This window comes from Pelmatolapia mariae, linkage group LG10_11 (assembly GCF_036321145.2).
Source record: "Pelmatolapia mariae isolate MD_Pm_ZW linkage group LG10_11, Pm_UMD_F_2, whole genome shotgun sequence".
NCBI lineage: Eukaryota > Metazoa > Chordata > Actinopteri > Cichliformes > Cichlidae > Pelmatolapia > Pelmatolapia mariae.
In genome coordinates this window covers 12,575,063-12,719,241 of record NC_086236.1, presented here as the reverse complement: position 1 = coordinate 12,719,241, position 144,179 = coordinate 12,575,063, and the positions used below count along the sequence as shown (strand labels likewise).

General features: G+C 37.4%; 2 protein-coding genes across 2 annotated transcripts; one reads left to right on the top strand and one right to left on the bottom strand.

The window, feature by feature from the left end:
* Positions 1-8,464: 8,464 nt before the first annotated feature.
* Positions 8,465-39,038, bottom strand: gabra6b (gamma-aminobutyric acid type A receptor subunit alpha6b). The gene is made up of 10 exons (XM_063485615.1): positions 38,771-39,038; positions 38,495-38,619; positions 38,040-38,107; positions 36,839-37,059; positions 35,315-35,397; positions 34,973-35,116; positions 34,528-34,680; positions 29,698-29,975; positions 22,804-23,060; positions 8,465-13,165 (listed from the first exon to the last, which is right to left on the bottom strand). Exons 1-10 carry the CDS (start codon positions 38,854-38,856, stop codon positions 13,153-13,155), a joined length of 1,428 nt encoding a protein of 475 aa, XP_063341685.1. The 5' UTR covers positions 38,857-39,038; the 3' UTR covers positions 8,465-13,152.
* Positions 39,039-51,563: 12,525 nt separating this feature from the next.
* LOC134636853 (gamma-aminobutyric acid receptor subunit beta-2) lies at positions 51,564-111,184 on the top strand. Its single transcript, XM_063487082.1, has 10 exons — positions 51,564-51,966; positions 52,104-52,201; positions 52,752-52,819; positions 81,925-82,145; positions 93,342-93,424; positions 100,232-100,369; positions 101,650-101,802; positions 105,193-105,437; positions 106,581-106,721; positions 106,849-111,184. Exons 1-10 carry the CDS (start codon positions 51,884-51,886, stop codon positions 107,194-107,196), a joined length of 1,578 nt encoding a protein of 525 aa, XP_063343152.1. The 5' UTR covers positions 51,564-51,883; the 3' UTR covers positions 107,197-111,184.
* Positions 111,185-144,179: the final 32,995 nt, after the last annotated feature.

The window sequence follows — 144,179 nt, the reverse complement described above, 5'->3', positions numbered from 1 at the left end:
TCCTTGGGCAAGACACTTCACCCGTTGCCTACTGGTGGTGGTCAGAGGGCCTGGTGGCGCCAGTGTCCAGCAGCCTCGCCTCTGTCAGTGCGTCCCAGGGCAGTTGTGGCTACAATGTAGCTTGCCATCACCAGTGTGTGAATGACTGAATGTAGTGTGAAGCGCTTTGGGGTCCTTAGGGACTAAATAAAGCGCTATACAAATACAGGCCATTTACCATTTTATTATTTGTTTGGAAATAAAGATGACTGTATTGATTTTCATACATTTTCGCAAGGAGCAGGAAAGTACTGCTGTTTTTTAATTTTTAAATCATTTTTAAATCTTGAAAAAATTGGATTTTTAATACAGCACTAACAGTCCTTGACCATTTGTGATCAGGACAGATAAATATATCACATTTGCCAGTGCATTTGTAATTATAAAACTTAAAGGCAGACAATATAGCCAGGCACCAGCACTGTTTTGGTTTGCATTACAAACATCACTAATGTAACTCATTAATCTTCTAAAGCATTAGAAATTTTTAGCTTTATCGTCCCTGTTAACAAGGATGTGCTCGGAAGTGTGATTTATTTACGCATCTAGGCCAAACATTAAGCAAAGACAGAGAAAGCACTCTAGAATAGCTTACTGGAATCTTTTTTCTGAGAATCTTTTTGGAAACTTCTCTTACAGGGCTCCAAAATAACAAATAAAAAAATAAACCACAACAGGTAGGCAAAATCGAAGCAGGGAGAAACACAGGAATCAGAACAGGTCAAAAACAAGGTTACAGAGCTAAAGCAGAGCGGGCCAAAACTATCTGGCAAAAAGTAGAAGGTGGGAAAAATATTGACAGGGCTTATCAGTCAAGTGGATTCAGGTAGGGAAGATAAATAATGGGAAAAAGTGAAGCTTGGAGTGGGTTTGAAACCACAGGAGAGTTGGGAATAGAATAAAATAAAATTAAATAAAGATTGCAAGTCTGGGATATCAGTGATATGTTTAATGCTGAAAAAAAAACCAGTGACTGTGTGTTTACAGATTTACAGTATATACCCTAATGTGATGAATATAAGTACACAAGCCCACACAGGCACATATGGTGGATTGCTCATGTTCAACACCCTGATGGTGGTCATGAAGGTTATGCTTTCACCTCCTCCAGCTTGTCAGTTGTTTCACAATACAGGTTTCAGGAGGCTATTCATTATCCTGATTCTCTGAGCATCCACGTTATCATTCTACTATGTACTTATCATTAAAAGAAAAAAAAAAAACAATTCCCAGTTGTTTTGACTTGGTTTTAGATTAGAAAACAATGAATGTTTTTAGTGTTTACTGCTTGTACAGTAAAACACTAAAAACATGATGGTTTTGCTGATGCTGATTCAAAATAAATTCCTAAACTGCAGGAAGTGGCCTTTAGATTACATTAATTTATTTCGCTGTGTGATCAAACCCTATTTAGGTACTCTTTTCCATTATTGCATGAATGCTTGATGAGTTAAAATTGGTGATATCTACTCTTAGAATACAATGCATGAATGTCAAAACTACAGGCAGCAGCTAAACTAAGGCTACCATCGTCTTCTTCTGTACAAAAAGTGTTATGTGAACAATTCAAGAACCAAAGTAACAGATGAGATGAGAATACTAAAAAAGCCTACAGTAGGCCCCTTGAGTGTCTTTGACATGGGATTGGAGTAACACCAAATACGATACAAATGTATACTCATGAGTAATCTGGTGGAGGAGAGTTCAAACCTGATGCAGAAGTTGAGATGTAACCTCTCACCTGTCAGCGTGGGAGACCCAGCCGTTGGTAACCTGCTGTTTTCTCTAAAGGCTCCCACTGACCTCCTGCATTAGGAAAAGCTCAGTTGCTATGGTATCGAGAAGAATTTTAATGATATACTTAAAGGATTTGCTATGAAGAGACTTCATAGGAACCAGTTTTAGAACGCAGATGAGGGCACTACATCTCCATGCCAATAAGGCAACAGAAGCAATAGTTATTTGTACTGTCAAAGGTGGTTAGAACAATGTATTGTTTTAAGTGGGGCCCAGGTGGTAGTGCCCTGTTGTGTTCCATTTTATGACTATTGCACTGCATACTGTTTAGCCATCAGTGTATGCTGATAAACTTTTAGTGTGCTTAGGAGAAAATATACAGCAAAACAAATGTTATTGCTTTTTCACTGACATATTTACACATGTGGAAAAAATGTAACCAGTGTCCTAATTTTTGCCAAAAAACTCGACCATATAAGAGCTGGCACCTGCACACATTAACACACTGTTAGAATTAGTGTCTTTTTGGTAGAACAATGATGTTTGAAATTCATTGTAGATACACATTAATAAACTATAGAAGATGATGTTAAGATAAAGATGTTTGTCCTGACTTTAGATGTTCTGTGAAAACTGGTTCTAGGGTTCAAGCTGAAATGCTTGAACACCATTGTTGCGTGTCTTCCCCTCTCTCTCTCCGCCTTCCTGTCTATCTTCAGTATTGCTATCCAATAAAGACAAAATGCCACAAAAGTTTATATAACATAGCTATAATGTCTATTTTTAAAATAAATTTAATAAAAGAGATTCAAACTACGTAAATTTTCAATGACACCTGTTCACCAGAAGTAAATGTGCATGGGACAGAATCTACTGTCATTTGGTATTTGAAGATCTTCTTACGTCAATACATTTATGTGCTATTGAGTTCAAAGAGAACCGTAAATGAACTACAAACTCTTCGAAGCTCCTCATCTGCCTAATGTGATGTTTCAGTTTCAAATGTGCGAGGGGCACTGGAGTGTATTGAAGGAGGTCATTTGTCACCGATTCTGTGGTTATTTTTAACCGTTCCCCACGTGCAGGTCTAATCAGAACAGGATGTTCATCAGATTAACCAGGAAGTATATTTTCATGAAATGAGACTGTGTCTATGTATGCCTTACACTGATTTAGCAGACCCACATCAGTTGAGCAGGAAATTTAATGTTGTTTAGTGCAGATTCCGGTTGAGTTTTTTAATTCCTCCACAAAAAATATTTATTTTTTGTGTTTGTCTGTGCATGTGTGTGTGTGAGCGAGAGAGAGAGAGAGAGAGAGCAGGTGGTTTTGGGGGGGAAGCTAAACCAAAAGCAAAGTCATATTTTACATAATAATCATCTCTGTAGTTTCCAATCTTGCTTCTGTGTCAGTAAAGTATTTCAGGATGGTGTAGAAACTACAGCTAAAAGTACTTTTGACTACTCCCTTATTTCCCAAGGGACACTACAGTGGATGAATCCGCATATTTGATTTGGTACAGATTTCCACACTGGATGCCCTTCTTGACACAACCCCCCCATTTATCCAGGCTTGGGCCCAGCAGTAGGAGTAGACTAGCTTGTGACCACATAAGGCTGGGTATGCCCCTTAGATCTGGTGTATATCACTAATCAGTTTTGCAGTTAGACATGTGATGCTTGAAACCCAGATTTGAAGGCAATCAATCAGATAAATCAGCAATAATCTGTCACACAGATGAACAGAGCTGCCATCATATCATGAAGCATAAAAGAACTGAAAACAAAAAAATAATTGTTTTACAGCCACCTGCATAATCAAATTTAAAAGACATTCTTCCTGCTGTTGTATTGTTTATGTAGTGTTTTCATTGTAGAGTATTCCATGTTCGGTTAAAATTTCCATATTTAAGAAATGAGCAGGTAATAAAAGCTGTAATTTAGGTGTATATCATCATCACCATACAGCACACTCTTTCCCTGTTCAAAATTATTTTGAAACAAGTGACAGTTAAAAAGTCACTCCAGCTGTAATGTGCCACTTTAGACCTCATTTACATTTTACACAGTGACATATTGCATAATAACATGAAACACTGAGGATTTTGTCTTTAGGTTGATAAAAAGATACACTGGAAAGAGCCACAAAGCATTGCTGGATAAGTGCTCTTAAATACTTCAGGTCTATATATTTCCATATATTCAACAGCTGAACTGTGATACGTCTGGTGATAGCTTCATTCAAAATACTCCACATCAAGTGAAGCCTCCAAACCTTCATGTGCTGTGTTGCTACTGAGCAGCAAATGGAATTGGAGATCTGTGTGCATCAAACTATATTAATGCTTCAGAAGAAAACAACACAGAACAAAATGAAATGAGATTCAGGAAGCACCTCCACACAAAACGCTACAGTTAGTGTGTCGGTGGCTCTGTCACAGAAGGAGAGACAAGAAGAGAGAGCCTGAGACTGTTTCCCATCTGTGTGACACTCAGAGTTCCCGGGTTAGTGGCTGGTTTGTGCCGTTACGTTTCTTATTGAGCACCAGCTTGCCTCGTCAGGCACGAGAGGGCTTGAGTTCTGCTTGTGTGCTGCTTCTATTTATTCATCTTTTATCTGAATCCACTCTCCCCCTCCCTATTCCTGCTTATTTTCTTTCACTCCTCCCGGTTTGTCATATTATCCACTTCCACTATCCAGTTTTCTCTCACCTCTGCATGTTTGGATCTTTTCCCTCACCTTTCTGTTTCTGCTTCCCCTCGCTCACTCCCTCCTTCTGTTTCTCTGTCTTCATTTTCTCCTGTGTTGACAGTGTGGAAAGATGATGAATCAGACTGCATGTGACAGTCTGGCATTTGAGTGAATCTGATGTGGTTAATATGGTGCCTGCTGACAGTGCTGTGGAAATTGTCATGAGCACTCATAGACAGCTACATTTTGGCCCAACTTTGCGCACTCTATTTGCGGCTAGCAGGTCTGCATGGAGGGTGCACTTGTTTACTTGCATGTGTGCACTTGTGGGTGTAAATAAACATTTTTTTTCACAGTGGTCAAAGGTCGGCAGAATAAGCTGCCTTCAATTTTCTCTACCTACACGAGTCATCCTTGTTCTTGCAGCTCTACCTTCAAGAGTTCAAACTCCAGTGACCGTGGAAGCCAAACAGGCTTACTGGATGAATTAAAATGATACTCTATGTGTACACTTTTACATAAAGGAAACAAAGAATGTGCAAACAAAACCTATTTTACACAATAGTTTGGCTATGATAACTTCCTGTCCCCCCCCCCAAAAAGGAAAAAAGTTACCTTCATAGAGACAGCTTAAAATAAGTATTTAAATTATGTTTTTGCATTTCTTTCTTTCATTTCGTTTATGATCACCTGGTAAATTCAAGTGAAAATATTTATGAACAAAGATAGGTTCCTTATTTGTACTAAAATTCAATAAATAAAATACTGACATAATTTATTCTGAAATAGTCATCAAATCTCAGAAAAAAGTCACCCCAAATTACATACATATAAAGTCACACTATTAAGCATTAGTAAGGTATTAGGAAGTGCTTAATTAATCATTTATGTATCATTGTCCTCCTTACTTAGGTGTGTTACTGTTACACAATGTACAGCTATCACTGCTACTTCATTACTGCTATTAAAAATCATAATCACAGTCATAATTATATTTATGTATTTATAAATGACATACTAAGGAGGAGTATTGCCATGAAATGAAATAACCACTTGCTAATAGCTTACTAATACCTTAATATAGCTTAATAGTGTGATGTAGTAGTGTTTAATATTATTCATTTTTTATTTTTATGATATTTTTTTTTTTTTTTTTTTTTACTTTCTGTCAAAATTATTGCTGATTTGTATTTATTAGTATTAATAAATGTATGAATCTGTGTGTCCTAGCAACTGTTTGGGCCCGCATATGTAAAAAAAACGGAACGTTTCCACATGTCAGTCTTTGTGTGTGCGGGGTTACAGTGTGCGCTCAAACTGTGTTTCCTTTTGCGTGTGTAAAAACATATGGTGAGTCAGTGTGTCGGAGCCGTGTGCCTGTGTGTCTGTGGGGGGAGGGAGAGTGGATAGGTGGGGATGGAGAAAATTGAGGATTCAGGTTATACGCCAATAGATGGCACTCTACCCTTTTTTGATTGGCTGCTGTGACCAAGACTAAGACAGGTCTCACAAGCACCATCCAAACGGAAGAGGAAGTTGGATAATAAAATGTACTTTTTCCCTCCGTGGTCCGGGTTATTTCTGCCTGCCAGCTGCTCTTAATGTAGAGAAGCTGAAATGCAGAGGGAATAGAGAGTGTGATAGAGGTTGAGGCGCATGCCTTTATGGTGTTATGTGTTTAAAGCAATATTTCACCTACACCTGGCCATGTGTTGCCTGTATACGTGTTCATGCTTGTATATTAGCTGTCTAAACATGATTGCTTGTGTACCTGTTTGCAGTGCACCCTGTGTTTGCAGTGCGATCAGCTGTAGTTTATTGTAGCATACCCCCACTCATGGAGCAGATAATACTCAGAGTGAATTACATAAATGCTTGAATGAGTCACCATAATTCATTCCTCTACTTTTTTTGTCATGACATGCTCCAATTAGTGGAAACTTGATTAGGTACACCTTATACACCTTATAGTCCTAGGTTGAACCCTGTTTTGCCTCCCAAACTGCCATAATTCTTTATGGCTTGAATTCAACAAGGTAGTGGAAACATTCCTCAGAGATCAGGTTCATATTGACGCAATAGCATCGCACACTTGCTGCATATCTATTGACTGAACATCCATGATGCTAATCTTCTGATCTATCAAATTGCTTTGACACTCTGTTGGACTGAGATCTTGTGACTGTTTCATGTTCAAGAAACCAGTTCAAGATGATTTGTACCTAATAATATGGCCTGTTTCTGATGGATTGAAGCAGATCAGAAGATGGGTACATTATAGTCATAAACAGATGGGCGTGGTCAGCAACAAAATGATGCTCACATGCACCTAAAGGGCCCAAAATGTGCCAAAAAAATATTCCCCCCAGTTTTACACCAATACCACCAGATGTCTTGTGCTTTCACAGATGCTCTTGTGATTTACTTGGTTGTTACAAGTGGCTATTTGAGTTACTGTTGCATACCTTTGCTCAAAGCAGTCTCACCATTCTCCTTTGACCTCTGATAAGGGATTTTCATTCAGACAACTGGTACTCAATGGATATTTTCACCTTTTCGGACCATTCTCTGTAACCTCTAGGGATGATTCTGTGGAAAAATCCAATTAGATTAGCAGTTTTTTAAATCCTCAGACATCCAGTCTAGCAGCAACAATCATGCTGTATTTAAAGTCACTTAAGTCACCTTTCTTCCCCATTCTAATGCTCAGTTTGAACTTCAGCAATTCATCTTGACCTTGTCCATGTGCCTAAACCCACTGAGTTACAGGCATGTGATTTTCTGATTTGATATTTGTGTTAATTACAGTTACTGTGCAGCACCTTAACTGCAAGATATGGTCTTCATATAATGTAGTTAAAGGAAACAAATTTAGCTATATTAAACCGTATTGAGTTTCTATTTTGTCAATAATAAGGAAATGTATCCTATTGAGAAGAACTACATAAATTGCATATTGAAAGTTTTACAAACAACAGATTGTGTGTCTTACAAATCTCACAAGAGCCTCAAAGATTTTCTGACTAAACTAATAACACACAAACAAAGGTAATTTTGCCGTGTCTTTATTAAATACACAGAGTAATCATTCACGGTGCAGGCTAAAACAAAAAAGTAGATGAACCTATTTTAATGACTTCTTCAGAGGCTACTTGAAGTCAGGTGTTCCAATTAAGTTAATGCCATCTTATATGAGGTTTGTAAAGATTTCTCTCCTTATAAATAAAAACATGCTAAGTTTGGGAGCTGGTCTAAACCATCCCTGAATTGAAACAACTTCCATAGGACCATAAGTGATGTATTACATAGATGTATGAACGTGATATAAAGCTAGAAAGGCATTTATACAGAGAGGTGTTCACCAGTCCACAATAGCGGAAACTGTCTACAAACAGGAAATTCAGGCGCTTCCCTCAAAAGAGCACACTGGGAGTATAACATGCATCATAAAAGACGTGAAAAATAGAAGAAATCTAGATAACTTGCACAGCATTTTGTTAGAGGGAATAGGCACCGCACGCCAATACCAAAATAGAGCATCGAAGTTTGAGACTCTTTTCCTATCTTAAGCCCGGGTTATTCCGTAATCACTGACGAAACAGTATATTTGAAACTCTTAAAAGAAATGTCAAAGGAAAAAATCAGAGCAATAGTGTATGATCTAAAGGTTGGGTGTTGCAATATTAAAATTACCTGATGCAAATTAAAGCAGAATGTTTGGAAAACAAGGAAAAAGACTTGAAATGAGTCCTCAACCCAACTGAGATGCTGTAGCGTGAGCTCAGAGTTTGATAAGGTTTTCTAAAGAGAAATAGTGCAAATATGTACTCTCATCTCATTGTTGTTCTGATTTCTTTTTTCAGTCTGCACTTTGAGTGATGACTCAATGTATATATAAATGCATACATACATACATATATATATATATATATATATATATATATATATATATATATATATATATATATATATATATATATATATATATGGGAAAATATATTTATATTTAAAGGGGTCATTTATTGACAAAACATGGACGAGAGAACTGAATATGCAAATATTATCTTTTGAAAATAAATTAATAAATAAACACAAACAAAAAACAAGCCATACTTGGTAACAGTGTATAAAGGAGCATAAAAGGATCAACTAAATTCATAAAATGTAAAAAGCTGTAGTCATTCAAACAGGTACAAATGGCTAATACTGTGAAGATGTGGAGATGATCATCAAGCAGAGTCATACAATAGGAGTACATACAGAAATATCTCATTATATTCACAAAATATACACATAATATAACAGTATATGGCATTCACTGTCTTCTAAGGTGTGGTAAAAATTTCTAGGCAAATAAGAAAAAAAAGAAAAAAGCATCATTTGATAAAGAATCAATAAGCCCATGTCTGTGGAATGACCAAAAAAATAAAAATAAAAATAAAAACTGCAAAGGCCAATTTGTGGCCAAAGTCACCAGAACAATAGAATTCTATTTTATATAGAGTCCATTATCTTCTACATTCAACAACCCTAACATACACATAAAGGGTCAGAGTTCATGCAGATGTGATTCTTGCAACTAGGCTTTGGGTAAATGCATACAAGTTCAGTCGTATAGAAAAAAAGTTTCTCAGCACTGTGTAAACTGATTATTTGACTGAATATTGTTCTGCAGAAAAAATGCCCAGTCACTGCTGGAGGTGGAACAAAGTCAGTGCTCTGAGGCTCCATTGGGGTTGCACCAATAGTTCTCTAGCAGTCTGATTTCACTGGCAGTTCCACAACACAGCCTGACATACAGGGCATTAAGGGTTGAAACGTCCCATCTCTTCAGCCTCTGCCTCATAGACAGAGGGGAAGAGGGTGATGAATAAAGTAGGGAAAGAAGGAAGATACAAGGACCGTTTATAGAGACTGCCATTATTGTTACTTTAGTCTTCTAATTTACATGTGAAAAAAAATGCACAACAGGTTTTAAAATGAGCAAATCTTTGAAAATCAGTTTACAAAGATCATAGATCACAATACACTTTGTTTCAGTGTCAACTGAACAAGGATCTCAAACACAATTCACCTAGAACATCAGATTTTTCATGTAGGATACAAGACATTCTATCTTTCACAGATCTACAAACTTATTAAAACAGAACAAGCAGAACACATCTCTTCTTAACCCTAATAAAGTGGCTAACCTAATGGCAACTGTGATCATACCATGCAGTGATGGCATATAAAACAGCTATGTATAATCCTTGGCAATATTCAAAGACCCTTCTATTAATGTATTATTATTGTTGTTATTATTATTAACAGATTTAAAATGCTAATTTAGAAAAAAAAAGAAAACATTTGCATCCTACCATGATTTTCTATGAAATTGATCTGAACCTCAGAGTTCAAACTGATTTATTATTGCATTTTTTGTTGCATTGCATATTGTCTTCATTTGACCTTTGCATTACTGATTATATCTGTGTTTTCACAAATGTTCATATAAGATACAATAATTACATAAAATGATTGAATACTACTAAACATGATGTTATTTCTTGTTTCGAACTGAATATTCAAAACTGAACAAGAAGATGGGGAAAAACTTCTCCACCATAAAGTTTGTTTATGTTTCATCAATATCAAACAGCCACTCAACAGACACAGACTTCAGACTTCATACAATCTTTTGGTGCTGTAGTCAGGTGTTTTTTTTTTAAATTTAATATGAATAATAATTATTAATACTATCAAATATTAAATAATATTATTTTTTGTGTCTTTGTTAATAAAAGCGCTTTAAATCAAAACACCCTTCGTGCATGATGCATGCAATGAGGCAGTAAAAACACTGGTTTAGATGTAGACACCACATATCTTGAACATGTTACCCTTTTTACTTAATTGGAAACACTGCATAATCATATGCTAATCCACATAAGTGGATTATTAATGAATATGTCTTGGCATTTTGTATAATTGGTGATGATAGCTTTAATTTTCTATTTCTGCTGCTTTTTAATGAAAAACTAGAGCAATGGCTGTCATCTTGACAAATTATTGGGAACCAATGCAGGAATCATTAAACTTCAATTAAAATTATGAAAAAAAGGAGAAAAAATAAGTATTGAATAATAAAATGCTTACATTAGCATATAAAGGTTTAAATATTTTCTGTGAAAAGGGGGTTATTGGCATGCCTCACTGTATTAAATGGTTGCAAGTAATGTCAATATTTTAGTCCAAAAATGTGGCTCAAACAAAGTGTAATTTTCTCATTTTATATATATATATACTTCTAGGATATATAATTTGACCCCAAATCGTAACAAACATAAAGTGTAAATAAATGGTATGCGTGGATGTTTTAACACTCTAGTAACTGTATGCACACGTTTTTTCCATCTGCATCTGCATGTGACACTAAATATTCAGTGCAGCCAATGAATCTGTGGAACACACCATCTAAACCCTTTGAAGATTTTTCTTCACATCCTCTATACTCCAGCAGAGGGAAATTAAGCCAATGAACCAAAAAATAGAGTGTTGGAAGGGAAAAAATGAATAGTGGAAAGTAGAGCTGGCAGTGAGAGAGTTCCTGCAATTCAGTCACTCAGTCACAATAGATACAGTATCAGGACGAGTACACTTATTCCCTTACGTGTGTTCTAAATATTGAAGCAGGAAATGCGTCATTTCAAACACAGACGCAATATCATTCTGATGTCTGGAACTGCATGTGAATTGCATGCACACAGAAAATCAATACATACAACAAAGTGGATCTGTGTGGATGCTTTAGCTCTTGCTCTCCCAAAGTAGGTCCTACCCCAGATATTCCTAATGGGTAATTTTTTTTGTTATATCTCAGAGATTTGAAATGAATGAAAAAGACTGGTAGAGAGATGTAGTTTCTGTTTTAAATTATACCAGAGCATGGGGCTCTGGAGCTCATATGGCTTTGAGTTGCCTGGTCAAGTTGGCAAAAGGAGCAGGTACATCTGCTATCAAAGCACTCGCTTTCCATGCAACAAGATAAAATGAAATACAATGCACTGAGGTGGCAAAAAAGAGAGCTTGGCAAATTTTTTTTTTCTTTGTGTGAAAATCCAGTTTATTAAGTGATCAGATTGTTCTGCATATCCTGCCCATAAAAGAAATAAGACTATAACTGATTTAAATATGGTGAATCTCCCCATAAATGTTCTATCTTCTCCAGCACTAGAATCCGGCAACCTGGGTTTTTTTTTTTTTTTTTTAAATATATTTTTGCTTTTGTCGTGTAACTTATAGACAAAGTTCAGTGGCAAACTTACTCAATATTATAGACGGATTTTTAGATTATATCTGCTTTGCTGTTAGGAAGGGTTCAATGGGTTAAGGTTAGGGATTGTGATTTGTAACATAAAGAATAAATTCTACAGGTAGCCTTGAAGCCTTTATCTGGCGTCTTTCTATACTATGTTTACTTGTATTTGCAGCCATATAAAAGTCAGTGAGCTGATATTAAATTAGAAAATATTTTATCTGAATAAATGGATGAGCGTAATATTTTTGGAAGTTCAAAAATAACTTATAACTTTTATAACTTATAGATGTGTGGATGCCCTAGTTCTGCAGCCAGGTAAACATATACTACAATTAATATCTGAATCTCCTGTGGTATTCTTTCTGGATTAAGGAACTAGATCTCTTCAAAATGTAAATAACAATGATTAGAGATGGGTCAGACAGAGCCAAGTGACTAAGCAGCAGTCAGTAGTAGAAGGGCCTATAATGTCCAAATAGGTGGTACATCAGGTCAGGAGCATGACCAGAGTCATGGTTATCTTTTGTTTCATGTACTGTGTAACTCCAGGTTCAGACTTTTCGCTTACATCCTGAAGTGTTTAAGGGGAAGCATTTGGCACAAATAGTCTGGCTTGTGTTGCAATGTGTACATAGCAGTTTTTAGTCATAACAATCCAACTGTCACTTACCACCAGTATTACTTACCTACTTGAGTTGGCTACTTGGAATGATAAATAGAGTAGGAGCATTGCAAGTAGTGCAAGACATCAAAAGAACTTAATAACTTACTTAACTGGGTTTTGTTTAGTTTTGCTTTTTTATGGAGAAGTGGAACTTTTTGTTTGTGCCCCATAAATATATATCAGATTAGCCATAACAATAAATCTAATTGCCTAGCACTGGGTTCCACTTGATCTGCAAAAGCAACTCTAACCTGTCCAGATATGGACATGGGATGTCTGAGGCTGGGTGTCCTCTGGTGTCTGGCTTCTGTAGAGTGTATCTCCTGTGAATTTGTGGCTCATTCTAGAAAATTCCACTGATCCATCATCAGATAAGTATCTGGGAACTTTTGTCTTTGTTGTGTTCTTCACCCATTCCTGAGGAGTTTTTATATCATGGGGTAGATTATACTGTTTGGGAAGGTTGCTGTTGTTGGGGAGTGTTGTTGCAATGGTGGGGTGTGCTTAGTCTGGAACAAAGGTTAGGTAAGCAGTTCAAGTCAAAGTAATATCCATATGAATGTCAGAGCACAAGGTTTCCCAGAAGAGTGCTGCATTTAAATGAACTGATCAGTGTTGTTCACTTCAACGGTCGCTGGTTTTAAGGTTGTGGCTGATACATATAAATGTAAATATATGCATGTAAGTGTGTGTGCGCCATCCAGAAGAACAAACACTAGGCCTAGATGGTATCCCTGTAAGACAAAAAACAGAGAAGAAAATGTTGAATTAGTAAAAATTAATTAAAATAAAGTAGAAAGCATCATGATCATGAAGAATGGATTTTAACACATTCAACTAAACTAATATATGCTTACAGAAACCTACACATGCATACCTATTCAAATCTGCATCTGTCCATATCTGCCTGAATACCATTCCAGACTGAATTTAAACGTAAAATAAATCTGAAATTATTCAGTGTCTCACTGCCACTGTTGTCCTGAAAGACTTCGTGAAACCCATCTGGGAAACTCAGCTAGGTAGTTTACACCTTTACCATCTCTGCCTTATGTGTTGAAGCAGGTGACACTTTTGACAGCACTGAGTGCCATTTTTAGCCAGAGAACTGTACATGCCTGCTGGCAAAAGTTGCAGGTTTTCTGTGTGTTTTTAGTTAGAGTTCACTTCAGTACATAAATAAAAACAAAATCTTTAATAGTTTCAGTATGCAAATGTATTTTTGTGTCTTTTGACTTCATCCTTTATATCATCAAGTTTTAACTGTGATATGCTGTGACAGATTAAAATTAGGCATTTAGCATTTGTAAATCCAGTAGACATAAGTGTTTAACCATAGTGTCATGACATTCCAGTCATAAGTAAAACACAGTGGAGTATGACAACAAATGTAGCATTGTATACTGATTTGTTATAATTTATTGTCACTGCCTTGTATTATTGGTACACTCTGGGGTTTAAGTGGGCTGGAATGATCCAGAATAGCATTACAGAATCTTCGATCAATGACTAAATAAATCTGATAGTTTGTATTTTGTATGAAACTGCCTAACTGCATCTTTCCAGCTGATGCTACAGTTAATTCACCACTTGACCCTACCCTACCTACTGCACCCCCCTTCTCCACCATTGATTCATTCCTGTTATGCATTCAATTGAATTCAATTCAACTGAATTGAATTCAGTTCAACTCACAACAACAGTCGCCTCAAGGCGTTTTATATTGTAAGGTAGACCCTACAATAATACGAACAGAGAGAAACCCAACAATGAAATGATCCGCTATGGGCAAGCACTTTGGCGACAGGGAGAAGGAAAAACTCCCTTTTAACAGGAAGAAACCTCCAGCAGAACCAGGCTCAGGCAGGGGCGGCCATCTGCCACGACCGGTTGGGGTAAGAGAAGGAAGACAGTATAAAAGACATGCTGGTGAAGACAGCCAGAGATTAATAACAAGTATGCAGATATCAATAATGTTGCACCAGCAGTACTTCAGCATCTAGCTAGCACTACATTAACAAAATAACTTTTGTATGGGTAATCTCAAATGAAACCTTTCTAGCAGTTCAACAAACATCACCACTGACAAACAGGTTCTCTGTGCAGTTTGGCACAGAATCTGTGTGCTAGCTAGATGTGCACAGTTCACGTATTTTCCAGGAAGAACAAAGATGTTTGAAAACGTCCCACTTTAGGTGGAGAAAAATGCAACAAAGAGGGGACACTGAGAGATTAATTTCAAATGTAAGTGCTGCTCAGCATGTGACATTTGGTAAGCTGGAAATTTAAGGCTTAGGACAAATTCATATTAGCTTTCAGTGGATCTCTATGTGATTTGTTGCTAAAGTTGGCAATTTCATATGATGAAATCTCTTTGACAACAAATTAAATGATGATTGAAATTCATCTTATTTAAAGTCATGGAGGACAGTAGGTGCCGGCCAAACTGGGCAGTGTGCAATAGACTTATTGGGCACGTTGTACAGTAGGCAGACTGTGGTCTTTGCTACACAACTGTTGGGTTGAGGTAGCAGCAGTAGCATCATAGGAAAGAGAGACATGAAACTCAAACAATTTCTAAAAATGAAATTCATGGGAGATTTTATAACAGCAAATACGCTGGAAAAAGTGAAAAAAAAAATTTTATGGGCAAAGTCAACAAATGTTTAAGTATATTTGATTGGATTTGGATATTTTGTACATGCAGTTTTTATGGTCCCCTGACCATTGAAATGAAGGGTAATTTTGATAATGTTTCAAAATAATTACTAAAATAACTTCCCAAAATTTGATTCATGATCGTTGCTAAGTAACGAGCTGAAGTCGAGCTGAATTTGAATTTCTTTAGCAACTCTTCTCAATTTCCATGTTTATAAAGGCTAGGTTTTGGAAAGCAGCCATAATACAATATCTCACGTAACTCCTGCATATACTGTGTAGCATGTACGACAAAGAGTAAAGGAAAACCTAAGGAAGGAGCAACGTTTATATGAATACACCCTACAAAATTATTGCAAGACTTAGTTGTAAATGAGTCTTTTTCCCCTTTTGCCCCCTTACCTACACTACCTCCACTTGGCGACCCCTGGGAACACTGCATAGATTAAACAAAACAATTTGCAATATGCATGTGTCCAGGTGACAGAAATTATATATGTGACATTTGCTACGACATTTGTCATTCCATTCTCACAATATTTTACTGTCAAAACAATTCATATGTCTTTAAGAAAAAGATTCAAAGAGTCTGACTTAAAATGAATCATCAGTCTTGTTCTAGGGTGCACTGACAGGTCAAGGAACTGCAGACAGGCTCTTAAAGGAAGTGAACTTGTGACCTTTTGGTAACAGCACCATTTATCTTAAGAAAAGGCTGCCTTTCCTTATTAACTGCATTTGTTCAACTAACCAAATGACAAATTTGCATCTGTACAGTTGCTAAAGAGGACTGATCAGCAAAGCACTGGGAGAGTCCCACAGAGACAAGTCTCTTCTTTGCAGTTGAAAGCCTGGGTGATTAATGCTGAGAAAATGAGGTAGAGGGACAGCACTCTGCTTAGCCTGTCAGGCTGTCCCGTTTTATCAAGGAAGATTCAGACTGCAGACTGTGCACCGTGGCAGAGTGGAAGATGTGGTAATATAGTGGAGAGATGGTGACTGAGAAAGGAAGCGTTTAAAAGAGTGACACTAGATAGAGTAAGAAATAGAAAAAGCAAATGGGAGCAAGGGGTGATAGACGATGCGAAAAAAGAAAAAAAAGAACAGATTTCTTGTTTGATAACAAATTATCCTATTAAGATTTGTAAATGCTCGTGTTTTTTTTCTGCATGAGTGTGCACACAGGCTTCCATGCAAACAAAGGTAGATGTGTGATAAATGCCAAGCTTGCACAAACTGTTTGACAGACAAAGGCAGATGTAAACAGTTCTCACAAGACCCAGGAGAGAAAAATGATAGATAGGGGATCACTGTTTATATCGGTCTTCTTTGCTCCCTGTATGAGTGGCCTGTAATTGAATGATCATTACACCAAAGCTATGGCTATGGCCCTGCAGTCGAAAATAGGAATTGAGTTTGAAAGAGCATTTAGTGGTTTTGATTTATGAGCAACAATAGGGAAGTTGTTTTTTCAAGCCTGGAACTCTGATGGCCAATAAAGAGGAGCAAGGCTTATCGCCTGCTGTACCCACTCTGACACACATACACCATTTAGCCTGCTAGGCAGCCAGCAACCAGTCAACCAACCAGCTGGGGCCCTTCACGGAAGGAAGTGTTTTCAGCAAATTTGTTTCCTTCATGTCTCGCCCTGAATGGTGCTATTCATTAAAATAGCCTGCAGTCGGTAGGCACTGCTGCCATGGCACATTTATACACTTGTATGCCTGTATCCTCACTGAAGTAGACACACACTCGCACACAAATCCACCTGCATATACACTCACACCAGACGAAAATCTTTTCTTTTGGTACACCTCATCTTTGCAGGAGGCCCTTCAATAATGAAAGCAAAGACACAAAGAGAGAAAAAGGGTCTGTTGCTTGCACAGCTATCTGCTTTCAGTTAGGGCCGCTGGAGTTGTATATTTATTTCTCTGAAATGAAAAGAGCTGCTCACTTTCATTTAATGGATACAATATTTGGATTCATGTGGGTCTTACTGAGAATCAAGAGGTCACTAGTGTAGGTGGTGCTGCACACAAGAGCAAAGAAATGTAAAGTGTTAACTGTGAAAGTGTGAAGTATTGTGCAGTGGACCGTGTTTCAGTCGTAATCTATAGGGCTCCCGCTATTTTAACTGTAATTTAACTTATAATCATAGGCAGTGTTTGCGCCACTTTAGCCACAACTCAAAATATCAGCCAAATATATCTCAATTATCCCAGGCAACAAGCAAATTAGGTAAAAATGCAATTCACCATTCAGGTACTCACCCACGTTGATATGTTTCCCTTCTTCCATGCTCTTAATCAGCATGTTTAATTGAGAAAAGGGTGAACTTTACAATACAAAACAGTTTATTTATGGAGAAAAGTCAACTGTTGGCAGCTTTATAACTGATTTTACTTGTAAAGGTTATCATTTGGGTGAGTCTGTTGGCAAGATGCCAAAAGTGAATTATCAAGCAACTATATATATTTCATAATAACAAAATGCAAGCCAAGAAATGTTTTATGAGTGTTTTTAGTGTTTTAGAAATCGTCATTATGTCAACAAAAGTGTTGTGAGTTTTTCTCTGCACTTGTCTATTTTCATGGCATGGATTGAGGTGCAGTACTGTTACTTTTCAAAGTCATCTCAGCAGATAACTGCCCAGCTCCTGACATGACGAGCACACCAAAAACCTCTGATCATCCTGCCAGGAACTCTATTCCCTTGCCAAGCCCGATAGTAACTTATTGCTGCCTCTGAGACCCACTGTGATTTGAAAAGAAGTAATTTTGTTCCAAAGATGTAATAAAATGGATAACATTTTAACAGGTGCATCTCTTCGCAGCATATCACTGTCAATAAGATTATTTTCCCCAAACAGGGTCTGTTTGCGGTTGTTGTTGTTGTCTGCTGACTTGCCAAGTTCGCACGTAGGATTTCAGACATGAGATGTTCTGTATTGGAGAAGACCTTCTAATCTTTCTCAGGATGAATATAAGAACCAACTCTACAACACCACCTGCAGCAAGCGTGTTCAGTGGCAGTTTTTGTCGATGTTAGACAATTCAACTCTTACAGCCATGTAGCCGTTATCGATCAGAATGACAACCTGTGGTTATACTTGTTCTTTGCACTAGCTGCTTCTAAGACCACTGGGGGTTTCAGTTATTAGCCCTGGGGCTCTGTGTATTGTATCACCTCCTTCTTTCCTTTAATCAATCCTCCCCACTCACTGCACTTTCTCAGGCACACTTAAATGCACTGTATGTGAAGAAATTCCTCTGTGACATATGCACATGAATTCCAAAAGAAACACATGCATACTTTATTATATGCCATTTTCTTATATTTAATTGCTCCTGATTCCCAGAGCTGAAATGCTGTCACTCTGCAATTTTTCTACAGGACGTTTGTCAGGATCTCCTTTCAAGCTTGCAGTTCCTATCAATTAACAGAAACAGTTAGGAGAGTGTCACTAAGCGGGTTAGTCACACACAGCTATCCCGATGCCTTCCAACACTGTCATGTCATCTGACTTGTCTCAGCTCATGCCCGGGGGCTTTTCTCTTTTTAGAGAAAGAGCAAGAAAGGAGAATAAAAGGAGCTGAACCCACACAGTTGAAAAGCCCCAGAGTCAGAAGTGTTGATCCACATTGATAGTGTGCATATCGATAGTGTGAACATAAACGCACAACCAGGCAGACACATTTGTTTAGAGCATATGGCCGGGACAAATCAAGCACACTAAGTTGCACACATACACAATAAAGTGAGTCTTTTTATCTCTAACTAGTATAAATCTCAACATCCTGTCAAAGTGTCATACGGGAACTATAGATGTAATATAAGAGAGCACAATGCATCTCTTGATGTCATCAAAAGAACCGTAGCGCTATTTGTGCTTTAGCAATAACAAAGCCAAGAAGCAGCACGACTGCTGTGTATATCAGCAATAACTGTAAGTTATGTTCAGTATATAATTTAAAAGACAGCACCTGAAAAAACAGAAAAATAGATTCAGATTTAGTTTACTGTGTTGTACTATAAGTATTCATAATATAGTCTGTTTTGAGTATTAGCCTCTCAATTTGCTGTTTCAAGTCACATCCTATATATGATTTGATGCTGTTTACTAAACTGATTTAGTGTAAGCTTAAGGTGTATTGTTTGAAAGCTGTCTCCTTCGCTGAATCCAATATGTAGAAATCCTGATGTTTGACAAAAAGCTAAAGGATTTCTTTGAGATCACATTTTGTATGAAAATTTGAACGAAAATTTAGAAAAACAAAATATTAGTGGGAGCTTAGTTAGCAAACAGCAAAGAAAAGATCATCATACAGAGTGTGTGTCTGATCAATGACTGTTTAAAAAGTGGATTGATTAAAAAAGTTAGCATGATGTGTTATTCAATAACAAACTTTAAATTTTCATTAGACTATAAATTAAAGTTTTAATAAGACATTAAATTAGCAGTTGAGATAATAAACCTATCAGGAAAGTGTTTACTGAGGTCACAGATCAAGTGAGTAGAAGGGTTGTTTTCTGGTAGATTAATGAAGTTGCCAATTATAAAGAGAGCAAGCGGTCCCTTTTTACCATATATTTCACTTAATGTGACTGTAGATTCAACATAAAGTTAATTTTGCATTCAATATGACTTGAAATTCCCAAATGAGACCATTAAGTCATTAGTGAAATGTTGACTGAGACAATAAATTATGCGTGAATTAGGCTAATTTTATCCTAGTCTTCTCTACACTTTGACTTGTTTTAAGATAGGAGAGCCAACCCCTGCTGGCCATTACAGATATTGCACAGTTTTGTACCACATTAGCCCAAATATAAGAGAATGATGACTTTATAAAGAGGTCAAGCAATTATACATTAATTATTTTTTCTTTCTTTTCTCTGGCTTGGACAGGCATGGCTCATTAAAGCTTTGCACACAGCTATTATGCCTGTTTACAAGTGCAATCTATGCATGGCAAATGATGGCTAGGAGATATATTTTGAGTAATGTTACTAAGAGAAACAGAAGATAATTGCATGTTCATCCTATTTGGGCAAGAGAATTGAAAGTACATACTCATAAAACCTGTAAGTAATGCAGTCCGTTCAGTATCAACCCTGTGACCAGTCTCCAACACGTTTGGGAAAAGTCATATTGGAAAAATTCTCTGTAAGTCGAAAGATCTTTGTGTATTTGATGAATAATATATGCCCTTCCAGAATAGCAAATGCACAATGAAGAGAGAAAAAAAGTAAAACAATATATATAATGAATACTTCACATTCCCATATTCTCTTTTCTCTCTCTGGCTCTAACTTTCTTTATCTCTTACACACAGAGACCCATTGATACACAAACACAGAAGTACACACACACACAGCAGACAAACTTTAGAACACAGATGGGTATATTTTCAGTTATATTTTGCTCAATAGCCCAAAGTCCCTAAGTGCAACAAAATCCACCAATAAGGAAGACAATATAAGCTATTTCTCACACACTTGGAGACTTAGCAAAATGTAAACTTCCAGAACCACCTGCCCACATAATCAGCATACTGCCTTTCTTTTCATCCTTCAGCTGGCATGTTTAACACAGCCACACGGGGCAAAACTCTCACATTTTTCTTGATTGTGAGAAATGTGTATGCATGTATGTGTATTGTATTATTTTAATGGGGACTGGATTACACAATCATATTGTGGAACCTTATGAGCCTTTTTTGAGCAAAAAGCATGTTTTGCATCTTTTAAAATTTACCAAATATTGACTCTTCAAGTTTATTATGAAGATCTGGAATCAAAGTAGGTTATTGTAACTGATGAAAAGAGTAACGCCAACTGTGTGTGAGAACCTCAGCATGCAAACATGACAGAGAAAAGAAAAGACTTTCTATTACAGTTTGGTAATAATGTGGTAGTGTGGTAATAATATGAAAGTACCAAATTATTATAAATTAATTACCAAACTAATAAGCAAGTTATAACTAAGTAATGTTTTGTATTGTCAGTGAATTGAGCTGTGTAATTTTATGCTATATTTTATGTAACTGGGTGATAAGGGGCCAGATACTGGGGGTAATGGTTCAGATACAAACTGGTAACAATATGATAACCTGCTAACAATAAAGTAGTAACAACTCTGGATCTTATATACTGACTTTAACACTACAGCCGCCAACAGCACTAAAGGCAAAGACCTCATTTCTTAAAGAAGTTAAGTTGGTCATTTTCATCTAATTTTTCCGATTTCAAGTAATTTTTAGGGGTTTTATTTGATCAAAATTAATTTCATTACAGAGTAAAGTGAACATTAAAATAAATAACTACGCAAAGTGTACAACAAAAAATATAATAGTTAATACATCAAAAAAAATTATTATGACAACACAACTCTAGAATAAAGATGGTATAAAAACAGAGCGATCACTAGCTACAAATTGTAAGAAGCACATTTTAAATAGTTATTGTAAAAGTAAAATTGTCAAAGTTTATCATCTTGTCTATATTTCCTTCTGATCACCAAACCTGCAGTTTCCCATCCAATGTCCTCACTGCTCTGCCTTCAGACTCCACCTTCTCACCCACCGTGTCACCCAATATTATTACTACTCAGCTATTTCTATTACTCTATTACTCAGGTAAAGCCAATGATTATGCATGATATTACTAAGTTATTACTTTGATATTGATTTGTATTTAAGTCATAGTAAATTACTATTTCCATATTATTACCTTGTCATTTCCACCTTACCAAGCAGTAATGTAAAGTATAAATAATTTTCTTGCTCATATGTCAATAATTTGATGAACATTCCATATATCATTATATCTCTTATAAGTACAGAAGCTGTACATATATTTAGCAGTAGTCAGGTTAAGGTTGTGCCAGATTTAAACTTAAAAAAAAAAAATACTGGGGGCAGTCAGTTTTACCCTACAGCCCCCTAGTAGATTTTCAGAAACCTTGACCTCTGTCCTCGAGGTCAAGATCATCGGGATTCGATCTTATGCAATATTATTAGTAGATGCACCTACCCATATGGAAAAGAAATAGAAAAAACTTATAAAAGACTTGCATCAGATTTGGCCTACTTCATATAGTGAATCATATAAGGCTTACTCATGAAAGTGGCCACTTTCATATATTGTTTTAGTAAGTATCCAAAACATACAAGTTTCATTTACATAATTTTTCAAGGGATCTTATATCTGTTTTCACTCTTGTATGCTTTTCATACAAGTTTCACACAAGACAGATACAAACTTTATAAGATTTATATCTTTTCCATATGGGTATAATGTCAATCTCAAAATCCTAGGTGACTTCCTTCTTGAGTTATCGCAGTCAAAATTTTCATAAAAAATGCTTGACCTCTGACCTTGACCTTGAGGCTGAGATCTGTGAGATTCAAACTTGTGTGAGATTTTAGTAGATGTACCAATGGTGTTAATTTGATACTGCTATGTCGCGTTGTTCTCAAGTTATTGCATTCACAAATTTGGGTGTCCACGCCGCCTGCCTGCCTGCCCACCCACCCAGCAGGTTGACGACAATATCCCATCGGGCTTTCATGGCCGAGTGGGGGAAAAAAAACCCATTCAGTTATATTCAGTAAGGCAGTAGTGATCCTAAAATCTCTCTCTGTTGTCTCTCTACAAACACATAAAAACAAATGCTGGAATCATTTGTAACAATATGCCATCTGTTCACCTGGACATCTCCATTGTGTCCTTGGTGAGATAGACAATCCAGTAGACCAGGTTGAAGGCGCCAAATGAAAGGGGGAAAAGGATGCGTGAGTATTTGTCGATGATGCTGGTGCCAGTCAGAACATTGTTGGCCGGTACAGCTGAACCTTGCTGGAGGAATGCTTGGGCATTGACCGGTGGGTTGGGAAATGTCTTGGCAGGACGCTCAAACATCGGGGTGGAGTTCATCCTCTTCTTAAGCACACTACTGGCATCCACCTTGGAGAGGAAAATAAGAACGATACAAAGTAAAGACCAGGGAAAAACAAAATGTTATAATGTCAGTATCTTATAACATCAGTGCTAGTTAGTGTTAAGGGAGGAAATAAGGAAAAAAGGAAAAATCCATTCTGATGATAGTGGCGTATTTAAACTACTGTAAGTAGATAAGTCCATATGTTTTTTTCAGATCTATATCTAAAATGAGTATGAGTATCACAGTAATTACACCCAGCAAAGAAAATCAATGATGTTTTGATTTTGATTGAAACTTCAGCCTATTCTGTCAAGGCTGGTGTAGTTGTAGGAGGCAAACAAACAAAAGAAACAAAAGAAGCTCAATATATTGACGCATGGCTTTTTCTCACGCCTCATCAACTTTCAGTAGACTAGTGTGATCGCAACACATGCTCCCTGCTCCAATAGTTGTAAATCATATACAGTATGTGTACAGAAAGTAAGGGGAGTGTACATCTGGAAAATGGTTCAAGTAACAATGTGTTGCCTCCAGGTAGAGTAAGAGAGAAAGAACACGACTGAAGAGCACGTTCCCTTTTAAAGGAACAAATTTCAGCATAAAAAAAAAATACAGTCATTTCTTGATGGCCTTTTATTGATTAGCAGCTTCACCGAGTAAGCACTGAACTTTATAATAATATAATTTTATATTTATTATATATATGCTGTTTTGTGCCATATTTATGCTTTATAGAACACTTTTTGTTTACATGGAAATTTCAAATATATTCCTTGTTAAATTTGCAAGTTTCTAGAACAATATTTATTGCAGAGCAGAGTTTGAACAGTTCTTTACATTTTATTTTTGGGGAAAAACTCCTAGTAGTTTACTAAAGCATTCACTGTTTCTCACTTCAGTGTGGATATTTTTTGGCAGTCTTGGAACAAAAACTGAACTTGTGAGATTTAGGCGGGATTTGTGAGGCTACGGGATTACATGCTCCTCTACAGGTTAAGAAACTATTAAACTGTTACAATCCTAAGGCTTAGGGGAAACATCCCCCCACCCCCACCCCCACCATGGTGGCCAGTCTAAAAATACATTAGCAGTTAAGTTAGAGTTATTAACAACATTAATACTGAATCACATTAAATATAAAATATTTGTCAGTCATTCCATGGCAGCTATGCTGAGTAGTGCAATCATGCTGCAAAATCTTAATATATTATAAGTCTGCAGGTTTAAATGTGTTTATCATTTGAGGCAGTGCAAGTCACAAACATTTGATATGGAGGTGTTGGACAAAGAGAAAAAAGCAAATGTTTGAGCAACATTTTAAACCTTTCTATTCTCTTTAAGCTGTATTATTATGGGATTGATGGATATATCAAGCTCTGTAAAATTCTATAGCAACACTGGGGAAGGGCTGTGAGAAAGAGAGAGCAGGTCCAGATGATCTAACCACCATTACCACCAGTCATTTTCGAGGTTAAGTTCACTCTTCAGTGAATAATAGTGTATCCTCTTATCTGTGAGTGGTGTACTGTATGCTTCACAACACCAGGCTGTAGCTTCAAATGTCAGCTACCTGTTTCTGTTTCCCTTTTAGGTAAGACCATGCAGTGAGTGCACACACCGCATGCATTACTTCTGCATGGTGTACTGCACATGTCTGCAGTTGAGCCAAATGACAAGCTATTGCTCATGATGACAACAGGATCTCTTGGCTTCCTCTTAAATCTCATGGGAGATCAAGTCCTTGTCCCTTATTCACTGCTCTAGTTTTCAACAGACTCACAGAGAGGTTGGGTGCTGACTAATGGATATATGGATCATGTTTGGATGTGGGTCTCCATGAGTAGAGCAGGTTAAGAGCTACACATGAGTGTGTTTATGTTTCATAGTGTGCGAAGGGGTTAATAGACAGCAAGATTTCACTTTCTGTCCACTAAGGAGCTTCATCTTTGTGGGTGTTTGGATGTAAGTGGGTGAATATATGTAAATAATTATTACAAATTAAAAGCCATGGATATTACACACACAGTCACACACAACAGTTATGATCCAATAAGATGAACCACCGAAGGATACAGATAAATGAATGAAAAGACAAAAACTTCCTGATCATTGTTATTTTGCACATTTAGACCATATTAATCTCACAAAGGGTTCACAAAACTGTTTTGTTTTTGTTTTTTTACTTTTATGTACAGTGCCAAGATATTACTGGCAGAGAAATAAGGATAAGAAACACATTGTTCACATATATATCAAAGCCTTCAAGAACACTGGTGACAACATAGCTCTTTTAACCTCGCAAATTCAGTAACACAGAGATCTTGCCCTTGGCGAAGCGAATTCAGATGACTTCTTTGAATCATAGCATGGTTGCTCAAGGTGATTGCACAGTTTAAGGCACAGGCACATTTTAGATGTCTAAATTAACTTACATGACTAAATTACATTGCAAAACTGCTACTAGTATGACTTCTGAAAATGTCAATAAAGAGTTGGTGGGAAACAGTGGGAGGCATGCAGTTCTACATACTGTGTGGCAAAGTTACTTAACTTTCCTACACTACTGCCATTATGGGAAGTGAAAGTAGGCTAATGACATACATTAGCTGGCTTAATGGTTGTAGCTTGTTTCTAAAAGTTCTTAAAAATACAAAATTTCCCAATGATTAAGCCTGGCAGGCAGTCATTTTAGGCCTGGAAACTTTAACTGTGCTGACTAAATAATGAATAGGCTAGAGATGTAAGCTTCATGTAGCGCTGGTCCCTGATGGTTTGATTATTTCCTGTTTCATGTTGACTGAAAGATAACAGTTGTTCAGTGTTTTTCACAGCAGAATTTTCTCCAAAAACTGGATGTCCATCGAATTACCATGACTAAATTATCATTTAATAATACCGTTGATAAAGATGGATATTTATGGTCATGTTTCACATACTGAATTATTATAGAGTTAGCTATAAACAGCAAAAATAGGTGATGTAGAAATAGAAGTTTCTAAATAAATACCTGTAATCAATGCATTCAACAAGTGTTACTTCATTACAATATACTTACTAAACTAATGTTATGCACCATCCATGACGCTATTTTTTAGTTAGTGTTGATCCCTGAACCTGAAAATCCTCTCTTTCAGTCTAGTTATTAAGCCGACAGGACAGCAAAAGAATTTCCTTAAAAATGTCCTGATTTAATCAGTGTCTCATCGCCTAAGCAGTCTTTTCAAATTCTGTGATTGCAAGTACCCGTGGCTCAACCTCTGCATAGAGATCACATCTTTCTATCTCTCACCTTATTTTTTTCTCTTAATATGAAAAAAATATTTTCTTCATTTCCAGCACTAAATACTGCACCACCTACTCACCACTGGAAATGCATTCAGCACCCGTTACTCACACTGATAAACACTCCGATCCCCCATTATGTTTACAGTTGTATATTTGATTCATTAACTGAACCAATTTGCTTTTGTAAGGTTTCCATGCCTGCTGTGTTTTACTTGACAGTCATAACAGGTCATGGTCTTTTAAATCGTGACTGGTAGATGGCTATTTCTATTCCCAGTGATACACCATTGTTGTGTTTTTTTTCTATGTAATAAAGAGTCTTTCCTCCTACATATTTGGTGAAAGCAGTCATTTTCCATGATGCATCCCTCCCACTCCATTTCTCCTCTCAGTGTAACTTTAATGCATACACACACATACACACACAAATGCACACTCACACAAAACACAAAAAACAAACCACACTGGCCCATCATCCATCTCTCCATCTTGCTCCATATAAAAAAAAAAATTATTTATTTATTTTTTTAAATGGACTGTGCCTGCTTTCTCAGCCCCCTCTCTGCTTTATTGTGGTGGTGGTTGCCCTCCTTCTTGTGAGCGTGCAGTGATACGCTGGATATTCCCTTAATCTATGGCTCTTACATAATCGGCAGCAACATCATTCACTGAGCCACTGGCTGTCTCCCCGTGTCACTCTCTGTGGTTATCACACAGTTACAGGGATTAATAAAGGACTGGGAGAAAGGGCTGGATGGATGATATACTGTAGCTAGATGGATAGATAAGACATTGTTGAAAGCGATGAGTGAACTATATGGATGCAGGGGACATAGTTTGTTGCAGATGATGTATATACATGGGTTGGTTAGGTGTGTGTTGCAGATTATATCTGCATGTGAGTTATGTGAGTGCAAAACTGGAAAAAGTGAAGCTTGTTATGTTTCACTGTTTATGTGTGGACAGCACATTCAAGCAAAAGTAGCAGGAGAGACGCAGAAGGGAGATCTGTGTGTGTGTGTGTGTGTGTGTGTGTGTGTGTGCGCGCGCGCGTGCGTGTGCGCGTGCTTGTGAAATAGAGAATAGAATTCTTACAATAGTAGCAAAGCATGGAACAGAGACAGGAAGCAGCGAAAAGCAATATTATAAAGTTAAATGATAAAAAGGGTGAGATGGAAGCATGGATAAATTGCAAACAACATGGTTTTCTGATTTTTCATGTATTGTGTTCTGTTTACATTGTAGATGTGGCAAATGAGAAGGCAATGAAGAACAAATACAACAGAAAGAATTTAGGGGAAAAAGGTTAAAAGTAGAATCCAGTCTATTCTTGTCAAGCAGGACCAACATGCTAAAGCAGGGGTAAGGTTTATCTAAAATTCACAAAAATCTTACTCTTATGGATGCATTGGAGAGCAACTCGGGGTCAGTATCTTGACCAAGGATATTTGGCATGCTGACTGAAGCAACCAGAGATCAAACAACCAATTTTACCTGCTCTTTCTCCTTCAAATTGGCCTTTAAGATTTAATAAAGCAGTTTTCAGGCACAAGCACAATTATGTGATCCATCACATTGCTCTGTAGAAAGTCTGATACTTTCAAATTGCTGTAATTGTATCCCTCCAAGAAATACTGGCCCATGTAGGAGTCTTCTGCTATATGATGGATACAGACTCAAAACTCCTGCTAACTCTTTTTGCATTTGTGTGTCCATGGAGCATTCTCTAAAAAATGGCACAAATAACAGGAGCTGTAGAACTAGTCAAAAAAGACATCAAAGTGTGTGGCTCCAGTAGTGGCATGGCTTTTGATGCACACTGTGTTGACGCAATAAGTACAGACTAAGCTTTAAACATTGATCAATGAACAATCATTTGTCATGGAGATATCGGTCACAGTGATGAAATATTCTTGTCATCGCTGGCATGAAGCTGAAACGACTATACGATCATAAAACTGAAGTAAATGTGGTTTAAATAATTTTACACTATAGACAGAATATAGTTTGAATATGTGTTTTCTCCCCACATGGGTTTTCATAGGGAGTACTACCTATATTTTTCCTACAGTATGACTTTATTTACAGTGTAGAGTGCTGTAAGATAACTCCTATTGTAAATATCAGAAATTAATTGAACTAAATTTGAATAATTAAATTTCAAGTTGTGTGATTCATTGCTGTTTTTCAAGTTAGATGTAGGAATAAATTAATTGCTCAAATTTCCTTGGAATAAAATGACAGCTCTGCTCTTTATATCACTGCCATCATGAATCATTGTATCAGCGCTCAGTTAACAATGGCTTTTTTTTATTATACATACAACTTCGTCAGACACTTATTTGTCTATAGTCAGAGTTAGCTAAAAAAAATTCAGGTGTTCAGGTAATTCAGGTCTTTTTCAGCAAACTCTTTTCTAACTCAGGATTAGACAATTCAGAATTCAAGAATTAGACTCAAAGTAGGTTAAACAAAAGGTTGCATATTGTAGTACTCGCCTTTTTTAACACAGTTACTAATTTATTTATCTACTGCTCTCCGTTTGTCACACAGATGTGCTTATGTCATGCTGACGGAGCCAACATAAACTGAGAAAAGAATGAAACACTGAAATTGTTATATAATAGCACAGAGCAAAGAATGGATTTCGTCAGCTAAAGAGAGATAAACACAAGCTAGACAGGATGAAAAAAAATACAAAGGCTTAGCAAGATACCGAAAGTCAAGTCAAACCTCAGATCTAAATAAACACAATGATTAGGGAGAAGAACCTGATATAAAATATATAAAGATGATGTCATAATGCGCATGTTATATACCTCAACCTTAGAACCACAAGCACTTTTGGCCACCTCATTTTTGCGTTTTTAGCCCTTCCCAAACAAATGACTCATACTTCACAAAAAAACTGCTTCCCACCTTCCTTGAGTTATAATTCAGAAACACCAAAACTAATAAGTAAATTTCTAGAATTTGTGTAATTCAAATAGGGGCATATATCAATATGTGCAAGTCATTTCACAGAGCAATTAGTGCAAAAAAAATACATGAATACACTTTGCTTAGTATTAGCCAGGTGTTACTGAGCCACATTTTTTAAATGCCATGCTTCATTCATTTGCTGGGATTAACCAATTTCTAATGTTTAAAGCTGGAGCTAATACTACACCATCACTTTCTGCATGTCCTTTACTGGTTTAAGTAAAGAAAAGCAAAAACGTAAAGGTGGTATTTCTCTACTTTTGTGATATTAAGTGATATTAAGATGTTTTATCTGAAAGCAACAACAGCAGGCTGGTCATCTTCAACTAGCTAATTATCAGAACATTTGTTGATACATGTAAACAGAAGTTTGAAAAGGTGAGCTAGACTTACTGAGGACACCTCTACGTCATTCACTGCGGCCACAGCAGGAGCTGCGGCTGCAGCGGCTGCCTCCTGAGCTGCTACCTTCATGGCCGCTGCTTTCCGGTGCTCCCTGTTGGCCTGTAAGGTGGAGAAGTAGTTGACGGCTGCAAACTCAATCAGGGCGGAGAAGACAAAGGCAAAGCAAACAGCAATGAACCAATCCATGGCTGTGGCATAGGAGACTTTAGGGAGTGAGTGGCGGGCACTGATGCTGAGTGTTGTCATCGTCAAGACAGTGGTGATACCTGCATATGGGAAGGAGACAGAAGCAGATATATTGTTAAATAAGGATGCTGAGCCTGCCTGTTTAAATTGAGCCTTTTTTTTCTCAAATCCCAAATCTTCACACCACTTATTACAATGGTGTTTAACACCAAAAAAAAGAAAAAACTATTTTACGCATGTCAGGATTTTAAAGAGAAAGCACTGCTGTTCAAACAGATCATCACTGTAAACCTGCAGTTTGCTCAAGATTACCAGCCAAAGGATTGTCTGAACACATTTTATTGGATGTATATGAGTCAAAAATTGAGCTTTCTGGTTGAAATGAGAAGTTTATGTTTGGAGAAAGGAGAACACTGCATTCCAGCAAAGGAACCTTATCCCATCTGTGAAACATGGTGGTGGGAGTATTGTAGTTTGGGCATGTTTTGGTGCATCTGGTCCAGGGCAGCGTGCCATCAGTGATGGAACAATAAATTCTTAATTTTACCAGAGAAAACGTGAAAGAAAAAGACAACCGGTAAACAAACACTGATCGGTCGTTCTACCAAAAAGTATTTGTAGTAAAAGAAAGATTATTTTTTGGAATTATCAAGTATAGGTTCTGATATAAATCCAGCAGAAATGATGTGGAAGGATCTGGACAAGCAGTTCATGAGGAAACCCACTAACAATGCAAAGTTGAAGCTCTTCTGTAAAGATGGATTTGAGAAAAACTGGATGTTTAGATGTTCATTGCTTCTCAAAAAGTAAAAAAAGACACTGACAGTAACAATCCACACACAAATATGCAATACTGGGACATTTTCCTAAAGAAGGAAATGATCGAGTGTGACATTTTTGTAAAATCTGACCATCTTTATCTCGTCTTAGGCATTGTTTTGAAAACCTGATTATATTATAGTTCATATTATGCAGATTTACAGATATTTTATTTTGTGTGTGACATAAAACTAAATCACCATTAATTCAATCCAATGATTGTTAACCCAAATATTGGGAAAAATCTTACAGTTTCTTCATGCAGTTGCTAAATTTGAGATTTCGAATTTATATCTTCATCAAAATATCAATAGTATCAGCAATATCCATGATGAAACTGCAAAGAAACCATCATGATGGACTCGTACTTGTTACTGATAAATATCATAATAAGCTAACTTGATATACACTTTTATACATCTTCTTCTTCAGCTGCTTCCTTTAGGGGTTGCTAATGGATCATCTGCTTCAATTTCACCTCATCACTTATATCCAATTCTATCATCCCTACCCTCTGCATGTCCTCCTTTGCTACATATATGAACCTTCTCTGTGGTCTTCCTTTTTTCCTTTTGCTTAGCAGCTCCATCTTTAACATCTTTTCTCCAATATACCCCGTGTCCTTCCTCTTCTCATATTCATACCATCTCATCCTTTTCTCTTACTTTCCCTCCAAATTACTGAACCTGAGCTGTTCTTTTCTGTTCATTTCAGCTGTTCATTTCTAATCCTGCACCTCCAGGTCCCAATCGAAATCTTAGCATCGTGTTATTAATATTTATAGAGAAAGATATACTTTTTAAAAAAGGCACATTGCACATCATACAACAAAAGATACTGTGTAACACTAGTTAAGATTTTGATATCATAAATCTTTGATAAAAAATATATGTGTATATGATGTAACAAGAAAATGACAGAGCCAAGCAGAGCATATTTTTTTCCCATGGAATATTTTTAACATGTGGCAGCAGTCCTGTTTTATGGCATATAACTAGAATGTGGCATTTCAAATCAGGAAGTGTTGCCAAAAAGTCACTTGAGGGAATGCTAATCTGTCCATAAGCAGACTAACCCCTGCCCCCACATTGGCACGTCGGTAAAAAGAGACCGAATATCTTTAAACATTCTGGAGAAAGCCATCCAGGCTGTATGGTATTTGCTAATATTTGTTTGCTTGTCTAATATGAGCTACAGACAAGATGATGGAGAGAGATAATCAGAAGGAAGAATGAACATGTAGGAACTTGAAGCTTAGACTAAGACTAACAGATTTCCTTTGAGTATATATATATATATATATATATATATATATATATATATATATATATATATATATATATATATATATATATATATATATATATATATACACATTTCTTTTTCTAAGTAATTTTCATTTGGGAGAAGAGTAGTTTATCACACAAAAGGTCCATTACACGTGCATTTTAGATATAACGTTTAAAACATAGCCACTAAAACTACTTAATTCATAAATAGAAATGATCCGTAGTTCTTAATCATTAGATAAGAATTCCCCCTTTCCCCACCCAGATTCCTTCCTTATTAAGTCAGATAAAGATGCTGACAATGAACATCTCTTTTAATAGCCCATTACCAAAGTACATATCTAATTCACTTTCATCAAGCTAAAGCAAGCAGGGATAAAGGGCCATTGAACACTGTTCCCATGCTTTACCAAATGTGCACTGTAGCTGTGCACTTTTCATTAGCATTGTAGGAACTTATGGGGGTTTTAATGCACCTAATAATGTCTCAAAAACATTTTCTACACAGCACTTTGATGGTGAAACCTAACAACCCTCAGATGCAACCTCCTCCAACAGTCAACCAGTCTGACTGTTTCAATCTGAAGCACAAGTTAAATGATTGCAAAAGGGAGGAGGAACATGGAAAGAAAGCCTGTCAGGGTAGGAGGGAGAGGCAAAAGAAAAAGAAAGAAAGAGTGTGGGAGGGAGAGGGATGAAGTATAAAGACAGGATAGAAATGAAATGCTTGGGGCATTTATGGGCTTTTATAGGAAAAAAAGCAAGGTACAAATTAGGCCACACTCAATTAAGTCTGTAAGACTTGTGCTCAAGGGACTTTCAGCTTTTAGGTTGTTGACAATTCAGCACGCAACATGGTATGGTTTAATGCACTGTCAGTGTCAGGCCTGTCTCCAGAACAAAACAACCTAGGGTGCATCTGAAAAGAATGAGAGTGCTCTGATTACCTGCCAAAAAATGATTATCCAATTAATACACACAACTGTTCACTGTTTTCTATTGTTGTAGCAAATTTATGTCTTGTGAAGTCAAAGAAGTGTTTAAAGTTCATAAATGAATTATGAATTCACAGACACAATAATTGTTTGTTTTGAACTCTCTTAATATATGTTTGGTATGTTTAATATTCTTACACCTATAGGTCACCTATAACTTCTCTGTTCTTCTCAAACTAAACTAAACTGTCTATCTTTTAGTCACAACCCAAAACTTGTGCGTTGATTCAATTTATTCAAGCAGTGGCTTTTTGGCCATCACTTGCAATGCAACTTGTTTTGTACATAATCTCTTGTGTCCTCTGTCCTATATTGAGAATGAGCAGGTTTTTGGGTTTGTTTGTTTCTTTTTTTTTGCTTGTCTGTATCTTTTCATTCCAGCCAGTATTGAGTGAATTGAGAACAGCAGGATGAGTGAGGCTAATGAGTTGCCACAGATGTGCTTTCTACATGAGGCTTCAACTTCCATGCACACATTAATGACGGGGATCTATTCTCTGAAGGAGAATGCAGACTTGTTGGAGTGCTGGCTCGTTTCCAAAGACAAGGGCTAGCACTGCTTCTGTGCACAGCTGCATCTTGAGTTTTACAAATAATGGGAAATTCAGTTAAAAATGATAGCAAAATCTGTGCACTTTTGCACATTATCCTCACTTTTTGCATCTGTGCTTTTTCTGTCTTTCTGTTGCTGTCATTCCTCTTAGTCTATCTCTGTTTTTGTTCAGTGTATCTCACCCTTGCTGCTCCTGAGGCTAGAGCTTGGTAGCAACTGTAGCGTAATGTAATGTGAGCAAGCGGAACCTGTGAGTGCTCGGAAAAGGGCCAAGTAAACATCCTCCCCCTCTCGGCCCTTGCATGACCAATTTCAAAAAGGACATCTATTCCCAATTAATTCAGCTCCACCACAGTGGAGGAGGAATAGAGATAATGAAGGTAAAAACTGACTGTGATGACTGTGGTGGTCTTTGTTCTATTGCAGGAGGTTTCATTTTAAAGGCAGCTCATTGCAGTTTAATTTAGGGTGCAACAAACAGAGAAAATATACTTGCTTAAAGTTTGTAAAGTGAGAGTCAGGAGTTGTGGGGTCAACCAGTGGGCGGCAAGTCAATAAATCCAGACAGTTTATTATTTGGCTTTTTGATACTTTGATACTTTACTAAAAAGAAGTAAGCCACAACAAAATAATGGATAATGTATCCTTGGCTATTTTGTTCAGCTAATTAATGGGCACTCAAGTTGTGTCATAATCTGAAGCTATTATATAACTGCAATGGTGCAAAATTAGAACTGAGAAAACCTGACTTAGAAAAAAAATATTTACAAAAATTTGCCAGAGTTATTTTTGGAAGACAAACTAAAAATATTCTTCAGTGTTCCAAATATTTCAATCCAAGTAGTCAATGGCTGTGTGAAATGTGTTAGCTCTGGAGTCTACATCAAAATCCCCTTTTCTGATATTTTTTTCAAATCTTGAAACTGACATTGAAGTTTATACACTAAATGTGTATGTGAATTTAAGGAGCTCTTACCGAACACAGTCCGAGCTGGAACTGATTCCTTATTAATCCAGAATGAGACTTGGGCCAGGATGACAGTCATGATACAGGGAATGTAAGTCTGAATCAAGAAGAAGCCCATTTTCCTTTGCAGGTGAAAATGAACGGTCATAATGACATATTCACCTGGAAGAGTAAATACCAAAAAGATTTGTCAATGCTGAGAATTTTTTTGACACAGTTGCCATCTGATGAATACACCGTCTATTAATACCAACCGGTGAAAAGTATTGTTCTATTTATGATGAAATTGCATCCATTTTAAAAAAGAATGCCAGTTCATGCATGACATAACATTCCACAAACATGTAATGGTAAAGAGTTCACTGATTCACTGAAGTGTCCTTAGCAGGTTTTAGTTTTAACACAGTGACCACTGCACACTCTTTATGACAGGTGATGTTAAACATCTGCTCACCTGTATTGGATTTTAGTCTCTCACTGGACACTGTCTGACCAATAAGGTCATACTGCAGCAAACTGGAAGATTCCTGTGGCACTTCAACAGATGACAGAGGACCTTTCTTCCATGTGTACACAATTTCACTGATAGGGTAAGCATCTAGACAGCATGGATAAAAAGGGAGATTAAAAATTAAAACTTTCAAAAATTCACACACACATACACACATATGTATGGCATTTCAAATTAAGATCTTTGACGATATCTTGTCAGTCATTTGCTCAGTGACAGAGTAATCAGTGATTGAAAGTGACACCATCTGTCGGGTGAGTAAGGCTGAAAAAAAAACTAACTCACAACTCCCAAACTTAAGTGGGCAGGCATGGCCATCCATGGGGAAGTTCATCAGACGCATGGGGCACTCTGCATTTATAGTTAATCTGTAGGAATAGAGAACAGTTTAATTAAGTGTATGATTTATATTTCATACTAGCTTTATAAACACTGCTCTTTCAAGCTGGGCCTGGTGTGGTGCCATTCAGCATTATAGCAAAAAAAAAAGTACAGAATATAGGCTTATACAATATTTTTGGTAACATAGATGACCTAAAACCTGCAAGACCATTTCACTGTGGTGAACACACAACTTGGCGAAGGACAACCGTGGATAACACATTTCACAAAGGATGTTTTTATTTATTTATTTATTTTTAATGGCACAGGAAGAATCCCATGTTTGTTGTCTGCTCATAAGTAAAACATATACTTACATATTTTCATGACTTTGTTATTTTTAATAACAACTTAATGTTATTTTCTATTTGTATTTATTTTATTTTATTTATTTGTTTATTTACTTGTAAAACACATTTGATTCTTTGGAATTATTCAAGTTATAAAATTCACAGAACACAACATCTTAATAATATCCTTAGTTGTTAAAACATTTCCAGTGATATTATATTGGTTTTATTGTTAATGTAATAAATGACTTAGGTTATTCAGTTCTACTGACAATGTTGTTATAATATTCTTGTTTACCAGAGTGACAGTTTATACAAGAACTCACAGCTAATAAGCAGGTCAGAGCTTTGAGGAAATTTCTAAGGCTCACAGACGAAGGGGGGAAACTGATCCCAAATGAAATGATTCAAGTTAAACTAGTTTTTTAAAAAAAACTTTAAGATGAAGTAATTCAGAAAAAGTTTCGATCTTTTACCTAAAGCTAACACAAGGACAAAATTCAAGCTGAGACTGTAGAAACGGCATCATTGTACTCACAAAACTACAGTTAGCTTATCTGTTATTTAAACATCTATTGCCTCTAAAAGTCTTCGAATGTGTCTTCTTTTCAGCCAGTGAACCAATAAATGTAGCACTACTTCATATATGTAAAAAAAACAATAAAAAAAAAAAACAAACAAGTTGGTTTGTGTCTGCCATCTTGTCTATAGCCCCCCACTCCACCCTCTTAAAATCTGTAATGTAGATATAAAGGTGGCATCCCTTTATTGTAATATAGTTTACACATTTTCTTAGATAAAGCCTTTTTATTTACTTTTAAATGTTTTAGAGTTCATCCACTTAGATAATCTAATTAAAAACAAAAAAATCTGTTTTTGTGCCATTATTGACTCTAGGGGCTATTTTTTTTCATTCCGCATATCTCCTTTTGGAACAAAGCTGGAGTCATGTTTGTTTGAATCACTTTCCAGGGCTGTTTTCAGTATCAGATGGCACATATCTTGTTTTTGGAATGGCACGCTGTTTCTTTTCATGTCTGTGCATATTCTTGGATGCCTGTTCATCTAATTTGCTTTCCAGGTCTGTGCTCTATTCCGGTCTTGGCTAGGTTTGAATCTCACTGTCCAGCACTGTTACCTCATGGTGTAGAGGATAGTTCCGTTCTGCATGATGCGGAACAGCTTGTTGGGGGTAGTCATGTTGTGAGAGATCGACCTCTTGCCATTGCGGAAAAATGTGTCCGGTGTCCAGATCTTGCTGACCATCAAGTTGTTGAGCCGCAGGATCTCAATGGGGCCCTCAAATTTTAGTCGTTCGTCAATCCACGTCTGACGAAAGAACACATCCATGGTGTATTCCTGGATGGAGGTGAGAGCGTGGGTTATGAATTTATTTACTACTACTATGACCACTCCTACTGCTGGTGCTGCATCTACTATCTCCTGCCATTATTATCTGCTTCCCCCGGAGAGAATGGCAGATGGGTTTGTGAGCCATGGTTTCGAAGGAACCTGCTGGATAGAGTATTGGCAATGTGATGAATTGTTTTCTCTTTCTCACTCTCTTTTTCTTTCTGGAGGATTCTGTTATTAATGCCAATACTGCCAAAACTAAAACCTTGTTTATGATGAAAACCCTCAAGACATAGCATAACGTACACTTTGGTCACCTTTATATATATATATATATATAGTTTTTCTTCAATTAACTTTTCTGTTTTCCATGTTTTATTCCCTACCAGTTCTGAAAGTTAAGTGAATTGATTGAGTAATTCATTATTAATACACAGTTAAAATAGACACAGTTTATTTCATCTGTAGAGTCAGCAGTAAGTCAGTATTATGAGTCCATCCAGCTTTTAGATCACATGGATGGCCTTGCTTCCCTTAAAAGCTTTACATACTCCTCTATAGGACTGTCCCTAGCATATTGCATGGCAGTTCTAGTAGGCTTTAGAGGCTGTGAAGCAGTATCTAAAGCTTAAGACCAAAGAGAGTAGAGTACAACAGACATACATCACTCAGCCTATCCCGTGGCAGAAGTAGCCCGCCTATTCCATCCTAACATCAGCCACATCGCTATGGCGGAGGGTGGGGGGGGGATTGTCAACCAGATTAAAATCCTAAGCTGCACTAATGACATCCTGCCCAAATGTTGGAATAATGAATGCTGGGAGTAACATGCGTTGAGGTTGAGAGACCATATACATTGCAGTGAAATCTTGTTTTCACATGTTCTTTGTTTACAATCAACCAAACACATGTATGTGAATAACATCCACACATTTTTCCTTGTGTATCCTGTGTCAGTACTTCAGTGGTCGGCATAGTTGACATACCATCTCAACATCTGAAACAGGTCCAAAGCTGGTGACAAAGATGTCAGTTTTGACCTCTGTAACTGGACCTACAGCAGAAAGATAAGTGGTTGCTTTGATGCAGACAAAAATTTTGGACTAGATTATTTGTTAATTTCTTAAAATATAAAGACATTAAGGAATAAAGTTATATGTATAAAATGTGCCATTTATAGACTTAAAATAACCACATCAGATCAAACGAACACACAACAAAACAGTATGCTTTAGATGTGATAATTTTATGAACAGTTTCTAATAGTAAACTTGTGATTTTATTATAATGTAAGAGGGGAAAAACGGCTAAGAGATAACGTAAACTAGATGAGATACACACAACTAGTTGAGTAAAACTTTATCCTTTAAGGAAGGATATGGATCTAATCATCATGAAGCAATATTATACAAAATACAATATAATACGTCCATTAGCATACCTCCAAATCCAGGTCGCAGTCTGTTGTCATAGCCATCCAGTAATCTATCCAATATACGCGTGATGTTATCCAAATATATACTGGTCTCACTGTGCTGATTTCCCCAAACACTGTTAGCACTGTAACTAAAGTACATATGCACTGCTCAAAGCTCATTTCAACAGATAGAAAATCAGTTGAATATACTGAGTTTCTCAAAGGCACAAGCATCCACAGTCTGTGGTTAAGATGCGTAAAAGTCCGAGAACATGCAGAGAAAAGAGTTGCCATACTCACCAAGACAAAAATAAGCAAGTTACAAGGAAAGCCATGCCTCGACACCTGACAACTAGAAATCCCAGGTCAACTTTTAAAATCAGCATATTCCATCATTTTCGAAGCTTGATAAAATGCGAGTCCGGTCTTGCTTTACTTGTAAACCGTGAGAGGATACCGCGCCAGTCCAGCACGACTTGACTTCCCCTCTAGTGCGGTTGCGCCCGCCTCAGCCTGAATCGCTCAGCTGGAAAAACCTGAAGAGTTTTTAAGAGAGTGAAGAGGAAGAACGACGCGAGCTTTAACGTTAACGGGACAAAGCAGTTTGCAGGGAATACACCGGTCTCGACGGCAACTTTGCTATTTAGATCGTTTTGAAGGTTAAATAACGAAGAATGTCGTCCTTTATTTATTTATTTGTGTTTTTAAAGACGATGGAAAAGAAAAGAGCGAAGAGAGATACAGAAGGGGAGGAGGGAGAAGTAGAGGAAGAGAGCTTGCACAAATACAATACTGTTATATCAATGGACAGTATAGCAAGGGACCTTTTTGAGTACAGATTGATTTCAAATTCATTTTTCTGTCTGCGTGTGTGTGTGTGTGTGTGTGTGTGTGTGTGTGTGTGTGTGTGTGTGTGTGTGTGTGTGCGTGTGCGCGCGTGTGTGTGTGTGTGTGTGTGTGTGTGTGTAATCGCGGGACTTTGTTCATGCAAAACCCGAAAACTGCAAGTAGAGCGAAAGCATGATTCATATAGTAGTTAGGTGGTTGAGTGGAGTGGGCGGTAGGTACATTTAGTGCACCTTCAAACTCCACAGACCCAGAACAAGGGGGGAAAACACCATACTGTAAAAGTCAGAACTGAGTTCACATGAATTTATTTCTGTTGCAAAAACGCAGTTCAAGAAATTGCACCCTGCTGAGTGAGTTTCCAGTAGCACATTTTGTGCAAGGTGTATGGAAGAAAGAAAAATATCGGAAAAGTAAACCCTGCAAATGAAGTGCAAAAGCGAAATTTATCACTTTATTTATTTATTTATTATTCCTCTAGGTTGGTGCAAAAAAAAGTCAAAGACAGTATTGTGTGGGAGGAATAGTTACTGTACCACCACTATGTGGAAAAACGCTAATTATAACTCATGCAATAATCATAAACTGATTTTTTTCTCTTGAAAACAGAACAACTTTAAGAGAAAAAAAAAGTGAGAGCCAATATTCACTGACGAATGCCAGCAAGCCTCTGTAAGGTTATATGCTCAGTGATCAATGAACTACAATACTTTCTTCCAGTGCACCATTACTTTTTCATTAGAGGTATCATATCATAAGTGATATCATAGTGATTCCATCAATAATTCATATGAGGGATAAAAATATAGGAAATTCTTCTAAAGGCATTAAATTGTGAAGGCTGATTATGCAACTGTGGTCTCTTTGTACTCAAAGCTGAAGTTATATAATGATCTCAAAATATTGTTTAAATCATATGGAAATGATCACTTTCAGTTCAAGCATATTCAGATTTAATTCTTTTAAAAGAAAACTGGATATTGCTGTAATTTGTCTGATAAATTGAAGTTATTCTCTTGGTTTTCTCTTTAAACCCCAATCTTGTATTGTTAGACATATCATCAAAGTAAAAATCGAAAGTTTAAGAAAGAGTTTGGTGAACATTTATAATTCTTTAAAGAAATATCCTGTATGCTGCATTATTAGAAGCTGCATTATGCAGGGCATAATTTCACTTTGCATACTGGATGATAAAACTAAGATCTGATATTTCAAAATAGAGCACAGCATTTGTTACAGGTATGGGAGCAGAACTGAAAGCTTTAACACTACTTTATACAACACGAGTATTGTGGTGAGAGCAGTGGCCATTCTAGAAGTGGTGGGCACAATTGCAACAGTGGCAATAGTAGGAAATACAGACCAGGCATATACTGAGGTAGTACTGTATTAGAAGCAATTGCAGTGGCAGTTTCAGTTTCTCTGTTGGCTTGCTGGTACATAATGTTATCTGACCCTAATGCCGCGATCAACTTGATCTTTTAAAGCATGAGGTCAACTCATCTGACCAACCACAGTGCACTGACCATGAAAGGCTTCTGACCTGATTTACATTGCTGGCACTAGCTGAGATTTTGGATGAGCCAGAGCAAAAGTGAACATATTCTATTCCTCCCTGCTGTGAATGTGCTAAACATGCTTTGTAAAGCTTCTGATATCGCAGGAAAGCAGTCACAAGTGTACGCACATAAATACTTGTGATGCAGACAAGGGCCATCACTATTTAAGCCACCTCTGTAATTTGGTTGCTTTAAGTAGCACTGGACGCACCACACATTTAGTAGATCACTGTTTTTTTAAGCATGCTCCCACTTATAAGAATATTTAACATTTACAAAAATTAGCACTTCTGAAAAGAGAAGGCTCTGAAGCTACATGATGTTGTTTGTGTGGGAGAAGATTGGCTTGACCCTAATAAGAGACTGACATGCACTTTTGAATACATCTGTGACTTGTCTGCCTGTTTGCTCACCTAATTTCTTTCCATCATAGCATTTTTTTCCTAGACAGACAAGTTGCTGCCTGGATAATTACCTGACTGGATAGCTGATTGATAGAACGATGCGCTTGCTAGTTCGACGTTTTGCCTAAATAGCATAATGACTGACTGACTTATAGACAGATATTAAAATGCTGACTGGATCATTGCCTGCCTGGAGACTACATTTAGAAGTGCACTCTGTCAGTCCTCCAACCAAACATCCACAATCAGTGGTGCAGCGAGTAGAGAAACAGATGGTTAGGCTGGCTAAATTGGGAGCCGTCTAAATCCATATTGTTATATGAACAGCCTGAAAGTCAGCAGAGATAAAATTCAGCTATGGCAACTCCTTACATCAGTTTTATTGATTGCCCTGCCATAGTGATCATGATCTGACATTTTAGTCGCAATTCTGTCTTCCCAATTTATAATTTCTTTGTAACCGGTCACTACATTCTAAAGCCCATGTCAAGAGAACAATTGCAATTAATGAGAGGTCATTATATCTAACAGAGCATATTTCCATAAAATATAATCACTAAACCATTCATTAGTCTTAAGTTCTGAACTGAGATGAAAAAGGCACAGTGATTCTGATGGATTGCAATTAGGTATGCTTCGTTCCATGAGAACAATACACCTCGTATGCCAGGATGAATAGCAATTCAATTATGTCAATTTAGGAAGTACAATTACTTCGGGAAGATAACGGGACATACTTGAAAATCCAATGTGTTTTGATGAAGGAGGAAAAAGCCTTCAGAAGGAGTTTGTTAATTAGTTCATTATTCAACAAAACAGGATTTAATTAAACATGTCATGATATGCACTCTGTACTTGAACACATATAGCAGCCTCTCAAGGAGCAAGATGCAGAGTTAGGAGATTATTGCAAGAAACTTTTCACAACTTGCTGACCTTTTTGAGGGAGGAGGAACTTTCAGATGGTAGAACTGGAGTGTGTATGTGTGTGTTAAGCTGTATGTTCAATAAAATTCTTTTTAAAGAGACTGAAATTGGTGTGTGGAAGCACGCTACACTGTAGATAAACAGAAAGAAAAACAGATGAGAGAAGATTTGAAGATATCCTCTCTTGTGCATCTGTCCTTCAGCACCATGGACAGCTCTGACATCTGACTTGGTTCTATTTTGCCAAAGAAAAACACAATAAGATTTCAAAGTCACTGGTGACAAACTTGCACAGCATACTCCACAGCCCCTCCTACGGTGCCTGTGATTAGTCAAAAAAAGTGTATTGTCTAAACTCGTTTCTGGCCGCATCACAGTGCTTCTATAAATACATGATTTCTCCCACGTGAGATGGACCCACTGTACTTCATGTGCCTCACAATGCAGTATCTATGGTAACCACTTACAGTAGAAGAAACTCAGCATGTGTGGTGTAATGTGGATGCGTGTTTGGAGATGCATGAACTAAATGTGCTCAAGAACGGTGAACAATTTTAGGTCAGTGCTTCTAAAAGTAATTTTTGGATGACTTTAGGGTTAACGTCAGGATCAAGTTTTATTAAGTGACTGATATGTTTCAGTACGTGGTGGTATAAAGGAGTTGGAATTTGTATTTCAAAGTGCTATTTAGAGTTTAGTATTAGGTTGTTGTAGGGGGACTAGTGTTAGAGGTTATAAAATCATTTTGTGTATCTGAATTTTGTTTTTCCGCTCGTCTGTAGGTTAATGGCTAGAAATATACAGTTAGTGCTTGCAAGTGTTCCTCCATCAATAATGCCGTTGCATAACACCTACATTAAATTCAGTCTTTGAAATCTTTGGGACTCGGCCTGGTTATATCTTTTTTTCCCCGTCAGCCCCCGTAGTCACACATCCATAACAGCGCACACAAAGCAGTAGTTCTTTAAAATCGCTTTTCCTTACACATGATGTGCTGCACCAGTTCCCGTGGTTTTCAAAATTAGGAAGAAATTTCCATTGCAGTTTCCATGGAGACCAAACCATATCATAGTACGATAAAATGTTGATTTGGAGAAAACAGTTGTCCTCGCTGCCTCAGTTGACCTCTTGCCTGACTACAGCCAAAAGCTTCACAATGAACTGTGCTGGAGAGCTGCCAACTTCCTGCTGTAAGGAGAGTGGAAATAAAAGTGGTGCAACAAAACAGAAAGCCACAGAATACATAATAGAAAATAATAATATTTATATATATATATATGTGAAAGTTAAATGTTTTGCTCTGTAGAGGCTGGTTTAATTATGAAACAGAAATTATTTGATTGCTGACATTCTGAAATCTTGTCATGCGTATGGTATTCCTTCTTTTGCATATGCAAGAATAAAGAGTTGATATTCAGTCTCCATGGGAAGAAAAAAAGTCAATGTCAAGTTAAAGTCAGTGTGCCTGCAGAGGCAGTGCCTTCCTAAATCTGCGAACTGAGTTGATTAAACTTGATTGAATCAAATTATTTGAAGAAAAGATGCAGAAAAAATACAAATGATGGCATTTTGATTATATATTGAGAATCTTTCTCATACTTTTTATCACTGGACTGCTTGTTCAGTTTGTCCTTGAAATTGAAAAAAAAAAATGAGTCCAACTTTTATATATATATATATATATATACATATTAAAAAGATTTGGGATTAGATTTAGTTTTGTGCTGTCAACACATAATTTGCTATACAAAAGTAAGGCTCCCTTATTTTTGTAGCTGAGATCACACGTTAAAAGTAAAGTGCCCCTTTAAAGTGCATCAAGTATAAGCCTCACTGTGTAACCGTAGCTCTTGATCTTTGAAATCTGCAGGTGGCATGGTGGAACGGCGACACAAGAAGCCAACTACATCGCTATCATCCTGTGTCGCAGTCTAAATCATCACTTTTGATGCCAAGACACCAAACGTGAGGTTTCTGGCGGAGGCCTCCAAATAATCCTCCTACCCTTCCCTCCTTCCATCACTCCCTTCATCTTTCCACCCATCCAACTGTGGCTAAAGCTGACACTCACCCTGGACTCCTGTCTGCAGTTCTGGCAGCAATGACCGATGTCTGTTGGGGCCAGAGTGAAATACTGAGACAGAAATGAAGAGAAAGAAAGTGTAGAGGTGAAAATGGAGTTGGCCAACTATCTGCTGTTTTGGTGTTAGCTAGGCAGGTAAGCGACACCATAACCTTGAAAAGGTAGCAGGTGGTGCTTCCTCTGGTAGTGAAGCTAGTTAAGGCAAGCCAATGAAGCATAAAGGTTGGGTGATGGACTTTTTTTATTTTTTATTTATTTATTTTTTTCATCTACATGGCAAAGGTCGATACCATCATCCTCACAATTTGTTTGGTGTAAGCAGATTGTCTGTAGTAGCCCTGTTCAGGACGCATTCACGGAGAGCTCAAAGCAGTGCTGATGGGTAGTTTTTAACTGTAATGGATGGAGTGCAACCAATATAGGATTTTGAATCTATTAGATCTGGTGAAACATTCGTGAACATAAATGTTGGTGAAGTGCAAGAGAGGACCGTCATATTTTCATGTATTCATTATTCAGAGGACCGATAAGTGTGTTTCTATTTCATTCATTCCTGATGCGAAATCCTCAATATGCCATTTAAAGAATATGCAATTTAAAGAAATTACAAAATGCGTTGTACATTAGAGCATGAATTGTTTCTTTTCTTTTTCTTTAGTCTTCAAATCGTGGGATCCTTAAAAAAAAAGTTAAAAAAGTTTTGATCTAATATATGTATTAAAAAAGCACTCATCACTCTAGTCTATCCACTATCCTTCCTTTGCACAAGTCCAAATGATCTCAGTCTTGTCTCTCTTAACTTTGTCTCTAAACCACTCAACCTCTATAGCCCTCCTCCTGGTCAGTCCCACTGAAAATCAGAGCATCTTTAATTTTGCTGCTTCCTATCCTTCTGTCACCAATCACCGCTGACAGTCGTCTCCATCTACTTCACCCTGCCGGTACTCTCTCCTTCACCTTTCTTGTGCACTGTCCATTGCTTTGAATGGATGCAATAATGTGCTTTATATTACACAAGCTACTTACATCAATAGCATGACTGATGATTAGTAAACAAAACATTTTTCTAACTTGGAAGTAACCATTTACAAAAGTTTGATTACAGATTAATTGACCCTTTGTTATTATTGATTGTTTTAAAGTAGTACCTTTCTTCCTCTGTTTAGGAAGTGTTTGGGACATTGTCAGTAGAAGGTTGCAAATGGTCTCTCCTTCTTTATCTTTAACTAGTATATATTGACTTTTTAGGATTCACCTGGGAGAGTTTCATTGTGTGGGAACTCATTTCAGAACCTTTAAGTATGAAGAGGTTGTTAATGGAGGCAGATTTAAGTACTGCACTGCTACTTTATGCTAATTTGTACCTTTTGTTTTCATTTTAAAGCCCACTATATAACACTTTGCAGCCTGGAGGTGACTGTCTTCTCTACACTTAAACTTGCGAGAGAGAATTTTTACCTCGTAAGATTTGTTTTGCCTGAGAAACAACTGTTGCTTAGACAGAGAATCTGACTATTTCCTTCACTACTGCACCACGTAAGCTTTTTTTTTTCCATGTCTAGCTATCAATAACTTTATCTGGGTCAATTATGCTTACACTACACACTGGTGATCGTCTTTTTATGAAGTTTTTTTTTTTTTAAGTTTTAATTATTTTATTTTAAATTGAACTTAAGTTAACAAGTCAGATCAAAACAACAGATTCAAGTTACAGACAACACACAATAAGTGAAACATAACTTAAATAAACTTAAATATTTAAATAACTTCTATAATTTCAAGATGATGGAAAAATATACCACTGTCACGAAAGCAGAAAGCTGATTGAGAATATTTTAAAATATTGCACAACCTCAAGTACATCTCAAATACCCTTTTTACAATTTAATTGACCCAAACACTAAAATAAATGAAAAAATACAAGTAATATTTTCAAAAAGCCCTATATATAAACAATCAATGGTTGTTTGCACCAGGCCTCAAAAAATGAAATAAAATAAAATAAAATAAAATAATTACTGAAATAGTAAAGAAGGGTTTCTGGATACTTAGCAACATGCACGACTTTCAACTAAGAGGCTGAGCTTTAGAGTCATTTTTTGAGTCATTTTTTTACATTTAGAGTCAATCGATGTTTACTTTCATTTTCATTCGCTGTTTACCCAGATTTAGGCATTAAAACTAGGCTACTTGTCAGGATTAGGACCAGATTATAGTTTGGGATAAAACAGAACCTTTTACAAGGATAAACACATGTTAGAAAGCTCCATTTTCTAGGTTACCAGGGTGATGAGTTCTGCCCCATATAACAGCAACACCGCCAGCGCATATTTTACATGCATTTACCACTAGAGGTCGTTCAATTTTAAAAACACAAGGATAAGTCATATAAGCTGCTTGTACAAACAACCTATTGGGTCGTACTTTACGCGAGGACAGTCTCGCATTGACATAATTTAAAAGTGCCTTCCCAAGTCCTCTAATGGAGCTCTCCTGCTGAGTTAAGGAGCTCTAATCAGCGGTGTCAATGCTGTAATTGCAGTTCGCATAAAAGAGAAATACAGAGAGGTGTTTTAATTACAGGGAAAGGCAGAGTGCAATTTCCTTCCCTGCCTGACAAATTGTGTTTGATTATATTATAAATGTGATGTACGTTAACTGTTGGATCCTATGTTGTTTGGTAATTTTAGATCTGACAGTCAATCCAACTTTATGACACAGGGACATGGTGAGAGAGAGAGAGAGACAGAGAGAGAGAGAGGATGAAATGGCGGCACTTTATTTTGGCCATGAGCTTTGGCATGCTGCTAGTCCATCTCTGTCCATCTGGATGGATATCAGACAGTCAATCCATGGGAAGCCTTACCTGCTGAGAACATACCAGGTGCAAACTCCACAGTAAGACAACAACCAGTAGAGGTTTATTAAGTACTGCACAGTAATCAATCTTCTTCCCTTACCACCTTCCCACAGCATATGCGTGATAAATAAATAAATACAAGTAAACTGCTTTGGTCTGATTGTTTTGCTAATATTTGTTTAGGTTTTATAAAAGCTTTGACGAGATTTTAATGTGTAACAATTCCTTAATAAGAGAAATGGTGAGTTGAGATGACATTATAGGTACAACGGTTAACACAGACAAGCTCCGCATCATAATGAATTTGCCATGAAATTAAAAGTATCGATAAATGACAATTTTTTAAAAAAGATCCTGTATCTTTGAGCATTACATTTACGTATCAGTGACATATGGGGACAAATATATTTCCTATCTATAGTCACAATGTGTCACTTTCAATTTGTGGCCAAAAAGCAGATCGCCCTTCAGTTAAATATGTTTGTATATGTGTGAAGATCAAACTATTAGAATACTGAATGTAGTGCCCATCCAAACAGTCAGTGTTTGACATCACTTGCCATTATTTGAGTTTTCCGTCATGTTCAAAAACTAAGTCAACGTTATGGCAGATGATTAACTGAGATCTGCTATCTGTGTGCTCAGGCACAGAATGCTCTCTCTCTCTCTCTCTCTCTCACACACACACACACACACACACACACACACACACACACACACACACACACACACACACACACACACACACACACACAGCGAGATCACAAGCCTCTTCCCTGAATACTTCCATCATATTGCCAAGATCCCAGCAAACAAACCCATGTTTACTGACATGAAACAACACAAATGCTTCTTTGAAAACATTGCGGACATCCTTTTTTTAGTCCTCAGCACAGGGCAGCCTGGGTATAGCTTTGGAAGAAGTGTTTTACTGGGACGCTCAGAAAGGCAGTCATTACATTCCTCTTAGTGCAAAGATGCAGAAAGACAGAGAGAGGAAATGGAAGCATGAGAGCCCATTTGAGGATGTTTAACAATTGGCCAAACCAGGCATTAAGAACAGCAGAGCACGTCAAAATATTTAATTGCTTTCTTCAGTGGCAGATTCAAGGTAACGTCTGAATCTACACACTGAGATTTGAGGTCTAGATTACAGCATTGTGTTTTTTATACACACAGTATTATAACTTGTGTAGAATTGTATAATTCCTCCATCTGTTTATCTTCGAATGAGTATTGGTGAGTCAAAGATATGTCATAGTCTTCAAACCAACATACTTTTATAAACTTTTTTGTTTATACAACCATGTGTGATTAATTATGTGAGCTACTTTCGTATAAGACATCCTGGCAGGATTAAATTAAATAAATAGACACAAGCACACAATATTCACATTAAAGCCCGACTAACTTTGGAAATACATCATGATTTACAGGAAATCGTGTAAGAGAATGAGGAAGAAAAGTGATTTAAGTGACACTGATGGCTGTTAATGCCAAATGTACTTGGCCAGGCCTGTAATTCAGAAGCTGCTGATATACCATCTGTAGGATCTGCAGAGAATAGCCTGAAAAAAGGCAAAACATTCAGTAAGTGCCAGTTCTCTTTATAAAATTGCTTTGAGAATGGTCCGACTGCTTTGAGCTGATAGGAAGGCAACAGTAACTCAAGGAACCATTTGTTACACCCAACATATGCAGAAGCCCATTTCTGAATGCACAAAAATACCAACTAATAAAATCAACGAAAAGCATATGATTTGTGCTCTTGTTCATTTGGATTTCTATCAGCAAGTGACCAAGTCCAACATTTCACAAAAGTCTTGACCTATTTCTTTAGATTTTGTTTCCAAGGAGACAGACTTTCTGATGCTGCAATTCAACAAGTAGTCTTGGGGATCTTGATTAATGTATTTATGAATGCAGAAAAGTACAGTCAAATTTTGACCTGTCATGCAACACCATCTGGAATGCATCCAATTGGTAATGGCTTTATTTTTCAGCATAACAATGATTCCAAACACTCTGCCAATGCAGTAAAAGCATACCTGGATGGCAAAACAAAACACACACACAACGGAACACTATCAGTCATCGAATGAGCACCACAGAGTCTAGACATCAAAATTATTGAAGAACTATGGGATCATCTTGAGAGAGAAATTAAGAAAAGGTACCCTACATCTAAAGAAATTATTTGAGTCTCCTTCAGGAAGTCTGGTGAACTATTCCTGAAAACTAGATGAGGAAATGACAATAAAGGTTGCCTAAGAGATAAAGAGTTCAGATTGCCATACCAAACACTGACTTTGAAGCTTGTTAAATACGTAAAAACTCTTTGCTTTATATACTCTTTTTCCATGTATGTCTGCATGTTTCGATAAATTGCTTCACCTAATTTCCCAACAAAATATAAAGAAATGTGGGGTGGCTGAATACTTTTGCATGTCACGGTATTGAAAGGATAGCTCATTAAACTAAAACTGTATTTCCATGTGTTCATCTTGAGTTTCCAAGTCCCTAAATTTCGTCCTTTTTTGTCTATAGTTATAGCTGAACTTTTTGACAGAAATAATTTTAGCAAGACCAAATAAATACCTTACAACTATAGCAGATCTGAAGCACAATTAAACTTATCTATGGTGGCTTCCAGTTGGCAAAAATGGGGATAAAGTCATTAAAGCACCATAAAAATAATTTGAGTTTGAATGAATTCAGCCAAAATAATGGTGGTAAACATTCTTGCAGGTGAGCATTTAAAGTGGAAAGCCAACTGTTAACTACCCAAGAGGAGCACAGTGATATATGAGTTTTCAAGGCTTTATGAGGACCAAAGCATCTGTGCATGTGTTTCAGTGTAAAACCGTACAAAGACTTATTAGTAAAACAGGCCAAAAGCCCATCATGCTGATGTGCAAAACTTCAAACTTGTTCAGGCTTCTTTTTTAGGTAGGATTTGTGCATTTGTGTGCAAAAGATCATTTGCGAATGGCCAGTGTTCATTATTAAAGACTATTGAAATGATTGTACCTCCCTGTAATGAAATGCAAGCTACTTCATAACTTACAGCAATAAAAAATGTTTGGTTTTGATGTATGGGGTTGTATAAAATTAACGAAAAATAAATAATAAATCTGCCAACCTAATGTTTGTCTCTTAACGTGTCATATCAGCCCCCTGCAGATAAAGTTTCAATGTGTGCAATGGGGCTTCAAATATACCCCGATTATTATTCGGTTTTTGTTTTCAGATTTTTGCACAATGTTTAGTTACAGAAACGCCATCAGGTCGAATAAGGTGCAAAAATTCCACTTGTTGTCTTGATAATACAGGGATTCCATTGATTTATGTGAATAAATCACAGTAATGAATAGAAGTCTCAATATGAACAGAGTTTTAGGTGTGCTTTGAATTGAAGAGAAAATTCAGCAGCTTCCTGGCAGGATCACCCCACCACCACCACACACACACACAGCTGTGAATCGCTACTGGACTCCTACACGGGGCTCACTGCCTTTTGCATCCGCCTCTGATCCCACCATATTCATGACGCTTCGTGTCCGAGTTTACACAGCGGCGCACATCCTGCTTACCGGTGCGTGGAGCCACCAGCGTGCACGGCTGTGTGAGACGCGCAGAGTGCAAGCTTCAGCGCATAGTGCTCTCCTCCATGAAACCCGCTTCCAACCTCGAGGCACTGCGCTGGCAAGGCGCTTCCCAGAATGTAAAGCCAAGCTGCTCTTTTTGTCAGAGGCCTCAATGCGTTGAGGTCGATGTGTAAGCAACTGCTGGTTTAGACACGATATACAGGAGAGAGAGAGAGAGAGAGAGAGCTCCATGGACAATGTCAAGGGGAGCGGCTGACTGAATTCACTGGTTTAAGCATCATGGACAGAGAGGCTTTTTTTTCTCTTTCTCTGGGCGTTGAGCAAACTGCGGACCTGTTGTGTACCCCAGCTGTAGGAAAAGTTTTGTCTCCTGGTTTGGACAAACAATGTCACTGATGTATACTCATATCTGATAATATTTGCACATATCCTATGTCGATTAGATCTTTGGTTTAAGAACGTATCATGCATATCCTTTCCTCTTTACCGGGCCAACGCTTAGGTCTGTGACCAATTCCAGAATCTATAAAACTAGATTTTAGTTAAATGCTTCACCACAGTGCTGCTGTTTCACAAACAAAGATGCTAAATTTAGAATATGAACTGTGTCGTGCAGACTTCAACTGAGAGCTGCCGAGTTGCTCTGCAGGAGCAAAGAGATTTAGTGCCTTCAGTGGTTTGCTCGGGGACTGACGAGTTGGCTAACTGATGTCCAGAAAAAAAAGCTAGTGGAAAGACACAACCACACCCACAATTTTCAGTAACCTCTGGAGTGTCGAACTATCGCTTTTTCTATCACAGTTGTCGCTTTTTAAACAACCGCTCAACGTGTAAAAAATCAAAACACACGCCCACGCATTCTCTCTCTCTCTCACGCATATCCAAAACAAAACAAAACAAAAAAAGGAACGAAACGGGGAGACCCCCATATGCCCCTGAGCAACCTAAAGTCTTGATTCTCCTTTAAATTTTCTCCTAGATTTGCCAGTACCATCAGCGGCAGCGGTGCTGCCTCTCGGTGTTGTGGTCGGGAGTACGCATGCGCCCGGCATTGGAATTACTGCGCTGGCAAGAATAAGTTAGACCGCGTCTTTCCTAAAAGAGCGAAAAAACACAGAGTTTAAATATGGTAGTGTTCAGAAGACGAAGAATGATGTGTTTTATCGTCTGCTTGCTCCCCGTCATTGTGGCCATGGTGTGCGCTCAAAGGTAAGTGACGGAGGATGCTCCACTCGTTTTACTAAGTGTATTACAGACGGCAGGGAAAATACTTAGGCACTTGTGTTTTAAGAATATATCCTGTTTAAATCTGATTTTGTCTCTTTCTGTGTTTTCTTCGTCCATAGTGCCAGTGTCAGTGACCCTAGCAATATGTCTTTGGTCAAAGAAACGGTGGACAGACTGTTAAAAGGTTATGATATACGATTGAGGCCAGATTTCGGAGGTAAATGTACTTCTATTTTCCGATGCTATGTTAAAGGCAGCGCGTTGTCAGCCTGTGAAATATTACAGTTAATGTGTCAACTGGGCAGTTTTAAGCAAGTAAGGAGGGGGGAAAAGATATGAGCTTTAGAATGACAGTATGGTGTAGATAAAATACGACTAACGCCAGAACACATGTGGATGATAAATTGCACCAGCACATTTATTTGAATGACGAGTCACCAGAGTTGGGGGAAAAAACAGTATCTGCCCATTTTTCTTAATATCAACGTCCAACTCAGGCGTTTATTGTCACGGAAATACGTTAGAACTATCTGAGCTAAAGTCAGCAACTTTTAGAGGTAATACCAATACTTTCACTGCTGGCCAACGCATCTAATCCCACCCGAAATGAACACTGTAAACTATTATACAGCTGACAAAAGCTAAATTCACAACTGTGTGCTTCCTAGTCACGTACTCATTATTAACCGATATGTCAGCGAATCACTCGGGCTACATCTGATGTGCAGTGTCTTCTTTTTTGTGTGTGCTTGTTTTCATCTGCCCAGGTCCTCCGGTTGGAGTGGGAATGAATATAGATATAGCCAGCATAGACATGGTATCAGAAGTCAATATGGTAAGTAGGCCATTATCACCTCTACTTTTGGGACAGTGTGTGACGATCTTGTACTAGTGATAACTGTTATGCTTAAGCCTATGGTGGGAGATGCCCACCATAGGCTGTGTGAACGTGCCAGATCAAATCAGTGGCTGTGAGTTTGAGACTTCAAAGCCACTGATCATTGTGTGTCATGACACGAATTAAACCTCTCTGGAGCTTTTAAATTGACTGGAATAGATGGACGATTGGTTTTTGGTCTTTTAAGCTGATTGCAGCCTCATTTTCTGAGCAAAGAGGCTGCACAGCCAAGCATCACTAACCTAACACAATCAATTGTTTTAGGGAATAAAGTTCAATCTGCATACATGGCACGCACCTGCAGTGTACTTCCATCTATCTTGTGGGAAGTTTTGATATTAACAAAAGTCTCAACGCTGACAAGATTTTATGAAACATCGTTTTTGACGAGTCTGTCAAAGCTGGGATTTTGTTAGTAATAGTGACAGTGGAGGAACTTCAGCAGCTGTAGCTATGAGAGGTGATTAAGTTTCATACAAGTGCGCCTCCTAGTGACGATATTATAGAACATCACCTCGGTTTTGAGAGAAACAGAGGCATGTATTTTATCACACTAGAAGGTCAGCTTGACACTTATAATACACCAAGCAAAGGGGAGCAAAAATTATATTTATGATGTTATGCATTAGCTTTTGATAGGTGCATTGTCACTCCTACATTTTTTAAACTTCTTTTCTTTTAATGTTTTACTTCAACAGTGGGAGCTGGCACATTAGTATTTACAACTTTTACATGAAATGTCTAGCTGTGTCCTGCTGCAGCAGTTGTCTTGGTGTTGCTATCTGTGATGTGTTGCATATGTTTCACTCTAGGAAATTGTGGGCTGCAGCACCCAAACACTGTTGCTTGTGTTGTTATCTCCGTGCCTCTGTTGATTTGCAAGAGTGAGAAAACAGATGATAATATGTCTATTTGCATGTATTTGAGGACTTGCACAATCAGTCACACACACACCCACATACACACACATACACAGGTACGCACACACGTGCATACACAATGCAAGTCTTCGGAGCCTAGCACTGTGGCTTTGAATTCTTAATTAAAGTCATGTTTTCTCTGTGTGAAGGATGTTGAAAGCTGCCTTACATAGAGGTTGTTCATGTATATGTACTTGTTAAAAAGAGTGTAGGTTCAGTACTGTACTGTAAGTGCTAAAATAAGATGTATTTTCAAGTATCAAATGCATTCATGATGTTCTTTCCATCCCCATCCAGATTAATTATAGAATAACTAAGCATGTGAACATGTTTATGCATTTTATAGATGCAGGCTGGTTAGGAAAAAAGGACAGCATACCATGTGTTACGTTATGCTGTCTATGGGCTCTGAGTATCAGCTTCATTGGACCTTAGTATTAATTCTACAATTCTCTAAAACTCTGTTGGAGACTGGCACACCAATATTCCCAAAGACAGTTGGTGTTCTGATGTTGGTGGAGGAAAACGCATTTGATATAAATATCACATAGGTATTCACCTGGGTGCCGTGGGGGGGCCATGACTAGTGATTCACATTATTTTCAAACTCATTAAACCGTGTTGGGACCCTTATGCCCTATGAATGGGGAAATTGTCATCCAGGATGACACGATAGAAGTGTGTCATCGTAGCATAAAAGTTATTATTAGAACAACCTTATACTTTTCTCCTATTTTGATCAAGTCTACCCAAATGGCAGGGTTCAGGTTCCCACAGCATAACAGGTCATTACATCACCTCATTGTACAGTGGGGGTCAAGCATCATGGTTTTTCATTTAATTTGTGTATATTTTCTCAGAAAATGCACAACAGCAGGAACTTATTATTAAATGACAATAGTGCTAGAAAGTAAATAATGATATTTATGTTATTTAGATTACATGGAGCAGTGTGGGAAGCAAAAGTGAATCAGGAAACTGTAATAGATTATAAGCTAGATACCATGGTGTGCCAAAACTATTTTTGCTAATACTTTCAACTCCCAACAACATTCAGAAAAAAAAACTGACCTAACCTAACATCATTATTCTTGCCTATAAGCACACCACAGCTGGGATTTATATTCATGCACCCCCACACGGACAAACAACAAAAAAAAAAAATCCCACTATCCATCTAAACACAAAAAAGCTGCTTCTTTTGATCATGTGAAGCCTTTGTTAGGTTTGGCCTACTAAACACCCTCTAATGTGAAAGCAGAGTCATTACCACCTGACCCACTGGAGTCTCATAAAAAGAAAAGGCCACATGTGTGTGTAATGGTCTCAGCATCTTTGATCTCTTGTCTTCCTCTAAATGTAGCCACTTTTCAGGATAGCAGCTGGTGTAGAAGCACTTTCCTTTCTTCCATTTCCTCTACCCCATCTGGCTCTCTGTCTGCCACTTATTTCAGTGCAGGGATAGAACCTCCCTGTGTACTTTCTTTATTGAACGGAAAAGGGTTGAGGGTCGAGGATAATGGAGAGATGTCACAGAGGAATGCATCCAGCAGAGCTGCATTTATCTTTATGGTAGAACAGAACATCCATGTTTTGGTATGTATATATCAATTGAATCTGCTAGTCTGGCATTACTCTATGTTGGAGGCCTCACATCTGAAGCAGAGACACCAGGTGATGACATATGTATTTGTTGACATTTTGCAAAAGGCCTTTTAAAATAAATACATCTTTTGCAGCATTTGTCCTCAGTGTCATAGATCCATTTGCATCAAACTCACTTTAGATGAGTTCTCAACCTAAATGAGCCTTTAAGCATGGGTGGCCGTCTCTGGTATTCATCACATAACCCCTCATAATATTTATGAGGGGTTTTAATATTAAAACTGTACATGCATATCTTCACTGATTATTGTGCCATGTAGAAAACTATATTACATGGTTTTTTTTAGGTTTGACAATGAGGAGGATGTGGCCAGTGAAAGGTCACTTGTTCCTGTGTTTTGGACCCAGTGTCACAATCTTTGGCTTGGGACTTTGGATATGATTGTCTAAGACCTAGGGGTCACATTTTTCACTTTTCAGTATGTGACATAAAGAGACAGAGAGAGAGACAGAGATAGATAGGAGAAAGAGCTCTGACATTAACAAGTTACCATGTGGAGAGCCAGCAGCGGTGCTGGTGTTGGAGGGAAGGTCATGTACCTAGTGCTGCAGAGGGTTCATTCTGCGTGACTCAGAGGTGGACATACAGAGAGGGACGCACACTCGGAATACCAATGACATGTTAGACATTCAACCTAAGGCAAGTGGCTTGCAAGCCTTGATTCATGTCGTGGTCAAAATAAAAAATAGAAAAAATAGTGGAAATTAAGTGGGAATATAGAGGCATTAGTAGATCTCCCTTCAATCCTCTCAGTAATTGTCTTCTGCTTCTCTGCTGCTCAAGTCTCAATATTTACTTTTGGTTTAGCTCCTGAGCACTTGAAGTTTAAGCCAGCAGTTTTCACAGGAGAGAAATATTCCTATCTGAGGATGAAGAAAAGTTCTTATCCCCTTCCAAAAGGCAGAAATACCATTATTGATGCACATAAAGGTCGAAAGGAGCTTATTGATTGTTGGAGAGGGACTGCAAACTTCAGACACCCTTCAATTTTGGTACCGCCTCTCAGCACGTCTGGTGTAAATGCATGAAGACTGTACAGAAAACTCTACCGCTTATACTATATATCATAAAGATACATTATAATGGATGTTGGCTGAAAGGCAAGAGATTATTGCTTACCACATGATATTAAAAAGGAAGAAAGATTGTGATAGCACTTATGTGGTATTGCACAATATCTCATCCCAGACCTAAGAGCTTTAAAATGATATTAAGCCTGCTTCTATAGATATGTCTAAATCTATGTCACAGCCACCTTCAGTAATCTGGATAGAGCTGTATACCAATGAGCAAATGACGTATGGAGGAATGTTCAACCGTGTCAGTATTAGTTTAAATAGGTTTCCATGACATGGGTTTGAACACTGAAGAACACTTAGTATAAAATGTCAGTGGGGAAGAAAACATCTGCTTAATCAGATCATAATAAGGTTAAACCAACTGATGGGTGTCATGTAATCTTAGAAAATAATGAGCGCCACTAAATCTATTTTCATTCAACAATACATGAGCTCTATTGTCTTTTTTTGTCAAAGCCCACACACTTTGGCAGGGTTTCACCAAAGCTATACACAGGTTGATTGCTGCAGGCTTTGCCAGTGCTCCAATTATCCCCATACTCCTGCTCCATGGTTGTTGCATAGTAACTAATGGGAGCGAAGAAGCAATGTGTGAAGATTCACAAACTGAAACACCTTTCATTCGTGGAAGGAAATAAAAAGAAATGTGTTAAAACTCAATCAAAATGTGTGGATTTGTGAAGACACACCAATGTTTTTTGGTGTGTAAAGTGTCAAATTAAATGTGAAACTATTAAATCATCTTTGCTCAGATATAAATTTGAAACAAGCAATTTAGAAAATATTGGTAATATTTATTTGAGTTGGATATTTGGCAATTTGATGACATACTTTGATTAAAATGACTAAAAAAACTTCTTTTTTCAGTGTAACAGTTATAACCATGCCTCTAACTTTGGGAAGGCTATAACTAGTCAAAACTTCTTCATTAAAAGTTACACTTGCTAAAAGCTCATTGAAGTGCCTCGTGTAGTGAAGTAGCTTCTTATCCTCAGTCTGTGAACAGACATGGACATACTTAAAATTTAGAGTGTCTTTAATGAGAAGTACAGTGTCTCTGTGTTTCTCCCATGCACATGCATACATTCGCAAATCCAAAGCCCTCGCTGGTCTATAGTCATGTCTCATCTCATAAACTGGTATGTTAACAGATCCTCAGTGAAGTTGTTGGAATAATGCAAGAGACAGAGTCCAGACAAATGCACCCATGGTCACATGCAGGGTTTATATTTATTTATTTAAGAAAACAAGCTGAGCACAAAAATTGTACAGTTGCGGGCCATAAAACTACTTTATAAGCTAAAAGAGACTATGGACAGATGCATTCATAAAGGTTTGCATTGTGCGTTGCATTCTGCCACAGTAACCTCTGCTTCCAAAACCTACAACATCTGAAGCATCCTTAATTTGTAGTATTTAATCAGTCGAATACGAAAGCACTGGAAATTGTTATGTAAGAATTGTGAACAACCTTGATATTTGAATAGAAGAACACATTTGGAAATAAAAGACCTCCTTCATTGTATATTGATGCTACCATGTTATTTGGTAGGAAAAGCTTATAATTTATTTGTGAATACTTTCAGGTTTATTTACTCTTATTGTAGCAAAGAGTTTAAAAGGGGAAAAAAGGCTGATATGGAGGTCAGTCCAGATAAAAATATTTATCACAGTGAGTATTTTAGTGAAACGTGTTTACTCATACATTTATATTCACAGGGAATATTTTCAACTCCCTCATTATTAATCTGTGATGCATTTTGAACTGTACTTGTCTAATAAGTTCCTCTCCTTCGCATTCACTGTTTCCTTGGTATAGTTTGTTCTTCAGACGGAAACCCTTGTGTCACAGAATATTCTCCACCCTCTCACTCTCTTAACATTTTCTTTCATGGCAGTTTTCATTGTGATACCTCTTTCCACCTGTAAATTCTGGCCATGACTTTCCACTGTCTAATCAGCACAAAGAGGAAAAACATAAAACGGAAATGGAAATTCTTCACTTTGCATAGAAAACAACAAGTAAATATGACATTGTGCAGAGGATGTTGGAGATGAAATTGTGTTTTAGTGATGACATGGTTAGACCCTGTTCCTCACTGGAGAAAGATTCTAGGTTCTGAGGCATTTCTGTGTGTTAGTACGTTCTCCCTCTGTATGTGTGGGTTCCCTCCTAGTGCACCAACCTTTTTCACAAGTCCAAAGACATCTGTATTAGGTTAATAAGTGATTCTATTTTGGCTGTATAGTTGTGACTGCTCACAACTATACAGAGGATCTGTTAACATATTGTGTCTCTGTCTCTCTGTAGTAGACTGGCAATCTGTCTTGGGTGTCCCCCACCTCTTTCCTATGTGTGATAGGCTCCAGCTCTGCCTATGATCCTGAATTGGATACATGGTTATGAAAACGGAGGGATGGATGCCAGTGTATAGAGTTTTAGTAATCTATTTACAGATAAGTCATGGGTCACTTGAATCTTGTTAAAAAAAAAAGGCATAATTTATGTGGGTGTTTGTGTACACAACATAGTATTACTTTTCCATGTCAACAATAAGAACACATAACATACAGGTAGGTGTTAGCAGAAGCTATTAGCAGAATATAAATGAGACTGAAGCTAGTAATTGTGTTTCTGCAACAAGGCCATGATATAATAAAGCAGGTAAACAAAAATAAGGATCTAAATGATCCTCTTCATTAGGGAGATTAAGACAATTAATGTAAAACTTGAACAGAATAAACATAAATGAGGAATTTCCTCCTTTGATGAGCACTGTACACGATAAAGTGATCACCGAGGATGTGCCTCACCAATAAAATACCAATAAGTTTAGGGTAAAAAAACACACTGTCAGAGCCTTAAGACTATTTGTTGGCTCTATGACTACAGTATGTAAACTAAATTGAAATTCTTCAAGACATACAAAGCAAGTAATACATGTTCCATCAGTGTTCACATATTTTGGAAACTATTTGGAATTATTCATTACTAAACTTCTTTATTTTAAGTGTTGATAGTTTTAGAAACAGGACATGGACATCAAAAAGCACTTGTAATGCGATTTTATTAAATGTTATCCTAAAATGTTTTACAGTAATAAAAACAACGATTTCCACTTGTGTTATCTTTTCAAAAAAATAGCAAATTTAACAAATTAACATATTTCTTAATTACAGGTCAACTAGAGCACTTAACATTCACACAATGTCTAAAAGCAATTAAAAGCAACTAAAGTAGTACCAAACTGAGCGCCATGACACAACTGCCTAGCAACAACTGTTATAAAGAGAGTGCTGAAGGAGCCCCAATCTGGATTGCTGTGTGTAGCCTGAAACTGTAGAGAAGATTGAGTATTTAGTTGCTCAATAAGCAAGCTAACAGTTGGAACCAAAGTCAATCAGATGTAGCAAACACATTTAAAATGCCGTGGGTAGGCAGTAAATCAAAAAGGAGGCTGATGATCATATAAGCAGGTACAGACAAGTGGAACATAGTGAAGGCTGCAGCAACACAGGAATAAGACAACTTAGGCAACCTGGAAAATGCTTTCTATGTGCTATTAATTTCAGATAAGGTAGAACAAGAGGTAATTGTGATCAGTGTAAAGAAGCAACAGGAAAATTCAAGAGCAGTGGCTGGTGGGCATGAAAAAAGAATGACACAGCTGAAAGTGGTATTATATTATTGAGAACACAGGAAATAGTCAGAGGCAGAGGAGGGAGGAGAGAAAGATGGAGCAGCTGTCCCCATGACAAGATTACCACAGGTTTTTGTGCAGTCGAAATCTCTTAAGCCATGTGTAAAAAGATGTCTGACTAAATAGTGACTAAGGAGTTAGCTCGCCATTATTTCTCATCTCACTGCAGGTATCTTTTTAAAATCACACAACTTGTCTTTACAAAACCTGTCCTCAGCCCCGAGTTACGATTCAAAAGTAGTTTTTTGATCAGTGTATTTAATTAGGCATAGCCAAGTGTTGGAAGGCTTTCACTTGGGCAGTCTCAGAATCCCATCTCTGCTTTTTGCAGATGATGTGGTTCTGTTGGCTTCATTAGGTGGTGGTCTCCAAGTCTAAGCCCGTGGTCCTCAGCTGGAAATAGGTGGAGTGCCCACTCCAGGTCAAGGTTGAGTTACTGAAGGAAGGAGTTTAAGTATCTCGGGGTCTTGTTCACGAGTGAAGGGAGAAGAACTGCAAATCAACTGACAATTTTGTTGCAGTGACTGCAATATTGCTGGTATGTCCATCAGTTCGTCATTCTGAAGAGAGAGCTGAATGTAAAAGCCAAGCTCTCAATTTAACGATCAATCTGTGTCCCTACCCTCACCAATGGTCACAAGCTTTGGGTAGCGACTGAAAGAAAAGGTTCACGGATACAAGCAGCAGAAATGAGCTTTTGCCGAAGGAAGCCTAGCTTTTCCCTTAGAGATAGAGTGAACAGTTTGGCCATCCGGGAGGGGCTCAGAGTACTACTCCTCCAAATCGAAAGGAGCCAGTTGAGGTGATTCGGGTATCTGATGAAGATGCCTCTTGGGCGCCTACTGGGTGAGGTGTTCCAGGCATGTCCCACCGGCAGGAGGCCATGGGGCAGACCCAGGACACGCTGGAGAGATTATATCTCTCGGCTGGCCTGAGAACACCTTCATGTTCGCACAGACAAACTGGAGGTGGTGGTTATCCGCTTAGGCTCCTGCCCCGTGACCCAGCCCCAGATAGTATGTATGGATTGATTGTATTTAATTAGGCTCAAAGTTTAGGCTTAGTTCACAGCCTTGCTATACTTAGCCTCTCACTTTTCATCCTGTTCCATCATAAGGTTAAAACTTTTAACCTTATGCTGTTAAAAAGCTTCTGTGCTGGATTGAATGCGAGCTAAACAGCAAAGATGGATATATTTACTGCCAGAATACCATTGTCTTACTGCACTTTGCCTCTCTGCACTCTTTCCTGTTAAGGAAACTGGATAGGCAGAACAAAGAAAGGAACATATGGAGATCAACACTTTCGCAAATGCAAAAAAACAAACTCAATAAAACTTTTCAAAATATTAAAAGCTGGGTGTCTTAACTATACTATGAACCCCGTGGGTACACTAAATTGTACATGAAGGAATCCTTTAAGTGTTTGGCCACTGCATTTTCATGTCTTGATATAACTCAAATCTGGTTATCTTTGAAATATAATCAGCTGAGTTTCATACACCCATCACTGTATCCACACACCCACCAGAAATGTACTTCTTAGATTGCTATTAATATTACATACATTGCATATTGTACAATTAGTACCATAGCTCTAAATGTCAAGGGAAGGAAGGCGTGTAATCAATTCCCTCAGGTTAAACAAGCTCACTAGTTAGTCATCTGAATCACTGCTGCCTGTGACAGAGAATGATGGGTTGGATGTTCAGACAACAGCCCATTCCCTGCAGCAGTAGGTCTAACATCATCTTGTTTTCGTGTCGGTGGGCAGAGCAGGGCGATTTAACAGCATATTGCCACTGTTCTATTGAGTATTGCAAGGTAATAATTTCTACCCCTATATTATGTTGCTCTGTTACATTTTCCCGTCTGTCTCTCTCTTTCTCTCTCTCCCTCCAAAGCGTATCTCTCATTTTCATTTTTTCTATGCCTATTTGATAATGACACAAGGCTGAGGCCCTGCTGCAGGGGGGATTAGACAGAGTTACAAATCAAAGTGGGTTAATCGGCTAGCCTACCATTTTTGCAGGCTTCTCTCAGTTCAGTGGTCCCACTACTCTATTTGTTTGTGTGTTACTGTAGTGTTTGTGTACGCCTGCTCAAAGTTTTTTTTTAGTTTATTCGTTAAAACAAAAACAAGCAAAAAATATCACAACATATTTCTTTTGAACTTTTTATGGACTCACCTTTGGAGAGACAAATTAGGAGTGACAGTACAATCAACCATCCGCTTTCAGGAAATAAATCCAAGATGGCTTGTGTGATTGCATACAAAGTCAGTTGATGAGCATGCTTCTGGTGATTCTCCTGCCTTGCTTCACCGCCTTCAGGTTTGGACGTTGTGGACTTTTTTTGGAGACTGCTGTTCGATTTTTTGTGTGCGGCAGAAAACTCTCCACGCCAGGCACTATCCTGTACATGAAGATTGGGTCACATTCAGAGTTCTTTGCACAAGTTTGAAGTCCATGTTTAAATCACAAATGACGATTTGCTAGTTCAGTCCTAGACTTCCAAGGAGAAAATGCAGCATGAACTATTTGCTGAGCTTTAGAACCTTTTTATTCAACCCCACATACTGATGAATATTCTTAAAATCCTGTTAGTTGCTGAAAGTAAGACAGTCAGCACAGTGTGGAATGGACTGGACTAGGACACAAACGTGTCTAATCTCAGATTCCTCAAAGCTAGTGTTATTTTTGCCAAAGACGCTGTGCCTATATAATCACTTAATTCCCAGTGTTAATCAGTGATAAATGTTTAGTGGCAGCTATTTTCCTTTGATTGAAACATTTTTTTTGCCATATGCTGTCATGGCTGGATGCCAGGTGACTATTTATGCATTAAAGATGGTATGATATGTCTCTGACACTCACAGTTTACTGTGCACACTTTTATCTTCAAAGCTGAGAGCTGCACAGTATGTTGTGTCACTGAAGTTGTGTTACAGAAAAGCAAAGACAGATGCATATAATACTCACAGTCAACATTCTCTGTTGTTCAGAAAAACAGCCACATTTGGGTGCACTTTCCATTTTGCCTGCCCTTTTTCTTAATAGGAAGGGCACGAGTTGAATCACGGTCGATTCTGTGTGTTCAAAATATGAGTGTTAGTGTGTAAGCATTGCTGTTGAGTGTTGTGTACCAGGGATAACACTCATCACTGCGTGGGATCTATTTTTAGGTTGTTAATCAAGTAACATGTTCTGACTGACACACTCAGTATGATATCCCATGAAGTGTGAGTGCAGGGAGATTGCTTCATTTTGGCTCATCCCACCGCAGTGACCTACCAGAGGTCAAAATGATGTGTGTGAGAGTGCAGATGCAAGTCTTTGCTTTAGTGCTTGTTGTCAAACAACAAAATAGCTCTGTACAGTATGTTCCAGATGCACAGGGTGCCAGACACATTTACAGAGATTTGCTTCTCTTTATTTGTATGTGTTTGTTCTGTTTAAATGCATCCCAAAAATCGGACAAGAGGGAAGGGTAAAAATAAGTTTTTTTTATAAAACGTCTAATATGAAACAAGAACGGTCATGACACAGAAAGATGCCGTAATTATCCAGGGAACAATACGACACAGTGTAGCCACTCGCATTCAGTACAACCTTTTGAACAAAGTTAAACATGTCAGTAGGGCAAAATTTTAGAGTGACATGAAGGTTACAGGTTATAAAAGTCAGATGGCATTTATAGTCATCAGAACTAAGCAAATAAGACACTAATAATATGTAATATACAATTGTTTGTTTGTTTTTGTTTTCCTTTGTTTTTCATAATTCTGTAATGACTGATGAATTAAAGCCAGTTAAGCATGGCTGGTTGATCTACTCTGTGTAACTCATGCAGCAGACTTAACCTGCACTACAGCAGGTAATGTTTGAGATAAAGGATTAGCAGTTACAAAATCACCTTCTACTGAGCAATCGGTGCTCAGGAAAATAACATAACTATATATGGAAGACCCCTTGTCTCCCAGTGATAGGACAGTAATAGGGACTAAAGTTTTTTTTAAGTGTTAAAGGTGTTGTTCTTGTTTTTCTTTCTGATTAGCACTATATAATGCTTTGTAAGATGGACACTGTAAACACCTTGACCAAAACACAATTGAAAAGTGTTAATTATAACACATAGACAAGGACTTCACACCTGAAATGTTGACATTTGAGGTAAACAATCATTTGACAGGCTACCCTTACCACAGCAGCCAAAACATTTGAGTTGAATCACATAAAGACATGGAAAATGACACCAGTCTTTTTTTCTTACTCTCAGTTTATTGTTAGTGTAGATGTTACTCACATACATTAAAATACAGTGTGTACACAAGCGTGGCCACTAAGAGATACAGTGGTTTAATCCTAAAACAGGATAACTATTTGCATTTGCTGACTTTTAATCCAAATTTATAGGCAAGCTGAGTCTACATTTGATAACCACCATATGTGACCACATTGCTGAATTGCTAGTATTAAGATAACTGAGCCCAGATAAGGAAAAGTTATCCTGGGTATGCTAAACTTGCTTTGTAGTACAGCCGCCTCAAAAATTCTTAATAACGCTGTTTTTTTTTTTGTTTTTTTTTCCTATTATCAGAGAATAATGATCCAATCAATGATACCTTTTTAAATACAACAGTAATACTTACTGGGGTGCTACATTAGGAGTCTGAATCGAATCACTATTTCATTAAAATTATTTCATTTTACCAACCAACTGAGAATGTTGTCAGTTGCAATAGCTGTAATGTATAAAAAGCCAAATGAGAAAGCTATTTGGAAGATTCTTGACGCTAATCATTTAATAAACCTTACATGAGGCCAGCAATTACAAAGTTACAATATTTTTTTTCTTTGTGTATATTCTTGTGTGTGTATATTTTCTTCCTTCTCTGATTAAACAGATTTATTAACGTGGTTGTGACTGTTTATCTTTGCTATAAATTTGACTGTTGGTCACATGATTTGCTTCATGTCTGGCAATAACATAGATTTTACAGTGTGTGAAAACTCATGACTCAGCTGTCAATGGAGCACAGGACTATATTCTGCTTTATTGCAGCTTGTCAAAATACGAGAAGTTGATAATGGCTTGGCAGGAGAACCAGGGGGTGTGGATTGGTTTTCACAGCAGTTGAACATGGCACAGAGTTGATAATGGGATAGCGTTGAGTGGTGTAATGCAGCAGTAGCACTTGGCCTAAAGGATATGTTTGCTCTCACTTCTGTCTTATGGGAAAGCATTTTAGCATTGTTACTTTTATGCAAGTTACAAGTTTAGTTTAAATTTAGATGGCCATTTTTCAGTCCAAAAAAACCCAAAACACAAAAAGTACAAGCTTATTGATCATAGTCTTAGGTATGGGCTTGTTTGATTTTCCCTCTCGTATTTGTTTCCAGCAAGATAGAACAAGTTCTGTGGTTGCCTGTTGTGCCATTAAAGGGTGTTTTATGTCCAGCACTCGTGTTGAATATGAATCATGAAACAATTTCCATCTTATTCAACCTTGTGTAGACAGCTGTGATAAAGTATGAAATGAGTCTTTTGAAGGGCTTTACCTTTTACTGTTGCAGATTCTCCCTCTCGTACTTCTCTCTTTAACTGTGATTTGTGTTTATGTATGTATACTATAATAACTACATTTCCTAAGTTCAATTCCATTAACAACAACAAGTAATTTATATTACATGGCAAAGAAACTATTATAGGGGAAAACCCCAACAATCAGTTGAGCAAACACCTATGAGCAAGCACTTGGTGACAATGAGAAGGAAAAGAAGAAACCTCTGGAAGAACCGCTATCAGGGAGGGGCAGCATTCTGCCATGACCATTTGGGAGATCATGAGAAAGAGGGAAAAAAAAGAAAAGCTTAGAGAGAACGGACAAAACAAATACATTTTATATTGCAATACTAACAGTTTCTTGATTGATAAATGGTGGTACAACTTGATAGCCAGAAGAAAGTACTGTACTTTTTGTCACTCCCATATATGAAATGAGGTTTGGTTTCTGCACATTGCAATGGCTTAAAAAGTTCATCAGACCTTTGGGAATTTGTGAGATCCCTGTCAAAGTTACAATTGTAGATAAACAAAATAATTCTCTTCAAACAGCTGTATAAGGATCGAATGGCTCCTAGCAGCGGGACAGATACCACATGCTCCCAATGCACCTCTCACAGAACACGCAAGTGAAACAGTCGAATGCCTTCTCCAAGTCCACAAAGCACATGTAGACCACTTGGGCAAACTCTCATGTACTCTAAAGTATCATTGAGGGGGTAAGGAGGTGTTCCAGTGTTCCATGACCATGACAAAAACTGCTTTGTTCCTCCTGTATTTGAAGTTTGATTAATGGACAGACTTTCTTTTCCAGCACCCTGGCATGGAGGCTGAGGAGTGTGATCCACCTCTAGTTGGAGCATATCCTTCGGTCCCCTTTTTCAAAAATGGGAAGCACTACCCTAATCTGCCAATCTAGAGGTACTGCACCTGATCTCCACCAAACATCGTGGAGGTGTGTCAGCCAAGACAGCCCTATAACATCTAGAGTTTTCAGGAGCTCAGGGCAAATCTCATCCACCCCAGGGGCCTGCCACCAATGAGTTGTTTAACTGGCTCAGTGACCTTACCCCCGGTGATGGACGAGTCGTCCCCCTTGTCCCCAAACTCTGCTTCCTCTATGGAAAACTTGTCGATGGGATTAAGGAAGTCCTTGAAGTATTCCTTCCACTGTCCAAAAATATCCTCAGTTGAAGTCAGCAGCACTTCACCCACACTCTTCCACCATACACAGTGCAAAAAGAGAACCTCCTCAGTCGCCTGACAGTTTGCCAGAATCTTTTTCAGGCAATCCAAAAGTCTTTTTCCGTGGCCTCTCCAAACTCCTCCCACAACCAAGATTTTTCTTCAGCCACCACCAAAGCCGCGTTCTGCTTGGCCTGTTGGAATCTATCGGCTGCCTCCGAATTCCAAAGGCTAATCAAGATGGATAGGACTCCTTCTTCAGCCTGATGGCTCTGTTCATCTCCGGTGCACCATCTGGTTTGGGGATTACAACCATAACATGCACCAACCACCTTGCGGCCACAAGTCAGTTCAGCAGCTTCAACAATGGAAGTGCTAAACATGGTTCATTAGGACTCAATGTTCCCAATTGCTCTTGGAACACTGTTGAACATCTGCCAGAGATTGGACTTGTAGATCTCATGGATGGGGGCTTCTGTCAGGTGTTCCCAGCGCACCCTCACTATACAGACCTCAGGTCTGTCCAGCATCCCCCCCGCCACCTGATCTAACTCATGGCCAGGTGGTGATCAGTTGACAGCTCAGCACCTCTCTTCACGTGAGTGTGCAGAATATATGGTAGCTCTTATGATGCGATTACAAAATCGATCATCAACCTGCGACCTAGGGTATCCTGGTGTACGTGCACTCATGGACACCCTTATGTTCGAACATGGTGTTTGTTATGGACAAACTGTGGTTTGCACAGAAGTCCAGTATCAAAACACCCCTTGGGTTCAGATCTGGCAGATCGTTCTTCCTAATCACTTCCCCCCAGGTCTCACTGTCATTGCCCACATGAGCGTTGAAGTCTCCCAGTTAGACGACAGAGTCCCCCAGGTTGGTTCCACATTAGACAGGTCAAACCACACAAAGATAATCAGCCTTTTGGAGTTGCCATGTAAGACCTCAAACCTTAACCAAACAGACATGATCTCAAGGGACTTATCCACATTGGACATTCAAAGAATATGGCTGCACTAACACAGCTCTGTGAAAACGGATTGCCCTATAGTTATCTTGAATAGTATGCATGACTAAAGTTTCAGATTAAAAGTTAATGTTTAAGTAACTGTGGCCAAAGGAGATCTTATTATTAATTAAATATCAAAGTTCAATGTTTTTTGAATGCCTAATTGGTGTGTTAGTAAATGCACACAAATCTAAGAAACTTACCTGTTACTATCTTTTATGTACTTTTTGAAGCAGATACTTAAAATTTTTTAAATCGAAGGCAAAATATAAAAAAATGTTGAATTGTATTTTTTCCCATTTGATAATGAAAAAAAGTATGAAATCTTGATCTCAGTTGAAGAGGTCAGTGAGAGCGGTTGGAAGCAAGGTAGCACAGGTGTGATAGTTCTGACACAGATGAATATGCTTGTTTGTTACAGCACTTTGTTGTTTGTAGAGCACTTTGAGCATTAAGGCTTCTTGATGCTCATCTGAGATTATTAATGGTATACATTCATGATGGCAAATATAGTTCTCAAAACAATTCAAACTGATCTATTTGCTTAGGATCTCTCCCGCACTATCATATGTGATAGTGATACATTTGCAACCTATTACATTTAGTTTCAGTGAAAGCAATGCAAGTTCAAGTATGTAGGTCATCTGTTTCAAATCATTATTTGCTCGTACTTAAAATAGCTTTGCAGTTATCATTCCACTTTATGCCCTTCCCAACACTGATATTTTAGATGTTTTTGGTAGTGTTGTCAAGACGGATAGAATTATGGTCCACAATAACATATTTCTAGTGTTATCCTTATATGTCATTGCCCCACATACACATACATACATTTTGGCACTGACACCCCTAAAGCACCCCTGTGTGTATTGTAGGTCAATCCAGCTGTGAGGAAATATTGCTTCTTCAAGGGTATCCTAGCTCAAGGAGATACTGTATTCAGACCATCAAATCTGAAGTCACAAAACTATGTGCATGAAAAAAGAAAGAGACATTTGCTCCTAGCTACATAGGTAAACTGGAATAAACTGTATTTGTGGGTCATACATATCTTTATAACCAATTTTTTTTATGCTCACTGTGGTTGTATATTTGCCATCGATCTGGAGATGTCTATATACTGCATTAGCTCACTGTTGACAATGTGTATGTGTGCTGTGTACTTCTTGTTACACAGCTTGAATAGCAAACAGGTTCTTCCTCAGTTCCCCAAACGTCCATAATGTATGAGATGCAGGAGTCCAGTAGATCAGCGTATTTCTATGTGCATTGTATATGTGCTGTAGTAAAAGGATAGTTGTAGAGAGCCTTAGCAGCATCAGAAAGGTAGATATTTGACAAGTTTTCAAATGAGTATATGCATGCAGTATGCACCACACATTTAGCTTCATGAGACATGCAGCTCACACACATATACCTGCCCACACACACATACCCCCACCCAAAACCCACACATGCAATCTTTGAAAGCAGAAGCAGTAAGTGGAACAAATAACGTGCACTCAGACAGACTCATTTTTTCCCCCTTCATCTCTTTGGCTAGCTGGCCTTCTGATGTGAATGAGATTGAAAGCTCCATCAGCTACACCCTGTCTTTCAGTGAAATTCAAAAGCACCCTAATAATCTGCGTCCTATTCTGTCCTCTCTTCTCTTCCCCATCACCCCCCACTGACCCCCTCTCTGAATTGCCACTCCACTCTACTACTCTCCGGGGATGCAAAAGGGCCTGCAGATGCTCCAATCGTCTCTAATAAATTGTATGTAGTCAGTTACGCTACACAGCTGCCAACTGGCAAAGATTTTAACCTCTGCTTTGGGAGAACTCTGGGAAATAAAGGTTCCTCTAAATTCAATTCACCTTCAGTGATCGCTTTTGAAAGCTATGTCCAGGCCAAAGTAAATGATGAAAAGTATAGAGGGGGGAAATGGGTGACACACAGAAAGAGACAAAATCGAGAAACAGGAGCTACATGATGGAAAGAAAGATTAAACAAAGTAAACAAACAAGAATCTGGCAGTTATTAAAATACATCGTCTGATTTTTGACCAGACGATGTATTTTAAATATAAAAAGAGTATAAACAGCTTTGGTCAGATAAATATCCTCATGGAAATTAAATCTCAAGACCTGAGCAACAAACAAAATTGATCATACTCTGTCTAATAGACTCACATTTACTCCAATCTCATATATTAATCAAGAGAACACTAATAATACTGGTCCTAATAATTTGGGAAAATTTTACAAGAATCCCTTAAATTTGCTTACACTTGTGATTATGAGGTTTAATCACTGAAAAATATGATTAAAAAAACTCTTTTTTGCATCTGTTTGATATATTTTTACATTTTATGTATATTCTCTCAGCTTGACCACCTATAAACAAATACTAGTGTTATTAATTCTGGAGCAAACAGGCCAAACAAAACCCCTGCTGAAGCCCTTGTGTGCTTTCCTGTTGCCTATTTACTCCATGCAGTGTGCAAGCTGTTCTAGATACAGCTCTGAATCCTAAGGACTCCATAGACAGATCACCCCAGACTGGGAAATATATGTCACTCTGCTCTGGATGGATGTTTATTATTAAACTTCTTTAGAAATGCTGTGCCCTACTCCAGGTTTCCTGTACCCTGTCGATGATGGCGTGAGGGCCATGTGAGACAGGAAATTGAAAGCCACTTGTTGTCGGAGGGCTTTTTGGAGGAACTGAAGTACTGGTGTACTACAGTATGGGCATATGGGTGAGTGGTGAAGTGATCACTTCTCATTCTCACTAAAGATATTGCAAAATAGAGTAAGAGCAGAGAAAATGAAGCAGAAAGAGTGACAGAGCCCTTACAGTCAGGATGCTTTAGTATTCAACCCCAGTATTCAAGGTTAGTGCACTTCAGAAAAAAATTTAAGCAAAATTAGGTAAATATGAAATTATGTGTTAAATATGAAAATCATTGTTTTGTGTTTGTTTGTTTGTTTTTTTCAGTCAAAATTTGGTTGATTTTACCTGAATGCAGGATATACAGTTTGGGGGAATAAACTGGAGAGGAGATATTTAAATCAGAATCCTTAATGGAGTTCTACAGAACTCATATAGCACCTTAGAGGCTGATACACCACCTGTCATGTTCTCAAGATGGCTTCCATCTGCTTAGTGATCATGATACCAGCTATTAAAATTCCCCGTTGATGAATTCCCACCTATTTTTTTCCCAAGCCACATGCAGTAAATGCAACAAGAAGTCCTCTGAGATTAAGAAAGATGGAGAGAAGAATCTAGGGAGAGAGGAAAAGCTCCAGGGGAAATAGATGGAAGGATATTCATCAAAGGAGTGGGGAAAATCTGAGCTCAAATGGGAAAAAATAGCATGAAATAAGAAAAAAATAAATAGTTGGAGGAGATGAGGAAATAAAAATGGAGGGGAGACAATCTAGCAGAGGGAGGTCATAGCTGGTGCTGACTGGGAATGAAGAGCAGTGAGAATAAAAGCAATTTGCATTACCGTTCCACTGAGCTTTCCAGTGCCTTTCATTTGCCCCCATACCTCTCCACTCCACCCCATACACACACACACACACACACACACACACACACACTATTCCTTTCTGCAAACTAACCACACTGTTCCACATCTCTCAATTGGACAACTTTCTTCAAGGTTAGTTAGAAGAAGGAGATATATAGTATTTAGTAATCCTTATTCTGGACCTCACCTTTTCTCTTTTGATGTAGACTTTGTATTCCCACTCTAGTCCAGCCTTGTCTACTTACAATCAAAACAAATCACTTTCCATGACTTCTGCTATTTATTTTTCTGCTTTGTGTATTTGGTTCACATTTTTTGTTCATTTCCTCACCATATCAAAGTTGCTTTATGCCTTAGATTATATAGCTATATGTACTCCTTAAGCTTTAAAATTGTATATATATTATAAACACTAAATAGAGTGTGAGCTGAGGAATCAGCTGAACACAATTTGGTAGTAACCTGGATCAGGTGGTGGACCATCCTGGTGTACCATTCAATAAGGTGGCAGTGTACCATGTTCCACACCTGCATTGGTAAAATGTCTGTTTGGAGCTGTGGCTTTAACGCAGTTGGGGCCTATACTTGTGGTGGCAACCCATAAACTGAAGGTGAACAGAGGGCCATCAAGCTAAAGAGACCTTTTCAAGTGTGGTTGGCTTGTGGGACTCTGCAGGCCAAGTGGAATGCAGCTTTGGCAGCCATGTTGGTCTTAAACTGATTTTTCCAAACTGTTGGGGTGTTTGTGTCTCAGAAGGTGGAGTAGGTTGTAGTTTGAAGGTTAGTGGTTTGATCACTGGCTGCTCCAGTCTGCCAAAGTATTTTTGGGCAAGATACTGAATTCTGAGTTGCTCCCAATGCATTCATCAGAGTCTGAATGTGTTTGTGAAGTTTAGATAGAAAGCATGTAGACACTAAAAAAATATGCTTGTATGAATGTGTGTGAATGAGTGAATAAGCCTGCTGAGCAGGAGAAAGCGCTGCTCTGCTCACACAGTATACAGTGATAATGGGATGCTACTGCATTTCCTCAATCCAATTCCCATATTGGGAGAAGTCTGCAGACTAGGCAAATAATGTGCCAATCACAATCAATTTTCAGTTTTCCTGTAGACTCCTGGTGGAGCATAGGTCAGCAACAACACCACGCCAACGGACTCTGTTCTAGGCTGTTCTCTTCAGCTGGGTCCACGTCATTCCGGCGGCCTTCACTTCGCTCTCGACAGATCTTCTCCACGTCTGTTTGGGTCTCCCCACTTTCCTTTTCCCTTGTGGGTTCCAGTCCAGTGCTTGCCTTGTGAAGTGGTCAATTGGTTTTCGAAGTTTGTGGCCTATCCAGCCCCATTTTCTCTTCTTGATGTCTTGACTGACCGGGTTCTGGCTGGTTCTCTTCCACAGGTCTGTGTTTGAGATCTTCTCAGGCCATCTGATGTTGAGGATGTGTCGCAAGCACTTGTTGATGAAAATCTGTATCTTGCTGGTAGTGGTGTTGGTCACCCGCCACGTCTCGGACCCATACAGAAGGACTGCTTTCACATTGCTGTTGAAGATGCAGATCTTGCTGCGCTGAGATAAGGCTTTGGAGTTCCAGATGGGTTGCAGGGTGTTGAATGCAAGCCTTGCTTTGTTAATCCGGCTCCTAACGTCTTCATCTGCGCCGCATCACTGTTGACTATGCTTCCTAGGTAGACGAAGCGGTTGGTTTCCACCAAGTCTTCTCCCTGTAGCTGCAGTGGATGTTCTTGTCGGTTGTTCAACCGCATCACCTCCGTTTTTCTGACATTGATCTTCACGCCAGTCTTTTCTGCCTCCTCAGCGAGCTGGGTAAGCTTGGACTGTGCATGTTGCTGCTTATGGGACAGAAGGCTGATGTCGTCTGCAAAATCCGGGTCCTCCAGCTGTTTGGTGAGGGTCCACTGGATACCGGTGTTGCTGCCCCCTGTGGTTCTTCTCATGATCCAGTCCATGACAATCAGGAAGATTGTCGGTGACAGCATGCAGCCTTGCCTCACTCCGGTTTTCACTGCGAAGGGGTTGGTCAGTTTTCCATTGTGGATGATCTGGCAGGACGAGTCTTCATAAAGCTGTTGGATGATGTTGATGGGCTTCTGCGGGATTCCGTAGTGCTGCATTAGTTTCCACATGGTCTCCCTGTTGACGCTGTCGAAGGCTTTTTCAAAGTCGATGAAGGTTGTGTACAAGGGAGACTGCCATTCGATAGACTGCTCGATGATGATGCGCAGAGTGGCGATGTGGTCTGTACATGATCTGTTTTGTCTAAATCCTGCCTGCTCTGATCTCAGTCTCTTGTCCAGTGCCTCCTTCAGTCTCTCTAAGATGATTCTGGTCAACACCTTGCTTGGGATGAACAGCAGCATAATTCCTCGCCAGTTGCCGCACTGGGATAGGTTGCCTTTCTTGGAGAGCTTCACCAGGTACCCAAGCTTCCAGTCGGCAGGCACTTGCTCCTGTTCCCATATCTTCACTAGGAGTGGATGTAGCGTCTCCGCTGCTGCTGCCGCGTCTGCCTTGAGAGCTTCTGGAGGGATGCCGTCAGGCCCTGGTGCCTTTCCATTTTCCAAGGACTTGATGGCTTTGGTGATCTTTGCCTTGGTTGGTGGATTGGTGTTGATACAGAGGGGCTCTTCTGCTGGTGGTATGTCGGGAACTGTTTGCGGTGGTGGTCGATTCAGGATCTCTTCAAAATGTTCCACCCATCTTCTTCTTTGCTCTTCGTCACTTGTGCTGGTTTTCCCATTCTTGTCCTTGACTGGCTTACTTGGGTTGAAACTCTTTCCTGACAAGGTCCGAGTGATCTCATACACTCTCTTCATGTTGTTCTGCTTGTGCCAATCATTGGGGTAGATAATTAAACAACCCTGTCACTAAGAAGTTGGGTCAAATGAAGTTCACATTGAGTTCTTTAATGCCCCAGATATTGTGGGCCTGACCTAGTTTAGCTGACACACCTCTGAAACATTACATGGACTGGTACCTCAAGATTGGCTGGAGGGTGTGTTCCAATACTCTTAAGCCTCCCTGGGAAGGTCTGTCCCAGGGTACTGAAGAAGAGCGTCCCTCCATTTGTCAAACCCCATATTCAATAGCAACAATTTGGTTTGCATCCTGGTTGCAAAATACTGGACCAGTTCATTATCCTCCCTAGGACATTTAAATGTCAGTGGGAGTTTGCCCAATCAATATGTTTTGTGGACTTAGTCAAGGTATTCAATCACATCCTTCAGGGTGTCCTTAGAGTTCTTCAGAGTGTCGGATATCAGTCCAGTTGTTGCAAGCTACTGAGTCCAGTCCTTGTGCTACCATAGAGTGAGCTTGTTTTGCATTGGTAGCAATAACTCAGACTTAGAGTCAGCCACTCAGCCAGGACACAGCCAAGAGGTTGAGGTTATCAGGTTTGGTGATTTCAGGATGTTGTCTCTGCCTTTTGCTGATGGTGTGCTTTTGACTTTACCAAGCCATGAACTCCAGCTTACACTAGAGTGGTTTGTAGTTGAGCGTGAAGTGGTTGGGATGAGAAATAGCACCCCCAAGTCTGAAGCTATGAGAGGGTCGTGGCTTCAGACTGGAAAAAGATGGACACTCCAGGTTGGAATAAGTTGCTGCCCCAAGTTCTAATGTGGCGTTCTAATGTTACTGTTTTGTTTAGAAGCGAGGGGAAAGGGAGACAGGTGTAGTGAGTTAATTTGACATCTAACTAGGATGTCTCTTTGGAGCCACTTAAGTCAGGTGTTTTGGTCATGTCCTGCTGGAAGCTCCGAGGGAGTCCTAGGACATGCTAAAGGCAATATACTGGAAAAGTTACCTAGGGAGAAGGATGTCTGGGTGCCTCTGCTTAGACTGAGGCCCCTGTGACCCAGACTTCATACTGGATAATTGGTTGAAGTTGAATGCAAAAACATACCGTCTTTTTTGTCTCCCCTAAATATGAAGAAAATATTTTATCATTCACTAGGATAAATTGAGATAATTGTATCAGGAAGAGCATTCGATGTAAAACCTGTACTCAAAAACAAATATGTAGATCACAAATGGATGCTTGTATATATTTTTGTGTCATCTTGGTAAGATGCTGATAAAAAAGTATGCTACTATATAGTTTGTTTGTTTTTTGTTGTTTTTGTTTTTTGTTGTTTTACTTATTTTTCCAAAAACAAGAAGAAAAAATAATTGTCAGATACACAAAGCAGAGTTTATACAAGGGCTTACAACACAAGACAAAAAAGAATAAGACAGAAAGACCTGAAGAAAAAGCTTTAATGCCGTGCAGCGATGAGGATGAGATGTGAAGGGTTAGTAGACAGGGCGGCTTGAAGGATGAGTGGGGTTGACGAGGTCAGACTGGGTAGCTGGAGCACCTTTATTTTGGAGTTTTCAGTAGTTTTTCTTCTTCGTAAGTTCACAAAACTGGTCTTCCCCAATGTATTTGAAGAAGATGTAGAAGGAGCTATAGTTTTATTTTTTTCTAGTGTACTGGAGAAAAGATATTCAAGGACAATTTATGACAGAAATAATGGTTTGAGCATTTTGGGAACAAACCATCTGCATGGCCTTTCAGAGTATGCTGAAGTTTGTTGCAGATTACCTGCTCACTTAAGATACATATACATACATGGGCATGAAGTAGTTTATGCTATATAGAGCTACTGATTATCACTTAATTTACTGCGTGACTGTGAGTATCTTTTTTGTCACTCTTTCAACATAATGACCTGACCTAAACTGTCTGGAATTGAATCACTCTCCTAAGTGGATGGAGGTGCTTTCCATGTGCTCTTCTGTGTTGTTTGTGATTCATAACTCTCCCATGTACTGTTTTTAGATAAAACACGTGCTTGGATTAAACACAGATTTGTTTTATTTTAGAAGAAATCCTGGTCATTACGACTAATTGAGGATCATCATCCATAGCTAGGAGTAAGATAGCTCAAGATTATAAGCAGTTTAAAGGACTTACTTGAATATGGTCTGGGAAATAATTGTTGCCTTTCCCATTTGCATTTCACTGAGATAACTTAAGACTTATAATGACAGTACCTCTATAGCGAATGAATGCTGATGGCAAGCTTAGTGAGCAGAATAAGCATATAGAAACAATCTTACAGCAGGATATAGAGTGGAGTGCACCCATGATATGATTGACTTTACTGCTTTTTCAGAAGACTACTATATATTTCCAGTGTCTATATATGGAGTTGTAATTTCTATAAAATAAAATTTCTATAGTATTTTAACAGACTTACTTACTAACAACATGTTATAGAGAAGCAATCAAAAGCAGTTTGACCAACTGTCTTATAGATTATAGAATTTCTTTTTTTAGTTGTTCCAAAAAACTCTAATAATATATTTAACCTTCCAAAAAGAAACATTTATTGCACAGTGTAGCTCTCTTCACGACAACACAGACACAGGTCGGTTCTTTGAAACGGGCGTTTATTACTTGGGCTTTCTCTCCTCAGCTTCACCATCACCAGTACGCCGATACGCCATTACGCCAATACGCCGTGAGAACTGGTCACGAGCGAACAGTACAAACCAATTAGCAACTTTACAACAGTACACATATTAAGTCCAAACACAAATAAAACATTTCTCAAATGACAAATACCTCGTTGGCTGCTTGTCCTGAAAAGAGGTCCTTAAGTCCTTGTGTTGCTTTTTCTTTTAGTAAACCTTTAGCTTAAAATCGCTTCATGAGAGACATCTGCTCCCTCGCAGTCCATGAAAAGTCTCGTGTACTCTCGTTAAGGGGTATTCTCATGAGACACTAGCTTTTACACTTTACACATGTACATTTCAAATAAAGACATTTCAACACAAACTATATATATATATATATATTCATGAAATTATGTAACTTATTATAAATCAGTCATCTACATCATGAAATCTACACAGAACATTTTAACAGCATTTACACACAGTGTAAAGCATCCTGCTGAATTGGATATTGGTTATTAGATATAATGGATCATGTCATAGCGTTGTGTGTGAAAATTTAATGATCACTTCGCATTGTCCCCTCTTTGACAGTGTGGGAGCACAGCATATTCTGCACTCATAAATTCAATATCATTCTTCCTGCTTCACTCTGTCTCCTTTTTCATTTCTCTCCATCTTTCTATCTCTCTCCAGCATAGTTTATATACCGATGCTCATTATGACTGTTGTTATGACAGCCTCCCTTGCACTTACATGCACACACCCGCTGCAGTTATTCTGGTGATTTACAACCTCCTTCCTCCACAAGAGAGATGCACTATAACTGTTTTTGAGGGGAGCTTTATGTTCACTGTAAACTAGCCACAGTGGCACCTCCACAGGGCCTGTCCTGCTCAGCAAACCACAGCCTCCTCAAGCAGATTGGTGTGCAATAATAGGCTCTCAGGGATGACAACTGAAACATTCACTCAGTTTAATAACCAAACCGCAGGCCATTTAACACCCTTCTTTTTCCACCAAGGCTGTCCTTTATTTATTTATCTTTTTACACAGTTTCTAAAGAGTATTTCAGATTCAGAAAGTGGACTTTGTCGTGTGGGAATTGTGGCTTTAAATGAAGTTTTTGGGCAGTGGCACAGTTTTGTTTTGTTTTGTTTTTTGTAATGTTGCCTCTGTGCACCATTGGAGTGGATATTTAATCAAAAAGATACAATTTTAACCTTTAAATCAAAAGCATTGAATTAACTGTTTACAAATTATAATCAAATTTACACATAATCCCAACAGTTCAGAGGCTCAAACCTAAATGATCAGACTATGCAGATGAAACATCTGTTCATTGGAGCTCTGAATTTGAGCGTGAAAGAAATCGCGATGCAAGTATCATCAGTGTCCTCTCTGTGTGTCGTCCACAATATTGTCATTGTGCAAATAGATATGGACCTAACTGTGAGTGCAACATAAGACCGAAAAGTTATTATGTAGTGCAAAGTATTCTTTAACAATGGAAAACTTGTAGAGAGTTGTAGGTAAAAATCACTGTTCTTTTCTTATATTCCTTTATTAGTCAAGACTGTAATGCCACAAGAAGAGCATACACATTTACAGCACATTAACAGACCCTTGTGTACAAACTGCAGTTCTACAAGGAACATTTGTAAAATGGTGCAACACATAATTGAAATGTCATTTTCAGTGTCCAGACAAAAACATCTGTGTGTTTGTGAGGAAGTGGTACAAAAGCATTCCTAATGTTTCATGTATCACATGAATGCTTTTGTGTGATGCTGTGTCTAATAAGGGCATCGGAGATAGTATAGGAGGGGAACATTTCAACGAGCATCTCTTCAGCCACACGTGCTGTGGTGCATAGCATGCCAGAAAGAGCAGAGTGTGAGCTGTTACGTAACCTCCAATCCGGGACAGAAATGTTGCAAAGGCAGCACGTGCAGTAAAGGATCTGTTGGCGCAAGACTGAGGCTACCCAGAAATTAGATCACTATAGTTATTTACTGAAAAGACACAATAAAACATTTGTTTTAATTTTAATGTCTCTTTAACGTTGGATTTTAGCATCTCTTGTTTCCAAAAGTCTTCCAACATGTTATTAAGCCTCCTAATGAACTTTTAAATGGAGATGCAGAAGTAAGGTTTCCCATTATTTTTTATCATAAATTAAGTAAATAATGTACATTCTTGATTTATTGCTGGATTATGTGGATGAATCCATGTAAATGGCACAAAGACTATAATGAAATTATATGAAATGGGTGTTTACACAATCCCAAACTGTGTGTGACCCTAAATTTACCAGTGTCACTCTGTTCCTATTCCAAGTCTAATTAAAGTATTGGATGCTAGTACTGCAACTCTACTGTTTATGTCTTGAAAAACCCAGTTCCCAAACTCATGGTTGTCAGCACCCAAGCCAAATAAGGTACAAACAACAACAACATGACAAAACCGATTTAAGTCAAACAGCGGTTTTACTCTGAAAGCTGCTCCCATTTTCCTGACTCCATACAGTCGATATCCAAGCCTCTAGTTCCCAAGGTGCTGTTGGATGTCAGATCTGTAGCCAACAGGCATACTCAAAAATGCATGTTCAGCCTCTTTGCCAGGAAGTGGATGTGCCAGTCATGACAAAAAGTTCCCTGAGACAGCAAGTTTGTTTAACTTAGTTTTTCATGGATGATTGGTAGGCTTCTTACTGCAGTAAGCTACATGAGCATCTGACTGCTGGCTTGACTATTTTTAACATGCCCCAGATTTACCAACAGGGAATTTTCTTGCAATTTATCACACTTCTTGTATTTTTTAAAAATAAATTATTAAGCTGCTCTATGAGTTTCAGGTGATGTGTGCACTGTAGATCAGATTTCCTTGTACATTTATTCATATAATCATTGTCGGTTACTGGCAGCATAGTTTCTACCACAAAAGTACTGTACTACTGCTCTATACTGTAAAGTACAATATAGAATGATACTGTATTATTACAATGGTGTTTTTCACATCTACCTCTATGACTTATGGGTTTATTTTGAAAAAAAAAACCAAACAAACAGTTTTTTACAGACAAATCCTCATGTTCAGTTTTCTAGTGTACAGAGTTTGATCATTTATTCACCTGCCAGGCCACAAGGTCAGCTTTAATACAACATAAGTGGAAGGAAGCTGCAATGTTAGCTATATAAAAATATAAGATTAAATAATACAAATAAATAGTTCAATAGACTGCACTGTGAACAATGCTGTGCAGTGTTGTATACAAACGTCATGATAAATGATTGCATTCATAAATAAACAAATTGAGCAAACTGTGCTTCCAAAACTGCAGCTCATATCACCACTTCTCTTTTTTCAGTAACATCCTACAAGTTGCATGTTCTGTGTGATGTAATGTTGGTGTCAGTATTTACTGTAATATTGTATTATCGTCATGACATTTTACAGACAGAGCAAGGTGATAGCAAGCCTAAAATAGCTGTGACAAAAATCACAGCCAGTGCTTGCTGTTGTTCTTTGAATTTAAATGCTAAGATTACAGTCAACATGCTGGCTCACATAGTAGGTTTGAGGGATTTATTTGATCATCTTTTTTTTTTTAAGGTTTGCTAATGTAGTTGTTTTTGCAGTGGTACATTTCCTGGCACATTACCCCACTAATTGCAAAAGTGAAATAAACAGTCAGCAGTAATTTGCATTGCACTCCATGCACCCTCAACCTTGAATGCTTGTAACAGGAACTCTCTTATCAAAACATTGCTTCACAGCAGAACTACTGTCCAAATCCAAAAGCCGGTGACAGAAAAAAAAAAATACATGAATACCATTCAGCTTAATTCAGGTCACACATAGAACTACAATGATCAAAATTTGTAGAATTTATTAAGGGTTTTAACAAATTTCAAAATAGAGAAGAGCTCAGCTTTCCTTGGATAAGCTGAGCCCTTAGTTGTGTGGTAGGCAGGTAAGCTCTCTGTCTTATTACTAACAGATACTGTTGTTTCTAGATTTCCACGTCTTAGGAGAACATTAAGCAAAAGCCAGAATCCTTTCCTGTTAGTGATTTCTGCGATTCGAATACATTCTGTGAGAGAGTGCACTTTCTATACATTTCTTCATTTGACTTGGCTGAGATATCTAGCGTTCCACTTTTGGGCTGAGCAAACAGTAGATGGGTGAATATGTTATGCAAGCACAACACAGCAAACCCATAACCCAAACAGTTCTTAATCCCAGAAAGACAGCCACTGTCAAAGCAAATAGAGCATGTAGGAAATACTTGGTAAAACTTATTTTTTGAGGTTGCTTGGAGGTTATTTTGATTTTTCTCAAATATGCGGTCTCTCTTGCTTTGTTTTTCTCTCTCTCTTCTATGTATGAGTCACATGAGTCAAAAACACACAAGCACTCGCATTAAACTAGCTGGACATGCCACCGACATGTGCTATACTCCAGAGCCATACTGACAAAAAAAACCACACACTTACACACCAAACCCGAGCCATCTTTCTCCCTCGCTCTCTTCCTCTCTCTGACACATACACACTCTTTCACACTATCTGTCTTAACCTCATGTTTCTATGAACAGAAGGAATTCCCAGTTGCTTTGTACTGAGCGTTTTTTGGCCTGTAGTGCTACTATTCCATTTGCTTTAAAGTGAACTTCATCCAATATTGAAGCCTGTCTAGTCTGGTCTAATCTAGGAGTTTGCATAAGAAAAGTCTTACAGACCAGCTGTGGAAAATGCTTGTTTTTTGGGGGAAGTAACCACCTCTTCTGTTGTTTTTCTCCGTGTCTCTGTTTTATTCATCTTTCCTCCATGCTTCCCCAACTCCTTTCCTACCATTTTATCTTTACACTCTATTTTCTTGGTCTTTTCTTTTCTCTGTCCTCCTTTGCCCCTCTTTGTGCACTTGCAGGACTACACATTGACAATGTACTTCCAGCAGGCATGGCGAGACAAGCGGCTGTCCTACTCTGACATCCCCCTCAACCTGACCTTAGATAACCGGGTCGCTGACCAGCTCTGGGTGCCTGACACCTATTTCCTCAACGACAAGAAATCGTTTGTCCATGGTGTCACAGTAAAAAACAGAATGATCCGACTGCACCCAGATGGTACCGTATTATATGGTCTAAGGTGAGATTTTAATCTCTTAAAATAACATTTTTGTCAACACAACAACAACAAGAACTAAAAATGTTATATGCACAAACGCTGCATGACCTTGGTAACAAATAATGACAAACATGTTGCACAAGAATTGTGTTCTCTTTTACTTCATGTTGTCAAACAATTCACACTTAATCCTTGTCAGCATACTTTCTATTTTAAACATCTTAAAAACATCCTGGAAAGAAAATCTTGCAGGTGAGGTAACAGTGAGTCAACCATTGCTGCACTGGACCAAGTCAGTAATTAGCTCATTAGAGCCAGATGAAGAAAACTACTGATGGGAGGTGCAACATTCCCCCTAAGCAAAAATGATAATGTTGAGGAAGTGACCTACTTGTGTCCTCATTTAAAAGACGTCTGCACATCACCAAGCCAAGCCTCACTAAAGGCTTGTGTAACACTAAATTCAAGTCTTTTGCACGCTCTCTGCATAATTTACCTCACCACCAAGTATAAAAAGCAGATGTACTTAGAATAGCTGTAGGTGTAAAGCCTTGAAAGTTCATCTGAAATTAAATTACTTTTTTTGTTTCTTTCGAGATCCACCAGGGACGTTCAGTACTAACATTGCTCATTTGAAGGCTGATTAGATAGTCAGCTGCAGCACACTGAACTCTGTAAATGTCATTTCAGTTAGTTTAGATCTTGTTCTTCAGTACCACTGCTAATAAAACCGTTTCTGTTGTTGCCTTGCCAGCTACACCTTTCTGAGCACATTGGTGTTTTTTTCCTATTACCCCAATGTTACTACATGTCAATCAACTAGATTTGCACAAATGATGTTAGATTAGTTTTTATTCCTAACAATAGTTAAATATTTTCATGATCAAAGTAATTTTGATGGGGTTGACTAACACTGTGAGATGATTAAATATTTAAGCTATGAAATTTATTTAACCTACTGAAAATCAAAGAGCATTAGGTGACAAATTGTGAAGTATGATTGGTAGTTTTTCCTGACAACGATGCTGTACACATTCAGCAAGATACTTCTCTATCTGAAAAAAACAACATTTGCAACTTTTTGAAAACAAACTTTTAGGAGGGCAACTATTTTAAATAACTCAATGGTTTTTCTCCATGCAGGTATTTGATATGATAATATGACATAACCTAGCTCTTTCCCAGAGACCCGAAGCAGAAATCCTAGTTGCACTATATAAATTGATTGACCATTCCACTGAGTTTCAGCCTCTCGAAGTTAACATGATGACCATGCGTTTCTTACTCCTCACTGATGTCTCATCATTTCATTTTGTAAATAGGCCTCTTATGCCCAAAGTCTATAAAATGTTATTGAAAATCATAACACTTTAATGGCTACCATGACGATGAACCGGATCTGCTCTGGGACAGTGAAATTTAATAGAGATTGAGAGAGCACAAGACAAAGGATGAGAGATGTGTTAAGAAGAGGATTAAAATTGAATCTTGCTATTATATTTTTCTATGACCCTCTTCATTGCTGTTGTTGGATAAAGTAGATAGAGAAGGAAGAGTAAGACATTTTTTTCTGAAAATGGAAGAAGAAAGCACTATGTGAAAAATTCTAAATAATACATTGTCTTGTGCTAAAATCAGAATAATCAACAGTCAATTTTCATGGAAGGGAAAATGAAAGAAAACAGGATAAAAAAAAAGGAAAAAAGCTTTAGAGATGTATTGTTATATTTGTGAATTTGTCTATAAATATAAATAAATACTTAATAAGATTTTTACAAATGTTATGCCACATTGCATTATAGAGGACCTCCACTTTAACAATCCAATCATGTGTCCAATCATGAAACAAGATTCATAAATGTGTGATTGTCCACACACCACACATACACACAGAGTATGCCCTCATGCAGATATTGTGTGATAATAATGTCTCACTGAAAATTGGCATATGGTCCTTTCATAGGGAGGTAGCTCAAAAAGGTGATGTAGAGATGTTTGGAATGTTCCCTGACCCTGAAGGTGCACAAAGGGTGGAGAGAATTCTCTTTTTCAGGTCTTTTGAAGCATAGTTCAAGAACTAAATAGCAAATTGATCAAAGAGCCAAGAATAAACTCAATTTCATTTTAAAATGCTTTGAGTTTCTGCTGGTAGGTTTTTTTTTAAATTTTTAATTATTTATTCATTTATTTTTGTGTGCTTGAGTGGTCAGCAGGGATTGCAGCCCGGTGTCTCCAAGCATGTTTAACTGCAGGTTGTTAGAGCTGCACCATCAGATAATCCACTTCTCCTCCTTGTTTTAGCAGATGAATTGATAATTATGAGCACTGTATCATCAGCAAATTCCAAAGGTCTAATAGTAGGGTTCACTTAGCTACACTTCTTAGGTTATTGTTGTTTTGTTTGCCCATCACATACTATCAATTGCTTGATTAATTATGCAGAGCAAGCTATATTTGCAAAATATATCACTTGTCTTATATATCACTAGTCCTATATCACTAATCTTTTAAAAGTGTAGTGTAAGAATAATAAAAAATATTTTCATTGACAAACCTTCCCTTTATAATTGGGAGGAAATGTTTTCTTTTGTTTGTTTTTTAATTCATTTATATTTATCAGTTTTGGACTGATAAATTTCTCATTTATACTGTCTTGTCTCGCACACAGTTCAATAAAAATTTTCATATAATGGACACCTACTGAATTTAAACTGTGATGGATCGAGCCACAGCCAAAAAGTCTCTGTTGCTTCAAAGCCAAAGTGCTTCATGTCTAGAATGTCTAAAGTGAACAAAACCCGACAGAAGAAAGCTCGAGGCAGTAGCAGATTGTGAAGGTCAGATTATACTGAAATAGAACTCAAATAGTACAAATCATTCTTGTGTCAGGTCATCCAAGTTAAAAACTGAACAGCTATCAACACACTGATGCAATATGCAAATGGAAAAACAAATCCATAATCACATGGAATATGGGTTTGAACGTTTCTCATCCACTGAAGAACTTGACACAGAGTGCAAATATTACTTTGGATGGAGTAGGATTAGACTGAAATTGGGGGAAGAAATCCATCACCTTTGACACTCAATATCATGTAAGTAGGATGACCAGATTTTTGCAAATCCTAAATTGGGTCATGGAATCTTGTGCAGGTCAGTGAGTGCTCATAAATCCACACAGCACATGCAGATACAGCATATTAATGCCCACTGAAGACCTACTAAAGCTGTGCAGTTATTTAATTTATTATGTTAATAAATTCAATTAGACTACAAAAAATGTGTAGACATAAGCATGCATTAAAATGAAATTCATGCAAATGGAAATTCTTGTAGTCTGACTTCAATTAAAAATATATGAATGAAAACATGTAACAATAATGCATAATAAAATCAGTACAAAAACATAGTGACATGATGGACTATCAGCTTCTCTAGAATGTGCCCCGTATCTCTACAGCTCTATTTGGATAAATGGTTTAGAAAAATGGATAGGTGGATGCAATTCCAAAGATTAGATTTAGGTTAGACTGGAAGCAGTCAGAACTAAGTCCATCATATATCTAACAAAACCCGTGACAGATTAATAAATTTTGGCTATTTTGTTATTATAGGCGCATAAAGATAAAACAGCAATTTCAGGCTTTATAAAGGCTTTTAAAAGATTTATTTCTAGCTGAAAACAAGCCAGGTGCAGGGACTTCTGCAGTTTTGGCATATGAAGTTACAGGATGGCCAAAATAAATATCCCTACAACCATGTTCAGTGACCTGTGGTGTTTCGGGAAGATGTACTGTCACAAAGAAAAATGTTTTGAAAATATAATTAAATGTAGCATCTGCAGATGTTTTAGAACTAAACCCACAATTGTTGCAGCTTTCAAGAAAAGCAAAAAGCTAAAATTGACTCTAGGGCAAATATTACCTGTGCAAAAGCAAATATAAAATAATAAGACTGTAAGCATTTTTGGGCTGAGAAACCAAAACAAGAGTTGGTGTTTTGTCTTTGTTATATATAGGGATTATTTGTTGGTAGATAGGGTGTTTATCACTGAAAAATACCCACCTTTAAATCCAGCTTTAGGAGAGCTCTTAGCATACACAACTAATGCCTGATTGAGAATTAACAAAAAAAATGTCTTTGAATATTAAGATTAAATGTTAATGATTTACCTAGAGCATCCTACTTACTATATTTTCATGGACATCAGTGGGTGGGAAGCAGCTGGCTATGGGGGATGATGACTCTCTAAATGCTGTCATTATCTTAAATATCAAATAATGCAGCTCTGGTGCACAGCACATTCTGTTTCACTGTTTCAATGAGCTCTGAGCTGTGCGAGCAATGAGAGTGGAGTATTTTGTTTATAATCACAGAAAATGGCTAGACTACAATTATGCAGGGGTACTCCTTTCCAAGTACAGTGCAAGGAACATTTACGATATTTTTCACTGAAAACCCCAAATAAAAGGGACCTACTTCTCTCAGAGTGTTACTGTTTTTTTTTATGTATTTATAATTTAACTGTACTAAATTATAATGTTTTTGTACAATTAATTATTTGTTATGTTTTTGAATGTAAAAGTTAAAATGTTTCTATTGCAACTACAAAAGTAAATCATTGCAACACATTAATCACTCGTATTTATCACCCTGAATACCTTTATTGTGATTGTGACCAACAGCCCGCACATTTCTTTGGCCTGAAATCCAGTCTCTTCCCTTAAAGCTACTTGGCCCTGATTTGACCTCACAAGTTAGATCAATCCAGCAAGACAATCTCTGAGCACAGCTTGAAAAATATGGAGGGTCACTGCAGGTGATGCAACATATGGGACTTAGTGTGGTTGGCAGCTTTTTCAGGGAATGTTTTTTTTTTTAGCAACCAAGGAGCGTAAGCAGACTGAAAAATGTGGCTTTGCATCATTTAATGGATGGTACAACTGGGGGAAATGTGAGGGTAAATGGAGAGCAAGACAGCAGTAAACATAGGCAATCTGATGCTCACTTCTACAGTGTAACAGCTACGTAACATGCTCACACATTACCTCATACAAACATGCATAACCTTTATCTTTTCTAAAAGCCCTGCCAGAGGCTTGTGCTCTGAGTTCTACACCGGTGACTCCGACTTGACACAGAGATCAGAAAGTTGCCGAAAAGTAACCGGCAATTTACTCCTTGGTTAAACACATGGAAGCCACATAGCCCCATCACCAGCAGTAAATCCATCAGTGTGAAATAAATGCTGACAAAGACAGGGGACAAGAGAGAAAGAAAAGGAGAATCTATCTAAACCTCTTAGGCTCAAACAACCTTACCGTCACACTCTGTGGGGTGGTAATCCCTGAGGTGTGTAATATGAAACAGCATGTTAATGTTAGAACTCTTCCCTTTGAACTTCTTTACTGGCATTAGAAGGAAATGTTATGATAGACTGCTCACTGTCTCTCTTCACATCCTCTGTCCTAAAATATTCTTTCTATGGCTTTCTTTTTATTATTTTACCTCCATTTTTTGAATAACTAAGTAAATTACAACATTTCTTTTTCTTAGCAAAAATATTTAAAAAGTAATACTTAACTTTATCATAAGAGCTGTCTGATCTTATTTTACTATACCTGTAAAGTAATAGTAATGTGTAATATTAATATTGAAATTATAAGTAACATTAGGTAATCTCCTAGTAATCGCCTAAAAAATTGTTTTGTTTTGTGTATTTGCTTTAAATGGGAAAAAATCGGAAAAGCCTGAGACTGTAATTGTCATTATGTGGCTGTGAAAATTAGGTGAACGAATGACTCCAAGATTTCAACATTTAAGTGTCACACTTTCTATTGGCAGAAACGGTTTTTTTCTTTGTGTATATTCTGGCTAACAATGATAGGAAATATAATATTATATAATCTGAGCAACAAGGAACATGCATACTGTACGTTAAATGGGGGAGGTCCAAGAATGGACCCTTGAGGAACTCCACATTTAAGTGTTGTTTGTTCAGATTCAGTACTGTTCAATTCAATTTAATTTTACGTAGAGCTGTGCGATATGACCAAAATCTCATATCCCGATATAAGACATTTATCGTGCTGACAACGATATATATATCACAAATATTTTACATTTTCTGTAAATTCTGTGAATCTCGGCAACTTTACTTGCGTGAAGTGTTTTCAGCTGGGCGTAGTGTACCTGGAGTCGAGTGTTACATAAGTTGAAACGGCTGCAATTTTCTTTGAGTATTTTTTTACACGGCGTGCTGCGGGGAAAAGCCTGTTCTAAGGTTTATTTTTTAGCACCTGACGGCCCTTTTTAGCTTCTCGTCTGTGGTTTATTTTGAAAAATCTCAACAGGATCTTCAGCTTTATTTTGAAAGGTTTATGTGGAAAACAAGCGGACGGCAGAGCCACGCGATGGTTTTACCGTCGTTGTTGCTAACGACAACGCATAAAAACAGTCGCTTGTCCATCCGTAGGGTGGTTAAGTATAAGTGAAAGAGAGAACTTTAAGAAATTCTACAGTGACCATCAAAACGATGAAAAACAGTTTATTTTGCAACACAAATGATAGTGTAATATGAAACGATAGACGTTTTCATATCGCCATCCAATATATATCGTTATATTGAACAGCCCTAATTTTACGTATACGTTACCATAAACACAAAAGCAGTTACCTCAAGATTCTTTATATTGTAAGGTAAAAACCCTGCAATATCAGAAAGACAAGCAATCACACAATCCCTACGAACAAGCACTTGGGAACACTGGGAAGGAAAAACTTCCTTTTGATAGGAAAAAAAAACTGGAAGAACCCGGCTCAGAAAGGGCAGCCATTCACCACAATCTGTTGGTGGTGAGGGGGGAGAAAGAGAGAGGACAAAAGACACAATGTGGAAGAGAGCCAGAGTTTAATAATAACTAATGATTAAATACAAAGTGATTTGTAAACACAGAGAGTGAAGAAGAAGTGCTCAGTGCAGCATGGAAAGCCTCAGCTGACTAGTCCTACTGCTGCATAATGGAAGGATGGTTCAGGCTCATCTGATCCGGCTCTAACTATAAGTTTTAAGCCAGATCTTTAAAACAGTCTCCTGAATCTGAACTTGGAGCTGCTTCTACTGAATAGGGGCATGAAAGCTGAATGTTCTGCCTCACATTTTACATTTAAATACCCTAGGAGTCACAACTAGGCCTGCAGTCTAAGAAAAAATATCTATTGGGATGATAGGGTACTCTGATATGAGTACCATGTCACAATATAGGTGATATATGGTCTTTATAGTCCCTGACAGTACTGCAGCATTCTGGAGTAACTTAAGCATTGCAGGGAGCTTTTAGAACAACATGATAATAATAAATGAATTATAATAGATATCCTAGAAGCAGTAAATGGATGAACTAGTTTTTCAGCATCACTTTGAGACAGGATGTTTTTGTAATTTGAGAGATACTGCACGAAAGGAGAACAACAAGTGTCTGGTTAGACACTTACACTGGTAGGCATCACCTTGTTTTCTACCACAGTTTTTTACCATTACCACTGTTTTTTTGTACAAATACCTCAGTTTTACCTGATTTTAGAAGCAGGAAAGTTTCTAAATTCATCTTCTTTATGAAAGCTGCTTGTCACTGGCATTGTATACAATGCCCATTCGCACTTCTTTTTTTGCCTTTTATAGTTGAAACTATGAAATGGAAGCGCAGAGGAGATTTTTGAAAAGTAATCATAGCACTGTTGTGTTCGTTTAACCAGGCTTGGGTTAAAAACATAAAATCAAGATAATTTTTTGTAATAATATTACTTTATAAATTAAATGCATTAGCTGTGCACTCTGAGTACACTTGGTTAATGCTTTTGATCTTGCCACACTGTTTAGACAAGTGGCATGGAGTCTGTCTCATCTATGATAAGCATCTGATTGGTGATGTGTGTGACCACTGCTGCGTAATATATCTTCAATTTGGCTCAGCTTCAGTGTGGAACGTTGACCAGTGAGTGAGTTCAGGCCAAGCCACCTGTCACAGCCAGGTGGCTTGGCTGCAGGTTGTTACAGGGACATCCTCTGGAAGCTTTGGATAATAGGGTGGATGGAGTTAGTTAAGGAGGAAGGAGCATATTCTGTCTGACTATGTATGGTGTCCTGCCTATGTATTCTGTCCTTGTTGCGCCTTGAGGCGACCGTTGTTGTGATTTGGTGCTATATAAATAAAATTGAATTGAATTATTCACAGAGTTTAATTAGTATTAGATGTTCCAAGAGCACGACATAGATTGGCAGCAAGTATCTTGGAGTGATCTTTACAGTTCCAGAATAAACTGAAGTTGTCAATAAACTTTATCCAATAGGTGAGACATGCTGACGTTAACAAGGTGTTTGAACTAAGTAGGCTCCTAAAAGATCCTATTCCCCTCTCCATAGTAGGAAGTGGGCCAGAGAAGAGTAACTGATGTGATGGATGCTCAGTTTAAGTGAAAGCAGGGATAAGTTCTTTATTATTAAAAATAATCTTTCAGGTCTTCCTTTTTAAAACATCCCATAATCCAGCAAGTGGAGCACAAAAGGAGAATATTGTCTCTAATTCCGATGTTAGCTTCTTTGTTTCTTCTTTGTTGTCAGTTGTTGGATTTTTTAATATATTTGCCATAGATACAGACTATGGGATGCCTCCTAGGTGTTAGTAAAATCTTGTAACGCTGGTGCATAATTGTTTCCAAATCTTTGCTTACAAATAATATCACGTAATGTTGATTATATCCTTAATTCGAATGTCCATTAATCTTTCTGTGTTTGTGTAGTAGGTGTTTGTAATTTATGAATATAAATGTATTGGCATTATAGTGGCTGTTTGAATAATGGCATAGTAAAAGAGAGACAGAACAAAGAAAGCGAAAGAGGCACAGAGGCACACAAGCATGGTTATCTCTGCTGTGTAACAGAGGATTGGACTCAAGATGAGCCTCTCCTCTGGCACAAATTTATCTATGTTGTCAGGTGTGCCTAGACGATTACCCACCATGCTGTGCTTCTCTGTGGCAACTCCCTCAGTGGGAGTGAAGTTCTCACACAAGACCAGAGTCAAGGAAAGAATGGCAGCCTATTACTCACAGCCTCATCCTTATGTTCCTTTCACAAAGTCTGATGGACAACATAACCTTATCTATTGACTCATGGTTGCCTTCTGTTATTATCCCTTATTATCCCTTGCTGCCTATTTGTTTTGATATTGACTGAAAGGCTGAATGCCTTTATGGTGATAGATATCCACAAAATATGATAGGATAGAAGCAGTAAAACAGTAAGCTCTGGTTCTTTGACCAGGGTTGTTTACACATATAAGCACATTTACCACAGCAGCACATTTCTTTGGTTAATTTCTCATAATCCATGACAAGAAATTAAGATAGAAACTGCTTTAGGTTGCTCCGTTATTCACAAAGGGTTAACACAGTGGTTGTTTTAACATGCTCGATTTAGCTAACTCTACTTTTTCCTTTTCTTTTCCTTTTTTTTTACACTAAATGCCTCTCCTGATGCAACCCCAAATAAATTTGTGTCTCCTTCTGGTCTCAAAGCTTTCATGTGTTAGGTGAATGCGACACTGTGGAGCAACTACATCAAACTAAAGCATTAAATATTATTAATAGCAATAAAAAAACAGCAAGTCAGAAATCAGAATAGTATGTGTAGTAGAACTATAAAGATTATGCTCCTGATTGTGGTTCACATCAAAAGAATCAGAGTTATGTGGTCAAAGATGGTCTTGACATATTGCTGAGATCAATTCCTCAAGTGTCTTTTTACCAAAACATGAAACATAGGAATACCATCTAATAAAAAATGTTAAACAAAACAAACAAAGAAAAACAGAAAAAAAACCACCAAGATTCTATTTAGATTGCCTCTCATCCCTCACTTGAAATCATGACATATTTTCACATTTGAATTATTATGCTAAAGGGAAAGGATAAGTTAAGCCTTGGGGGGCAGTAATCTAACATTTCTCTTTTCCCTCCAAGCTGTTTTATCTATCTTTACCATTTCCCATGAAGATAATAATCTATCATTTTATTGATGTTCGCATGCTCCATGGAGTCATGAAGTGTTCATTTGTGGCACATCAGGTGCTACATTTGAAAGCCAAGTCCCATTTAAGCTTGGAAACAGGAAATTATGTGAAAATGTCATTTAAAGTACTTTTTTAATGGAATGTATTAACTGAACAACTTGGATATTTGAGGTTTTTATATAGCTGTATGTTAGGAGTTTTAACTCATCAGTACCATGCTGTAATAATGCTATAATAAAGCTATTTCTTTGTTTATTATTCAAAGGAACTTAGATTCTTCTTTTAATTTTTAAAAGAATAGCTTTGTACAATTTATGTCATTTTTGTTTGTCTGTGCAGCATCTCACAATAAACAGTAATGTTCATGACAAAAGTGATGTCTGACAAGATGGGTGCACACTTAAATACAACTCTGACACTAACATAACATCATACTTATTTAAGTTATATGACATTTTTTGTAACTGCTATAAGTAAGCAAATGAAATTATAATATTGATCTTTCAGTCTGAAATTTTTCATTTATTGTGCTGATTCCAGATACACTAACATCATCATTTTATTCACACAATAATACTGACCTACAAAGTCAGTTTTCAATAAGATTAATTTTATCCCATACATTTTATGGCATTATTACATTCAATTGACTTTTACAGTATATCTCTCTCTTCTGTTGCTGTCACCACTGTCCCACAGAGTATGAACCCCACAGTGATTCATATCCCAGGTGAAACCTAACAGAGAACCCACAGGATTATCCAAACAAAGCTAGAATTGGGACATAAGGATTAGCTATTGACCTATAATGCCCAGTGGAGTTCCCACCACTACCACCGTTCCAGTCTTTAAAAAATATATATAAAATTATTTGGGGTTATTTATTTATGTATTATTTTATTTTTGCAAGATTTGGATTTAGTTCAGTTACTCAGGGCCATGCAGCTAGCAAATGGTCATCAACATTTTTTAGAAAAGAAATTAAAAGTAAATAAAATGAGGCAATTAAAAGAAAAAAAAAACAAAACAAAAAGTTGATTCTCACAACTAACAGCATCTATATTATATATCTTTGTCTAGCCCCTGCTGTAGATACCCTGTTGAAAAATAGAGTTTGCTCTTGCATTTTGCTGTGATGTCTTTTCAGGATAACTACCACTGCTGCTTGTATGATGGACCTGAGAAGGTATCCACTGGATGAGCAAAACTGCACACTTGAGATAGAAAGTTGTAAGTAATTGATTCATTAATTACCATAATGTGTTTTTTTATTGATTAATGTGTTTTCTTATCAGAGCTGAATTAATATGTCGACTCAGTTTAACAGTTTAAAATTCCAAATTTATGTCTAGCAATTTAAATTTGTCCCTTTTAGCCCGTGTTCTTCCTTTGTACTTTAATAGTAAAGTAAAGTTAAAGTAAAATGAGTGACTGTGCCACTCATTCACAAAGAAATTTAATTTACCTCCAAACAAAAATGGTTGAAATTTAGCTTTAGTAAGAACATTACACACTGAAAGGCGTAAATCTGGTGTTAATGTATGAAGGAAATTATAGCATGAAGGTTTAAAGGACATCAGGATCACACAATACATGGATTTTAATACGAAACAGTAATGCAAATATGCTTGTTGTAACAGTTATCTGTTATTAAGGTTGCTATTATCATAGTTTTACGATGACTGTCATGTCAAATGATTTTATTTTGACTGGAACTTTACTTTCTGTACTCACGGCTAAGGGTTCATGCAGCTTCACAGCTGCTTTACAAACTGTTCAAATGAAACACACTATTTGTCATCTAGCAGCCTGCTACAAAAGTGTCTGTGAGAGTATTGTTGTAGTAATTCATGATTATTATACACAAACCACATTGTCCATACCACAATGTTTGCTTGGTTCATGATAGGCATATAAAGCTCCATAACTGCATTTCAGTTATGGATATATTCTATATCCATTCTGAAAGACATTTATAGAACAAAAAATAAATTGACAGAATAAATACCAATAGAAAATTAATTAAAATCAAGTTTTCTGTGTTAAGTTAAATAGTTACAAAATACATCAAGGCATATTCTGAAGTGGAAACTGTATAAATAAAAATAAATAAATAAATACATACACACATTTGTAAGTAAATAAATAAATAAATGGGGTGATTTATTTGAGGAAAGGGGTAATAAAGGGAAGTAGAATGGAAGAAAACATTTTAAGTGTATCATGCATGTTTTGTCATTTTTTGTCATTATTGTCATTTAGCTATCGCTTAGAAAGTAAACTGATTGCTGCATGTCCCCCCCCCCCCTCCCCAAAATCACAGTAACATCTGAAAGGCAGAAACCTATGAATTACGAGATTACAAGTTTTGAATATTTAATGAATTGATATGAGAAAGTACTGTCTGCTTTGACTCTTGACTCGTGGGGATGAGTAACCCATGTCACATTTACTTCCATAAAAAGACACAGTGAAAAGACCATTGTTATTTTTTAAATATTTTTTATAAACAGTATTCATAGGACTCTGGACTCTGTTCCTTGAAAATGTGCTGGAGCCACTCTCACAGTTTTGAGTTAAACCCCCAATACTCATTTTACTTCTGGGCAGCTTTACTTTCAATTTCTACTCCAGCTGGTCCAGCAGCCTCTGATAGTTCTCAGTGTTCTCATACTCCATCTTTCCTATGTTACCGTAGAACTGCTAGATCTCACAGTTATAATTAGCCCCATGTCAGCCACCACCATGTCTGGTTGGTTAGTTCGAAGCTCTGTTGTTTCAAAAATTTTGGAAGGCTCTTCCATAAATACTTTGAATTCATATGTGGCACATATATGTACGACATGTGCCATATCTTCAGTACTTCGTTATGCCTTTCAGTGTATGTTTTTTCAGCTTGCATCCTTAACACTGCTACTATGTGCTTAACAGTCTCCAGGGCACCTTTTCATATCTCTTCTCTGGTAGAATCCTACCTTTATGGATCTAATGTTAAGGGCCTGCTCTCAAGCTGTTGTTCAGGACTGCCTTCTGTGGCCAGTGATAGGATTTCTTGATCTCAGTCACTTCCTTTATCTGGTGATGATGCATACATTGCATGGAGGGGCTTGTATCCCATAGATTTTACTCCTCCTCTTCATTACTATATATCTTCTGCTGCCTAAGGCACTCTCATAGTAGTTCATCCCCAATACCCATCTTCCTGATGTATTCAGAAATGTTCTGAATACATCAGGAAGATGTATTGGCTCTCACAACTGGATCTTGGCACTGACACTCACTAATCCTCGCCATCCTTCTTTTCATGGCTGGTGGAATCTCATGGTGCTGGACTTTAGATGGAACCATCAGTGCCCTCAGAAGTTTGTTTGTATTGATGTTACTGGCATACCAACTCTTGTGGCCATTTTATTATTTAAGCCAATATCTATTTTGACATTGAAAGCGTTGATGGTATGGGTCTTATTCCTACAATGAAAAGGGCTCATCAGCACTTGTTCATTTCAATTGAGCTTTATTTATATAGCACCAAATTACAATAACAGTTGCTTCAAGCTGCTCTATATTGTTAAGAGGCTTCATATTGTATATTGTCTCACTGTCTATTATCTATTTGCTGCTTTACCTGCCAGTTCCTGGTCCTTTGACATTTTGTTGTTCCAATACCCTTTTGAGCTTTGCTCATATGTGTGGAGCTTCCATGTTATGTAGAAGAAGTTTATCTACCAGTTTGTTACCTGGTATTTATACGAATTATACCTTTGTGGGTATAGCCAGTCTGAGTATTGTTAGTCACTCATGTGATCTTCGAATGGAAGTGGATCATGGCAGGTCCTTGTTGCTGTTTGCATACACAAATGCACACAACTGCCACATATCATCTATATATAGTTTGTCATGCCAAGGGGACAGACAAGAAAAATACTATAATAAAATCTAAATGGGAACTTCGTGTATATTTTTACTGCAAATGTAACCCCCTGCTTTGTAGTGTCCACTTGAACAAATTGTCTGAGTTCAGAGAATGATGGTAAACAACTGAGGGGAAGATGGAGAGGAGTGGAGCATTAGTGGTGTACATATGAGCTCACCTCACAATATGTCTAATCATCAGTACCACAAGCACACATCCTTCTCTTTTAATGTGGTTGGAGTGTTTTCTTTCTCTTAAGAAACTAGCTGGATATTGCTAACTGTGGCTGTGAGTATCCATCATATAGATATGGTTGTGTATGTGTAATTATCATAGCCACTAAAACATGCCCAAAATACCCAATAGACAAAACTTCTGAAAACACACACACATGCACACTTTAAAGGCTTAAAGGACTCCCAGTGCTAATATAAAAGGGTAGACTACTGGTTTCCATCCATCTATCTCCTTTATAAATTCATCAGTGTTTTTTTTCCTTTCTCAAAGTTCCACCACAAGTGTTTCTTTCTTACTCTGTATGTATCGTTCCATTAGCCATTCTATTTTCAAGTCGAACTTTGTGTGACTTAGAGGCAAATGTAAAACCACTGATTTAACAGCTTTTATTCATGCTATGGCAAAAGTGTTCCATAACAAGTAAATAAGGTTTTGGAACAGTGGACACTTTATCAGCATAGTGAGAGGTAAAACTGTTAAAGTTAATTAATCTGTTACCGTGCACACAAATCTCAAAGTATTAATCATGCTTCAATTCAAATCAACTCAGATCCTATGTTACAAAAGTTTGTATTAGTATACAAAATTTCACACCTAGAATATTATTGAAGGATTTTCTTGCATTTGAAAATGCCATTCCTGCGTTATTTATAATGCTCAGTGTCACTGTTACAGTAATATACAGTCTGTATATTGCTGCTGCTGTATAGCCCTACCTTCAAAAGGAAACTGATTTGATCAAAAGATACAACACTGACTTCATAACAACAGTAGCTGTGAACCTTTTCAATAAATCACACCAAGATTAGGATCAGTCAGCCGTTAAACATTGAACACTAGCCAAGAAGCAATTTTTGGCCCTCGTGTAGCAGCTTTGACTTTACAAAATGTATGGCTCTACACAAGATGACAAAATTGGTCATTTTAGCAAAGCTGTTTTAAAAGCCATAAAATGAAACAAACTAATTAAGACAGCTATGTACGTATTAGATAACTTTTACATATACTGAGGGGAAAGTAAAAGGCACATTACATTTGATGTTTCAGTCGATGCATGCTCACAATGAAACTATCATTTCATTACAGCATCTCTGCCAAGTTATAGTTATATTTTCTGCACCAGCGATCCCCATCATATGGACAGCCACTTCCACTCTATCTCTCTGTTGCCATCACTGCTTATCAGAGCCCATTTTAGAAACTGCAGACATTCTCTGGGGTGTGAATGGTTTCCACACGTGGGCTTGCATGGCTTATTTATTTATCTTATCTTTAGATGTTCCGCCCCTGTCCAGGCATCCAGTGAGCCACAGCTTGCTGTATACTGCAAAACTTTAAAGATATTTTTTAATTACTAGGAATAACATTAAAGTCGCTTTGAACTTTGTAAAATCAAAGTTAGTTGCAGACATATTTAGAGTGGAGTATCGTTCTTAGCTTCACTGGGCTATGCGTGAAGCAGGCATTTGTCAGGGGGTGGATTTCGAGTGTCAATTTTTGTGTGAGAGTGATGGTGATGTTTGTGAATGTTTATTTGGACACATGTGTTTACGCATGCATCACAGAATGTCTATTAATATGTATTAAGTTGATATGCATTTCATCTGATAAACTGTGGGGAAAAATTAATCCAAAGGACTTGCTTGGTGACTTTAATTCATATAATTTTCAATAAACAGTCAACATTTTATGGAGTCACAGCATCTTTTAAAGTATTCTTATTTCAAATGTTTGCAAATGCCAAATGTGTTTACAAGTTTTATTTACAATATATTTAGAAAAAAAAGTATAGATGTGAAGAATAACATGATTGTTTTGATTCTTAATGCTTTATCATGACCTTGCATGCCAGTGGTATTTAATATATGTATTAGAACTTGGTATTCTTTTATAATAAGTATATAAAAAAAAACTTTTTTTTATTATCCCTGATTATCTTCTGCCCATAGCAATATCAAAGCCAGTGTTTTATCTCCTTCCAAAATCCTTCTTTGCCCATTAAAACAAATCAACTGAGACATTATTTCATAAGCTTGATAAAAATGCCTGGAGTCAGATTTGGTCAGGGAGATATGCCAGAGTCCCAGTTAAATAGCTTTAGTATTGTATTGCTATCTCCTCTGATGTTATCGTGAACAATTTCATTTATTTTTGGTCTGGCGGTGCGCTCTGACATTGGAATCCATAAGAGAAGGTTTTGTGCTAGTGTAAAATAGATATTGTCGCCCCGTGTTTTTTTATTATTTAAAACTTATTGTTGTTTTTATCTAAGTTCTGTAATCTTGTGCCAGTTAATAGTTACAAAGCTAAGTTTCTTATTTCGCCATTTTGTAATTAATAGATATACTCTCAACTAATTATTTATTTTGTGTCTCTTACTATATTCCTTGCAGTTAATTTCATATGGGATGGGAATCAAGACAATCTGAATGTGCTAAACACTTTGACACAATAACTTCTGTATGAAAGTAAAATAAAATTGAAAAGTCAGTCTAAGGGTTAAAGCAACAACCAGTTGAATAGGTAACTAAAAACTAAGACATAAGAGCACTGGGTCAAACTTCTACTCATCTATACTATAACAGTACAGAGGTGTGTGTAGTCCTTGTGTGTTGACAGTTTTTCCTAACATGCCCCCATTCAGTCATTCACTTCAGTCATGCGGTAGCTCTGTTCCCCCCTGAGTGTGTCCACAACACAGATTGATAATTACTGCTATAACCTCATATTGTCAATTCACCATAAGCACATGGCTCAGAAAGTTGTATCTGCACAGACTCTTGTTGTCTAGGTAACCCTCTCATGTATTTACTACCAGGTCTTCTACAAGTCAAAGATTAGTCACCTGTTTAGCAGGAGTGGGACATGTGGAGGTTTGCCCAGTGCAGCAGCTATTATGTCAGTGGGGGGACCCGGGAGTTTCTCTTTGAATTTCACATTCCCGTGATGGCTTACTAGGTGCTTGCTCAGATTTGAAGTTTAATTTTTCACTGTAGAAAGAAGTTTTCTTCCCATGCAGTGTACAGCAGATGTTAATGTTTATGTCACTTTTAACGGAATCAAACTCAAAGTAATGTTAGTACATCCAAACTTTAAACGCTGCATGGTCGTACTCTCTTTAACAATCCATATTATCCATTGTTGATCTACACACATCTGTTGCTGCCACGGACGTCGCACGCTCGTAAGTCATTATCACGAGACACTCTCGGAAATAAAATCACTGTTTAGTAACGCAGTAATGCAGCGTGCTTACGGGAAAGTAACAGTAATCGAATTACTTTTTTGCTATAGTAATCCCTTACTTTACTCGTTACTTGAAAAAAGTAATTGGATTACGTTACTGTCCACATCAACAACAGGCTGAAACGGAAGAAAAACACAGAGGCTTTACAATAATACTGGGGGTTTTAAACTAGGGTGTTGTGGTGAACACAGAGTTCTGAGCTGTGATCATTGTTTGATTACAAAAAAAACCCACACAAACACACACACTGGCTGTAAATAAGCCTACAATGTAATATCCACCTATACTTTTACTTATCCAGTAGAAACATCCTTAAAAGTAAGAATAATTTTCATATCTCCTGTCATGTCATGAAACAAATAGGAATAGGAAGCATATTTAAAATCCACATGCTTTTACAAAAAAAAAAGCATTCAAATGAATAAAAGAGTTTTTCCTTGCGGACTGCCATGAATTTTTCATCAGTAAACCAAAGCCCAGTGACTGCATCTAAAGTCAAAAGACTGTAAACTGGTAACAAATGCAAACCTAATCATTACTAATTAAATATACAAGAATGACATGGGATAGATTGTGAACAGATATAGTGTGTAGACCTTATGGTCAATCAGTGATTCTTGTTCCTTGTACTGTCTCGCAGATGGTTACACTACAGATGACATTGAATTCTACTGGCGAGGAGGAGATAATGCTGTGACTGGAGTAGACAAGATCGAACTTCCCCAGTTCTCCATTGTGGATCATAAGCTCATTTCCAAGAATGTTGTCTTCTCCACAGGTAACGCATCATAAATATCATGATTCATTATCATTGTTACTGTTATTACTAGTAATTTTACTTTATTATTATATCTCTCAGTGTCTCTGTATATTCATAAAATAGTTTAGATGTTTCATACTTTATCAGTACTGACGTTTTTCACTGTTTCAACTTATATATATATGAAAAAATAATTTCCAGAAATCCTAAACATCATGAAAACAAACAGGCATACAGATCTTTGAATGAATCATTGTCTTCGGAGGCAGATGATACCATGACATTTTAACAACAAACAAAAGAGAACACTGCCTGATATAATGAAATATTCATATGTTCAAGTTTTTCATATTCATGATTTTGTCATGCAAACAAGCATTTGTAAGCAGGACAGTGATTTTTTTGGTAATTAGTGATAGCCGCTGTACTGAATGATAGCATAACGTAAATTCAATATGAATGTTGCAGCTGCACCAATGAAAGCTTGTTTTGTCTGCACACACTGCTTGTGCGTGTATGTATGTTTGTTGTTGTGTATTGGTATACTACTAGTATGCAAGAAACTTTACCCAAGTGTCTACCTGAAGTGTGCTGGATTTTATTACCTACTACAGAAATGGGGAATTCCCCTGGTGTCAAACATTCACTGGCTACAGCTTGGTTATAAAACTGTCATAATTATAGTGCTAATTTGAAAAACTCAGTAATTGAAAAAAAAAACCTCAAAGAAATGTGTTGTAGTTGGACAATTGTAGTAAGACTTTATTGTATACCAAATTTGTATTTGTTTCTATCACATATATGTTGACATTTCAAATAACAGGCTATACAGGAATAACCTGGATTTGTCCTCATTCATCTTCATAGAACAAAAGTCCCAAGGTCACGAAAGTTAGACTTTATCCTCTGGATACCACAAAACAAATTTTAGTCAAGAGTTGCAGAGATTTTTCATCTGACCTGACAGAACACCACTGTCATTGATAGGACCACATGATCAACATGGTCACAAACCCCTGTTTTCCTAATGAGAGGAAGAATGTTTCAGCCTTCAGATTATTAAGCTTTATTTTGAGTGTCTGCCATGACCTTTTTTAAGGAAGGTAGTAAAAAACAGTTGCTCATCAGTCAGTGATATTGGAAAGAACACATTTAAATTACTTGGTTCAAACTGATCCTGATTACTGATGATTGTGTTCATATTTTTTGCCACACACCTGATATCTGTGGCATTTCACATCTTTTCTCTTTTTTAAACATTAGTTTTAAATATTATTATTATTCTCCTTTATTCAAAGGTTCTTACCCTCGTCTGTCTCTGAGTTTTAAGCTGAAGAGAAACATTGGTTACTTCATCCTACAGACATACATGCCTTCTATTCTCATCACCATCCTTTCCTGGGTCTCCTTCTGGATCAACTACGATGCCTCTGCTGCCAGAGTGGCTCTAGGTAAGGTTCATAAAACAATAAATATGCTGATAAAAGGGGAATATGTGGTTGAAAGCTTGCCCAACCTGTGTGCTGGCTGTACTAAATACAAAAATGAAGAGCATGCACGTTACATTCTCTTGTTCGTCTTTTCTCATTTTATCTCTAGTTGCTTATTTCCTCCATTTTGTGAACTTTTTGAACTTTACACATAAACCACACTGTTACTGTCTCTTTTGCAAGTATTGTGGGTGTTAGTGGGTCAAATATTAATCAAGTATAGGGTTAAATCATAGAACTATAATGATGGTTGATTAGGCTGATTTGTTTCTGCTTTTAAACCAGAAACCGTCTGTTCTTTTTTGGGGAGCCGCAATTTCCTCCAGTCATCCTTGATTATGTAAATCCCATGTTGCCTGGGAGATTTGTTACGAGCTACTCTGTGTTTATCAGTGGTTCACTGTCTTCTTTTTACCGAATTCCATTCGCTCAGCTTCATCTGTATTTCTACCCAACCCCTCCCTTTTGTCAACAAGGCAATTTTGCTGATTGACGACTGGGCTATATTTAGTGGTCCAGGGGAAGGCATGCATGGGATTTAATGAAAAAAGTTAATGCTTTATAATAGAGGCAGGTCAGAGTTGGGAAATGTTTGGTCACCTCCTTCGGCATACTAGATTCAGGATCCACTTCATCCTGACCTCCTTTCAGGCATTAAAATGGACTTGTAAGGGCTATATCACATGATCACTATGTGCAAAAATCCTTTGTTGTTATTGTTAAGCTCTTATCACAACAGCTTGGGAAAATTGTCTGAATCCTATTTTGACCAGTATTAATTTATATTAATTGTCTACAACTCTATCGGGATGCTCTGCAAAATGTTTCTTAAATGTTTCTTAAAGCCTGGATGCAATGACTAGCACAATTTAAATATATAAAAAGAAGTAAAATAAGTTGATAATGTTGCTCATTTTGAATGTGATGCATTAATAATAATGGATTGCATTTATATAGCGCTTTTCGAGACCCTCAAAGCGCTTTACAATTCCACTATTGATTAACTCTCACATTCACACACTGGTGGAGGCAAGCTACAGTTGTAGCCGCAGCTGCCCTGGAGCAGACTGACAGAAGCGAGGCTGCCATATCGCGCCATCAGCCCCTCTGGCCAACACCAGTAGGCAGTAGATGAAGTGTCTTGCCCAAGGACACAACAACCAAGACAGACAGAGCTTGGGATCAAACCGGTAACCTTCCGGTTACAAGATAAGCTTCCCAACCCCCTGAACCACGGTTGCCCCAAATAATATATACAGTGGGTGGAATTATTATTTGATTTTCTGCTGAATTTCTAAGTTTGCTCACTTACAAAAAATATCAATAGTGTCTAATTTTCATGGTATTTTCATTTGAGAGACAGGATATCATGGCCCTACAGAATATTGTAAGGTCATGCCATTTGACCTCTGATCTCAGTTTTACATTTCACATCTTCCTTTCTTTCAGGTTTACCCCAAAATGGGTTAAATCTTTAAAGAAAGTATTGGCCAGAGAAAGAAAATGAACTTTATAGTTAGTTAGAAATATACTGTAGTGTAATATATAATAAAGTTACTCATGACCACTTATATACAGAGTAGTACCCATTGTGTATTACCTACTCCTACATAATGTTTGTGTAATCAAAGTAAACACACGTCGTGCTGCCCTTAACCAATTTTTACTGTACAACAAGTACATTAAAAAAACAACAAAATTAACTAAGTAAATATACACTGAATATACACTGTTTGTGTGCACAAACTTGGCCAAACAAAGATAATTCTGATATACAAAACACAATACTACTCCATTAAAATGAAATGAGTGAGCTGCCTCAGCAGATTTTGCACTTTCATAGTACTTGATGTTATTTTTTGTTGTTGTTCTTATTGTCATTTAATTTAAATGCAGCATTTAAATGGTTGTTAAATTAATGTATTCTAATTTATTTATATGTTACTCGCTACTTTAGAAATTTTGTTCCAATTGTTCACTAGAATTTAAATAGTACTGCTGTTTTTTCAATGAATGAGGCATATGTAGGAGGATATTTAAGCACTGTAATTTAACCATTTTAGTAAGTTCTCATATAAGCATTAGAATCTGGCTTCTCTTACCATTTCTCATTTCCTTTACATGAATAGAACAGTGCTAATGTAAGCCCAACACATGTACATCCAAGAGCGAACATTATGTTAAAAATTACAAAAAAGGGGAAAAAAGCCATGTAATAACTCTTGCAGGGGTTTGTGTGCCGTGCATAATAAGAAAATTCTCAACACATTGATATGCATAGTCTGACAGTTTGCTTGCGAAGGCTTTGGAAAACTGTCTTTCTCAATAGGAGTTCTCCACTAATGAACAAGATCAAGGTTGACATTTGAATTTCAAAATACTCCACTTCAGGTGAATGTCCTTCCTCTAAAGCATATTTTTAAAATCATGGGGCAAACCCTTTACTTTCACTGATCAAGGTCACCTAATCAATCGAATCAGCAGCCAGCATTTGGAGGCTTTTCAGCCAATGGTGCACAGCAAGTCACTGAACAAACGGTTGTCCGTCTTGGACAACCCATCACACCAGCTCCATTCCACATAAAACCAGCAGTGCACATTCTCCCACAGACTTATCCAACCCTGCTGAAACAAAGGATGCTTCCGGAAATCATTCTTTGTTTTCTCTATAAAACTCTACAACAGCTTTCCTTTTTGTGATAGGTGAACACAACTGTCAGAACATAAACTTCCTCACACATTTCTATATTTGTCCCTCTTACTGACATTTTTTAAAGATTTATAGAGTACATATTATTGATTTGCTCTGCTATTTGCAAGAAATCTATTTTCCACAATCTCAGTCTTTTTTCAATTTTATTTCCTTTTATTTGGTCACTGTTATTAAGAAAATTTTACACTTCCCAACATGTGATACTTTCACAACGTTATTATTATTCCTTCCTTCTTGAATTATTGTACTCATGAGGTTTTTAGAAAACTTGACCTCTGACTTTGTCACTGAGGTTCAAGTTCACTTAGATTTGAACTCATTTGAGATTATTAGTTGATGCACCTATGGTATCAATTTGAAAATCCTACATCGCCACATTAATGAGTTATTGCATTGATAAGATTTTCAGAGAAGTAGACCTCTGACCTTGACCTTAGACTCACAGGCACCGGGACTCAAACTTGTCCAAGATTTGTCGTAGATTTCTCTGGTATGACTTCTTTCTAGAGTTATCAGATTGACAAGATTTTCTGAAAACTGGAACTCTGACCTTGATCTTGAGGTCAAAGGGCAAAATTGCAGTTTTAAATCTGACTATTGAATTTCTCAATGTCTTTTTTGTGTTTTTTGTGGTTAAGGTATTACCACTGTGCTGACCATGACTACCATTAACACTCACCTGAGAGAAACGCTCCCCAAAATCCCATATGTCAAGGCCATAGATATGTACCTGATGGGCTGCTTCGTCTTTGTTTTCCTGGCTTTGCTGGAGTATGCCCTAGTAAACTACATCTTCTTTGGCCGGGGCCCTCAGCGTCAGAAAAAGGCAGCGGAGAAGACAGCTATGGCCAACAATGAAAAGATGAGAATGGATCCAAACAAGGTAACTATCTAATAGCTTAGCTTGTCCCTGTAGTTTGGTCACCTACCTGCCTACCAGCATTTAGAAAGGACTTGTTGTGTCCAGTATACTCACCGCATTGGTCACTTTGCACAACATAGTTGACATGTTCACACAGCCACATCCATTTATGCTTGCCTGAGGTAAGGTACCCGCTGCAGTATTCTCCTGAACGATAGGTGTTGGCACTCAAATAATACGAAGCCAAAACTGGAAATCAAAAAAAATTTTTTTCCATAAAGTCTCATCTTTTCAAACTGCTGCAACATCTCACTTTGTATAGTCTGCAAATCTCTGGTCTTCATCAATAAAATGGTGATAAGAACCAATGTGTGCATGATATCCTTGTGTCTTCAACCCAGCATTGGCAGCATTAGTACAATGTCCCGGGTTACACAATTCACAAAAGGGTGGCTTGCAACAGAACTATTGCAACTTGGTGTCAAATTGACGTCAACATTGTTGTATAATGCTGCTCTGCCACCACAAGAGGACAGGTATAATGGGGCCCTTATTCAGAATTAGTATGGTTTTCAGAAAAATGTTTACATAAACAATTAAAAACTAGAAACATATATTTGAATACACAGGTACACCACATCTGATGTTTTACTTCTACATGCATGAAAATGCATGAAATCGCATTTACAGTGAAAATGGATTATTCAGATTGTCTAAAGAGTTCAGAATAATAATTAACAACATTCACTGTTAAAGCAGCTTAGTAGGATTGTTGTAGCCCATGTTTGGAAGCCAAAATGACTCGTGAAAAAGAGAAAGAGGGTCTCAGAGACAGATGGCTCTTTGCCTTGACAAAATGCAAATGGTCACGATAACATGGCTGCACCTGGACTGCTGAAATACTCAAGGCAAAATGCCAAAGAAAACCAAATAGAAAAATGGCTGCATTTATATCCTGTGACCTATTTCAAAGAGTGCACAGTCTATATAGCAATTTAGGAATTCTGTTCTGTTAACCATTTACGTTATGTCTACATGGAATTTGAAATGGAAACACTAGAAGATAATTATTTCATAAATTGTAAAATGTAACAGTAACAAATTTTTTAATCCAGTCCATCAACTGAACCACAGCAATATTGTTTTGTTTGAATGTGCTTGCAGTGGCTGGTGGGGAATGTAGTTGGCAGAGATGACACGCTGTATGCAAGAATGAAACAACGTGATATGGATGGCCATGAGTCATTGTGGGAACCAATCTTTGTGGATGATGCAGCAATTGGACTTGGTGATCAAAAAAATAAGGTATCTGAAAATGATGTGCAGGTGATTTCAGATGAGTTTTGTGCTAATGTCAATGCCAATGTCTCAAAAATAAACCCAACACTACATAAACCTGAATCTAACAAACTTTACTCTTTTACTTGGGCAGATGGACCCACATGAAAACATCCTTTTGGGCACCCTGGATATTAAGAACGATATGGGTGTTTCAGAGCTGGCTCTGGGTCTCAATGACCCACGGAATACCATGTTGACATATGACAGCTCAGCTCTACAGTATCGCAAAGCAGGGCTGGCCAGGCACAATTTTGGCCGAAATGCACTGGAGCGTCACATGACTCAAAAGAAAAGCAGACTACGGAGGCGTGCTTCACAGCTAAAAATCACCATCCCTGACTTGTCTGATGTAAACTCTATTGACAAATGGTCACGGATGATCTTTCCAACTGTTTTTTCTTTCTTTAATGTTGTTTACTGGCTTTATTACGTTAATTAGGATAAAAAAAATGTTTAAAAAAAAGGACATTCATGAGGGCAAGACCAAACAGCAAATATGTTGCTAATTTTGTCTTTGTATCTCATTTGTTTTCTATTCATGTGATCTTGTAATTGCTAGACTGAATCGGTAAATTACGGACTGGATCTGTCATAACTTGGAAAAGAACATTTGCTGGCTTACACGTGAAAACCTTACACTAGAGATTACAAACATACGGTGCCTGTTCCTGAGTAATTGTTTAACATTTTATGTATTATGGGATGTGTGCATCTTTCCGTTATTTAAAATGTTTGCGTTTCTTATGTTTTTATTACTTTAGATTTAAACTAAACAGTAATTGCCAAACTGTTATATAAATGAGATATGAATGGATAAGCTGACACTTTATGATGACCATTTACTTTTACCAATACTAATTCAAAGTGCTTGAAGCAAGTTTCAGGTTAATAGGGCTTTCTGTCTCAATTATATCAAAATGTCATGTTTATATGGGACACAGGGGCCTGAAATTCATATTATTTGGGTTTTTTTTTTTTAGGATTTAGTTATTTGAAAAATCATTTTAAAATGGGGAAATTACCAAAACATTCCAGATTGATTGAGTAAGTTTGCATGTTAAAAAGAAATACAGTGAGTTTATTATGATTGTTGGGTGCTATCCACTGTGTCAGACAGCTAAGGGAACAAACAATATTATTCCTGTTATTCACATAAATGAGATTTATTTTAACAGATGCATGACAAATTAAAGGATAATCCAACATAAAATCTATTAAGATGGTGCCTGGCCACCATGTGTCACAAAAATCAATTCAGTACATTTTCACATTCATTCCCCAATTTTGTGGAACTCTGCTGAAGAGATGGAAAATTAATCCTTAGTTGTATTCTAATCTAATAACCAAAATCTCTGTTTGGTTTATTGGTTGGTAGGTTTTCGGATCACCTTCCCACAAAATGCCACTATCAGCAAAACAAAGCCACCGGTTCTCCCCACTTCAGTGATCAATGACTTCATTGTTTTTCCTTTAATTTGTTTCTTATCTGTTTATCGTTGTTATTCTTAATACATGGGTTTGCTTTAAATTGCTTGATGATATAATGATTGTTTCTTTGTTTCTTGTTTTGTACAAAAAAAACAGTCAGTGAAATTAAAAGAGTGCCTGTGTTCGATGGAAAGAATAGAATTCATAAATATAGAAGCATTATGTCATTATAGTAGCAACTGACACCACGATTTGAATATTTATTTTGACTGTTTCTCTCTTTCTTTGACTCAAATGTGTTTATTTATTCATCTTAATCCCAAGCCAGACTTGTATACTATATATGGGTGTAAAATTATCATGTATTGTTTTTACATTGAAAAATATGTTGACAATCACAAAATATACAGCTTTCAATACACAGTGAATTTAGAACAATGACAAAATACTTGCTAACAGTACTGTCCAGAAGGTGGAATTTATGTGGAACAACTGATTATGCACAAAAGTTGTTATAAGCTATAGAGGCTCAATAGTTCTAACATCTGGTGCTCATGGGAGTGGTTCTAAGAGAAACCTTATTGATCTTTTTACACTATATATTTCAATTTCAATTTAAAACAAACCTAGGGCAGCGATACACCAGTTTCAAAGTCCCTTTCCTATAGCTCTATACTATTTAGATCATCGAATTGCGCTGTTAAAAAACAAAAACAAAACTAGAGGTAAAAAAAAGAGTAGCAAAGCCTCACATGTGAAATTGTACCTACATAAACATTGTTAAATATAGTGGAAGGGGGGGAAGCTGACTTCAGATATTTACCTAAAACACAATCTTGCGCATATTGCTGAAGTCCTCTGGAGTGATATTCATTTTGAGTCTTAAGGCATGAGTGAATACTCTAAGCTTTAATATGTTAATGTTTAATCAAAGTGTGGCCAAGAACAGTTATGACCCACTGCATGCTCTGTGTAGAAGTAAATCCTTGATTTTTTTTTCTAATTACCCAAATGTTCACTCAGTTTTTGTGTTTAATTCATTTCACAAATACATATACATAATGTTTACAGGTTTATTAAAAAAATGTCTTAATAGTTACTTGTGGTGTTATTAAAAGTACAATTTTCTTTTCTAGAAATAATTTACTTAACCATTATAGTCACTCTCCAACAGCTCACAAACAAGTTAGACACACTTTTAATTATCAATAAAGTGCAGATTCAAGTGAGCTTTCAGCTCTGGTATTTATATGTTAATTATCAAAATAGTCAATTTCACACTGCTTTCTTAAGATTGAAAACTGTGCATTGTAAGTGAAATATTGTATTTTTGTTCAATGGTTATGGTGATTATGTCACAAAATTTGTTGTCTTTGTTGTTTTAATATATCTTTCTATCTCTCTTGCTCTCTTGCTCTCTTTTTGGGTCACTTTTAGAGAGATCTACTAGAAAATGATTGTTGGTGTAAATCTCTGAGGAGTTCAACAAAAAATTTGGGAACATGTTCCAAAAGCATATTTATATATGTATATAGCAAACATATATATTATTAATCAGAAATTGAAACATATTAATACATATTAATAAATACTTAAGAACTTTCTACACAACAACAAAAAAAAAAGATTTTCAATAGCATTTATATTGTAACATGGAAAGAGAGAATGCAAAAGTAGATGTAATGTAAATAATCTATTCAACAATGTCACTTGATCACTTTGATCTTATGCTATTAATCGGAGAATAAGTATTTGTTTTTGCCAAAATGTAAACATGTCTTGATGAATGTAGTTGACGTTCCTTTGCAGGGTGTTTTTGCTATAATGTTTCAGCAAATGTATATGAGATTTTTGTACCAATAATTAGCTAAACACAGCTTAGTCCACACCACCACTAACACAAAAACACACAAATACAAAAGGTCATGTGATTAAGAGGCTAATAATGCCTTGTATCAGACCAAAAGTCAAACATCTCAGGTCAGCACAGTTCACACTATTAACAACACCGACTACAATATACTTGTACTTAAAAAAAAAAAAAAAAAAAAAAAAGCGGCTTGGTGCATTTGTTTCATCTGTTCTCCCTGTAATTTATTTCCCTTCTCCTGTTTAATATAAGTCTCATGATACAGTACAGTACACAGTAACTATATTAAAAGTATGGTACAGTATTTGACCATAACCACAATCTAGACATGGCTAATATTAAAAAAAATACAGTAATAAACAAAGTTATTCTATCCACATCAGCTGTAGACATGTGTAAAGATAACTCAGATTTTAAAAACAAATCTTAATAATAGTGCTGTAACACTTAATGTATCTGAGTATGAGTGTGGGAAGTGGGTGCATGTTGGCCAGATAGCAATGCATTTCCAAAGCACAGTTTGGATGTGTGTTTGTACTTCACAGCACTTTTTTGTTTCATATATTTTTATACTTCTATATTCCAATGTAAAAAATGGCAAAATCCGTTTTTCTCTAAACCTTGTAAAACAAGTTTGAGCATTTTTCATATTTATACAATGCTTATTGGTTGCATTGCCCCTTAGGGATAGTGAAAATGTAATGATTTGTATGATAATGAAATCCTGTCCAAGATACCTTGTTTAAAATTTAATTCATATAAAATACATGGTTGTAAATGGTTTGAAAATGTTTTTTTTTTCTTAATTCCTGGAAAGTTAAGGTTTTTTGGAAATTCTAGATTCTATTTAGGAGAATCTGGAATGAATGACATCTTAAAAGCCTAAATGACACATCTTTCTGGCTGAGTATGTCTGCACACAGTCACAGAAGAAGCCTTAGCCTCCTGCTGCCCTGGACCTCTTTCCAAGCAGCATCAATCCTACTTACTCTCAACACCCTCCACCTTGGAAAACCCTTGTATATGTCACTCATAAGAACATAGCTGCACATTTTTGAAAGACAAGCTCTGTAAAAAATTATGTCTTTACTTGGGAAGTGAAATTATTTCCCTGATAATAAATATTATATACAGTTCAGAGAATGCCTGTGTTGCACTTATTTCAAATGAGGGAAAAAAGCAGAGTGATCTCAATGCATAGCAAGTATTCCCAGTTGTGTAAAATTAACAAAATGTTGACAAATGCACTTGAATTATAACCGACTGCAACATATAATGCAGTTAATGCTTATGCAGTACAAAATAGCTAAAACTGGTCATTTTCTGACATGATGGCTTCTTTTTGTGATTCATCTTCTGGAAAGCACATACCAACACTTCAGAAGGTTAATGAGTCATTCACATGTGTATGAACTTTGGAATATTGTACACAAATCTGTCAAATTAGTAAAACTGCCATAAGAAGATTCTGCACCTGTACATTTCCCACTGGAGAATTTTGTTGAATGAAAAATTGAAAGAGCCCATTTTCACTGGAGCAGAGTTTTCTCTAAACACTCTTCCCATTATAATGAAACACACACACACCTATGTTTTAACATGACTGTAGCCCAGCCTAAGCCAGAAAAATCAAAAGAACTTGCATGTGATAGCAACAAAATTGTATGTAACTATGCATGTAACCTTTTCCATTCCACACAAGCAGAGTGTTATGCTGAGATTTGAAACAGAGCCACCGTGGTGTAGAAATAGAGCTCTTGTGGCTCTGAATAGGAGTACATGAGTCATGACATAGAGCGGTAGGCAAGCTTGGCATCGCAACAAAGACATTAGAACGAGTGTGAAATGTGTCTTTTTATCTTTCACCCACAACACCTTTTTTGGTCATCACCCACAGTCTTCAGTTTGAGATTAAACTTACAAAGGGAAGCAGTGACTGTTCAGCCAATATATCATACCAGCATTTTTTTTTTTAATGGTGACTCAGTGTTGAAGGATAATTGTAATAAAAAAGTATGACTTTGTGATACAGCATCTGGATAAATATAGACACGGGAAGTACATGTGTGCGTGTTTGTGTGTGTGTTTCAGTGTATTCCAATATAAAAGCCCACCTTCCATTTTTATATAAATACTTACGTGATTCAATTTTTGATAATCCAAGACTCAACTCTAGCAATCATCTACAGAATCTGTTCCAGTTCTTTTTCTGCTTAGCCCAGGCAAGATTATTCTGACATTGGTTTAGGAATTGCCTGATATTAGGAATGCAATAGTTGTAGCCCGTTTCCTGTACAAATCTGTGCATGGTGGCACTTGATGCACCTACCCTTGAAATGATGATGCTTGACAATGTCTGTGAAGGTTCTCAGTCATCCAGGTCATCGTAGTCTAAGGAGCTTGGAAAGAAAAGCGTCTGGACTTCTTTAAGTTGCTTGAAGACGTTTCACCTCTCATCCGAGAAGCTTCTTCAGTTCCAAAGGTCAAATGGTGGAGAGTCCCAGATTTAAACCCAGTGGGAGTATCCCCCCAAAGAGGGACAAAGGACCCCTGATGATCCTCTACCTAATCACATGAGCCAAGGTGTGAAAATGGGTGTGGGTCACAATCAGCCAGGGTTTCGGGTGAGCTCATTGTGAAACCTGGACCCACCCTTCTGGCTCTTCTATGTTGTGCCATACATACATGTGGTATATGCTGTACACTGTATACTGTACAGCATATACCACATGTGGTATATGCTGTACAGTGTAGCGAGGAATGCCCAGACCTCTACATTGGAGAGACCAAACAGCCACTTCACAAGCGCATGGCACAACATAGAAGAGCCACCTCCACAGGACAAGACTCAGCAGTCCATCTGCATCTAAAGGACAAAGGTCACTCTTTCGAGGATGCCAATGTTCACATTTTGGACAGAGAAGACAGATGGTTTGAAAGAGGAGTGAAAGAAGCCATTTATGTCCACTGTGAGCGACCATCTTCGAACAGAGGCGGTGGTTTACGACACCAACTGTCTGCCATCTATAATCCAGTTTTGAGATCCCTTCCCAGACACCTTAATGCCCATTCACATCCTGGGCCATCTGACCTCAGGAAATCACATGATAGGGTGGGTCCAGGTTTCACAATGAGCTCACCCGAAACCCTGGCTGATTGTGACCCACACCCGTTTTCACACCTTGGCTCATGTGATTAGGTAGAGGATCATCAGGGGTCCTTTGTCCCTCTTTGGGGGGTTACTCCCACTGGGTTTAAATCTGGGACTCTCCACCATTTGACCTTTAGAACTGAAGAAGCTTCTCGGATGAGAGGTGAAACGTCTTCAAGCAACTTAAAGAAGTCCAGACGCTCCTTAGATTCTTGACAATCTTCTGAAGCCTGTGGTCATCTGTGTTCCTCATACCCCTGTTCCTAACACATCTTTCTCTTCCACTCAACTTTCCTTCTATATACTTTATGTATTAAATCTGTGTTTATTCAGATGTTGTCTGACACTAACCTGTGAGATAACCAACCAATTACTTTCACCTTCCTTTTCATTATCTAGAGTAAAGTAATGGTTAAATGTGTTTGTTGACTTTGCTTGAAAAGCTCTTTTCCCACCGTATCTATTGAGATGACCTTTTCCTATGAGAAAGGCAGAATAAGGTTGGTGGATTCAAGCTTTACTTTTGTTATTCTACTTTGTTAATTTATTTTCTCATATTATGTAACTTCATGAAACATCTTTAATTTCTCTGCCTCTGCTTCTCTTCTTCTGCATGTGTGTGTCCCTAGTTAATTAGGAGGAATATATGTTAATGGGACGCTGCTAGCAGACTAATTAAGATTCTGATTAGACTGAAGATACTGTCAGCCAGTCCCACTGTGTGTGCCCTTGTGATTATGTGTGCTTATATGTGTGTCTTGCCTCTGGTTTACTTGTTGAGGAAATCACCCCAACTCTAACATGCATTTTGTCTATAGTTAGAAAATGAAACTAATTCTTAGCTCTTATGGTGACTCATACTTCATGAAAATATCCCATTTGATTATTTCTCTCAGCATAACATTAGCGGTGGATTTTTAAATAAGAGGGTACAAACTTCTAGTTTGGGTTGCAGAATAGGCAGAATTTAAGTCAGGAAGATATTGGACTATTGTCAAGTCTGTGTGAAACATATTGATAAGAGACCAAAAAGTAATATGAAATATTAAATAAACCTGTATTTAAAAGCACTTATTTCAGGTATTTTTTCCACTTTCACTTTATTGTCTACAGGTCATCAATATCAGTTATCGAAACAGCAAGCAGTTCACAGAAATGTTGTGACCAGAAACCATAGAAAGCCAGTGGTATTTAGTGGAAGAATTTTAGTTTAGTCAGCAACCCATACTGCATTAGCAAGAATTTCTCAAGACAAAGAAGTGTGATAAATTTCAATGGCCAAGTCAGCTATGTGATCTTAACTCAACAGAACATATTTTCAGTTACTGGCAACAAGACTGAAGGTACACATGCCCACAAACAAGCAGCAATTACAGATGGCTGCAGTACAGGGCTGTCAGACCCAATGGAAGTAAATTATTTGGTCAAGTCCATGGCTTCTACGCTTCAACCAGTCATTAAGTGCAATGACTTAAAACCAGTCCTTATATTTAAAATTGTTATTTTATTCAAATGATTTTTATCCTCTGAAAATGTGGGTATAAAAAAAACATTACTTCCCGAACAGTTAATGCAAAACTCAGTTGTTTGGTGGTGGCTATGGCGAAGCTTTCACAGAGGCCAGCAGGTGGATGAGGGAAAGGGGAGGCAGGAGGAGAGACCCGAGGCGGCCACCGGTCCGAGTGTCAGGCGAACTGAAGTTATGACCTGCAGTCTATCTGGGTCAGATATAAACCAAGTTTAGGTGTAGTTTACTTTCGTTGTGCTGACTTTTTACAGTCAGTTACAATAACTTGTACTGCGTACTAGCTAGCATGACGGAGTTTATATACTGCTGGGCGGGTGCTATGATGTTACTGATAGTGAACTTTATTCACTAGGTTAGTTAGTAGAGTTGCCAACCGTCTCATAAAAAACGGAATCGTCCCGTATTCAGAGAAAATATTACGTGTTTCGTATTGAGCTGAAAAGGAGCACGGTTTGTCCCGTACCTTAGCTAGAATGGAAAAAGACACAAAGCTGGAGTCATTCTGTGTGTTTACGCTGTCAGCTGCCTCTTCTTCTCTCATTCTCTCCCCCTCCCTCTCCTGTTGCTACTTCAATCATGAAACTGATCAATGATCAGCTGATTGTCTCTCTTGTTTGTTTATCGCCCACTTCGCGCCAGAAAGAGGAAACCAGCGGATGTCGCACTAAACAACAGCAGCACGTTTAAGATTGAAGAGCTGTTGTTAGAATTTATTTAATATTAATTTCTTGTATAAGCTGATGTTTGCTGGAGCCACAGCTGTAAAAACTGCTGGTCATGATATTGGTTTGGATATCTGGTTAGAGGGAAACATGAAGATGAAACAAGATGTCCTTACTGAATCATCAGAGCTGAACAGGTGATGGAGAAACAGTTTTACCTTTTGGGTGACATGAATGAGTTGAAGGGAAGTTATGAACTGTTTCTGAGAGACAAATAACACCAGGATCCTTTGTAGCTGATGGGTGGTAACTGTGCACCCCTGCAACAAAGTGTTGCCAGGGGGCCAGGTAGAGCATTAACAGGGAAAGGGGGGCACAAAGAAGTACTTTTCTTTCTTATTCTCATTTAAAATGTCAAGCTTTTAATAAATAGTTATCTGAATCTTACAACCAAAGTTTTCATCTGATATAAAATGTATAGAAATCATACATATACCAACAAGACAGTGTACATCACTGTCACAACAGCGTTTGTTTTCATTCAAAGGCTTTATGGCTTTTCCTATAATACCTGGTGGGCCGGTCTCTCGTCAAAATGCCCGGGCCTATTTTTTGTCCCTGTCCAGGCCTGGGCATGACACACAGGGAATTAATCTTAGAAGGTGCATTAAAAAAAAATAAATGGCCGGGCCAGCGGTGCACATCGCAAATTAGCTCGCATAGACACATTAGTTGTGCCGCTTCTTAATGACAGTATTATAGCTAACAACCCCAACTACCAGATTCAACTTGTATTTGGCTAAAAATAACTTTGCCTACCGGTGATAGGGACATTGCTAGCTGGCAGCTTTTTCAAGCGATGTTGAAATTTCCACATTCCGACACTTCAAATGCTTCAGGAGCTCTCTGCTCTCTGCGCAGCATCAGCACCGCGGAAATACACAGATACATCCGTAGACTCGAGACAGAATTTACAATGCGTTTTCGGGACTTTCAGGCGTATGGACCAATGTTTTCTTTTCTAATCAAACCAGAAAGCTTTAATGAGCAGCTGGATTTGTCTTGCTGATTGAACTGAAAAGCTCGACTCTGTGGGGGTCAAAGTTTGCAGAACTACGAACGCAGCTGGAATCCATAGCTGTGCGTGTTCATGGAGCTTGCATTTTCACCTGCTGGACATCACTACCTGACAAGTTTAACTGTCTTCAGAAAATTGCTGAGGCCTTTTTGACAGTATTTGGCTCTACATATCTGTGTGAGCAGATTTGCCATATTGCCATATTGGCCCAGTTTATTCTTCTTATCATTGTTGTGAGGAGACCATAAATAGCACTTGCATTTTCTGTTGTACAGTTCATTTGCTGTTATGGAGTTCTTCTTATGGATAAAATGTGTCTTTTTTTTGTTTGTTTCAAAATAGCTGAAAACTATTCGCTGATAGCTGCCAACATCTGCGAACAAATATAATTCTATAAAGTTGTTCTATATAGTGCTTAACTGGTAATATAGAGCGTTAATAAATTTATTGCTAGTGCAATCCTATGGCACATTGACTTCTGAGGAAATTTTAGATGGCACTTATCATCAGAAAGGTTGCCTAACCCTGGTCTAAATAATCTAGAAAAATATTAGCAATACCTTAAGGGACAGCAGTGACCCAAAAAGGTCTAATCTTAATCCTTTATTGATACAGTACATGCGTTAGAGGACTTTGATGTGTACTAATGTGAGAAACACATTGGTTGAATTAAAAGAACTACACATCAGATAATAAGGTGGTGTCATTAGGTATCATCATGAAAGCACACTCTTTTCTCCTTATGTACAAACAGGTTGTTGGATGAAGAAAAATCTGCTACAACCACTGATGTCCATTTGTGGGACGTTTAGAACTGCAATAATTTGTCTACTTTGGGAGTAGAAAACACATTTTCTTAATGCATTGCTTTGGTCTTAGAATGAGCGAAACTATTGTAAGAAACTGTTTTAAAATTCTAGGCTAAAAGCCAGATTTTCCCACAAATTGAAAAAAATGTTCTAGCTATAGTTATCATTCCATTCCACAGTGATTTAAAAAAATGTACTGGCAGCTAATCAACAAAATATATTCCAACTTTGTGTAGTAATGTCTTTTGTTTTCTTAGATGAATACATTAAGCTCTTTAATTAATTATTCTCTTTTGTGCAGTCTATTCAGAAATATGTTTAATATAGGTTCGATAAACACATATATAGCAAAAGCAATTTTGCTATGTATCTACATCAGGAATCTATAGATAATTAAAGAAATCTTGATAAAGCATTCATTACGTGAGCAAAATACAAAGTGAGCGGAGATAAAAATGTCACGTTGCTGTCACAAAGCCCAAGATTCAAAAAGCAAATCTGCGGTATACGACTGTGCACAGTTTTTCAAGATTTTCAACAATAAAACAATTTTCAGACATTCCCAGTGTAAATTCTGTAATATTTTTACATCTTCTAACGAGGCCATGTGTTCACATAGCATAGACACAAACAACTGCAGTTCGGTTTCTTTTTATACTGACTGTCACTAGGTGGCTGTCAAAGCCATTAGAAATCCTCAGTTTATAGCAAAGCTACCATCTTGTGCTTTTTAAGAGCGTCACTTCTCACTTCACGCTCACAGAAAAATCACCAGTGAGGAAAACTGCTTTTTCTACACCTTAATATCAATAGCAGTTTTCATCTGGTATATTTTCCTGATTCAAATGTCATATAAAGCCAACTGAGAGGCCAAATGATGAATGTAGGCATTTAGTATATTCTATTATGAATGAATATCACATACCAGCAAAGACCCAGAAGGATTAGATAGATACAGTACATAGAAATATGCATCCACATACAAACACATTTACAAACCAAATATACATGACTCTTTATTGTCCTGGTCATCCATATTTGGTTATGAATATTATTTATGTTCTCACTTTTGTTTGATGTTAGACATTTTTAATGCTTTTAAAAAACTGAATGTCTCATTTAGTCTCTTTTGACAGTGACTTGGTTGATCAACATACATCAAGATACAGCAAAGGTTCTTACAAATGTGTTGCTACATGTTCAATGTTGGGTGCTTGAAAAAGAAGACGACTGGACTTCTTTAAACATTGTCCTTAATGTTGTTATAAACTCTCTGAGATGAAAGTCAATTTTGGGGCTGCTTAAGTTTAAAGAAGTCTACTCGCCTTCTTTTTCAAGCTCCAAAGACTACAGTGACCTGCATGCCTGAAAACCTACAGATGAAATTTACCTATGGAGTATATGGATGGCTGATTGAAATGTGCATTGAATAAGGCTGCAAGAAAAGAAAAAACTAACAGCAAGAAAATCATGAGGAAGATGGAGCTCCCTAGAGGGAGAGAAAATGGACCGAAAGAGCAGGCTTTATACCCTTGGCTACTTCTACCTCTCTGCTATTTTTCTGACAATACCAGCTGCCCTCAGAGGTATAGCAAAGGGGGTAGCAGGAAGTAAGAAGGGTACGAGCAATATGTAGGACAAATGGGATAGTGTAGTAACACAAATACTGTAAATATTTTGAGGTGCTTCACAATTTCCTTTTTGTGTATGTATTTTACGTTTCCGTGCCCAGACATTTACAGGGGTAGTCAGCACATCATGTACGGTCTATATGACAACGTAAAATAGACAATGATGGCCCTCAGGAAATGTTTCTTGGTAAAGATCCAAAGGTGACTAAAAATAGACCAGATGGAAAATGATATATCATCCAGACTCTCCTCCCTCCACTCCTGTCCTGCCATTTTCTAAAATCAAGATTAGTGATGTCATAACTTGTGTACAGTATAAAAGCTCACTGAACACTTAGAAAATGACTTAATTTCTTTTAACATGGCCTCTACTTCCTGGGAGTAGCATGAGAAGAGGAAGAGAGGCTCTGTGAATACCACACCATGAGATGCTTACACCAGGTGGAACCCACAGGGTGCCCTAGCTGTGCAGAAATGTTGTACAATTATGTGTTAATTTGCCCATGTGGATAGGAAAGACGAGTAGAGGAAGAAGCTGAACCTTAAAGACTGGACTGTCTGTCAGTGCCAAGAAAATGGTACATTAGCTACATTAGCCCTAAATTACATGGCTGAATATATCTGAAATAGCTCCACTTCCACTTAAGAGCACTAACATCCTTTCTGTTACACAACGTTAGTAGCATTAAATAAGGCCAGTTTAGCAACATTATTTAAATTTAAAAAATAAAAATTCAGACAGAAGTTTCTCTGTGCCCTTGAACAAAAATGTTTTTGATTCCTTGTGGTTAGCGAGTTTAATGAACAAATCCACTTGAATAGGATAATCTGTAAATGAAGACATAATGCATGAATCCTTGTTTGTCCCTAATCTTCCAAAGCACTTGATGCTATTAAAAGGACCGGCAATTGTATTTATAAAATCACTTTACTCTGCCAGGAATATTTTTTCAATACGTTATTCCCTGTGTCTTTAATTAATTTCATTGTGAAAAGATCCAGAGGAATAAAAAAGCTATGGAACAGAAATGGTTGTGTGGGAGAACAGACCCACAATCTCTTTACATTAGCAGGGATTAAGAACGTGAAAGCATAATACAAAAAGTATATTGCTTTCATGGGCAAATTATTTTCAATATAATTTCCAGTTTCATGTGTTGCATTCATTTTTATTGGCTATGTCTATGAAAAATTTCTGAAGCCAAAAAAATCTATTCCAATAAACGAAGTACTGAATAAGCTCAGAATTTATACTAATGTGATGGTGAGAAATTGAAAAAAATGGTACTCATGTTTTCTTAGAACTGAAAAATGTCCAAGTGTATTTCCATAAGGATTTTGACACCATTCTACTAATCCATATGCAAATACATAGAGCTTACCCATTTTATTTTTAACAATAAAGAAATTCTAAATGGCAAAGCAGATTAAATGCATAACACTGAATAAACAATTTGTCCACCCAACCTGTGTTACAAGATAAATCCCAGTATCAGTTGCATTAGGATGGGCTGCATATAATCCATGTTTGCATCAATGACATTAATTTATATAATGGGAGAAAGGGGATAAATATAGAATAAAAGTCAGAAAAAGTGAAGGACAAAAATGTAACTGGAAACAACAAATAAGAACTAGAGTAGGACGTTTAGAGAAATTAAAACTGACAGATGTGTCATTTTAATTTGCAATGCACTACATTACCCTGCTTCACTCTCTCTTTCATCATAGTTTTATTGTAATAAAGTAAATTGTACACTACCTGCATACTAATACTACTGCTAATAATAATAACAATAAACTGCTACCACAGAATGAACTGGATAAAATCTTACACTACAGTAAACACACTATATACTAATTATGTTTGGGATTTGTTCACAACATAAGGGTGATCCATCCTTGCCAGACCCCAAACAGCCACATCACACAATTGGTAAAGTTTGATAATGGTTTATTTATAATATGTTGATTCATTAGGTTATTCAACACAAAAGTAGGAGCTGACGCCAAAACAACAAACAAAAGGAGCCTATCTCAGGGATTTAACAAATTTACCTTCTCAAAAGAAACAGACCAAATGACAGCAACTTGTCTCCCTAATTAAGAAAAACATGAGAAAACTATAATCAACAAAAAGGCAGTCCACCCCTACTTACTCCTGTATAAGGCGAACAGCGCTGGGCAAGTAACAAAAGGTCTGCTGGTTGGGATGAGCCGAGGATAAATGACTGGCCGTCCATGGTGGTGTCATCATATAAGCTTTCTCCAGGTAGCTAGCCAATCCGTATGGTGGCTCCAGAGGACGGCTCAATCACGAAAAGGCACCTACACACTGAGATTTGCATATTACACAACATTACGACAGCAGTCGTAACACAAAGTTGAAACATTTTAACACTTAAATTAGAGAATTCAGCTCTCAGTTTTCTTAAACAAACCAAAGTAATTGGATATAGATTTTTCTGAATTTTTCTCAGGTTCTGATTGAAAAGGACTCAACAGAACACAAGTTCATCTCGACATAGAGTTCTGACTTCAGAATTAAGACCACTGCATACAGTAATGCTACTAATTAACTAACTAATTGTCTTTCAAAAAAGATGATCCAGGATATCATGTACTCATGTACAACCCAATATCAAGGCAAAGCGTGTGACAGACACACAGGTCCACTGTGTCCATTTCACACTTTGCCTCTCCAAAATGCTGCAGTAAGTTGCAGTAACAGCAGCGGGAGGTATTTTATTTCAAGCCAACATGAAAACAATCACGGGAAAATGCTTAAACATACATTGTTAACACATTTACGTGCAAATACATACTAGCCGCCAATCTTAGTATTAATGTTTCTGATGATTAAGACCATGAAATGTTTTTAATATGTTTTTGCTCAATACCGACTTTGTGGCTTTAAATATATTACTGTATCTCCCCCCTACTGGTAATGCAACTTCTGCATCCAGTAATGCAACTTCTGCATGTGTCCATTTCACATTTTGGAGAGGCAAAGCGTAAAATAGACATGGTGGACTGGTGTGTGATGTATATGTTATACATTTTGCTACTGGGTTGGCATGTACTAAGGAGGTCATGAATGAACCACTAATGCATTTTTCCTTGGTATTTAGAGAACACAACCATTTCTTTAAGTGGTAGTTCAGTACATTCAAGTCACTTCACTCAGTTAGGATCCTGTAACAAAAACTGATTACTCAGCCATCCATAATCACCATTCCTGTCAGGACCTGAACTTTCCAGTGGATCCTGTTTCTCTCTCTCTTACTCAAGGCATGGGTAAACTTCCAGTCATCGCTGGAACGTTGATTTACTTTGGTGGCAAAATCCTGGCTCCTACATCTCTGTCATCTCCTCTGTGTTTTCTGTGGCATCTCTGCAGTGATCCTCGTCTTCCCTGTGTGCAGGTTGTGGCTTCCCCTTGTCTTCGTGTCTGGAGAGTGAGAGAGAGAGTTTTACCCCCCAAGTCAAGTGAGTGAGGTCGGATTGAGTGGAGTGGCTGCTGGTTTGGTTTACGAGTTGGATTCCCTCCTGTCTGGATCCCCTCGAGCCCCCTTGGAACCTTACCCCTTCCTGAATGTTCCCTCACTAGTCTGTGTGTTTCACGAGAATCGTCTATCTATAAATAAACACTTTGAACTGCCTTTGTGAGATCTGCCTGTAGGTCCACTCACCTAGTGCCTGATGTGACAATTCCATCTCAATTGTGTTATCATACTAACATATTCAAACACATCTACTGTATATAGGCTACAAAAAGCACCTTTGACTAATGTGAAGACCTTGCTAGCATCTTGAAATTGAAATTGTGACCTGAACAATGTGGCTAACATTAGGAATTTAAGGGATTATATAAGTTTTGGTTTCAAAAACATGTTACCCTGCTACCATAGGGTTACTTGTACTATATGTCCTTGCACAAGGGATTAAATATCTTCTTAGCATTAAAATGCACTGGACTGTTTTAGTTATTCTCAACAAACCCATTCAGTGCCTACATTGAGCAGTTGAGTGCATTTTGATTTTCAAACTTCATGCAGAATATTATTTGGAAGCTATGCTACTTGTTAGCATAATTGTGAACCCATGAATAAATAATAAAAATATAAGACCACAGTTTTCTATTTGAAGAATAATGTGTACTCAATAGACCGCCAACATTAATGTGCTCTCTGCCACACTGGCTTGCAAAGAAGGGGAATTGAGTTACCTGTCCAGAGTGTACCCTGCCTCTCACCCTATAGTAGCTGGGATGGGCTCCAGCACCCCAAGGATAAGCAGAAGAGAACGGATGGATGGATTTCTAACAGCTGATATAACATACCCCCTATTAATTCTAAAAAGTTTCCATTTTGTTGCTAAATAGAAGTTTAAAAGTAATTAATTGAAGTGTTGCATATAAATCATAGATATTAGAGGTAGGAAAATTGAACAATTTCAAAATAAAGCATAACCTTTACTGATGACCCCAAACTGTAAAACTATGTTGCCAGTTCTTACACCATAGTTTTCATACAGTTACCAAGCTTCAGTATTGTTAAGTTGTATCTGTTCTAGGAGTCTGAATGCATTTGATACTGTATGTGAATGCTAATGTGCTTCACCTAAAGCATCTAGCCTTATTTTTGTGTGTTGTTTTACTGAAACCATGTGGCTGTGCACGATGAGTCATTCACTTGCTCAGTTAGCCAGCCCCTCTTGGCTCCTCCTGAAGGCCATTTGGTTAGTAGATGTGTGGCCATTTAAACTGGCCAGTGCTGAAATGGCACCACAGCACAGACGGTGCCTGGTGAGTACCTGCTCTTAGCTCATTATTGGCAGCAGTCTCATGTTGGCATTGCTTCTTTGCTGATTCTCAGCATGTCTGCAAGCAATAACCAAGCATTATTGGTTATTGCCCATCTATATGGAGAAAAGGGCTTCAGCTGGAGAGGTTGCAAAGTTCACATGTGTTTGTACCTGCATCGAAGTCAAATAAATTCATTTATTAATTAAACTATGGTAATATTATGTTTCTCAAGAGTTTATAACTAATACCACACAACTAGTTTTGTTTATTGTTTACAAGCTAACAAGGAGTGTGTTAATGAATTTTGCTGGGAGTTTTTTTTCCCTGTAGCTTCAATCAAGCTTTCTGCTCCTGTGTCAATATTACAATCCCCAAATCAATTTTGAACAGTAGATGTAGGGTGCTGACACTGGCCTGTTGTGTTAATTGATGTGCTAACAAATGGCAACACACCAGAGTTGATTTAATAAGGCTATCCCTATTTGCAGCGTTATAGAAAAACACAGGGGAAAAAATTAGGGCTGCAAAAGAACAGAGACCAAAGATATGATTAAAACTCATATTTTTTTGCAAATAGAAAACAGTCCTTTTTCCCTGGTTATGAAGCCACAGATTCCATAAAACATAATTTTCTTTGCATATTTACGTTATTATTTTGTTTATGTAAAAAAAAGAAAGCCTATATAGGTATATATCTACATACATCTCAGGTTTTCCACCATGAAATAGGTGATATGAAGAGAAATTAACTAAATGTAAACTGTGATGAGGCCCATTTGGTCCCAGTGTACACAAAAGGTTTTAAAACTAAACGCTCAAAAATGTCTACTTCACAAAAGACATTTGAGGTAAACTGAAGAGTTGGAGACTAAAGGTAGGTGGGCACAACAAGGGGTAAGTTTCAACACAATACAAAAAGCATGCAAAATAAGAGGCTGTTTTAAGAACTGTAAATTCTAGAGCTTCTTGGTAAACACTTAAGCGTCACTGTCCACAAACACCTACATTCATCATTCCATCAGTTCGTACAGAGATTGGGATAAGGCATTCTCCTTTTCTGCCCCATCTTCATGGAATACGTTGCAAAAGAATTTGATGCTTTCTCAATTGATTTCACTTGCAGACTTCAAAATACATACAAATGTTTTTGTGAAATCGTCTCTGGGAAGTTGTTTTTGTTTTTAATATGACTATGTACATTAGTTTTTGTTTTGTTTTTGTTTTGCTTTTTTTGTTTTTAAATTCATAATTATTTAATTTTAATATGACATTTTAATATTTTTGTCTGGAACAGGTTTCTCTTGCAAATGAGACATTGGGTCTGTATAAATAAAGGGTATATTTTTAAAAAAAACCCACCAGTTTTTACTTTGAAAGTGTCAATTTTCAGTAATTTTCAGTTTCAGTTTCAAACAATCTCTGGCCCTTATTCAGTGCTCTTCAGACAATATTGTTTCAGTTTCTTCAGTTGGACTTTCTCCTGCTTTTTTGCCTCAGCAATGCAGGATTCTCTCTTACAACACAAATGCTTTCTCAACTTCACCTTACATAGAGATATGGGGGTCTGGCAGTATGCAGATAGTATACAGATTGTACAGGTCTGCTGGGTTAGATTGATTCTGACTGACACATGCACAATAGTAAGAATAAAATACGGTGGTTCATGAACCCAGTGGTATTTTCATGCACATGTATTTTCTAGTTAATGGGTGAATACAAATTAATGAAGCCTGCTCTCATAAAAGCAAATTTAGCCACTAGCATATTTCCATCTGAATTCATTGGATAGGTACACACAGTAAATAAGCTATAAAATACAAACACCCCAATAAGCAAAATGCAAAGAGGAAGACAATGAAAAGGTACCATCTGAAACTGAACAATGTTGACAAGTTTTCCTTTTTGCAAAAGGAAAAAACATTAAAATATACTGATGATTTAAACTTGGTAGGGAGCTAATTTCATACCTTAATACCTCAAAGGCCCTGCAAGAAATATGTTAAACAGTAAACACTAAAACACAAAGTTGTCAGTGAAGCTCTGTTCAGAGGAAACAAAAAAGCAAAATCAGACTCTCACAGCAATGATTCCAGGAATGGTTTCCTAGTACTTTGTAAGTAAGTAAAGTAAATGAAATCAAATCTGTCTATATTCTAATATTTATAGATCAGTGTATTGTTTTTTATGTATTCTCTGATGTCAGTGACCTGTTTAAATGTTATGAAACAGTACAGCAGCAGGAGCTGTAAACTATCAATACTCAAAGCTTTAATTTCTGTAACAGGACTGCTGTTGCTTTATTCGCAATAGCAGCTTAACATTTTCGAGAGAAGCTTACACAGCATGTGCTGTGACAAATGCAGATGGATAAACAATAAAGGAAATTGAAGAACTACCGTGAATTCTTTCGTGTGTCCCAAAACATGAGGAATAATGGGAAAAAAACAAAAAAAAACCCAATCCCTCTCTCCTTGACTCATTCTCCAATTTTAGCGTCTTGCTTGAATTGTAACACTGTGTTGGCAATATTCTATTTGTTCCTTGGGGTGTCATGGGAATCTGAAACGAGAAGTCGGGAGAAAGTCTTTCAACAAGGAGTCTTACATGGAGTAAACCCCTTGTGTGGATTGTCAGAAAATTGAATCAGAGCCCACATTGATTTGTTAGCATTACTGAAAAATTTCTAAAGCACTGTGCATTTCTAGTAGGATTTAAAATGCAAAAGGGACATTGCTGCAGTTCTCAGAGGGCCGAGGTAGAGAACTACTTAAGGGATTTTTGGGTTTTAATGGGATCTGTCAACATACATCCCAGATTGGCTACAGTATGTAAACAATATCAGCCTTATTCACTCCTTTGCTTCCTGTAAGTGTCTGTTGTTTATGGTACCATGTCAGTTTTACTCCAAAGCTGTAAAACGTTGATGGGGTATTGTCATTACCCCATTGGCCAGGCGGAAGCATGGACAATTGAGTTGTGTAAGTGAATACAATAAATGAGTTGACATAAGATTTTCAAGTTAATACCATAGATGCATCTACTAAAACTCTGGTTTGAGTTCAAATCCCGGTGACCTGAACGAATATCATAGGTGCATCTACTAGGAGCCTGACGGGTAGCACTGCCAGCTTCCAGTATTTTATACAAAAGAATGATGCTTTGATGTTGATGTTTTAGCAATGAAAATAGGCTTTTTTATTTAAAAAAAAAAAAAAACTATGATTAATAAGAGCTTATTAACTCCAGTTAATAGCAGATTAACTGGAAATAAAATAACATGCTTGACATCACACCTTTATATTGTATCAATCCGTTTCATTCATACAAAGTTCATTTCATGCTTTTTCAGAGTTACACGATGCTATTATTCTCACCCTCTCAAGAACTGACTTTGAAAGAAAGTCATAAGATGTCATAACGTTTGTGAAGTAATTGACTAATTCCTGCTTTTGGCTCTTTGGTTCCTTAGTATGAAACAAATCTATTTTACTTTTGAGACTTTTACAACAGTTAGATGTAATGTTATTCCCCTGCTTCAGGAAGAAAAGTAGATGAGCAAAAACATCAAAAAAATAACATTGAAATGAATTATTTATAATGTGAAGAAACCACTTAACTCATGGGACTTTGTGTGACTCTTTCTCAACATAAATGAGAAGGAAATGGCTTTAGATTTAAATAACCTCAGGCCTTTTCTGTGGTCTAATTGCCAGAAGTCTTGATGAAACAAAAAGGAGACGTAGCTCCTCACACTTTAATTGTGTAAACTTCTCCAACTGATCATTGGATAGCCACAAAGCATCAATTCCAAAAAACAGACTTAGTCCTTTCAGTCAAATAAAAGACTGACAATAAGATACAGAGCAACCTTAATTATTTGTAGAGTCACAGAGGTCACCAAAGTAATCTGAAACAAATTAAAGTCACTGTTGTTGTCCTTGCATCTCAAAAGAAGGTGAATTTAAAATATTCTAGCCCTAATGAGACTTGCCCTGCAGTCCTTCCTCTTCGTTGGCATGTTTTATGTGATTTCTTGTTGTTGAGAAATCCAATTTGAGATGGAATTTTGTCCTTTTTTGCAACTGTTCTCTTAAGAGATAATCACATTGTTGAAAAGCAATTGTACTGCTGTTAAAGCCATGTTTTTTTATGGACTACATTTAAAGACTGAATGTCTTGGTGTGACTTTGTAGCCCTTTTGTTTTTTTAAATTTGATTTAACCATCTTGCTGAAGAGAGGGTGATGATATATTACTAGTTAGTACAGCAAAATAAAAAAATAAAAAAACATTCATCTATTTTCTTTGGTGCTTATCCAGCAAAAATTTACGTTGCTCCATAACATAAATCTACTTATTTTTATGTATGCATATTTCAAAGGACCATGTACTGGCAAGACTTGAATTAGTCTAGTCTGGAAGGTAATTATAACATGTAACCCACTATTTTATGCTGAGTGGTGAAGGAGTATCCAATAGACAATGCAACCTTAAGAAAAAAAAGAGGGTGGGAAACATGTTCTAGGCACGGTTTAATTAAGGTACATGTGATGGGAAATTCATCAATCTCTTACAGAAACCCAAACATGTTACTATGATTAATTAGTGAGCTTTTACCTTTTAAAGTAATTGGATTGTTAGCCTTTTCCAATAGGGAAATGTTTGCTACTTTACTTAGAAGTATGCACACTCTAACAAACTGCTGTGGTGCATTGGGATGCTTTCAATAATATAAACCACCATAATAATATGCTATACTGTGGAACCTTGGGCATTCTAAAAATAGTAAACAGTGTCTAAAAATTCATCTTTTATTTCCACCAGACTGAGTATAGTGATGGAAGTGAAACAAGGATCAATGCTGTATTTATTGACACCAATTTAAAAACAAACAAACAAACAAACAAACAAAAATAATCTAATGCATCCACTGAGAATACTGATACTGAGAATACTGATATATGACATTATGCAAGTGTACACAAACATATATTTGTGTACAGTATGTTATATTTTGTAATTATTAAATACATACAACAATGTGCTTTATTTTGAAAAACAAAACAAAACAAAACATTAGGACACATTTAAACTGCTCGTCTGTGGTCCCTAAATAGCATTTAATTACTTCTTTCCCAGTTGTCATGACACTAGTTCATTTTACCAGGAGGCTGTAATCAATAACACTCCCTAGGCCAAACAATAAATTTGCTTTCAGATGGCGAATGCCAACAACAACTCACTATCAGTCCCATGAAAATGTAACCCCCTTCCTGATTTGCATATTTGTCACATTTAAATGTTTCAAATCATCACAAATATAATATTAGACAAAGATAACCTGAGTAAACAGAAAATACTTTTTTTTCTTGATGATTTCATCTATTAAGGGGCAGAAAAAAAGCTTTCCAAACCTACCTTGCCTTATGTAAAAAATGGATTCCATCACTTGATAGAGCCTGTCTTACAAAGTGAATTAGGCTGAAATACCTCAAAAACCAGTACATAATGCTCTAATCTAAAGAGAAACATGAAACATGATCTAAAGAAACAGCTGAGAAACAAAATCATTGACATCTATCAGTCTGGAAAGGGCCATAATACAATTTCTAAGGCTTTTGGATGAGATGAGAGCCATTATCCACAGATGGAAAAAAGATACCTGGAAGTATGGTGAACCTTCCCAGGAGTGGGCAACTTTATTCCAAGAGTGATTGTGAGCTTATTCAGAAGGCCATAAAAAAAAAACCCAGATCATCTAAAGCAGCGGTCCCCAACCCCCGGGCCTCGGACCGGTACCGGTCCGTGAGTCGTTTGGTACCGGGCCGCGAGAGTTGAGGCTCAGGTGTGAAATGTATGGTTTTCAGGGTTTTTATCGGTTTTCAGCGTTATTTTGTTATCGTTTTTATCGTTAACTCGGTTTTCCTGGGTCTTTTCACGTGTGTTATGAATAAATCTTCTTTTTTTCGGTACCGGTACTAGTTTTATTTTGTTGTATTTATCCGCGACACCTTAAAGGCCGGTCCGTGAAAATATTGTCGGGCATAAACCGGTCCGTGGCGCAAAAAAGGTTGGGGACCGCTGTTCTAAAGAACTGCAAGGCTTACTTGTCTCCGTTAAAGTTAGTGTTCATGATTCAGCAATAATCTTTATTTATTCCAGACTTAAAGTCCGCAATTCAAAACAAAAACAAAACAAGTCACATAAGAAAAAAAAAACAACAAAAAAAGCAAATAAAAGCTACACCCAAAACACCTTCCCACAAAGACATAACAACACCAGTGTCTCCACAATGAACCGATAACTTGTGGTCTTAAACCTTTTATCTGTCTCGTTCTCAAAGTGTTCAGCCTGAAAATTTATTTATATAAGAGGATACTCAGTTGTAAATATGTTATCCTACACTGGCTATAAATGTCACCATTGTCTTACATTTGACCTGCAATATGATATCCATGATATTTGAACTCGTTACAGGCAGTAAGATTGTTTAACAATTTAAACTTTGATCTGAAACACACTGGCAAGTCATTGTCTGAATTGCTCAAGAAAAACGAAATGACAGTTGTAGAGTTGCCTAGTCAAAGTCTGTGTATACATACAAAATGCTTTGGTATAACCTTCAATAAATAAGTAAATAACATTCCTCCACAATAAAACGTAAATTATTCATCACAGTTATAACAAAAGTTTGATGGCAGTACATGATGCCAAGGGTGGTAAAGGCAAAGAGGTTTGGATAGCTCTTTTCTCTTAATAAATGAAATAATCATTTAAAACTGAATTTTGTATTTAATCAGGCTACCTTTATCTAAAATTTAAATTTGTTTGCTGATCTTAAAAAAAAGCTGAGAAATCAGAAAAAAGTTTAAACTTTTTTGTGGCGCTGTACTTTGCTGCTCTAAACCTGTCAGGGTGCTGGGTCATTGATGCAGCATTTTGAATGTCTTTCGTATTTTTGACTCCTTTTTGCTGTTCGGGGAAATGTTTAAGTTCTGTTGTTTACAGTTGGTATGGAGTTTAGTCTTGGTTAGGTTCTCAGTTTAGTTAGTCTTATGATCTGTGTTTTCTTGTCAATGTGTCATTCCCTGTTTCCTGCGTGAGTCTGTCATGTTCTCTGTGTTTGTCTCTTGAGTTACGCCCGTGTTTCCCTCTGTCTTGTCTCCCTTTCTGGTTTACATATTCCCCTCGTGATATGATTCCGTGTCTCCCCTGTCTGCGTCTTAGTGTTTCCTGTTTTACTTTGACAGTGTCGCATCCTGTGTTCAGTGTGTTTAGTTTTACTTCCTCTGTGTTGTTAGGTCAACTCCTTCCAGTTGTTCCCCGTGTCTTTCCAGTTTCCCCAATTACCCTTGTCTGATTATATTGTGACTGTTTTCCTCTGTCCTTTGATTGGCTCTCTGTGTTTCTTGCATCATGGTCCATTTCCCTCGTTTATGTCTCATGTTCTGGTTTCCTTGTGTTTTAGCTTAGCTTCAGTTTGCCCAGTTTAGTTAGTCAAGTCTCAGTCTCTCAGTTTGCCTTTTATTTGTAGTATCTTCCAGCCTTCAATAAACAGCTCGCTTTCTGTTCAACTTCACTCGCTTGTAAATGTCTGCATTTGGGACCTCCTCCTCTCTTCACATTCTCTGCCATTGCACTTCATTGTCAACCTTTCACTTACTGAGTTACTGGTAGAAGGTATTAGTGGTTTAGTGTGCACTTGCATCACTACATTTCTTTACACTTACATACTTAATACAAATAAACAACTGTACGGGAGTTGTTGTTGACTGTTCTGACCTAACCTAAACAGCATACTGTATGTAAGTGAGTTTGAGACACATGCACTGCTCTTTCATGCCACCACAGCTACACTTGAAAGAAACACTAAAGCAGAGCTTAGTGTTAAGTACCCTTGGAGCAAAATTAGTATTTCCATCACAACGCTACCTAGAAAATAAAAGCATAAAAAAGACAGGGAAATGTATCTAGCAAGTGAAGAAGTCATGGATTATTAAAGAGGTTAGACATGAGAGGGAATGCTTTAAAGGAAAATGTTAGAAGAAGGAAGTGGTGAAGATGCAAGCTGTGAGGACATTTGTTTATGGAATGGGTGAGTATGTTTGGAGGACCATCTGGAAGTAGAGATGGGACTTGCTTCTCTCAAGCATTGCCAGCTGGTGCACCTGTTTCAACTCAGGACTGGTGGAGACTCATTCACTTACTGACATGTATTAATGTCAAGTGAACTTGTCTTCTGGCAGGAAAATTGACACATACGTGGAATAGTAGTTAAGATAGTCAAAACCAGGGTGTGTGTTTGTGTGTGTGCAAAAAAAAAAAGTCACTCATCGCTTACTCATCACTCATTTGTTTGAGAGTGAATCATTAGCCTGGACTACAAGACAATCACAGCATAATTCTGTTTTCCTAGCATGTTCTCTGAAGAAGAAAAGAAGGTGGAAAAGTGATTTTAATGATTTGACAGTTATAATTACATGCCATGCTTGGCTCCGGTAAGAGCAGGTTGCCTTAAATATTGTGTTGCCATATTGGTTTTCATTGTGTATAATGTTGATTTTGTAAGATTACAGACTTAACAAAGATGCCAAGCTTATTACTGTTTTTGCCTTTAATTATTATATGCATGAATTAGTTAAACCATACAGGAGTATAATGCTGCATAGGCATGCATTCATTTGTGTCTTTGTGCCCAGCTTTATAGATTTTAAATGCATAACTGGTGTGTAGGGGTTTTTCATGTATGTCCTAGCGGTGAAGATAGTTATTATGTTGCTTAACACATGAAATCACACTGTACTGTATGATATTACTTTTACCTTTGAGACATTATTATTGAATATAACCCTGTCATTCTGGAGTCAAACAGGATAGCATATGAGCTATCCTGTTTATTTCGAAAAAACCAGACATAATCCTTTTAGACCTTGTTTCATTACCCGTGATATCAAGAAAGTTCTATCTAAATTACTTTAATAAGCCACATCTAGGTAATATCTTAATGGAGCGAAGGAGAAAGTGATAGTCTGATGATGGTGAGACTGTTCCCTGTCCATTCAATTTATCATTCCTGGCAATCTGTGATGTAAGTCTAGCCTATGCAAATTGTTGTGTAGAGACAAATGTTCTTCGCTGTCTCTGTGTCTGTCTTTCTCACTTTATCTCTGTCACTCACTCGCTAACGTACACGTACACACACACACACACACACGCAGGAACATATAATTTAACTTGACCAAACACCGTCACCCTTTTTATCCAATAAAGGGCTATGACAGCAACTTTATCTCAGCCTGCTGGTTCCTCACTGATGGTTTTCTTTTTTTGACAGCTTTAATGAGATTAGAAAGAATCCAGAACCACAGAGACATGTAACGCCTTTAATGAGATGGAATGAAACTCAGCTAAACTACTCATCAACTGGGATTGTGTTAGGTGTACCCGTGCAACCAGCCATGCTCACACACACACACACACACACACACCCCCACATACACGTACAAACATGTACAAAATCTAAGTGTGCTGTTCTTCCTAGCCTCCCTTGACTCAACACGACAGCCCTCCAAATTAAAGCAGTCGTGACTTGGTGTTGTATGCATTACCGGAAAACACTAGATTCCACTGCTTTGACTTCCTGAGATGAGTCATACCCTAGGGGGATTTATCTTACTGGCTATATAGAAGACAGAAGGTATAATCTATTTAGATATCTCAGCATTTATCTTCCCTTCCCCATTGCTTCCATTTTATCATTATGGTAAGTACGGTACAGTTTCCATCAAAAAACAAAACAAAACAAAACATAAAAAAAGACGCTGTCAAAATTGTGTTAAATGATCCCTGCAATAGCAATTGTTTTGGATTAGAATGAATTCTCTTGCTGACTAAATGATCTATTTAGGTGTAGTCATTTCAATCTTTCAAATTTGAAAGAGACTTACGAATTGTGATTATCATTAGTATCATCACTATTATTATCTTAAAGTTTGTCTGGCATGTAAGATTGTATTATATCTGTAGTATGCAGTAGCTATCATAAATGAGTTCGAGGAAGAGATATATTTAAATCCTTACTGTGACTATTCCTACTTGTTGTGCTACTTATCCTTACAGACCAGGCAAGTACAGACACTTAACTGGCATTTCAGTGTATCTTAAGCAAAATATTTAACCAACCAAATCAATCCTGATATAATATCTTTGACTATAGGTCCTCCTGAAAGTTTTCCTTGTAATACGAATCATGATTTCTTTACACTCACTTTCAGTCAAATTAATTTCACAATAGAGTTGTTAAAATAAATTACGTGGTTAAGCAGCCCTGACTGCTATGTATGTCATCTCCATGATAGGCCCCTGGCCTATTTTTTTCGATTCTTGCCGCCACATTGTACCTGAGCAAACACACTGTCTCACATTCTCTTACTCTCTGAATGGACACTATTATTTCAGCTTATGCTATAAGCCAGTGTTTCCCAACCACTATGTGCTGTGAGGAATGATCAGGTGTGCCATGGAAGATTATCTGGTTACACCTGATTGGTACTCTAAGCGACCGGCGTAATGGGCAGAACAATTATATTCTCTTCTACTAGAGGGCAGCACAACTACCTGCTCTAATTAAATGGGTACCAACTGCCAGTAAAACAGAAGAAGACAGAATAAATTACATAATAGTCATGCTGTAAGAAGAGGCAGCACCTAATAGCAATAGTTGATAGTAGATAAATAGTATTCAATCTGACCTGGTCCTGGAGCCAGATGAAGGCCCTAGCATGAGTAGTGGTCAGAAGAAAGCAAAAAAAAGTATACTGGGGACAAACCGAGCCAATTCCGCTATACCTGTTGTGTGGGGGGAAATTATCAATATGCTTTTTGTGACATTTTTGTTTGGTGGTGTGCCGTGTGATTCTTCTAATGTGAAATATGTGCCATGGCTCGAAAAGGTTGGGAAACACTGCTTTAAACCTACTCCATCTTCTTCAATTAGGTTACCACAAGACTAAAGTAAATTTAGCCTAGCTAAAGTAACCGAAATATAATAATGTTTGTAACCATGGTCGGACAGAAGTCATCCTGTTCGCTTCTCTCCACCCTGTGTTAAGCACCACTTTTTTTTTTTTTTTGCTTTGGCATGTTAAGCTTTATTTATGGTCACTGTGCTAATGAACTGCTCTATAAGACACTTGTTTGCATAGTTGAGGTCAACAGGTTGGTGGACAAATTTTAATATATTTATTTTATTATTTATATATTTATAGGCTTTGGTTTAAAAACATGGCTTAAATATATGAAATATATAGCTGAGTCCCTCCTTCCTTCTAAGCCCTGTTTCAGTGATCCAGCTGCCCTCTCAAAAGATACACATTTGTGTATATGTTATGTTTATATACAACCCTGCAAAGCAGCCAAAGCGCATTTGTTGCCTGATAATCAGACACAGTGTGATGAATTTCATTGAAACATTTCTTTTACCATTTAGCACATGATATATAGAGTCAAATACTTTAAATATAGCATCTGTGTACACAGTTTTCATTGTTTCTCTTTATATATTTGAATCAGTTTTCTCCAGCTGCAAATAAGCAATTTTCTGAAGCTGTAAGCACTGGCATTCTCCACGTGTGGGCAACTGTGAGTAAGAAGCTAATGAGCAAAATGGTCAATGAGACTTGAAAGGGACAGATGGAGTGACTGAGTGAGAGAATGGCAGATGGAGTGACTGAGAGTGGGAGAATGATGGCAATGAAGCCAAGGATTTGTGAGAGGAGTTGAATGATTTGTATGGGTGCATACATAGACATGTGGGTTTGATGTGTCAGAGGTGGGGGTGGGTTGTCCTATCAATGTCTAATTGTCTTTGTCTTAAATTGCAATTCCACTGGTCTGCCAGTGGCCCCATTAAGATGACCTTCAGTTGCTAATGGAAGGGGAATGGGAAAAATGTTGCCCATGATGAGGGCACAGAGGAGCTAAAGTGTGTGTGTGTGTGTGTGTGTGTGTGTGTGTGTGTGTGTGTGTGTGTGTGTGTGTGTGTGTGAGAGAGTGAGTGAGAGAGAGAGAGAGATCAAGGTAATTTTGTATATTTTGAGAGAAGATAAAATATGAATAATACCAAAATTGGTATGTAAAGTCAAGAGAAAGGATAAAACACCTCCAACTGTTCATAGTTTGATATTTGAAGCTGTTGGTAACTAAGGAAAATGAAAAGGCTTTTCACTGATGGGATAGATGGGGCTGGTGGTGGGTGGGTGGGTGGGGGTATAAGAGTAAGGTACCTGAGGCCTGAGATAATATGATGATAAACAGTCCCGAAGAAAAAACCCTTTCCACCCAGTCATTTCTTTCTGGATGTAAAAAAATACAATTACACCTATATTTAAATGAAAAAGCATACATAATACACTCTGTATCCTGCCTAACCTCTCTAGATAGCAATCACATGTTTGCTTGTTTTCTCAACAAGTACACAAAGAACAAGATGTGACTCCCTCGTGCGTCAGTACCATTCATTGAACACACGCACTATTCTCTGCATCCCTTTGAAACACAAATCCATTTCTGATTACATGTCCACCAATTTAATGAGTCATGTTTCTGAAGGGCACGTAAAGTTGACTAATTTCATCCTCCAATCAGAGGAGATGGGCTGTGCTTTTCATTTTTGATTGTTTTTGAGCATGGCTGATACACGAGCATTACGGACCTGAGCAAACTAGGACAAAATCAAATCTAGGTAACTGCAGCACAGGCAAAAGTGCACACACACACATATACACAAACACACACACCTTTTCTCAGAGATACAAACGTGGCTTTATTTTTAGTCAGTTGGCTGGCATTGTCCTTAGTAGAGAGTTATATTTCTTAAACAGAATCAATCATGCTACAAGACAATTAGAAGCCCAGACAAAAACGCACTTTTCTTGTTTGTTACTCTGTCCCTCTTTGTCACTGTGCTTCTCTGTCATTGCCTTTCTATTCAGGGAACATTTTAGAGGCAAAACACCCCGCAAGTCATACTCCAAAGTCAAAGATCTATAAACAGAGAACAGTGTCACCTGGTGGTTTACTCTCAATTTATTAAAAACAGTGCGTGGTAATTGAGAGATGACAATACCCATTGCTGGACTGACTCACTTTGGTCATATTAGCTGTTAAATTAGATATATCTTTAAAGCCTTTACAGCCAGATTTATGACCCGGGATCATCATCCGGAAATAGTGGAAGTGTCACATTAAAGCCTTGACATTTCTATTTCGTCATAAACAAATTCTGACAATTTAGATAGGTGTTAATATAATGGTCATTTGGATAGTTTGTGTATTTTAATAATAGTATTTCTAAAAAGGTTTTATAAAACACTTTAGTGGGTTTTTTTCTACAACATTCATAGAAAATCCCATCATGCATTAATCCTTACTTGGATTCACAAGGTTGTAAATGCAACACACATTTGAATGTTTGAACCAATCAACTCAGGAAGAATTTCAAGAATTTGAGACTTGTAAAATCTTTTTTTCTTTTTGGTGTTATCATGTGGTTACCATGGTGTTTGTCTTTTGGAGCAGACCAACAGATTCATTTTAGTATCTCAGTCACATCCTTATTTTTTTTTTTAAGTTCTCCTCCTCCCTTTCCTTATCGCTCACCTCTTCAGAAGCACATGCAGTATGAACACCAACTGCTGTTTGCATGACAAGGCTGATAAGGAAAGATACTGTTCAGAGTTTCAGACCATGATATTAAATTGCCCTTTTCAGTGGTTTGCCGTTTTTCACAGTTGTGTGACTCTGTGAGACAGTGTACGTGATTTCTGAAGTTAAGCCCACCATGGACCTGATAATTACGTAAATTTGTGTTTTTATTTATTTTTTCAGCATGTCTCAAGTACATGGATACACACTTAAACCCACACACGTGTACACCTGTGGTGTCAAGGTTTTATGAAGCATCAAGTGCCTTGCTTCATTGGGCAGATTGTCCCCAGAAAACTGTAAGACTGAAATCCCAAAGGTCAGCTGCACTATGCATAAACAGACATGAACCACTGGCCCGGATGTTTTCAGCAGCACGCGAGGCAGCTCACAGCCAGATAAACATAAATCAGAAACGGTGCCAGTCAGAACTTTTAAGCCTTTGAGCACCATCTGGTTCTGAGCCTATCCAAGAGGAGCAAATCCCACCAGGTTAGGAAGGACAGGAGGATAAACAAGAAAGGGAGAGATGTATGAGCACATGGATGTATGTGGTTGGCGAGTAAAAATTACTGCAGGAATGAAATGTGAAACGTACTCAAAGTAAGAAAGTAAAACAGTCATTTTTATACTGAGCCATTTTTACTACCTTTCTCAGGCTGAAGCAAAGTGGATAAATGAATGGATGAACAATTAAAGTCAGAACTTCCCCAAATGACGCATTACTGGGGGAAACACATTATTATGTTGTTTAAATACGTCAATGAGAAGGCTTCAGTCTCTAAAATGAAATAAAAAACAATAAAAAGCCTCAATACACTGCCCAAGACACTGGAAAAGACTAAAGGAAAATAAATATGATGCTTTTTGCAAGTGTAAATACAGTCAGCAGCATAAAGACTAACCAGCCAGAAGGAAATATACTGGAAGGGACAATAAAAATTTCAATAGCAACAACAAGCAGCTGAGCCATGATGCCGCAGTGACTTTTATCTTGGACTGCTATTATAGCACAAAGAGAATTCATGGCAAGCTACAAAATCAGTGATTACTTCAAAGATCTGAATAAGTGCATTACCCACCAACAACAACACCTGGAGGAACAGTCAGTAATGCAACTGTTTACTATACTTGCATGACCTACATTTTTGTGAGTGCAACAACAAATAAATGAAATTTATTTATTGACCTCTTTTTCTGATACAAATTTATGCTGAAGGGATTTACTTCAACAGTAAAGCATGATAGAACTTAATTGTATGTGGCTAAATGATTTATGAACTATACTTACAGGATGCATAACTACAAATTACATTTAAAAGGGGAAAAGAATTCCAGATTTGAAAATAAAGCCTCAGTGGCTACAGTAGTTGCTTCATACATGAATATATAGAGGGAAATAGTTAAGCAAAAAATAAATAAATAAAATGTGTGGCTTCATAGTGGAAGAAAACTCATGTGATTGAAATTCATGATCCTATGCCATTAAGCCACTAAATCTCACTCTCTCTGGAGAATTTCTTGCTCTTGATATGGCTTTATCTCCACGGCCTGAATCAAATATGTCATCAACTGTTTTCTAAATCATGAAATCAAAGTTAAAAGGAGGCGCAAGTCTAGTTTTCTCCCAGGATACTTGAATTACAGTACGCTGAAAGGTTGCTATGGATTTTTTGCCAAATCATGCCTAATATATTACTTCCTACTGCTTCCTAATGCAGAACAGCCTTGTTAAAAGGATCCATTATACCATGTTAATCATCAATGCAAACTTACCTATTGACACAAAAGAACAAAGGTCATTTTCTGTACTTCAGAAAACATTACCTAGATAGGTTGGGAACAACAGCAAAAGAAAGCCAGTAGCTGTACGCTAATTAGTGACTATTATACTGTTGAAACCTAGCCACAATGGCATTATATCAAGTCCCACAACCACTGCAGTTCACTTCCTATTCTACTACTGCTGATTTTCACTGGCAAAATCAGCTGATGACTGACAGAAGTATGTAAACCATAAGCAAAAACTGAAGCTACTGCTTTAACACTTTGTCAGGCCTTTTCAGCAATTATACCCAGATCTTTATGCATTTAGATCCATCTCAGGCAAACAAATACATGCTCAATTGGTTTGAAATTAAATGTTTGAGTTAGCTGTTTGAGAAATTAGATGTTTGAGAATTTTCCACTTTTTACTTGAAACAGACCTAGGTTTTTTCATTGTTCATATGGACCATGAAGATCCCCTCAGTCAACATTGCTGTACTGGGCTTAGTTTGATCAGCAAGTATAATTCGGCCTATTAGTCCATTTCCATACTTGCATACATGTATAAATATGATATACAATTAATTATAACAGTTGGTTTATTTTGCTTTTTTTTTCCAAAATAAAAGACTTACTTCCAGTGCAACATCATCTACTTCAAACTTCACCACTCACTTTTGTGCTATGTGAGAATTCTCTGAATTATATGCTATGTGGCTTTCAGGAGTTTGTTTAGCAATGGTATAAATAATAATACACAGTAGATGATTACTTTGATAAAACTGCCTGTGCAGGCTAGCAATTTTTATGAGTCTCCTGAGACCTATTATCTTGCTGTAATTACTATTGAAAAGACTAAGGGAACTATTTGTCCCTTTGGTAAGTATTAATCATACTTCCTCATGCCTGTGGGCTGCACAGCTCTGCTGCTTGATAAATGGTATCACTGAAAAGTGGGACTTTACCACTGAATAGAGATAATCCATTTCTTTTTGCACTCAGGTTCATACATGAGCTCATCCCCAACTTGAATCATTGTTATTGTTACTCATTGATTAAAAATTGCGATGTGTGGGCCATGAACTTTTCAGCTTCCGAAGTGGGTTAAGACAGAAAAACTTTGAACTACTGCCACAGACAAATTTTAAAAAATTGTTCTTGAAAACCAACTTGTGAGTTACACAACTAAGAGACACCAACAGTGAAGCTCAGTCACCAGTTTAGGATTAGAAATCATTTAGTTCTGGTTATAGTTATAGATACTGAATATTTAGAGAGACACTAAGCTATTCAAGGCCTTAAAGACGATGTAGGTGGATGTAGCCATTTTCTGTAATTGCCTCTTTATATGGCAGAATCATTTTCATAGTCTTGAATTGAGCAAGCACTCATTATTAGGCCACATGTTGTATTAAATATTGGTGTTTGCATATGTATATTTGTCAAGGACAAAGAAATGGAGACCTTTTGTATGTTTGTCTTGTTATTGCTCTGTGTGTGATTATGTGGTGTTTGTGTTGTTCTATAACTGAGTAACACATGAAACTGGCAAAAGAGAGCGGCAAAAAAAGAAAAAAAGATTTTGCACATTTTAACATTCGGCAGCAGCCCTCGGTTGGCACCTTCAAATATTTGCACGAACGGGGCTGTTGGTGCACTCTTCTCTGTGTGCATTTATCTGTGACTCCAATCGTCTTCCTCTGTGTTTATCTAACAGTGTGGCTCACCCACACTTGTAGTGATCTGCACTGGAGCCAACAAGCAGGCATTCTCACTGCACCCTGCATTTGTCTATTGAGGTCAGCTGTCCTCGTAACCTACCAATGCTGCAAATGCAGCAAATAGAACCTGACGTTGGTAAGTAGTCCTCCCCACACTTTGTGCAGGTGGCCCTGCAATCAGCTGTCCTGGCTTTTAAATGGGGCTGACTGTTCAAGCACTTTAAAATACACAGGGCAACAGAATTCCAATTGCTTTTTTGATCTATGTGTGGCTGGCAATAACAATCCAGTTTCATTGATTATCATCCTCTTTTTGTGGTTTTGTTCCTTCAGTACATGCACATAAGGTTGGCAGGTTATTAATATGAACGACTCGAGAAACCCTTCAATGTACTAAAAGAGATCCGTTTTCATCACAGCTACACAAAAAAGGACCGGAAATTCAAAACCTATTTTCTCAGCTGCCAAGGCATAAGTAAAAGACATCTGTTTGTGTCAAACAGGTGGCAGTGATACTTTGAGCCACTCACCGTCGTCTTTAGAAAAAGCTTACTGTATGCTCTATGGCACAGTCTCACGCTTGAATCAGATTGATTGTGTCACAGTCAATGTCATGCCCAGTTTCCTTTTCTAGACACAGGAGTTTTCACTTAGTGGCTAGCTGAAAGGAAATGCCCACACATTTTAGCCCTTTTTGAATGGTTGTCAGTTGTACTGCATGAGGGGTGAAATTGTCTAACATGACATCAAAACAACATGACAAAATGGGCCAAAGACTAAACATGTCCTGCTCTGTCATATAGACTTAATACTTTACCATCACTGCTCTTCTGTTTCTCTTGCTTTTAGTTAAATTCTCTTCTGGGTCTTTGTATTAATGTCCTAAAGGATGTACCCGTTTTTGCTAAATCATTGTATATTAGTTAAATCACATCCACATTTCAGCTTTAAATGAATCAAACAGGGTTCCACTGAGAATGGATAAAACTGGTTTTTAACATCTCCCTAAATTAGAGCCTACAAGATTCATATTTACTCACAATATTTAGTCAATAGTATTGTTTTCACACTATGAAAATAATTAAGAAAAAAAGCCTTTATGAAATGCTGAGACAATTGTACCCTCCAAACCAACCCCCCCTTTTTTTTTTTTTATAAAAAAGTGGGGTGGTCCCTTATTAAATTGTAATCCCATGACCTACTGACCTGAACTGTATGTTTAGCGCTGACTTCCTTCTATGTACAGTATGTAGTAAAGGAGCAGAGTAAAACATGTTTAAGATACACAAATATACAATTAATTACTTAAATCCTTTCAAATTGCAAAACTGACTTAACAAAGTAGTGCTTTTTTTCCCCCCTTTTCTGTCCGCTTTAGGCAGTGCATGAACAATGCAGTGGATAATAATTTCCATAGTTTATACTTAATTTTTATCATCATAATTGTGATGAACTGTGTGATCCAAATGATCACTTAAATTGTCCTTGCGTAATTGTTATTTGTGTGAATGTTGATATGGATCAGAAAGTCTTTAATGCTTTTTAATGCTAAGAATCATTTTTGGAAGCTGCAGAATACAAATAAGGTCATTTTAAATCATTTAAAAGGATGCATAATTTCACTTAATCTTACCATTATTGCAAGGCAGCTATTTTGCTTACTAGTAATTTTGTTGTTTTGTGTTACTGCACTTATAATTTTGAGCCCCGAGAGCAAAGGACGGTGCACATCAACAGACATCTTCAAAAAGATGCCGAAAATTCTGGGAGTCATTTTTAAGTTACTACAAAACAAATTTTCTTTAGCTCATTTTCACTGCAGTCTTCCTCCGTATATCACTGTCAGCTGCACTGACACTCTACAAGCAGGTTGCTCAAAGTGGCACCATTGGAACATTTATGTAGCACCTTAAACATAAGAAGTAAGCAGTACATTTAATGCCCATGTCATACTATAGCATTGGAGAATGACTGAGCACAAGTTTAAACATTCCTAACATCGACAAGTACACCTGGTGTCATAAAGGTTCAGAGCCACCCAACTGAAACACCCAAACTGTTTGATGTGTGCATTTTACACGTGGAGGAAAACAAGTTTTGGGAAGCTTTGATTATTCCTTACATGCACGTTTGTGACCAAATTATATAAGAATAAAATAGAAGAATAAAAAGAACTTATGCATACATTCATACAACGCATGTGGTTGATGATGTGCATCATACATTGCCTTTTTACATTTCTATTTCTCATCCATAAGAATTGCTGATATGAGGAATCACATCCCTGCAGCCAGCAATGGTGCTTCTGTGAGCAGCTGGTCTCTTTCAAGAAAACAGACACACATACACACTTACAAGCACACAGATACATGTGCATGTTTACAGATGCACACACCCACCCACACACACCATGACAGTAATATTTTATTAAGATGCCATACTCTTTCATATCTATGATCTTTCAACTGACAGACATGCAAAACACTTTTTTACTCTCAGCACAGTCAAAGTGCATGACTAACCCATCATATAATATGAGGTGTACTCTGCAATAAAAGACTGTTGTATTTTTTTTTTTAACACTTTGGGCAGGTCTCAGTTCATTCTATCATGGTCCTCGGTCTTCAATCCAGCGTTTAGAGTTTTGTTGTGGACTCCTGATTTTTTTCTTTTGCTTTAAGAAATTATTTACGTTCAAGCTTTGTACTGATTAGTCCTGAGTTTAGTTCTTCCTCCACACTTCTAGAGTGGCTTCTCTTGTCTATCCTTCTCTATGCCAGTCCACTAAAGTTGTCCCATTTCATGACAATTATGGTGACTGGACAGGTGACTGGAAACAAAGTTCCACGGTGCCACAGGCTCAGAGACATAAAAAGACAAATTGATTAATGGGTTTTACAGCTTAATAGGCATGAAAACAACACGTAAAAACTTTTAACTGCTTGTAAATTAATGTAAAGTAACATAATCCAACTGTAAGCAGTGATACAATATAACCCTGAATTCCCTTTACTTCATTTAATACATCTGGGAGGCCCACAAATGTTGAAAAAATGATAACAAATACTATGGATGACAACACTGAAAAGAATTTACAACAGCACTTTGCTTAAACAACATTTTTTTGCATCTGGTATTCTTCTGTCAAGTTCCGCAAGTGATTTATAGATTTTTACTTCATGGTTTATGCACCAGCATACACAGCAGTTCATGGCAATGTTATGCTTCTCTAGCGACCTCATTGCCGTTTGCCACTATGGCTCTCTA

Excerpts from the sequence above, each read along its gene's own strand:
- gabra6b (XM_063485615.1), bottom strand. The coding sequence starts at position 38,856 with ATGCTGATTTTAAAAGTTGACCTGGGATTTCTAGTTGTCAGGTGTCGA. Across the intron at positions 37,060-38,039 it reads CTGTTTCAGATGTTGAGATG|GAATACACCATGGATGTGTT; the intron begins GTATGTCAACTA and ends ACCTCCATCCAG. Across the intron at positions 35,117-35,314 it reads CCCACTTAAGTTTGGGAGTT|ATGCTTACCCTATCAGTGAA; the intron begins GTGAGTTAGTTT and ends CATGCTGTCTAG.
- LOC134636853 (XM_063487082.1), top strand. The coding sequence starts at position 51,884 with ATGGTAGTGTTCAGAAGACGAAGAATGATGTGTTTTATCGTCTGCTTG. Across the intron at positions 51,967-52,103 it reads GCCATGGTGTGCGCTCAAAG|TGCCAGTGTCAGTGACCCTA; the intron begins GTAAGTGACGGA and ends CTTCGTCCATAG. Across the intron at positions 82,146-93,341 it reads ACCGTATTATATGGTCTAAG|GATAACTACCACTGCTGCTT; the intron begins GTGAGATTTTAA and ends ATGTCTTTTCAG.